The sequence below is a fragment of the Acanthochromis polyacanthus genome, chromosome 4 (assembly GCF_021347895.1).
Source record: "Acanthochromis polyacanthus isolate Apoly-LR-REF ecotype Palm Island chromosome 4, KAUST_Apoly_ChrSc, whole genome shotgun sequence".
NCBI lineage: Eukaryota > Metazoa > Chordata > Actinopteri > Pomacentridae > Acanthochromis > Acanthochromis polyacanthus.
Genome location: NC_067116.1, coordinates 12,393,375 through 12,515,697, shown reverse-complemented (window position 1 = coordinate 12,515,697; position 122,323 = coordinate 12,393,375). Strand labels below are relative to the sequence as shown.

Sequence of the window (122,323 nt, the reverse complement as noted above, 5' to 3'; positions counted from 1 at the left end):
AGTTTCACGGTGTTTGAGCTGAGTTGAAAGTGAGCAGATGTCCTCCAGCTACAACAAGCATGGAGATGTGAGTGGAGAGAGAGAGATAGTGACTTGACAGATTTACATGTTTTAATGGAACAATAGTGCAACGTTCCATCTAATCTATTTTAAGGCAGGAAGGGATTATTTCATGAATAAAACTTCTAAATAGGCAACTTAGATACACAGAGGTGAGTGTTTAGGGGTTTAACCAATAACTGAGAGAGGGAATGTAAACCACAAATACAGTTGTTGAGGGTTGTTTTAGTTTGTGCTCTTACAGTTGTACTGTTGTAAAAAATTCAACAACAGCTTGTGTTTTCAGGAACAATGTTCTGAATAATGCCAAAGACATGATGTTCCCATCCATCAAAGCTGTAGACATGTCTGTGGATTATCCTAAGAAATCAACACAGAGTTTCTGGAAAGATGTGCCTTTGAGCACCACAAATAAAAGTTCACCTCTGCTATTTTGGGCTTGAGACAAAAACTTCAAATCTCTCAGTGTCTTGGCAAAAGAAACCCAAAACTATCTGCTCGATTGGATTTAACAGAAAAATATGTTTTGTCCTTAAGTGATTGGACGTTCTGCGCGAGTCTGCAGATGTGACTTTGTAGTATTGTTCTCCAGGTCTGTTTTTCACAGGATTTATCAGTTTACTACAGGTCACTGTGATCCAGTCTGTTTTTGGAGGTTATTATGACATTTTCTGCGTGTTTAAGGTGTTTTCTCTCAACTCGTCACATTCCATCTGCGTGGACATTCATAACAGACCAAACATGCAGGAGTGGTATGAGAAGGTTAGAAAGGGTCACTGCTGTTCTTACACAACATGGAGTTCATTGACCCTGTGTGTATCTGTGCCAATGTACTTGTAGGGAAAACATAATGTACAAGACGGGGAATAACATTATTGGAGTGGGGAAATCCTTGATGAGAAACAATCTAGAGGGAGGATGTTTTTTTCTTTGCTAATCAGAAATGAGCAGTTCGTGTTTTGGGCTCCTGTTAGAGACCTCGAGGAAACATTTGGTTTCACAACCTTGCAGAAGCTCAGTTGTGAAACAATGTTTCTTGGAAGATCAGGAACAGCTTTAGTTTTGTGCTCATAAAGGATTTCAAGGCTTAATCCTTGCATATGGTTTTGATCAAATATAAAAGAAAAAAACAACCCTTCAGAATAAATCATGTGCTACAGATTTAAACTTTGTTGTGAGCCTTACAGTGCCGTATGAAGAGAGCAATGCCCTGCTCACACCTAGCAGTGTCCCATGTGATCTGATTACAAGTGGTCAGCTTCACATTTGGGAGTTGCTGGGCCACATACAACCATATACTTTGAGCAGGTTGTGCATGAATGTGTCCTGGCCACAATTAAAGGACCACCTACTCACCTGATGTCCTCTGTGCCCAGAAGTATGTACTTAATCATAATCCACTGGCATCATATGAAAGTAGCACAGAGCATCATGTTTTTTCATTTTACGACTGAAAACAGCATTTGGTCTTTACAAATGGAAACTATTTACATGTTTATTTACATAGAGTGGGGAAGTAAGATCTAATCACAAGTGGTCTCTCTAATTCCAGTGAACTGACATATTTAGAGCTGTCCACGTTTTACCCATTTAAATTGTCCATCTGGTGTTTATTATGTCCTAGAGTACACAAAACCAAGGGGAAAAGCAGTCAAATACATTTAAAAAGCAGTCAAATGAAAAATTGGCAAACAAAGACACCATATGGGCATGTCAATGTAAAAACTAGATTTTTACTGGAGGAGGTCTTTAAAGGATTTAACAAATGAATTAACAGTGCGTCATGTTCCTGCCTGTGTTTGTGTTCTTTCTCCATTCAGCTGCATTGAAGATCATGTCTATTTCGCATCAAGTCATCTTGGGTCAGGACTGACTGTTCTCAAGGCTCCCTCAGATTTTTATTTTTTTAAATTAATGTAGGTTTTTCACACAAGTTTTGACCCATGAAAATCTCTACCAATAGTTTTTTAGACTAACACTACAGCAACTAAACCATAAAAGAAGCAATAACAAACAGTATGTGTATCTGTGGACTGTCGCCTCCTTCTGTAACTTGTGAGGTTTTGTGAACCGAGTAGCAATCACAGTCGCACAGGTAGAGAAGACTTACATTACTGCATATTCACAATAAAGGTTTAAGCTGCAGTAAAGATGGTAGCAGTATAGTGTTAGCCACAGTGAGCTGTGGCTCATGTGGCGTTCCATCCCTGGGGGCCGATTAACGACCATGCAGACCATTTAACATCACACTGTTAAAACATGTAAAACACTGTGAACATATCATAGCAACAATGACAGAAATAAAAGAATGTTTAAAAATAATGGAATACTGTAAAATAACCCTATTTTCAATAGGTGTAAATGCAGTAAAAAAATTATGCTAGTAACACATTTGTAAAAATAGAGATTTCCGAAGTGTGCATTTTGACCACATGTGTTTATGATCTTATACTGTAATTTACCAAACCAAGGAAATCTGTGAAATAACAGTCTAAAATTTCTATTTTTTATTTTTTTTCTGATTTCAGTGCAATAAGAAAACTGTAACTTTAGGGTCAAACGTTTTAAAGAAATAAATGCCATTTTTTAGAATGTGATTTATGATGTGTACGTTATTTACAGTTTTGGCTCTTTTACAGTTTTGTTTTGTTTGTTTTTATTGTGTTTACAAATCAATAGGGAAAATCTGTATTATAATTGTTATTTTTTTCTAAAACTTACAGTTAAACCCCTTTTACGGGGAAATAGTATCATAGACAATATATAAAGCATCAGTTAATGATTTGCTAACTTGTAATAAAGTCAAAAAGTTGCAAAAAGTAGTAAACAGTATTGTTGTTATAAACATCCTATCTTATTAATGATGTTGCGAGGTCTGACACAGTCGGGAATTTCAGGAGGCCACAGGTTTTATAAGTTCATTGTGACAATAATCCTTCATTTGTTTTCAGCTGCTGCAGATGAAATACATGTTTGGTGTTGAGCTGCTGGCTCACCACCTGTCTGGCCGAACTCACATACAAAAATGTACTTACTTAAACATGGACACAGTAATACATTTGCTAATGAATATAAATACTGAACATCTACAAAAATATATAAATGCTCAGACACTGGTAGCAGTAGGGTTATGTTTTTCCTCCCACACTCCAGTGTCCAGATTCCAGCAGGGTTTACAGTAAGGGATGTTATGACACATGGGGTCAATGGGTAAGCAGTGTGAGAGGGGGGTGGGGGCAGTGAAACTACTGTTCACTCTGCAGAGTGTCCCAGTCGGCTGCATCACTGCCACCATCTACCTTTGGCGGTGTCTGACTCAGGCTTGTGATAGACATTCCTTCCACATCACCACAGCTGTAAACGAGGCCCGAAAAGGCCCATTTCCGCTGCTTATCTCCGAGTGTGAGTGTTTACGTTGGCACTCCTGAACCGGGCATGTTTGATCATATCAGAGAGTCCGGCAGGTGGTAAACACTCCCACACATACTCACTGTTGTAAGTGGAGTATCGACATCCTCTGTGGTGATTGCGCACAATCAGCATGAATCACAAAGCTAATAGAAGATGAAGGGGGTCCACTGGTTTATCATTTACCAGCTGAAAAACACAACCTTGATGGTTTCACATCAGGGCACGATCTCGTTGTGTTACCATGACAACCTGTGACTCAGGACACACACACACACACACACACACACACACACACACACACACACACACACACACACACACACACACACACACACACACACACACACACACACACACACACACACACACACACACACACACATTTTCACATCACTGATGGATGTTTGGAGGCCGGTTCTTCCTGCTACAGGACTTGAAACATCCCTTCGCTCTCAGCTTCACACACCAGCAGACACAATGATAAGGCCCCACGTTTGCTTTGCTTTCTTTTTCCTCTGAGCCCACTCCCCCACCTCTGCAGTGGGGTGAAAAGATGGGTGAGCGAGGGAGAAGTCAAAGAACAAATATAACTCACTGAGGTCCTGAAACCTTTTAGACTCAGTATCTCCAATATAAAGAAATTGACCTCATCAGAACAAATGAAAGAAAAGACTTTAGAAAAAATTTTTGTCATGGGGAACGTCTTCACAAATGTACAGCAAAAGACAACCAAAGACAAAGAGGATAAGTGGGTGTACAAAATGTCTGACATTTACACCAGAAAGCTGAAGTGTAGCATGCAACTCAGTCTGCTGATCTGCATCATTTTGATGAGCTCATCTTAAAGATTTGTCACTAACTGTGTAGTTTCTGCACTGTTTTGAAAGTTCCACCACAAAATTGTTAAAAAGTCGCATAGGGTTGTTTAGCTGTTTGTAAAAAAAGTGGGACTAGAGATTTCTTCCACAACACCTCCTAGCAAAGACAACAATTAGGAAATTAATGTGAATTTAACATTGGTAGTCAAGGCAATTGTCAGGTGATGACTTGTAGTGACAGTTTCACTGAACACCTTTGCATTTGACAGAAAAAAAAATTACTATGACCTCCTGTACTACCTGTAGCACCAAGGTCCTATTATCACACCTGGACTTGTTTTATAGCTCTTATCCAGGTTGTTTTCTCCTAACTAAATCTTTGCTTGTATTGCATCTACTGTCAGATGTACGTCACTTTGGATAAAAGTGTCTGCTAAAGGAAATTGTTGAATTGTGGCTTAGTCCCAATTTAAAAGTTGAAATAATGCTGTTTGACATTGCAGGAACTTGTAGGAAGATGTTCTGATTGAAGAAATTCTTTCAGTGCCATTGCTCTTCTGAGATTCAGGTTAGTTAAACTCAAAGATAGCGCCATTTTTGGGGGATGTGGCTGCACCTCAAGGGAAAGAGCAGGTTGTCCACTAATCATAAGGTTAACAACTGAACAAAGGGTCCTTTAACACTGACGCCAAAGTTGCTCCCATTGCCAAACAAGCATCTTGCATGGTATCTCTGCAAAGCGCTTTGAGTAGAAAAGCACTATATAAGTACAGACCATTTCCCAATACCATTTTGTTTCACAGTCTTGGTGTCCTCCTCCAGTAGCAGTCGTCTTTCTAACATCACCATCTTCTACATAAGATTTGCATTCACATCGGCTAGCAAAACAAAGCTTCATTGCTCTATTTTCTTAAGTTCTCGTGGAGTTTAAGTATGAGAGTTTTGTCCATCAACTATTGTTTTTTGTTGTTTTGGTGAATTTGCAGTTAATGTTACGGTTGAAACTGCCACCTGAGTTTGTGCAGTCGAAACACACTTATAGATGTCTGTGTCCATGATACAGAAAATACTCTGTGTATGAATATGCAGATTAAATGTAGTCTAAGACTTTTCAAACTAAAGCGGGGTCAGCATTATATAAGTGCCATACAACTCCAGAGTGGTGTGGACATTTAATGTTGCAAAAGTTGTGCATTTTATAATGAAAAAATTTAAATATGTGTCACCACAGCCTGGTCACATGGTCATGATGTCATGTTCCTCTACTGATGGTTTCGAACAGAGAATAGGAAGTTAGCTGTAGTTGTGTGTGAGGTTTTTCAGTAATTTCTAATTTTGTATAGCACTTTTCAGCATTGTCATTCCTTTACAATTCTACAATTCTACAATTTCATTTGGCAGACGCTTTTGTCCAAAGCGACGTACAACACAAGCAAGAATTCAGACATAAGGAAAAACCTGTAGTAAGTGCAAAAGTGCTTCAAGTGCAATTGGTCAAAGGTTGCAGAAGAATTGCCAACCAACCCCCCCCCCCCCCCCTTTTTTTTTAAAATCTTTGTCAGCGCAACAATTGAAGACTCAATTGTTTAGAGAACACCTAGGCACTTAATCTGACTCCACCTTAGGGGTAGAATAAGTCAGGTGGTCCAAAACCCAGCATTTATTTAGCGCTGACAAAGATTCAAAAAAAAAAGGGGGGGGGGGGGTTGGTTGGCAATTCTTCTGCAACCTTTGACCAATCGCACTTGAAGCACTTTTTGCACTTTTTGCGCTTACTACAGGTTTATCCTTATGTCTGAATTTAGCTGTTGTTTCTCACTCAGTTGTGTGTCATGCTAGCTGTTAGCCATAGCTGAGAGATGTCTATCAAAGATGGCATGTGGTTAAAAAAAAGAAAAGAAAAATGGAAATGTAAGGATGACTGTTGTCTACAAAACAACTTCTAGACAGCAGTTTTGCCAGTTTAAAAATGTATTGTATGTGCTATCACTTGTCTTCTTCTCATAGAAACTCTCCCTGATTGCCTGAAACATTTTATGCATTTGCGAACAGTATGTAGATTTCACACAACAACAAAGCTTTACTAATAAACAAACTACAAACATGTACACTTAAAAATGCTTTCAGACTTTCTATCACATTAAAAATATGTCAGCCACCAATGACCACAATTCACTGGGGCTTCAGTTTTCAGGGCTCAAGAAGGACACATAAACTGGGCCTCTGACTTGTCAGAGCAGGAATCCACAAGTGTAAATAATCTTTTGTCCAGGTAAGGGTCATTTTGTGCTTTCTGAGCATCTGCAAGGGTCCAAAAGAGTTTAGACCACACAACATTTGTTGTCTACTCAATGTCCGCACGGCCCTTCTGTGGATGTCAGCCCAAAGTTTGTAATCAACTGTGCAAAATGCAACTGCACTAAATGTTCATGGAGCGGGAAAACAAATGGTGTTTAATGCAAGTGCTTTTATGAGGAGAAACTGTACAATATCCATCATCCACACCTTTATAATAGAACATTAAAGCGGTGCCGTAGAAGTAGTCTCTGGGGGACTTTGTGTGCATCGACAATGCCCACACATTGTGAGAAGTTCCGAATTCTCCAGACATCTTGTACTTTGTCTGCCCACTGTGCTCGGCACACCTCGGCAATATTCACATGGACACAGTGCTACAGTCCAATCTGCAACCAGCTGCTATATCCCAATAAAAGCACGAAGTCACAGCATTTCAGAAACGTCTACAGCAGTGGCCTATTTCTGTGTGCTATATGAGCAAACGCAAGCCTCTGTAGATGCCATACTGTTGAATACACACTGTTGAAATAATGTTAGATGAGCTCGCTGTTGGACAGCAGGGTCTAACTGCTTGGATGCTCAGTCTGGCACTTGGAGCTGCAGTGTAGCACAGAGTTGACACTAGCCAAACAATTACAACAGCTAACCATCTGTAGTGTAGGGTCTGATGGCTTGTTTTTGGGAAACCAGCTCATAACGTAGGCTGTGTGTATGTTGCAAGGAGAGACTGGTCCATTGATTGTTTTTTACATTACCATCAAAATCCTGGAGGCCTAAGACAGAACAAACCGGAAGGCCAGAGGGAGACAATTTTAAACCTGCAGACACTAAATAAAGTGATTCTGAGTAATGCTTGCTGATGTTGTTAAGAGTGTGATTTACAGCAATTTTTTTGTAGTTTTCAGTCTTTGTTTTTTTTTTTTTTTTAACACAACAATAAAACCAACTTACACTGTTGACAACATTACTGTCTGTGAACTGGTCCACCTTCTTGTCTGCAGCCAAATTCTCTGCACATTTCTGTAAAATCTATTTGACACAAGGACTTTTTAATAATTTTATGCTGTCCTCTGCTTGGGTTTGAGGGTTTTGGCTGTTGACTGAACAAACCAAGTACTTCAATGATGTGATTTTGAGCTTCAAGGAAATAATGTTGATTATTTTCTCTTGTTTTCTGATATTTTGTAAACTTTTTATGTTGAAATCGTCTTGCTGACTCAGTGGCTTCCCTTAAAACTACACTAAATACTATTTTACCAGACTTTAACTATTGACAGGCCCTTACACACTGTAAATACTTTGAAGTTCATTCAACTTCAAGTTCTCCTGCTGCAGTGAAATTTTTAATGTCATGTCAGTGTAAACATGTACATAAAAAGTGTTACATGTAGAAAAGTGAAGATGATCAACTGTTAGACTCAAGAGCCAAGCCGTGACACTTTGAACTTCAATTTTGCTATTAGTCAACAGTGAATTTATATAAAATAATACCTACTTACAACCCTTATCACCTGCGATTACTATCATGCTTTGACTGCATTTTGAAAATCTGTTAAATTTTATGAGTGTCAAATTGTGTTTTTCACACTTGCTGTTATATTATACAGTATCTGATCTGCACACACACAAACAACCTCTGCTGGGATGTTTTTTACAGTAGCCGACATGCTTATATCATCACCATGAGGTCAACACTGCTGAAAAACACTGTTGGAATCAGGTTGACTTTGACCTCGATGTTGCTCCTTCTTCTGTTTTTCTGCTGTTATGTAACTTTCGAGTATGATGGCCTCTCCATATGCACTGAGCATGTGTGTGTGTGTGTGTGTGTGTGTGTGTGTGTGTGTGTGTGTGTGTGTGTGTGTGTGTGTGTGTGTGTGTGTGTGTGTGTGTGTGTGTGTGTGTGTGTGAAAATGAGAACAGGAAGAGCGCTCTTACATCAGGAGATGCCTCCCCACTGGCTTTATTTTTATAATCATAATACGTTAATATCATCGCAGTGCAAACACTTAGTATAAAATATTGTCTTTAACAAAATTTACATTCACATAAAACATCTCAATAAATACATCTTCAACAAAAGAACTTGACAAATATCGGATCATTCATAATATATCTCTGAAAAAGACTCTACAATGTACAATAATAGCTAGTAATACCTACATATAACAATTGAAACCCGTATCATACAGTATGAAAATATCCAATTTACAGGAAAAATATTGTACACAACTCCTTTCCATCAACTTCCTTTCAACTGTTTAAAGCAAGTGTATAAAAATCCTCATTTTAAACCTCTTAGAAACTTAAAGTAAGTAATCAAGCTACTATATAGATTGGAATCTATTTTAAATATGATAAGAAGTAAACATAATTTCGGTCATTTTATGGTGTCCAAATAAATCTCTCCAAAATCAACACTTGCTATCATTTTGATTTACAAAACTGTTAATGAACAGCTCAAACAGTAAAAAAATACAGGCATTCAACAAAAGGAAATACACAATAACCATAGCCACGCATTCAGTTGTGCTACAGCTCAACACAAAAAGTTTGATATGTTTACGAAAATAGGTTGGCACATTTGAAAACCAGCTACCTGTTGACTACAGCAGGAGCGGGGAGGAGGAGGAAACCCCGGCCTGATGTCAATCTATCCTGAAATATGTCCTCAAAAAGGTTTGCACACCAAGCTCATGAAGAAGACCTTAAAGCACCTTACATTCAAGAGGACCGCTACCTTCAGCGCATGCATGAGGACTACATTAAAACAGAGTCACTGTGTGTCCGCTGCTTGGCCTGCATTAGTTTTTCATCAAAGCATGCATGTAAGAGCCACAGGCTTGCAGGCAGTGCATGCTAGAACAGATTAGAGGAGAGTTAATGGCTGTGGTAAGCTGTACTGTGAGTAGCATGCTATACCATAAAATAAATCATCTGGGTTTGCATGAGGAAACCAGACACGGAGGTTTGGGTGTCTTCTCATAAACATAAGTTTTCTTTTCTTTACCAAAGCAGCTTTAGTTCATAAAAATAGTAGAACAGAATATTTCAACAATAGAAAATATTTCTTCATAAACAAGCACGCAGAAAAAAGTTTTCTTTTTTAAATATAATTTTGATGAGAAAGAAGGAATCACACCCGCACAATACAGAAAATAGGTTTTCTAAGTCATGCTTCTACTCCACAGATATACAGACTGGTGTGGCTAGCTATGCACACTCTATTGGCTACAAACACTATCAGGTCAAAGTAGGATCCAGCTGAATACAGCATGCAAAGGGTGAATAGGCTGAGAGAGGAGACAAACCGCTTTATTGCTACACTTTGACGAGGAAGAATCTGGAAGTCAAGCATCACAGGGAAACAGACAGCAAACATGACTGAATGCAGCAGTGGCATCATGCACTTAGACACCGAGCACTCTTCTCGGGGAGTCAAGAATTTACCTCATGTGCTGTTTGAGGTTTTTAGTGAAAGGGCAGAAATGTACTATACTGCCCCACACATGATTGAAGGCAATGCCCTGTTGTGTTTTGGCAAGTTTATACCATTAACTGCCTTTTACAATTATGCATTTGGCTTCATCCATTTCAAAAACACATATCTCTTGGACAACAGTGCTCCTGTAATTAATTCATCTGAACTGGTGTCCAATAAATCAATAAAGTAACCCAAAGGCAACAACAAATAATGGCAAAGAAACTCATTGTGAGGACTGGTCGCTAAGGCAACAGCACTGATTTGGTTTTATACTGAGAGAAAAGGGTCAGGTAAAGTTGTTAAAGGAATTTCTGGGTGTGGCTGTTGTAAGAGGCTTGTGTGCTACACTATCAATTATGCATTGTGATGTGTTTTTATTTTGATATAGTATATTATAGTAGTGGGTACAGTTTTGGCAGTTGACTCTGAAATCCAGGAGACATCCTTGGCCTTTGATTGATGACAGAGCAACGTGGCTAAAAAATCCTGTACCCTGCTCATGACACCCTGCAGTGTGAAACAACAAACAGGACTTGAGTGTGGACGGACAATCTGATCCAGGCCGCCACCGAATCAGTCCAAAACATAGTCCAAGCCTGAGTCCCGACGATTACTGTCTCAAGCTCCCTGCGTTCCACAGACAGTAGAAGAAGAGTGGAGAACAACGTTTCCTCTTTAATAAGCTTTCTCTGCTACAGCCTTCTTACTGCCATTTCAGCTATTTATCCATCTCCACTCTTATTTTCCATGGTCACCATGGAGACAGTGTCCCTCACACCATGGCTGTGGACACAGAGGGCAGGTACCTGGTGGTGCTGGTGGAGGTTGTTGGTTTAGCCATGCTTGGGCTGCTTGTTCTGATGGTGGAGTATGTGGTCACGGTCGGAGCGGGGCTCAGCCTGGTGCACACGCTGCTGTGGGTGAGCACACTCGATCGGCGCTCAGCATTGCCAGGCTGCTGTTGGGTTTGAGATGCCCTGCTGGTCTGTCTGCGCCCCTCCAGGAAGTATGTAAGCATCTGACCTTTACCCTTCACGCTAACCTGGCCACGGCACACAAAGTTGTAGTGATCGGTGATGAGGCGATAGACATCCTCTGTCACCTGCAGGAAAAAAAGAAGAATGAGAAGGACATCACATTGCACATAAAGCTAAAGACTGATAAAGACCAGTAACACACTGAGAAATGCAGTTAGATCCCTTTAACATGGACATAAACCATGGAGTTGCAGAGGTTTCTAATCATTGTGAAACTTGTGCATTTTATGCAATGGACAGTGGAACACAAAAGACAAAGAGGTGTAACAGTGCACAAAAAATGTACGCTTGTCACAGAGGGCAGGGGCGGTGTTGGCATTCAGGAAAAATCGGCTGCCTGAGCTTGGATAGGCTGATACGATTTCTTCTTTCAGTGAATATTTGCCCTATTTTTGAGAACATTCTCTCAGATGGAATCGTAGTTGCCACAGTACAGTCTCCCCTCCATCACTTTCACCAGGTGGGGGAAGACTGAGGCCTTAGCCTGCCACTAGCTCAGTGGGTCATCTGCTTGTTGGATGAGGGGCTCCTCAAGATACTATCTCATCTCTGTTACAGCATCAGCTGTAGGATTTCTCCTTGCAGCATCTCCTGTAGCTCTTTCATCAAAGAGCTTCCACACAGCAGAGGTTTATGGCTCCTCCTCCACTTGGTCCTCTCATGGTGGAAGTTGCTGGCTTCTGGGGTACATTTTGCTGCTGCTGCACTTACTCTCTGAAGTGCATCATCAACAACTCTGTTGTCATTGAAGGCAAGCTTCTTAAACCTAGGATCCATTTACACAGAAATTGTAGATTTCTGCGAGGACAGTGTGAAACTCCACACTGCATTAAAAAAGGTGGGAGCTGTCTGTTTTGATTCACTACAAAGCATGACACCTCACTAGGGAGAGAGGAGAGAGGGTTGGTCGGAGAACCCAGACACAGACACACAAGAGCAGGCAGAAACGGAGATTTATTACAAATAAACCAAGAACTGAACAGACCAAGAAACACCAAGCTAAGCAAACTCCAGTCAAGAAACTGAGGATTAAACGAGAATTGAGGAAATAACTCTAAACAACTAAACAGACTCGCAAGTACAGTGGTCTGCAAAAGTTTGGGCACCCCTGACAATTTTCAACGTTTTCCTTTATAAATTACTGTTTGTTCGGATCAGCAATTTCAGTTAAATTTATCATACAGCAGACGAACACAGTGATATATGAGAAGTGAAATGAAGTTTATAGGATTTACAGAAACTGTGCAATAATTATTTCAACAAAAGTAGACAGGTGCATAAATTTGGGCACCCTTGTTGTTTTATTGATTTGATCACCTTTAGCTCTAATTATTGGAACACAAAATTTGTTTGGTAAGTTCACTGACCCTTGACCTACATACACAGGTGAAGCCAATCATGAGAAAGGGTATTTAAGGTGGCTAATTGTTAGTTGTTCTCCTCTTTGCATTTTCTCTAAAGAGTGGCAACATGGGAGTCTCAAATCAGCTGTCAAATGAACTGAAAGCAAAGATTATTCATCATGGTTTAGGGGAAGGATACAAAAAGCTAGCTCGGAGATTTCAGCTGTCAGTTTCCACTGTGAGGAACATAGTGAGGAAATGGCAGACCACAGCCACAGTTCTAGCTAAGGCCCGAAGTGGCATTCCAAGAAAAATCTCAGATAAGCAGAGGTGAAGGATGGTGAGAACTCAACCCACAGACCAGCTCCAAAGACCTACAACACTATTTTGCTGCAGATGGTGTCACTGTGCATCGTTCAATTATTCAGCGCACTTTACACAAGGGGATGCTGTATGGGAGAGAAATGTGGAAGAAGCCTTTTCTGCACACATGCCACAAACAGAGTCGCTTGAGGTATGCTAAAGCACATTTGGACAAGCCAGCTTCATTTTGGAATAAGGTGCTGTGGACTGATGAAACTCAAATTGAGTTATTTGGACATGAGGGGTGGTATGCATGGCGGATGAAGAACACAGCATTCCAAGACAAACACTTGCTACCCACAGTAAAATTTGGTTCCATCATGTGGGGCTGTGTGGCCAGTGCAGGTACTGGCAATCTTGTTAAAGTTGAAGGTTGCATGGATTCCAGTCAGTATCAGCAGATTCTTGTGAACAATGTTCAAGAATCAGTGACAAAGTTGAAGTTGCACCGGGGCTAGATACTTCAACAAGACGACCCTAAACACTGCTCAAATTCTACTAAGGCATCCATGCAGAGGAACAAGTACAACGTTCTGGAATGGCCATCTCAGTCCCCAGACCTGAATATTATTGAAAATCTGTGGTGTGATTTAAAGCGGGCTGTCCATGCTCGGAAACTATCAAACCTGACTGAAGTGGAGATGTTTTGTAAAGAAGAATGGTCAAAAATACCTTCAACCAGAATCCAGACCCTAATTGGAAGCTATAGGAAGCGTTTAGAGGCTGTTATTTCTGCAAAAGGAGGATCTACTAAATACTGATGTAATTTTTCTGTTGGGGTGCCCAAATTTATGCACCTGTCTACTTTTGTTTAAATAATTATTGCACACTTTCTGTAAATCCTATAAACTTCATTTCACTTCTCTAATATCACTGTGTTCGTCTGCTATATGATATATTTAATGGAAATTGCTGATCCAAACAACCAGTGATTTATAAACGAAAATCTTGAAAATTATCAGGGGTGCCCAAACCTTTGCATACCACTGTAGCTATGGAGTCCAGTATGGAGCAGCTAGGCCGGACAGGCAGCGGAGGCAGAGGCAGGGAGAAATAGAGGAAAAGGGGGAGAAAGAAAGAAAGAAAAAGAGGGAGAATAAGGTACAAGGATGGGAGCTGGGATGGATCATGACAACATTTTAGTATAAACAAAGACAACAAATGTATACATTTTTACTTTTTATTTAGAATATGAAATTAATCTGTTCAGTGCAGAGTACAGCTATCCAGCTTTCCAGGCGGACAACTGGTGCATTAGCAAAATGTTTTAGGTCAAGCATTGTAGGATTTTAGTTCAGGAGCACAGATACATGAATTGATACTATTTGGATCACAGGGCACAGGCAGGTACAAGTTCACCTACTGTTACACCCTTTGTATATAGGATACAGACGTGAACAACCTATATGAGCCATTAAAAAACATAAAATTTGACAGCAAAATACATTCAGAACACAAAATTCAACAAGAAAAGAACAAAATATGCACAATTCACAAACAATGATACAATAAAAGCGCCTTAAGATGTTCAGATTGTTCATGAACACATGACTGATTCTTGCTACAGTCCCTCTCTGGCTATTGAATAAATCAACTTAAAAATGTATGTGCGTCTCAGAGTTACATATCCACTCTCTGCAGCTCAGTACACCAGGTCACCTACGACTTTGTACAACTTCTCTGTGCTACACAATGGCAAATTGTAATACTGGAGTCATTCAGCCATACATTTTTGAACTAGAAAACCATTCTGAAGGATAATGATTCAGAAGGCCATTCCATCCATCCATCCATCCATCCATCCATCCATGCAGGCAGGGGACCCTGGACAAGTCACCAGTCTATCACAGGGCTACGAATAGAGACAAACAATCACACTCACATTCACACCTATGGACAATTTAGAGTCACCAATTAACCTCAGCATTGTTTTTGGACTGTGGGAGAAAGCTGGAGTACCCGGAGAAAACCCACGCATGCACAGGGAGAACATACAAACTCTTTGCAGAAGGATCCCAGGCTTAGGCTGGGACACAAACTGGGGATCTTCTAGATGCAAGGTGACAGTACTAACCAGGTCACTGTGCAGCACCATATGTACATATTAACAAAAGACCCACTTTGCAGTGGATTCAGAAAGCCTCTTTTACCAAATTCCATAAATAGAAATATGTCCGTACATGTGGATGGAAGAGCTGTACCTGTATCTTTCCTTGTACTCCAGTACTGTCCATCCTGCTGGCTACGTTCACTGTGTTCCCCCAGATGTCATACTGAGGCCTCCTGGCGCCGATCACTCCTGCCACCACCGGGCCCACATTGATACCTGTGTGTGAACATCACACAGCGCAGAAAAGTGCTGAAAAATACACAGATTTTTCAAAAATGATGATAAGACCTTCTATCTGTATCACTGTCCATGTGTTTTTTTAAAAATATGTCTTATTTCCATGTCATTTAAAAAGGTCAAAACTTAAGATTTTTTATTTCCCATTAGCTGTCCTAATGTGACAAGGACAGCTCATATGTGTTTCCAGGTTCCGAAATTCCAGAATGGAAATGATCAATGCCAGTTTAACTGGTAATAATAATAATAATAATAATAATAATAATAATAATAATAATAATAATAATGATAGCTGTCTCTCTATAAGCAAGGTAAAAAGACAACGTGGTTAGGCAGAGCATTGCAAATTTGAGTTTTAAAATCCAGTTTTTACTTATTTCTTAGTAATCAAAATCAACATGTTCATCTCTTGATTTTTCTATTATTAAAAACTTGAAAATAATATTAAGGTTTCTGTAGACTGTAGAGCTAGTGATCTAATAAGAAACCCAAGGCCCCAGTGTCCGTATGAATTAGTATCAGTACTCACACACTTCAAAAATGGCTAATTTGCAATCATGTAAAGTTTGGGGAAAAGCTCTGTCAATATTTTTGAGGTGAATGCTATGTGTGAATGTGAATGTTGTGATAATTTAACAATGTGTGGATTCCGTTCATTTTCTGTAATGACAAAGTGATTGCTGCATAGAATATGTCTGCCATTCACCACCAATACTCATAATGAGACTTAATTCTGATTCAGATGGGATTTATTCAGAGGGAAGGTGATTTGAATATCTCCTGCTCAGGTCAGTGATTTTTCTTTCATATGTGGAGAATTCTTCACCGTCTTACCGTTATTTGCAGCTGAAATTACCTTCTTTTGTTCAGCAACAGGTAATTTTCTTTTCTCCTTTTTCTTGAACAACAGAGTGAGCATGATTTGGAAGAATTTTTTGATATTTCACTATCCTCCTGATATAAATCCTGCCCGGAGTGAACTTAAGCTAACATGTTAATACCAACATATGGGCTTATTTGGGGAAGCACTGCTTATACCATGATGATCGTCAATCACTGAGCATCACTTGTATTTTCACATAGGTTTCAAATCCAATCCAGACTGATGAGGCAAATTACTAGGGACCAAAAGGAATATTTTATTGCCCACATAATGTTAATCCACTGTGAATGGGTCTTTCGTATCATCTTCAGAATATTAAAATATTGTGTTTAAGTCTGCAAAATAAAAAGTCATGTTTCCATTTCTAACACTATGATGACATATCTCTGCAAGTCAAAGGTGTTGCCTCATCTTTGCAGCTGGTTCTAGAGGATTTCAATGATGGACAGAGTCACGACAGAGCTGCTAACTTTGTTTTTTTTTCTTCACTTTCTGGAAAGTCAGTATTGCACAAAAGTTGCATTTCTGGAAAGTGGGTTCAGGAAAGCACAAAAGCACATGCTGTTTTTACACATGGAGCCCCACAGTGAGCAGACAGGATGGCATTGTGTACACCAGGTTACACTGGGATTAAACAAGGGCTCCTGTTGCAGGCTCCCCACAGGATACCCAACACAATGGAACCCAGAACTTCAGGGCTCGCTGTGACGAGCTTCCTGGAGGGAACGTTTTTCTGTGATGCATTTCCTACAAAACTTACCGGCACTGAGCGTCCATGCTGTCCACTGCAATAGGTCAGGAGCTATGACATCAGTGTTTATATAGGCCAGTGAGTGTGTTTGTGTGTCTCCAAACTCACCTACTCTCAGGACAAAGTCATTGTAGGACTGGTAGTTGATGGCATCAAGGACGTCAAACATCTCGATGGCAAAATCTGACACTGTGCATAAATGTGAGGTGATGGACTTCTTCGCCTAGGAAAGAGAAAAAATACACAAATGTGAAGAACAGGCTCATTAATGCAGAAATGTATCTGCTTATACCTGAGTGGAGTGATATTAGTCTTCATCTCTGCTTCCCTGCATGATCACACATATTATTATCTATGAAAGCTGTAAAGGTGTGTATCAGGTTTTCCCCAAAGTCAAACCACCGCCGCAACTCATTGTTGAGTTTGCATAAAGTTCTGCAGAAGTTGCAGAAAGGGCTCTTTTGTCTGTCAGCTTTGCAGGGTTTTAAGAAACTTTATGAATGCAGAATATGCTGACGCCACAGAGGCTGGTAATCCCTCACAGAGGATTTTGTGGACTGAAACGTGACAGTGTTCTAAATATCAACACCCAGAAAAATGTACCTGGAAACACTAGGCCTCTCAAAAATGCTGTGCACATTCTGAACAGTTTCAAAACCTGCTAATATGCTGCAGTCACACACAGAAACTCATGCAGGATCTAAACATGGCTACAGCATGTTTACCTTGGAAGCAGTTGTAGGAACCAGCCCTACTGCAGCCATGTATGTACTGCCGATGGTTTTGATTTTCTCGATATCCCTGTAGCACTCTTTATCCATCAGCTGCGAGAAAATGGGATAAAAATAGGAGGAAAACATTACAAATATCACAAATTTCAAATCAAATTGAAGTAAATTGTCAGTTTAGGTTTAAATATATATCATAGGTTGTGCTGGTGAACAAATCCAAATGCAATTATATGGACTATTTTAGCAAGTTTGAGCAAATTAATGCTTTATGTTGCTGATTATAGATTCAAGCAGGCCAAACGTCATCTGTAAGTGATTCTTTATTCTGAAGAACTTTCCCAACCGCAACCATTGCTTATTACATTGCATCATTAAACAGTATTTTTTAACCCTCAGTCATGGCCGCAATGTCATCTTTGAAAATGACATGGAGGTCATATTGCACTGAAGCTGCCCTCCAGATTTTGTAAAGAGCAGGCAGACATGAAATCTGCATGAAAAAAGATACAAACTGCTGATTTGTGGACGGAGGGATGGAACACATCACATTGCTCACCTCATCAAAGTCGGCGATGATCTCATTGAGCAGCCTCAGACACTCGACTCCCATGTTGTTGCCGTCCAACTCAATGTAGAAGTCATTGAAGTTGGCGATAGAGGCAAACAACACTCCAACCTGAGCATAGGACTGATAGTACAGGTCCTAGGGGGTAGCACAGTTCAATCAGACTGATTATAATGGTCACCACGGATTTAAAATACAAAATCCTGTTGTTGTGGGCAGAAGGCCTTTGAACTCCAAAACCGCTGGCAGGTTAAAAAGGCATGCTATCTTTAAGAAATACTGCCAAACTTATACCATTTTTAGAGCCAGAAATCAATGCAGTTAGGCACCATTCTGTCTGAAAACAGAATTAAGCTTAAAATCAGGATATTTCATCATATTTGCTTTATTTTATATGCCTTCATTTGCATTGCCTTCAGAAGTAGTGTTCCTGCATTAGATTTAAAGTATTTTCCATTAGATTTGTTGAAGTGTACTTGCAAAATTATGCTTGAACACACTGGACACAAATCCCTTTCGCCTTACATTATAAAGTCAAGCTCCAGCTGTGAAGGAAATAAACTGTATTTCACCACATAATCACTTGTACGTACTACTGCTGCTTGTGAATTTCTGAGTGTTTTCATACTCTCACACAGAAACAGATTTCACATGGGGTGTACAGTAGTTACAGATATTGTGGAACTTAAAAGCCACATGCATTGCTGCTGCCAGTTCAGATCAGGATTCAAGAGAGCTTTTCTTTCAGTCTTTTCAACAAAATAGCAGCTGCGTCATTAATGAACAGCATATATATATATATATATATATATAATTTTATATATACAGTGCCTTGCGAAAGTATTCGGCCCCCTTGAACTTTTCAACCTTTTGCCACATTTCAGGCTTCAAACATAAAGATATAAAATTTAAATTTTTTGTCAAGAATCAACAAGTGGGACACAATCGTAGCCTAGCCATGCTAGACCCATGTTTCTGACGGCACAAGGGTCTAGGGAGGCTCGACAGGGAGGGAGGCGGGCTAAAAGGTTGTCTATCAAATCCCTCTGCAGCAATTGGGTAGGTATACAACCAATCAACGCAACGAATAGGCTGACGTAGTTCCGAGAGCACCGGCGGATTGTGGCTAAGTCCCATTAGCTTCCCAACCAGCGGAGCCGCGGAGCCAACTGGTATATTAAGGATTTGCCATATCCCGTCGGCATAAGTCCAAATACGTCTTTCTTCTCAATGAAACACTTAAGTGCCGTCCTTTGTTTATCTTTCAAGTTGAATTTTAGCTTCAAATCTTTAAGGGCTGTGGACAAAGCCGAGTCGAAAGATAACTGTTTATTGTGCGCTGGTTGTTTCTGTCAGAATCGTCACGCCTCTGTCGTCACTTCGTTACGCCCGCCTTCTGACTCTACACTTCATGGTGATTGGGCCGGCCAGTTTTAGGAGAATCCAGCCTCGAGCCTTATGGAGGGTAACTAGACCCACCCTGGCAGAGAATTAAATTCATTGCCGTGGGTTGTCTAGCGCGGCTAGGCTAACACAATTGTGAAGTGGAATGAAATTTATTGGATATTTTATACTTTTTTAACAAATAAAAAACTGAAAAGTGGGGTGTGCAATATTATTCGGCCCCTTTACTTTCAGTGCAGCAAACTCACTCCAGAAGTTCAGTGAGGATCTCTGAATGATCCAATGTTGTCCTAAATGACTGATGATGATAAATAGAATCCACCTGTGTGTAATCAAGTCTCCGTATAAATGCACCTGCTCTGTGATAGTCTCAGGGTTCTGTTTAAAGTGCAGAGAGCATCATGAAGACCAAGGAACACACCAGGCAGGTCCCAGATACTGTTGTGGAGAAGTTTAAAGCCGGATTTGGATACAAAAAGATTTCCCAAGCTTTAAACATCTCAAGGAGCACTGTGCAAGCAATCATATTGAAATGGAAGGAGTATCAGACCACTGCAAATCTACCTAGACCCGGCCGTCCCTCTAAACTTTCCCCTCGAACAAGGAGAAGACTGATCAGAGATGCAGCCAAGAGGCCCATGATCACTCTGGATGAACTGCAGAGATCTACAGCTGAGGCGGGAGAGTCTGTCCATAAGACAACAATCAGTCGTACACTGCACAAATCTGGCCTTTATGGAAGAGTGGCAAGAAGAAAGCCATTTCTCAAAGATATCCATAAAAAGTCTTGTTTGAAGTTTGCCACAAGCCACCTGGGAGACACACCAAACATGTGGAAGAAGGTGGTCTGGTCAGATGAAACCAAAATGTAACTTTTTGGCCACAATGCAAAACGATATGTTTGGCGTAAAAGCAACACAGCTCATCACCCTGAACACACCATCCCCACTGTCAAACATGGTGGTGGCAGCCTCATGGTTTGGGCCTGCTTTTCTTCAGCAGGGACAGGGAAGATGGTTCAAATTGATGGGAAGATGAATGGAGCCAAATACAGGAGCATTCTGGAAGAAAACCTGTTGGAGTCTGCAAAAGACCTGAGACTGGGACGGAGATTTATCTTCCAACAGGACAATGATCCAAAACATAAAGCCAAATCTACAATGGAATGGTTCACAAATAAACGTATCCAGGTGTTAGAATGGCCAAGTCAAAGTCCAGACCTGAATCCAATCCAGAATCTGTGGGCAGAGCTGAAGACTGCTGTTCACAAACGCTCTCCATCCAACCTCACTGAGCTCGAGCTGTTTTGCAAGGAAGAATGGGCAAGAATTTCAGTCTCTCGATGTGCAAAACTGATAGAGACATACCCCAAGCAACTTGCAGCTGTAATTGCAGCAAAAGGTGGCGCTACAAAGTATTAATGCAAGGGGGCCGAATAATATTGCACGCCCCACTTTTCAGGTTTTTATTTGTTAAAAAAGTTTAAAATATCCAATAAATTTCATTCCACTTCACAATTGTGTCCCACTTCTTGTTGACTCTTGACAAAAAAATTAAAATTTTATATCTTTATGTTTGAAGCCTGAAATGTGGCGAAAGGTTGAAAAGTTCAAGGGGGCCGAATACTTTCACAAGGCAATACATATATATGTATGTATGTATATATATATATATATATATATATATATATATATATATATATATATACATATATAAGAAACATATTGTAGAAATACTGGAGATGACTTGGATTTTGTTGGTTCCAGTATTACCAAAATATATCTCTGTGGGGAAAAACAAATCTTAAAAACAAGCACAACAAAAAAATCAGGCTATGCATGTGACTAAATGTCACCCTTTAACATCAGTTAGTCAAAGTGACCTTTTTGGAAATTTGAGCAAACAATGCTACTTATGTGCATTAGTGAGATTTTGCAAAAGGGACAAAATCTGCAAAAGCGAGCTCAAAAATAAGGAAGGACGCAAAATAGTTCAGCAACTGTTCATTGAAACAGTCATGTCATGATGTCTCATCTGTATATCATAGTTGCATAAGGACAGCAGGCTTGCAGGTAAAAACTGTAGTTTCAGATACAGTGAAAATGGTTTTTCAGCCATTATATTGGAGCAGCGAAACTCTGAATTCCGGGCAGCAAAGTCCTGCTGCATTGTGTTATGAATACAGTCCATGAGTGAACTTTGGACTAGAGGAAAGAGAGGAAGCCTTTCTATACACTGTAGCTCCGAGGGGTCAGCAATGTGCTGGAAACATACTTCCTGACTTCCTGCCCCCACTACTTACTAGTCTCAGCCTCAGATGACCCCTGCACTGTCGGCTGCACAGTCCCACTGATTGTGGAAGGTTCAACCAGTGCTGCTTTATGTTATTGTCATTATTAATAAATGCAGATAACTAGTAATGTCAGTGTGGCCATACAACTCCAGCGCAGTTCAAAAAGCTGTGGTAAATGACTATTCTAGCTGGAAACGGCAGATTTTTAATGGAATATCTACATAGGGGTACAGAGGAACATTTACAGCAACCATCACTCCTGCGTTCTAAATGGTAAAATGTAAGGTTTAAATCCATTCACATTTACATAAGAAATCTGAGCACTAATATCCCACCCACAAACTGGTCCATGTTTTAAATACAGTGTGTAATACGCATAAACTGTCTGAGCACAGCTTTACTGTTTACAAACTGAGCTTGTCCTCATGAAGGGTGATACAGTCCCTGATTCACAAACCAAAGGATGTATGTTTTCATCCCTTTCTGAAGAGGGCAGGAACAGAGATCAGTGAAGGGGCTGTTCATCAATCAGTGGACACAGACACACAGAGGCTGTCAGATCACACTTCCACTTTAACATTACAACACACAATCCAAGTAGCAGTGCCATTGTCCCAACAGCTGGGATTTTTTTCCCCCAACACTTGCAGGAGCACTGAGACGGTTTCTCTGGGAGGTGTGTATGTGTATCTGTCAACACTGACCTCGTAACGTAGTAAAATCAGAAAAATGTCCACTGAAACTTGTTCAGCAGGGCCTTCAGACCTTATTCAACTGAAGTATTTAGAGATGATCAGACAAGATTATTGTTCACTGCATGGATTTGGTCATTTATGGGTCAAAACGTGTTGAATTGACAGCGTTTAATCTGATGAGTATGTGGAAAGTAGTGGTAAAAAGACTGATAAGATGGACATGATTTTTAAAAAATGACATGTCTGAGTTGTAACAGCCATCTCAGTTACTAATGTCATGCATTTCAGGATGTTCACAAAATTTATCCACAGAGTTGAAGAGACAATCATAAGTACTGAACAAAAAATCTGTATCACTGGCACACAAACCTTCTCAGGTGTCTTATGATACTAGAATATATCTGTAGGGATTAATACAGCACAGAGACATTAATATACTCATTTTAGCTATGATATTTCTATGATATTTCTCTGTCATCAGTATTGGTATGTGTGAATTTACACACATTCCTCCCATTTTTAATTAATTATATTGAACTTTTATAAGTGTATGGAAGACACACCCAACAGCATTGCTTCAATAACTGTTATCAGCAGTTTACTGCTGTAACAGTAGGAAAGAACATTCAGTATATCTGCTAAATCACCTCGATGGAAACAACACAACCACACCTGAAGCAAGCAGATATGGAAACACCGCTATTCTCTTACACCACCTTAAAGATCCAAAATTAACAAAGATAAAAAAGGGAAAACATGCATCCATCCATCCATCCATCATCTATACACCATTTAATCCTCATTAGGGTCATGGGGGACTTGAGGGGACACCCTGGGGACACCCTGGACAGGTCATCAGTCTATCACAGGTTACCAGTCTATCACAGGGCTACATATAGAGACAAACAATCACATTCACATTCACACCTACAGACAATTTAGAATCATTAATTAACTTCAGCATGTTTTTGAACTGTGGGAGGAAGCCAGAGAACCCGGAGAAAACCCACACGTGCACAGGGAGAACATGTAAACTCCATGTACAAAAAAAAAAAAAAAAAGAAAGATTCTGGGAACACGAACTGAGGATCTTCTAGCTGCAAGGTGAAAGTGCTGACCACCAAACCGCATTGCAGCCTCCACCCCCAAAAATATGCAGTAATTCTCTGAGCCAATTTTTGCGTAACATATTGTATAGTTTCACTTCATATATGTCTAAAAACTTTTGGCACTTCTCAAATGTATTTATCCCACTTTTAACAGAAAAGTCTTGACACCTTTTGGGCTGTAAGTCAATAAAGCAGCACCTCTGGGTGTTTCAGGAAGCTCCGAGTCTTTTCACAGGCGTTAACGCTCTTTAGACAGATGATCCCTGTTGGATGAGCCTGGGCATGCCGGTGGATGCTCACCATATTCCTGGGGTTTGACATGAGGAAGTGTTGAGCCACATGAGCTGGCAGCAGGTTGAACAGGATCCTCTTGTTGTCCAGCTTCACCTTCTCCATGTCGTCTCTCTCCTCCTCCGCCTGGATGCCATCAGCAGCCACACAGAGAGGAGGACAAGTGGGTATTTAGCAGAGTTACATGTGCACATCTAAAGTGATACTCATATGCTATTGTCAGATTATTACGAACGGTACTGTAGTCTATAGCTTGAAGTGGAGATGTAATTGCTTGCCCTTATCACTAGAGGGAGATAATGATTCGCAAACAAGAAAAACTTTCACCGTCATTCTTAAAATAGAAACATGCAGGCTTTCAAGACCCACTGAGACTACACAAGACTGTGCATTTTAACTGAGGCAAAACATCTGCTCTATATCTATCCATTAATGCCTAAAATTGAATCTCAACTCAATGAATAACATACATATAAAATATAAAAGCAGTCAGTTCTTACATATTTAAGATTTTGTTTCCCGAGAGATGCCTTTGTGTTCACAAAGGAGTGATCTCAATGTTACATCAATAATAATCTACATAGATAAGGATGTAAAAAAGAAATAAATGCTGAACAATCAGGGTTTCAGTGGCCTATAGTAGTAGCCTATATCATCTCATGCCAGTGCTGGAGATGTTCATTTATTTTTAGCTGACACAAGGTGTCCCTAAAGTCTGAACACATAGGAAGTCTCATCAACTATACATTTTTTTGGCTCCACAGATTAAATATGGCTTTGTTGAAAGAAGAAAGAGTTGAACTGGTACTTCTCAGTGGATGTGAAAGATGAACATATCGAAAGATAGCAGATGAATTTAATGCACCTCATCCAAGGAGGATTCCTCTGGGCTTTTCCACGGTGGTGAAGGGGATTAAAAAGTTTAAAGAAGCGGGCAGTGTCATGGACAGCACATGAATACCAAATGTATTAGCTGAAACTAAAGAATTGGTCATGGCTAAAATTCATGCAAGCCCCCAAAAATAATTTCCCTAACCTCAACCCTAAGTCTAAGTCCATCCTGCACATCCACTGAGAAATACCATTTTAACTCTTTCTTCTTTCGACAAAGCCATATTTAATATGTGGATACAAAAATTATAGTAAATGAGATTTCCTGTGTCCAGACTATTGGGACACCCTGTAGAACAAGGCAGTTTGTTGCACTGGCATGAAGAAAAAAAATACAATTTCACTTGAAAATAGTTTATATGTTCTGAAAAGTCCACATTATACAGGCATCACATTACACTAACTTGGTCGACAGTTTAATTAAAAGCACATTGTCCTTGAAACACACATAGTGGAAACAAATATGTTTCCATACACTGTTCAAGGACACCAAATTACACAATACACACAATCAATGCTCAGTCTGCTACTGACACCTTGAGTTTATTGCAAACAAAAATGACTTGATAAGATTTATTTTTTGTTCTAGTGTTGAGTGTAGATGTTTAGTTAGGTGTAAATACAATCCCTAATTGGCACAGTAGCAGTATCAGGTTGTTAATTGTACAAACATACCTGAGTTGCCCAGAGATAGTCGAGCCGCAGCTTAAGGTCCAGTTGTCTCGAATGAAGAGCCAGAGCTCCACAAAACAACAGAACTGCCAACACAGGATCATAACCTTTTGTATGGAGAAAACCAACGCTGGAGGACAGAGACACAAAAACAAAATCGGTTTAACAATGTTGTTATAGAGACAAGAAAATAGATGATTAATAAGTAAGTAACATAACAAAATGTAAATTTAAATAAAACATGTATGTATAGAGGAAAAGGTAATATTTAGGTCCTTTACTAATATCACATTGTAAAAAATACTCCATTATGTCCTGCTTTCAAAATGTTTATAGTAACATATTTAAGTATATTCAGGCAAAGGTACTGCAGGAAAATTACCCAAGAGACGTACATACTGTATTACCATTAGCAATAATAACCTAATAAGGTTATTATTGCTAATGCACTGTTGTAAAAGCAGAATTTTACTGTTGTAGTTGGTTGAAGTGGAGGTCATTTTTAACCTATTTTCTACTGGGCTGTAGGGTTCTAATAATGAATGAATTTCCTCATTATTTTCTGATTAATCGACTGATTGTTTGACTTGTAAAAATTAGAAAATGGTGGAAAATGCCATCACTATTACACAGAGAGTTCACCTTCACAATTCTGGCGTTGTTCTGAAAAATAAAGTCTTCTAATAAAAGTTACATGAACACTGATTGTTTAGAAAATGTTTATATTGTAAAATAGCCTTGAAGTGAAGCTGTCAAGTAAATGTAATATATTACAAAGTATATTTCCCTTTGAAATGCAGTAGAAGAATGAAGCAGTATCAAAAACACACATTAGAATACTTGATTATAAACACATGTTTTCTTTATCAAACAACACATTAGATGCAGCCTCACCCCACAGCTTGGCGGTAGCCGCCGATTTCCATGACAATGGTGTAGGTGACAGAGAGGAGGAGGAGCAGGAGGATCTTCGGGAGTGAGGAGACTCGGAGATAGGGCACCATGGTGAGAGTGCCGGCCACGCAGGACAGCAGGGCGTATGCCATGTTAGGGCAAGTTCTGTCCACTGTAGTGCTGTTGGTGGGTCCAACTCCAGGAGAGTCTGCAGGGGCATCCTCCACAGAGTGGTTAGAGTTCATCACAAGTCTTCCCCAAGGAACACAACCCACCTGGAAGAACATGAACCAGATTATACAGAAGAAATTACACCCACCAGGTGTACTTCTAACACTGGGGGTACTTGCTGGTAGCTCTGTGAGGACTGGCCCATCACTTGAAAATAGCAGTGTTTTGAGCTAAATGCTAACATTAGATGGCAAAATTAAAAGCCAGTTCGTTGTTTCTACATTCCTGTGCACAGTCTTGCAGACAGTCGACGAGATTTTATTCTTACTAAAATAGGCAGTTGGTCTGCAACAGACTGTTGCATTGCTCTTAATACCAAACTCAATATACAAGGTTCTTGTGGACATTTTTCAAAGACTGCCTCTAACTTTGCCCTTCCTACAGGATATAGTAGCTGGTTACAGTCTGATTGTATAACTGTGTGAATGTGATCTTTCTAGAGTGGGCTGAGCACCATGAACGGACATAGCAAAGGATTTCTGGAGAATTTAGAAATTGTTTAAGCATTATTGATAGAAAACATCTACAAATCAAAGCACCAAAGTTGATTACTACAACTCTTAATGATGGATTATAAAGGTGTGGTTGACAGAGAATCTGATCACAAATCACTTCTTAAAAGCAAGTATTTGTTTTGGGCACCATAAGTATAACACCAGCATTAAATCCATGAGTTCACAAGAGTCTGCTTTGGTCCACATGAAACAAATTTTGTCATCTCCCCAAGTCTGTCCATGCAGACAGTTTGCGCAGTGCGAGGCGATGGCAGTAGTGTGCAATATGAAGATACAATACACTTTAAAGCTGCTGTGCGGAGTTTCCGTTTGTTTTCAATTTATGTATCATTTTTTAACAAAGCTTAAATGTGTTAGTCTAGTTCGATACTATAATATAAAGTTAGTATAACGCGATATGAAAATTTATTCCTGAGCTCTGCCTTCCTCTCATAGACCCCCATGTTATTCCAAAAAGCGCCGGTTGCTGCCGACCAATCAAGTTCGAGCTTCAGCTTTGTCATGCTGTCAATCAACGGTTACGCGCACAGCAAGCAAGCCCATGCAGAGGTGGGCGAGCTACGCACTACGCAACCGCGCGCACATTTGTTTTGCTTGTGGAGGAGCTGAGAGAGCATCAGGGATCAGCAACTTCCAGAAAAGTTACCAATCCCACGGCTTGTCAGGCCAAGAGACTGCAGGACGTTTTTTGGCTCGGGGTGCTCGCGTCGCTCCCCGACCACGGCCTCCATAGCCCGCCTGACGGCTTCGTTTAGATGCCGTGGTCGGGGTGCTCGCGTCGCTCCCCGACCATGGCCTCCATAGCCCGCCTGACGGCTTCGTTCAGATGCCCGACCTCCGGAAGATGTTGGGGCGTCTGGGACATACTCTTCATCAGAGGAGTCATGCAATTCTGAACTCTAGATAGAAATAAATAAACAATGTAACACATACACGCGTAAATGCACTCAGTTTGATAAACAACGTCATCGAGAGGGATACACGAGTGTAATCACATATTGAAACTTTACTCGTTCGTCCTAGCAGATTCATGTTATTTTGGTATTAGGACAAGTTAGACTCAATACAGCATTCTAACGTAATTCCTTTATTATTTACTAAATGTACTAAATGTAGAGGAGGGGAAAACAGCAAAACAGGCAAGATGCTGCAGCACTCCGGGCACTCCTCATGTACTGCGCGCGTGCACAAATAAAGGGGCGAAATCAGAGGGAGGGAGGGACCAACAGTGTTTTGGGAGACACTGCGATTCAAACTCCGGACAGCAGCTTTAAGGAACAAAGTGACTCTAGCAGACTCCAGACAGACGAGAAAGTTAGCAACATGACTGCAGGTCTGTAGTCTCCACAGCTGTTCATGTGTCCACAAATCAAGACTAAAGACCAGGGTTATCTTCGTATCCACTGTGGTTTGTGTGACCTCTCCACGGATATTCATGTACAGCCCAAAATATGTTTCCAACAAAACTACAAAGACAATAGTGATCATGCTTCCGCAGTGCATGCACAGAATACATAAATACGACCTAAAGTACACGTAAAGAACAGAGTCCTTCAAGCAAACAAGTGGGATAATAGCAACAGCTACACATCTGTGGTGTCCACAGAGCATAATCAAGGCCGAGGAGTCTACAGGCCTAGCAGCTCTATGAGACTGTAAGATCTGCTCTGCCCTAAATAGTAATATAAGCATGCTAATGTAATTAGAGTGATTATGCTAACATGCCAATGTTTAGCAGATTTATTATTTTCCAGAATTCCTTTTTGTATGCTGTCATTTGTTGGTGAGCATTAACACAAACTGGAGCTGCAACTGATGGGAATATAAGATCTGTAGGTAAATGAAACACTGTCCAGTGAGATCAACTATAGCAATTGAATGTTTGTATCAATTTTAGGGCAACCATTATTAGTGTGCTAATGAAACAGTCCGAAACAATGCAAACATTATACCCGTTGAACAGGTATACTGTTGTTGGGAGTATATAAGCAATTAGCTATGCACAGTTTACAGAGCCACTAGACTTGATTAAAAAGTACAATGATTGTATCAACATGTTAACCAATGATGACCATCATCAGAGGCTGTGGACAGCAGGACCACCCCTTCACTATATCCCTGCTGCAGCACCTGTGCTGTATTTTCGTTTACACAACCCCCAAACATGCACACATATTTGAGGCTGACTGACTTCTGGGGCCGATGCTGACACCAACCAATTTGCATTGAAAGTATTTTTATGGGTATTTTACACTTGAACAATCACTGTTTTATTCTTCTGAGAATCCACAGTACCATCTGCTCAGCTGTGATGCATTACTCTGCCAACTCATGCACTGCAGAGACTTATAAACAGTGTAGTCTTCAGGATGAGAAATGGAATTATGACACTGGTTTTCTCCAACTCATTTTTTAGTCTTAATTGTGCACTCTCGCTTCTGTCATTTGAATTAATTTTACACAACTCTTCATACTACTATGACATCTATATTTTAGCCCTCTTTACTTAGCATTAATAAGCAAATAATAAATTATTTTCTTGACACTGAACTTCCACATTCAACTGCTGTATATTTTTTTTGTTCAGAATGTTTTATGACTCTGAGAAGCATTTTTAATCGGTATTGTAAGAAACTGTACTCCACATATGAGCATGAACCTATCATATGATACGCACAATGTATGTTATATTATACACACTTACCACACAGGCCTGGGTTACAGAGTAAGTGAGCAGAACAAGGAAGACACACAGCACCGTTCGGATCTGGATGGTGAGGCAGCCTGGTTGGCACTAAAACCAAAAGGGAGAGAAGGGGAGGTGAGCAGGGGGTAGGAGAACAGAACCAGTCAGCAAACAAACCACCTGTTTGTCTACTTTAATAGCATTTTAGACACATCATTAGCCAGGAGTGGAGAGAAAATGAACGCATTTTGTGGCGTGGCTCATTATGTGTAGGTCTATTAGAAGAGACGCTTAAAGGATATGATGACAGCTCAATGTAGCATGATAGCACAGTGTCATACAGAGGTTATACCTGTGATGTCACTGTATGCATAAATCACCAAATCACTCCAGCTCAAAGGCTGAGCATGCAGCAGTCAGAATGCAGCAGTTTTGTTTTCACAGACAAAAATATAATTGTCAAAAGATGCAAAATTGGAAGAATTCTGGCATAAATATTTCAAGTCACAAAGTAAAAATGTGCAATAAGGACTACTGCAAAACATGTTTGTACTTTTTGAAGTAACTGTTAGCATTTTTTGCTTATAGTCTTAGCCTGTGTGTTGACCTCAAAAGATTTGCACCAAGTCTACTTATCGCTTTCAATGATGCTTTTAAATTTGTCCTTTACTTGCTACCTAATCCAGTTAACATGGCTAGGAATGCAGCTAAAAGAATGAGGCTTAACATGCCTTATGCCCCATAAGACTGAGACTGAATGTGAAATTCATCTGGTGTCAACTAACTCCCGGTTATACGAGCACGCCAGCTTCAGAAACCCTGGGTTGACTTACTGAGCTGATAACGTTCATGATAATCTTCATGTCTACCAGATAATAGCAGCATATATTCCAGCTATTCTATGGGAAAAATCCTTCCTTGCCACACTGATGGTATTGTCTGGGTGGACTGTCAGGTGACTGTTTTTATCTTGTTCATTTTCAATAAAGTTAATAATAATCATTTGGTTTGGTGATTTTGTTACCATCTGCTGTATTTTTTTTGCCTTCGTGTTGACCTTTTTGACCATGACTTCAGAATTTTTTTTTCCATGTTCTGTCTTAGTGTCTTCTCTTAGAGCATCATGCTAAAGAAAAAGACCTGATAATGGTTCAAATGTTTCAACATTTTAAGAATTAATATCCCATAGTATAGTCTAAACAAGAAACAGAAGAAAGAGATGTAACAAAAGTCCCTGGCTGGATTCGAATCAGCGACACCACGGTTCATAGTTGGTGTCTTAAAACTGGGATATTCTTTATGGCATCATTTGGCAAAAGTACCATACTAAGCTTTAAGTGTATTGTAATGCAAGTGGACAAAACTTGATCTCTACACCTTCTCTTGAATCAGCTTTCTTTTCCAGACTTCTGTCCCTCTCTGATCAGCTACTCTATTGAAACACTAAAACTACTCCATGCTCTATAATTTCAAGTTTCCAAACTTCAAACTGACAGAACTGGTTCCTTCTGTTTGTTACTCTGCCAAGGAGGCAGAACCTGACGATTGGCGTTGGTTTGTCTCTTAGCAACGTTATTCAAAAATGGACCAATGGATTTAGCTGAAATTTTTAGACAAGGTCAGAAATGACACAAGGACCAGTTGATTAGATTTTGGCAGTGATGTGGCTTATAGTCTAGATCCATGGATTTGTTAAAGATTTCCGTATCATCGCTAGGTAGCGGCACAGTGTCACTGTAACTATGACAACAAGTGAACACTACGTCAGCTGCCTGCTGACCATCACATGATTGTGATCCTACAACAAATCAACTGCTGTGGACCATGATTTTTTAAAAATTTCATCTGTCAGAAATCATATAACAACTGAGCAGCCTTGGCAGAGTACTGCGCTCCCTGAGTGCTTTTCTTGTTTTGTATGCAACCCTGGAAGTTTGAATCTGTGTTTTTGAGACTGACATTACACACTGCAGGTTTAAATACAGCTTAACTCATGATATGCTTTTAAGGTTAGAAAACCACCAAGTGGACATGTTAACAAGGTAAAAAAATAAAAACTTTAACATCCCAAAGTTGTGATGATTTTAATCATGGTGACAAATGTCACTACAAAGTGCAAACCATTTTTGTTGAATGTAGATGGAGATAGTAAGTTGAATAATCAAGGAATAATAGAACATTTTGATGAGCATTTAGAAAACAAAAGTGTCAAGCATTTGTGTACTTCAGTGACTTAAATGTGAAGATTTGCAGTGTTTCTTTGCCTAATATCATTGTAATTGGAATATTTTGGTGGTTTTAAGCATTGGTTGGACAATACAAATGTTTTAAGACGTCACCTTGGGAACTAAGAAATTGCAAATGGCAGTCTTCGACATTTCCTTGGCTAAAAATCAATAACTTTATTGAGTTTGATATTAAACTTTTTTCCCCCACATTTCAACACCCACAGACGAATGACTATCCAATAACTTTTACAGATCTTTGCTGCTTATGATAGTCATTGCTTTTTACCGCAATAGCAGCAGGGCCGGGAGTCTTACCTGAACACTGGTGAGGTGTAGGTACATGACACAGGCCACATGGAAACACACACACAGCACCAGCAACAGCAGCACCAGCATCCCCCTGAGAGACAAGGAGATGCCACAGTAAGCAGAGCTTTCCCAGTTTTCCACTGACAGCAGTGAAATCACCTTTCTTTCTAACTGTCTCACTAAACCCAACCAACACTGATCTAATTATGCTACACAAATGGGCAAACAGCATGTGTGCATATCTAAGTGTGTACGTACTGTGGGATCATTAGCAGATAGATAAGGCCAAATAAAGCAGCAAGGATCAGTGAAAGAACCACTGCGCTGATGAAATGGTCATCATAAACCTGGTGATACTGAGAGAGGAGGAAACATAATTAAACAATAATATATATAACATTCGTCCATCCATCCATCCATCCATCCATCCATCCATCTCTTTTCATGAGGAATCTTGATTCTTACTTTGAAACAAATGGGACATGCTGCTCAAGACACAAAAAGTACATGAGAGTCTTTGGAAGACAGTTGCATAGTTACTCCGCCAAGGAACGCGGTGGAGATACAGTGGGTACGGAAAGTATTCAGACCCCTTGAAATGTTTCACTCTCTGTGTCATTGCAGCCATTTGCCAAAATCAAAAAAGTTCATTTTATTTCTTATTAATGTACACTCAGCACCCCATCTTGACAGAAAAAAACAGAAATGTCGAAATTTTTTGCAAATTTATTAAAAAAGAAAAACCAAAATATCACATGGTCATAAGTATTCAGACCCTGTGCTCAGTATTGAGTAGAAGCACCCTTTTCAGCTCGTACAGCCATGAGTCTTCTTGGGAATGACGCAACAAGTTTTTCACACCTGGATTTGGGGATCCTCTGCCATTCTTCCTTGCAGATCCTCTCCAGTTCTGTCAGGTTGGATGGTGAACGCTGGTGGTAGGGCCGGACGATATGGCCAAAAAATAAAATCTCGATTTTTTTAGTCATCTTGGACGATTACGATTTTAATCGATTTTTGTTGTTTCTTTGCGGTCTGTTTTCTGTGGATAGTGCTAGCCATGTCTAGGGTTGCCACCTATCAGAAACGAAAATAAAGGATGCCCACCACGACTCCTCGGGGCCACAGTTCAGTAAAGTTGAAAAGACATTCACAGATTCAGACGTCCGGCATCAATAACTCATTAGACATACATTGTCAAAACATAAACGATGCCTCTTTCCCATCGTTGTAAGGCAGATGATGTGCTACAAGCCCAGTTTTATCAAATTAGCTGTCTATCAAGCTGCAGGAATAACACTGGTGTCAACTGGTGCCAGTTGAAGGCTGCAGTGATTCTGGTGACAGTACAGTGTATCAGAGTGAGGTTATTGAATATTTGTGTCTCTCTTCGCTGTTGCAGCAGTTTTGCAATTTGCAGGCAGTCCCTGTTCACAGCCGGCTGCTCATAGACACCAATGTTATTTCTGCAACTTGAAATACAGCTATTTTTGATAAAACTGGGCTTGTAGCACAACATCTGCCTTACAACGATGGGAAAGAGGCATCGTTTATGTTTTGACAACCTATATCTAATGAGTTATTGATGCTGGAAGTTTGAATCTGTGAATAGGCTATCTTTCCAACTTTACCAAACGCGGGCCCACAACCACCCAAGGAGTGATATATTTAATTTTGAAAAAAGCATTTAGTCATACTTAAAACTTTAAGTGCTTTATTAACACAAAACTAAGAGTTTGGTATTGTTTTATGATCACAGATTCTGTCTAAAAAGATGTGGCATCATTTTAAACAGTGAAACCATACTAATAAAATGTAATAGCCAACCAGTGTGCAATACTGGATTCTGCAAAAACTGAATGCAGAATACTATACAAAGAAATTCTCTACAGATATTTTCCCATCTAAATCTTTTCTTAACACAATGAATGTATTAACTTATTTATGTGTGTATGCATGTATTTACTGTATATTTAGTACTGTTAACATATCAGAGTTCTGAGTGAGTTTTTCTTTGATAGGCAAAGGCCATTTATTGATCACATATATGCTATTAAATAAATGATATTTAAAAAAAACAAAAGCATTTAAAATACTATTAAACAACTTAGGCATTTATTGAGTCACTAAAATACTGTAGAGTCTACGGCCACATTAGTCTGACTATAATCATCCTCTGGTAAATTCACAACCATGTACCGATGTCTCTTACCAAAGGGACTTCAGGAGATGATTATATGATGATAAACTGTGACCTGCTGGTTGGGTTCTCTCTGTTCTCATGTTTCTTACATGTTGGTCTCCTGATGCTGTCTTACTTCAGCTAGTCTATGAGCAACAGAAAACACAGTTTGCCCTGTACCTATTGCCAGGGTTCCAGTCTTCACACTCACGCTTGTGCTTTTGAAAACATTTTTGCTTCTTTGGATGTGGTGGAGTTTCGGGTGTAGACATTTTTAAACATGCAGGAGCAGCAGCGTCTGTAACCAGGAAACCCGCAGCAGAACCGGCAAACAGACCTGCTGGACCTCGCATCGGGTCCTCACTACATAGTTCTAAGGAAGATGAAACTGGCTGCCCTTAATATTTCCTGTGTTTTATTTGGTTTATTATGCAGTTTTGATGTGTGTGTGACAGACGTATATGGGACATTTATGAAAATACGGAACAATTAGCGTCCCGTATTGATTCAATACGGGACGCTACAATTAATTGTCAAATAAAGGACGATTCCGTATTTTAAGGAACGGGTGGCAACCCTATGTCGCACTCCCGTAGCTGCGGGCACTCTTCCCATTCTTTAGGATGCCTCTGCTGGGGGTGCTGAAAGAGGTTAGTTGTGCTGATACTCTTCGTTTTCACAGTACTTTTGCAAACCTTGCACATGACTGTAGTTTGCTCTGTGTCAGTCTTGTCAAAGCCGAACCACTTCCATATAATCAATGTAACATGAGGCCCTTTTCTCGCAATCAACTCTTCCTCTGCTGTTGTGACCGCCATTGTAGTGAGACATCCAGGTTTAAGTGATCAAAACATTCCACAGCAGATCCCCTCCTCAGATAACAGCAAACTCTCTCCTCTCAGAAAGCTTAAACAAAACAGACTAAGAGCCCAAAGTGCTTTTTTTTATGGCTTCAGAGACATCTGTACCATCCACCAGGACACCCTAGATTCATGTTTATGACGACCTCTGACATTGCTTAAGAGACTCCCTTTTGCAGACTCTCACATGGATTGTTGTATTTGTATGTTTCTTGTATTCCTACCTTCACAGAAGACACTAAGACCCCTTGCAGGGAGTTGGAGGGGACACAAATGTTTCATACCTTTCTAAATTTGCATTTAAAGGATTGTTTATTCCCCTTTTGGTTCCTATCCTTTGATTAACTGAACTCATCTTCACAGACGCCATGCGGTCTCCCTCCCTCTCGATCAGATAAGCAGGGTCATAAATATTCTAATGACCAGGGGCCTCATTTATAAAACATTGCGTAGGATCCATACTTAAGTTTGCGTACGCCGATAATACGAAAAGGGCGTATGCCCCTCGCCCCTGATTTATAAAACTTTGCGTAAGCACAGCTGCATGCAATTTCTTGATAAATCACACACCAGCTGGAAGATTGCACAGGTGGATCCACCTCACATTCCGCCCACAACACACCCACATTTTACCATGAATGGTCAATGCAAAGTAACTCATGAATGTATCTGTATATAAATAAGCTGCTGATCCACGGCATTTCACGTAGCGCCGGCCGGCAGTCTTTTCACTGCTGTGTGTCAGGATGAATGAATCATGTGTTGACCCAGGCCACCCTGCCACTAAATTTGTTATGATCATGTCCGATGTACAAATAATTTGCACACTGATTGAATGTGCATTTTTTCGGTTCACATAGAGAAATTCATTTTCACTCGGGAGTTGTGGTGTGAAGCATGTGTGCCTGCGTGCCTGTACAGGGCTGATTAATGGTTGGACGCTCATCCCATTCGGCCGCATATGGATAAATAAACAAAATTCTTTACTTTTTTTTTGCCTTTTTACTGTGATAGTTGCAGTGAAGAGTGACAGGAAATGGGGAGAAGAGTAGGGGGAAGACATGCATAAAAGTGCCGCAGGCAGGAATCGAACCCGAGCCACTGCGTCGGAGATCACCCCTACAAATGGATGAGCCATACAGGCGCCGGGTGATCAGTAAACAAAATTATTTAATAAAGATCACCGCACCGGCCCCAGATACCGGCCCTTCGGTCAAACGACCGAATGAAATAACGTTCAATCCGCTCCTGTTAATATATGAACATAGTTCTGCAAATACAGTCGTCAGCCGAATGGCGCACTATATGAACATCTACAACAATGAGGGTTTATGATTATCAGGCTCTACAAGTCTAATATGTGATAACAATAAAGGTTTGAGCTCAATTTGGTTTCAATTCGCCACTTCATCCTCCGGCACTGCCGTTCCCTCTGTCTCCAAAATGTGCTTAAGCAAGCATCAAAGTTGGCGCACCGGTGCGCACATTCTCACGCCAAGTTTTTTTTAGAAATCACAACGAACACAGCGTACGCCACTTTCTACGCAAAGTTTGTGATTTACGCCCTGTTTTGTGCGTAAAGAAGCATCAAGAATCAAGGTTGGCGCACATTCTCACGCCAAGTTTGTTTTTATAAATCACAACCTTTGCATAGAAAGTGGCGTACGCCACTTTCTAGCCCTGTTTTGTGCGTACGCAAGCTTTATAAATGAGGCCCCTGCTCTCACCTCTGAAAGGCTGGCAGAGATTTTCTCCTTTGTCCAGTCACAGAACTTCTAAAACTCACATTCAGGAATGTATTTTTGTTATTCTGTGTTTACAAAAGATATAGTGAGATGTCAACATGCATTTTGAACCAACTCCCGTTTTTCTAGCTGGTTTAGATCGAAAGTTATCAAACCTATTGTGTTGCTCATGAATAGTACATTTTGCTTCCACAGCTCAACATTGCCCCCTATTGACGTCGGTATGCCATGACATTATCGAGGTTTTCACTGTATTAACCATAAAACTTTGTGTTATTGAGGTTTCAAAGCCATTGGAAACTGTTATATTCTGCCTTGTATGAACGTATGTTACCATGTCTTCCCTGTGATACATATAATAACCATTAGAATGCACACGAACATATAAAATAGAAACTAGAACTCACATATCCTTAGACTAGCTTGTATAATCAATTTATTTTATCTTTGATTGTTTAACCCTTTGAGCTTCAGTCAATTCCAGCCGTTTTCAGTACAAAAAAATCGCTAATATTCTATTTTTAAATAAAAAAAATTACGAAAAATACAGGGAATATTGGACGGGCATCGCGAGGTGCATTTCCTTGAAAATGACCGATTCGGGGATTTTATACCGACTTCAGGACATGTTTTGGATAAAATAGTTTACTGGCTTGTGTCATCTGGATGTAAAAGGTTGGATTATGGCCGTTTTTTGTGGAATCTTTTTTTTTGTGTGTAATAATAAACCCGGAAATGTGAGTCGCGCTGTGTGCGTTGAAGCCGTGTATGGAGAACAGATGGATGAATATTCGTTTTGTCGGACAAATGTGTTTTTCTCACCCGCTGTGGTAATCGCATCTGAAAGTGGTTTATACCGGCGGATTCATGAGAATCTAAGCTTTCCATCGGCGTATAGTGTTTGTATAATCCTGATCGACCCATTCTCCAACAAAGTAAGTCAGCAAACGCATGGGTGTGATCTGAATTATTGGGTTGACGTCTCAAAATAGCTTGAAATCTTCCTTAAATAGCTTCCAAAATCTTCCTTTTAATAACTCCGTTTAGTCACTTATCAGTCGTTCATTTTCCAAATTATTAATCATCTCGTCATACCGTCAGCGGTCTGATTACTCAGTCCATAATCCTAGTTAGAAATGCAAATCTAAATAACACACACACACACACACACACACACACACACACACACACACACACACACACACACATCTATAATCACCTACACACACACACACACCTATTATACTTATTACTGTATTAATCACTGTTTTGTTATTAGTTTCGTCAATAAATATCTTTCATTTAAACCAAAATTACAGTCTCTTTTGCGTTTATATGTGTTGACTGGGGTCAATGTTTTTCGAGGATTCTCGACATTCAGATCTGAATACTCAACACGGTCTCACGGGATTCGTGAAACTGTCACGTCAGTTTTTGTTTCGGTTTCGTGCGCACCAACACGATGTCGTCATGTTTTTCGTGCCGCTCACCACGAGCGAAACCCGCTGTGGTAATCACATCTGAAAGTGGTTTATACCGGCGGATTCATGACGATCTAAGCTGTCCATCGGCGTTTGCGTTTGCGGCTGCCGCTGCGGCCGCTGCTGCGGCCGGATGTCTGGCGGCCGCAATGGCCGGGGAGGATTGAGGATATATATTGAGGATAAAGCGGTGTATAGAGAATGGATGGATGGATGGATGTGCTATTGTTGTTTTGTAACTAATAAAAATATCTTTTGACCTCTCCTATTTCTTTTTTACAACTGAGTGCATCATGCATATTTTGAAAGTTATTTTTAAAAATGCTACACTTTTTCCTCCTTTACTATCAAAGCATGAGAAAAACACATTTTGACCTGAATATAATATTCCAATGTCATGTTTATTTAATAGGGGAATGAAAGAGCTTTTTTTTTGCCAGAATACGTGTTTTGAATCTCCACCTTCACCTTCCCTCAGCCTCTTCGCCCCCAGGAAAAGCTGGATAAAATGCTTGTTTGTTCTTGCCAATAAAACTTCTCTTTTCTTGCACAGAAATTAAGAATAACTTCCAGAGATTTGATGTTCACTTAGACCTAAATTTGTAGCATAGCGATGTATTCTGAACTCTTCCAGCATGCTCTGAGAGAGAACATTTCTACTGCTGTGTGAACAAAATTATTACATTAATTTGTGTCATTTTTTTCTCTCCTAGTGGCATTTTCCTGAAGGATGAACAGCTACAATATGTTAAAAATGAAGACACATTTTAACTAGTTTGCGCTCTACAAAAGGTTTTAATTCTTGTCCAACCAGTTTGAATGTTTAGATCGCAGACTCACTCACACACACACACACACGCACGCACGCACGCACACGTGCACACGCGCACACACACACACAAAACCACCCCTGCTCTGTGTCGCCTTTATTTCTCTGCCCACGCACACATAGGAGAAAGATATCACGTGTGCTGCTCAGACGTTCCCAAATCATTATCTGCACCCCCTCCTGAGAGGGTGGGTGGATTCCTCCCTCCTCCCTCTTACTCTCTCTCTCTCTCTCTCTCTCTCTCTCTCTCTCTCTCTCTCTCTCTCTCTCTCTCTCTCTCTCTCTCTCTCTCTCTCTCTTCTCTCTCTCTCTCTCTCTCTCTCACACACACACACACACACACACACACACACACACACACACACACACACACACACACACACACACACACACACACACACACACACACACACACATCATAGACAACAAGCGTGGGAGAGAGGGAGAAAGGGGAGAAAGAGAATTAGAGACTGTAGAGTGTGTATGTGTGAGAATAAGACGGCGGGAACAGTCACGAAGCACACGAAGCATGTTACCTTCTGTGTAATGAGGAAAGTATACGTTTGTTACATTTGTATGCTTTTGTAAATAGACATCTGAGCTGTCGGCTCCTCTGCAGATGTGTGTGTGTGCTCACCCTGCGCTCCCTGTCTCTGCTCCTGTAGAACAGGGTGATGAAGTTGAGGTCTGATGTCTTGGACTCGGTCTGCCGCGCTTCAATGAGCCGCCCGATGTAGCGGTTGACTCGTGTTCCTGGTGAATGCTGCACGGCGGTGGCTGAGAAGGACGTCCGACTCCTCAGTTTCTCCGACGCAGTTCGCAGGGCTCGCCGCTGTCAGACAGCAAAACACAATCAGTGTCTGCAGAGGCCAGTCTGCCTGATGTGGTAAAGGTGACTGATTCTCAGTTGATGGTGAGGCATACAAATGCAGAATTTTGTGAGCTCAGCACTCAGGAGATTTTGGAATAACTGAACATACATCAGTGGAAACCTGCAGCCATACAGGTCTGACTATATACGAGGATGGGACGCTCGTTACACACTATTAAGCTACTGCTATTCCTCTACATTGCTAATCGTGCGGTGAGAAAATGTCAAGCTCAGCTGAGTCAAGGACTAAAACCGCGTTTCAGTTTTAAACATTCGGTTAATCTAAAGCTTAGAGCCGAACTGTGGCACCGCAATCATTGCGGTACACATCTATAAGTTTGAAATAATAATTATCTCTAAAAACTGCCAAAATTATCTCAACTGTAATGAAACTAAAACAGAAAGGATGGTTGGACTTTTTTCTTTTTTACAGTCTTCGGAAATCACTCATTGAAATATTTTATTTAAAAAACACAATACCAGATTCTGTAAAAACAAACAAACAAACAAACAAAAACTAATATTCTGCACAACCGAGAAGCCATTATTGGCAAAGCTGCAACCAAGTCATGTGAGAAAAATCCTTAAACTCTGTGGCTGAACAGTGCATTGTGTTTACAAAGAACAGAGGAGACAAATATAGTAACAAATCATCCATCCATCCATCCATCCATCCATTATCTATTCACTGCTTAGTCCTCATTAGGGTCATGGGCGGCTGGAGTCTATCTCAGCTGATTTGGGGTGAAGGCTGGGGACACCCTGGACAGGTCACCAGTCTATCAAAGAACTACACATACAGACAAACAATCACACTCACATTCACACTTATGTAAAATTTTGAGTTACCAGTTAACCTCAGCATGTTTTTGGACTGTTGGGAGGAAGCTGGAGTACACGGAGAAAAGCCACGCACGCACAGGGAGAACATGCAAACTCCATGCAGAAAGATCCCAGGAAGGCTGAGACGTGAACTGGGGATATTCTATCTGCAAGGCAACGGTGTTAATCACCAACCCACTGTGCGGCCCAGCACCAAATTTAAAACAAAAATATGAATAGAAAATATCTACTGCATGTGGAGGTCCTATTTCTTTCTTAATATTAGTAATACCTGTCTGTATATTTGGAAAAATATACCAGTTTTATCAAGGGTTTTCCAATTTTGTAAAATACTCAAACAAATTCAATTTAATTTTTTTTATTAAAAAAAACTATTTATAGCATTACAACTTTGTTATATGGCATGAATGTCATTTTGAGTTCTTGTCATGGTTGTATTACTTCTATAGAACAATGAGACTTTATATTGCAGAAGGTTAGGCATGATTTGATAGGGTGCATGGTAGAATAGAGGTATCATTTCCTTTCTTTTATGTGTGATCAGATTTTTACCTGCAGCATTTTGCTCAATTTGCAGCTGAGAAATACAAGTCTGGGAAGCTAAAACAAATGGTGAAATACTTTTTTCCCCTTTATTTTTGTGGAAGATATTAGTGCAAATACATTCTGATGACTGCGGAGTCCACCAGTCAGAATCAATCAATATCGGTTTTCTTATTTTAAGAGTCAAACTAATTTAATGGCTAAAGAAAGGCAAAACGGACAGTACAGCTATGTTTCTGTCGTTGTATATTGTTTCTTATGTTGGAACAGCCAAGGAAAAGTTTACTATCACATCAGATATGTGGCAGGACAATCAAACAAAAAATTAAATTAAATTTGAGAGAAAATAAACAAAATAATGCAACAAAGTTGTCATCTTGAAATACGGCTGAACAATTTGCTGAAAATATGTCATTTAAATTTTACTGACACATACTGTGACTAAAATTTGATTTGCAATATAATTTTTTAATGTCACTCTTCAGTGCAATATTCACCGTGTAATAGATTTAAAATGAGATGAAGCATTACAACATGAGCTCTGACTGTCACACAAGGAGGATGATAGAATTTTGTGAAACCAACAGTTCAAGCCTGAGTCAGACGTGCTGCTTAATGTATATCCTAAACTGTGGCTGTTGCAATTTGATAGAATCATTGTTCCATATTGCAAATTGGATTTTACAACACTGAATCATTCAGGCCTACCTCAAAAGTAACACTTATAACTTGTAAATTGATTGTTTGTGTAGTCCTGCTTGCTATTTGTCTATTTATTACATTTTTTCTTCTTTATTTAAACAGAGTTTTACAGTGCTTATGTCTAACTCCCCTCTGACATACACATCACTTTTAGATGTATATTTTATTGCTGTTTTATTGCTGCTTATTTTATATTTTATGGGCTGCACAGTGGAATGGTGGTTAGCAACTTTCACCTTGCAGCCAGAAGGTTCCTGGTTCGCGTCCCAGCCTTCCCGGGGTCTTTCTGTATGGAGTTTGCATGTTCTCCCTGTGCATGTGTGCATTTCCTCTGGGTACTCCGATTTCCTCCCGAAGTCCAAAAATATGCTGAGGTTAATAGATTATTCTAAGTTTGCCCGTAGGTATAAGTGTGATTTTTTGTCTGACTTCAAGTTACTGTATTGTTTTAAGTTATTTTCTTTTTCTTTTCTTTTTTTTTTTTTTTTTTTTAACCATGAAGCACTTTGGTCACCCTTTGGGCTGTTGTAAAGGGCTATGCAAACAAACTTTGATTGATTGATTAATTGATAACTGATCAGACTTTTGGCGTCACTGTTAGATTTGCAGTTTTGCTGCCTGAGTTTTGTTTGCATTTCTGACACAAACTTCATGTGTCAGCTCGTTTTTTTTCAGGGGTGCATAGCAAAATGATCCAAAATGTGAACAAAAAATACATGCAAAATTCATTTGCGAAGCTACTACAAAATACTGCACAGTGACCTCTTTTGAAATGGATTTTAGATCCACCAGTGTGGGTAGAATCAAAGACAGTGATTGTTGTAAGTAATTTGGAAACTGTGAAAGTGTACATGCCATGCCTTGGTGCATTTTATGGGAGAGTAGTGACAGAGTTCAGGGGGAGCTTGGCATTGTCACGACACCTGCCTGTGTTCCCACTACATTCGTCCATGTTCCACAGAGACAGACATGTTGAAGGGGGGAATCTTGAAACAGTGAGAGTAACGCAGCATACGCGATCATATGTAGTGCACATATGTTCATGGTCCCTCCCTTTTCTGTGCTGCGGCTGCCGTGGAGAACAGCCGCGCTCAATCAGCAATCAGCGGCACATATAGCCTGGCTGACCCTGTCACTCGCCGCTGGGTCATTGCTCCTGCTGGCTCTCCACCAGCCACTCCGCCCTGGTCTGCCACAGCCCAGGACCCCCCCGCCTGCTCTGTCCTACCTAACGCATTCATGAAGCTCTGTCCCTGCCTCAGCTCCTGCAGCTGCCGGTCCCCGCTGCGTTCCTGCAGCCGCCTGTCTCTGCTGCACGTCGACAGCCCAGGAGTTTAGCCATCACAGCCTGTCTGCTCCCGCACAGGTCTGCCCCCGCCCCCATTGGACTTTTCAGTTGTGAGTTATGCTGTTTTGTTTACCTTGTAGTCTTAGCCTGCATAGTGGCCAGTTTTCGTTGATTATCCCTGATTAGGTTAGAGCTTTGTTCGTTCTTTAGTTTAATTCCTCAAGTTCTGTATGGAGATTGGTTGCCTTGGTTATTCAGTCTGTGTTTAGCGTTTGTGTGAATAAAAGTCCTTGTTTAACTATCCATCTGGCCCCGCGTGTGCCTGCATTCTGGGTTCATAGATGTAACAGAGGTCACAGGCAGCCAGATCCGCACAAAGACCCACAATGTTATAAAATAAACATATGAAAACCCATCAGTTCCCAGTTAACCAACAAAGATCAAAAGAGGGGCCATAAGACTGTAAAGGTACCTGAGTTGTCATTGAGTGCTATAGTCTATAGCTGAGGGGTAAGAAGCAGAGTGGTTGAACCCACAAAAAACACAAACTGATGTTTAGATATTTTTTGTAATATTTTATGGTCTAGATTTCAGTGGCAACGTGGTCTAACACACAACCCAAATATAGCATTAAAGTACCGCTTCAAATGTTAGATGATTCTTGAAAACACAAACCTTTGAACCCATTTTTCTCAAAAACCGCAGAAAGTGGGTTAGACCACTCTGCTTCCAAACCTTTCAGTTATAGTAGAAAGTCCAATAGTACAAGAGGTCATTGTTGTGGTCTTCTAAAGATGAGTGAAGACTAGTGTGCAATTTTTATTTATTTGGCTTCGAGTCTTTGTTAAATTATTAAATATGTTATAAATTAGATATCAGGATGTTTTCTTTCTGATGTAGCAGAGAGGAAATTGTGTTGACGGTTGTAATTATTAGGAATGGTTTTGCAGTAAACCCCAACATTCCACAATGTTCTTGCCTTTTTAAGTCGAAATAATGCTTTCTTTAAGTCATTATAGCCGTTATGTTTTCATGTCTTCAATAAACTAGGCTAGATATTGTGTGATAGGAGATGTTTTTTTCTCCATAACCAAGTGGTGTAAGACCTATAAAATACTCTCCCTTTGCACTCTGAAACATTAATTAGCCATCCATTTGTTGGCTGTTAACACCATTTAAATAGATCTCCATCCATCCATTATCTATAAACCGCTTAATCCTCATTAAGGTCATTGGAGGCTGGAGTCTATCCCAACTGGCTTAGGGTGAAGGCAGGGGACACCCTGGACAGGTCTACAGGGCTACATATAGAAACAAACAATCACATTCACACTTACAGACTAGAATTATCAGTTAACCTCAGTATGTTTTTGGACTGTGGGAGGAAGCCGGCGTACCTGGAGAAAACTCACATATGCATAGAGAGAATCTGCAAACTCCATCCAGAAAGATCCCAGGACGGCGGGGACCGAAACCATTGTGTTTTTGTCCAAAGTTGTTTAAATCAATCCACTGGACTTTTAGAAAGTTCCTTGAAGACGTTTCACCTCTCATCCAAGAGGCTTCTTCAATTCTGGTGGTGGTAGGTGTTGCCTCAGCTTTTAAACCTCTGTGAGGTGTGTTCAGTTCAATTCAATTCAATTTTATTTATATAGCGTCAATTACAGTCAAATTGTCTCAAGACGCTTTACAGAACCCATATGCCTGACCCCCAGAGCAAGCCCAAAGGCAACAGTGGCAAGGAAAACACCCTTTTAACAGGGAAAAAACCTCGAGCAGAACCCGGCTCTATATAGGGGGGACCCATCTCCCTGCTGGCCGGGCGGGTGGAAGGGGCAGAGGAGGGCAAGGGGGAGGGATGGGAGGAGAGGGAGGGGTGGGAAAGCAAGGAAAGCACAACACACACCTGGACACATGCATGACAAGACACAAGGCATGTTCAGGGCTATTATTCCAATGACCAATACCAAGACTCGTCTGACTACTCAATGATGGTCGTTGTGAGTATCAGTGGGGGTCGTTGAAATGCACAGATGTCACTGAGCCCTCGTGTGCTAATGGTGGTCATTGGCATGAGTCTGCTGAGTAGTTCTTTTGGAGAGTTTTATATATATATATATATATATGTATAATCTTATTAGTAATGTATAATATACCATATATATTTCATGTTATTGTTATTTTACTGTTATTATGTTTATTGTTAAATTACACAAAGTTTGGAACCTTCACTGGAGAGTCCCTGTACCCCTACGTACACTTTTAGCCCTCCTCCCTGTCTTATAACTTTTTTTTAATAACTTTTTTCCTGCCTTATATATCACTTATTGTGATATGTAAGGCGGGACTTTACTATTGTAATTTGTGTGTTTTAATGTAATTTTGTTCTACTTCTAAGTTTACTTTGCCCTTCTGATATGGTTATGCATTATTTAATTTCTGTGTACAAGTCTGTATGATGGTAGATTTTGTATGCCTTTTTTATTGACTATAACAGGCTGCAATAGACAGAGATTGCCTCCAACAAAAGATCGATGTGCTGGCTGAACACAGCACTATGTGAACACAATGCAGAGAAGAGAAGCCACCAGTTACATTTATTAATATTATCCAGAGATATCCCACAAAACACAAAATACAATTTTTAAATTATGATATATTTAAGACTTATTGAAAACCCATATCACCCTGTGAAAAAAATAATTGCCCCCCCTTAACCTAATAATTGGTTGATCAACCCTGGGCAGCAACAACTGCAGCTAAACATTTGTGATCGCTTGTGATTAGTGTTTTACTTCACCATGGAGGAATTTTGGCCCATTGTTCTCTGTAAAATAGTTTCAATTCAGCCGCATTAAATAGTTTTGCCACAGCAGCTGTCAAGTGGGATGCAGATGTTGAGGTCTCAGAGAGCACTCAGGCCTTAAGGTAATAAAGGCCTTAAGCAGACAAATAAAGATCTAATGAAGAAACATTATAAGGTAACCATATGATTATGCTTGCTGAAATATATGTATTCTAGATTGTTGATTTGATAATCAAAGTGATCATTATATGTTTAAAATAAGAAAATGATTAAAAGATGTGATTCTGTGTAACTGAATGTGTTCTAGACTGAAGCAATCTCTGTTTGAGCTGTATGTGCAGGGAAAAGAGCAGAGTGAGCATGAGGCAGCAACTTCTTCAATTGGGGAAGTTGGGGAAATTCCACTGTGCTCGGCTGGGCCCAGGCCTATTACCAAACATGGTTATGGCAAAATGTCTCAAGCAAAGTGTATGTGTTAACAACGGAATGTGGGAGCTGTGCACTTGGTGAAAAACATGATTTCTGTATAACTGATGCATGAGTTGCAAGAGTTAGACTGTGTCTAAACCCACGAGTCAATCAACTGGGCGTACCAAGAGTAGAAATGTGTGTGTATGTGTGCTAAGCTAAGGCTAAAAGGTATAAAGAGGAGAGACAGAGACATTGTATTCGGAGTTGTTGTTCACTGGAGCTGCCTGAGAGTTGCTAAGGAGAACATTGCCAAAGTTCTGAGGAGTCGACGCCGGACTATTTGCCCATAAGACACGAAGACATAGCTGGACTATTAGGCTCCAGAGTTCGCTGAGGACATCGTTGGAAGCAAAGTTGTTCTAACTTTGTTCAACAAGCGAAGACCACACTCTGCCAGACGGAGAGTCCTGAGAGGTTTGCAGTTATCCAAAGAGACGAGGAGAGGAAAGCACCTACGACATCCAGAGAGGCGTGGGAGGCAGCAGCAGAGGGCTGCTCCCCTCCCCAGGGCTGGAGGACCCAGCGACCCATCGCAGCTGGGAGAGTCGGGGACTTTCCATGAACCACCACCACCTAACTGAGAAGACAGCTGGAACGTCCGCACTTGCGCTCCAGCTGCTGCCACCGATAACTGCCAGACCAACAATTGGCTCACGGGACCTCTCCGCTCCCCCTGCTGAGGAAGAACACCTTACGCCCACAAAGAAGACATCGTACCGAGTCTACTGGTCGATCAGGGAGTTCACCCAGATGCAGGTCAAGACCGGGTGAGACGGCAGCGGCCGCACTGTCCACCCTCTCTCGTAAATTTACAAATTAGAGAAGATTCTTAGGTGTACTCAGTTTAGTTTAGTGATTTATTTAGAAATAATTAACTGTTTTAATCATGAATTGATGCTGTGCCCCTGCTAACCTTGCCTAATAAAAGCTACATTGCATTTAAAGATTATTATAATTCACCTATTCTGCATAGTGGTAAAAAGTTAAGTCTATTGTGTGCATTAAATCTAATGGTTCTTAAAGGTTACTTAGTCCAAGGAGTATTTGAACATTACCCCTGAGGTTAATGTTCCAAACCTCTAAAACAAACCTAGGAAAAGCACCAAGTGCAAGCAGTCATAAGAGGAAAGCTGCCGCTAACAAACATGAATGATAAATCAATTCTACTACAAAGAAGGCTGCTTAGTAAGAGAGTATTTATCAAATAAGAGGGGTAAGGCGTTTGGATGTAAGGCAGTCGGAACCTAGGCGAGTATTCCTCGACACCAGCTTAATCATTCTGCTGAATCCTATTAGGTGAAACTCTGATAGGCAGATATAATCTAACCCTTTGAACGGAGAGCTGGACCAGAATTAACCTGAGGTAAAGGTTAAGGAAGGCTAGACTGGCGGACACAGCTCATTTGGATTGAATCCAGACTTTGACTAAGCCACTTCATTTTGTTCTGTTTAAGTCATTACAAGGTGGACTTGGTTATGTGCTTTGGGTCATTGTCATGTTGCATAAACCATTTGTATTGCGCTTTAGGTCATGAACTGATGGTGGATATTCTCCAGGAGGATTTCCTGAGCAGAATTCATGGCTCCATCAGTAATGATAAATTGTCCAGGTCTTGTGGAACCGAAGCAGCCCCAAACCAAAACACTACCTCCACCATGTTTCAATGTTAGTATCATGTTCTCCTTGTGGAATGCAGTATTAGCTTTACACCAGATGTAACAGGACCCATGATTTCTAAAAAGTTCCACCTTTAACTCATCAGTCCACAGGATGTTATCCCAAAAGTCTTGGGGCTCCTTTTGGTCAGTAGTGATTTGCACCTTGCGACTCTCCCCTGATGCCATTTTCTCCCAGTGACTTCCTATTGTGGAATCATGTAGACGGACCTTAACTGAGTTCAGTGAGGTTTGCAGATCTTTAGATGTTCGCCTGGGTTCTTTTCTGACCTCCTGGATTAGATGTTGATGTGCTCTTGGAGAAATGCTGGTTGTTGGTCCACTCCTGGGAAGGTTCACCACTGTTCCATGTTTTCTCCACTGTGGTTCTCCGAAGTCCCAGAGTCTGAGTAATGCCTTTATAATCCTCCAGACTGATTAATGTCAGTGACTTTGTTTTGCATCTCTTCTTGAATCTCTTTAGGGAAGTAGCATCATGTGCTGCTTTTTGAGACCCTTTAGCTACTTCACAATATCAGGCAGGTTTTATTTAGTGATGTTTAGATTCAGCAAGTCTGGCAGTAATCATATGTGGGTGTGGATGGTAAAACTGAACCCAGCTGTCAAACAATTTTCTTATTTGGTAGATTTTAGCTAAAAGGGCCAATTACTTTTGCATATAGAGCAAGGTGGGGCTGGACAGCATTTTAACTTTAATAAATAAAATCATCATTAAAAAAAAAAAAGCTTTGTTTTGTGTTTTCTTGGGTTATCTTTGTCTTACATAAAACTTTGTATGATGATGTGAAACATTCAAATGTGAAAAATATGCAAACCATAGCACTGTATGTGCTTTACCTATCATAAAATAAACACACAAACTGTGATTTCGATATTATTGAAAGGGTTGTCAGCATTCCTTGTCTCAGATACTGGTTGTTAGCTCGAATGCATTATTATAAAGTGAAATGCTGTTTTCTACAAATTCACACCATTTTACAATGGTAAATTGAAAACACTCTCACACTCAATCACTGAGTCTCTAGTGGTGTTATAAAGATCACATTGTAATTCTGCTTCTATACGCTGCTGTGTTTCCAGAGCTTCTACATCCATCTTAAACAGTCATTTAATCTTATTTTCATCCATCAAGTCCATCCATCCATCCATTATCTATACACCGTTTTATCCTCACTAGGGTTGCGGGGGGTGCTGGAGCCTATCTCAGCTGACTCGGGCGAAGGCAGGGGACACCCTGGACAGGTCGCCAGTCTGTCACAGGGCTACATAGAGAGACAAACAATCACACTCACATTCACACCTATGAGCAATTTAGAGTCATCAATTAACCTCAGCATATTTTTGGACTGTGGGAGGAAGCCGGAGTACCCAGAGAAAACCCACGCATGCACAGGGAGAACATGCAAACAGAAAGATCCCAGGCTCAGGCTGGGATTTGAACCAGGGATCTTTTTGCTGCAAGGTGAAAGTGCTAACCACTACTCCACTATGCAGCCCACCCATCAAGTCTTGAAGTTTAAAAAATAAATAAATAAAAAATATACAACACTGAGGCTCGGGTAATACTTTGACGTTACTGTGTAATTCCCCTTTTATTCATGAATTTTCAGTGTGTATCTAGACTATATAGTAAACCAACAGCTTCAGAGTTTTTTTTAAAAGTGCAACACAAAACCAAAGATGAAAGAAATTGAAATTGGATATTCACTGCAGTAACTCTAAACAGTGGAACAGAGAAGGTGTTGCAGTAAATGCTAAAGCAGCAGTGTGGGGAAATGATCTTGGTGTATTATTATTATGATTGTACAAATTACAACATTGCAATAAAACAAAACAGCAGTAGTTCATGAGAACAATTCTTCGTAAATGTACCCCCTCTGTTGCACTGCACACATAAAGCTTGCATTAGAGTTTTGCGATAAAACTTAACCGAAAAAGGGGCCTCTCATACAGGTGCAGATTTTTGCCTCCTGTCTCATCCTCCACAAAATTCATTCCTTCAATTAAAACGTTCATTAGAAAATAGCATTAATGAATCAAAAGTAACAATACTCAAAAACTATAATGATATTGTGTACAGCTGTGGGTCCTGTTCATCAAAAATCTGTATTTTGAATTCATCGTGTATTAAAACTCAAGATTTTTTTATGGCCCAAACAATTTGCAGTGTCATAATTCTATTATAAAATGTGTCTGTGTCACAATGCTTGGATTTTGGCTACTTGGATAATCATGTAACAATGTGTCTAATGCTATTAGGGGAGATGATACCAGGCTGTGGGTGATTACCAGCAGTCATAATGCAACCTCATCAGAATCATGAAGTACTAATGCCTGGCCCAGCTCATACAGTTGGGCGGATTACAGCTAGCAGGCTATTTCTGACAGCCAGACCCTGTGATGCCACAACGCCAACCGAGCGAGCGAGCGAGCAACAGACCAGCGGCCCTGTGACTGACTCACTGCTGCATCACAGCACTTTAAAAACAAAGACACACACAGAGGTAGCAACAAGCACACTAACACGCACCAATTAATGTTTGAATGCACATGCAAATATCAGCTGGCATATATACACCCATACCAGCATGTACAGCCTCTATACATACACACACACACATTCCAGGAGGCTTAAGAGAAGTGAGTTTGCTCAATATATCTATTCCACTCTCGTGTTTTTCATCAAGTAGCTGTAATGTAGGAACACTGTTGCACTTATGATTCAGTGAAATCTAGAAATCCAGATTACTGTTTGTGTGTGTTTGCCTGTGATTTTGTGTGTAGCAGATTAGGGATCCAAGCAGGATTTCACTCCATCACAAATGGACATACAAACCCATTAAAAGGATTTTCTTTTTACTACGTAACCCAGAAATGTTCATATCTACTTTGTACAGTACTGGTAAACACATGCATGCAAGCAAGGACACACAGCTGTTTGCTTCAGCACGTCACATACCTTGTCGTCATCCTCGCAGGTCATGACGTTAGAGAAGGGGATCTCAGCCTTGAACATCTTTCTACAGTGCATGAGCTGCACCAGCAGGTAGCACACCGTCTTAAACTTCATCCTCTTGGCTGGTTTGATGTCTGATAAAATAAGACCAGGGAAGATCTGGAAATGAAGACAAAGAAAAAGAGATGTTCAGGAAAGAAATAATGAGGCTGCTGAAAATACACTACCTTTTAAAAGTTTGGGGTCACTGAGAAATGTCCTTATTTTGAAAAAAAAAAGCATTTTTTTTAATGAAGACAACATTAAATGAATCAAAAAATCCAGTCCAGACATTGTTAATGTGGTAAATGACTATTCTAGCTGGAAACAGATGATTTATAATGGAATATCTACATAGGAGTACAGAGGCCCATTTCCAGCAACCATCACTCCTATGTTCTAACGCTACTCTGTGTTAGCTTGTTCAATTATGCTAGCACATGAATAAAGGTATGACTTTTAATGGAAAATATGAAATTTCCTGGGAGACCCCAAACTTTTGAACAGTAGTTTACTTTTAGGTTTGATTTTGAAGGCTATACACATTCAGTTGTCTACATTTCAAACACAACTAGCTCCATTCAATGCTGAAAAGTACAACCAGTATATGTTCATATTACTTTAAAAAGCCTCCCAGTGGAGTGGGAAGTATAGAGATATATCTTTTTCAGCACACTTTTACCTTGAAAGGCTTGTCATATTTACAATTAGAACGTTGATGTACGGAAGCTTAAAAAGCTGATGCTTTGCATCTGCTAATATCTGTAGCTATGCTAACATACAAACATTAATGTAGACATATAAGGCTGAGCTATTTATAGTATACACAAAAGCAAATTTACTATAAATAGAACAGTCAATAGCCAACAGAATTTATAAAATAATAGGGATAATTAAATTACCAAAACAACAATGTATAATTTTAGTTTACAAGGCAAGTCAGTCAAAAAAAAAAATATTAAATTAGGAGTCAACCAATATCTTTTATTTATTTCTTTAGGGCCTATGGCAATCATTTGTAATCAATGAGGCCCATAAGTGATATTTTGACCAAATATACAATTTCCAAAAAAAAGAGAGACCATCTTGTCAAAATTTGGATTAATACAAACTGCAAACCAGACCTTTATGAAAAATATTTTATGTTTAATTAACAGATAACTTTTCAGTATTTCACTGTTGATTGGCCACTACTCATGGCGTGTAACCATTCAGGCCATGCTGTGTCTGGATCAGAGCCAAAGTCTTGCATTTTTTATAATAATTTAGTTGGGAATGTATAAGCAATTAAAATCAACCAAGAAACAGTACTGGTTATTGGAAACATGCTAAATATTGTGTCCAGTACAGTGCAACTACAACAATAATTGGTCGACCCCTACAGAATATTGAATCACACATGGACAAAGGACTTGTAATTACAAAAGCAAAATTATTTTTGCATTAATAATGTATGATTTATTGTATATGTAATTGTATTGTACACTACTCACAATAAGTTAGTTACATTGTGAGGTCCTCAGTGTATTTCATACATAAGGTGTTTGTTTCACTTCAGTGATTTTGGGGATAGGGAGGCAATTGTATTAGGGTGCTAGCCACACCTCATTTTGTGTTTTCCATGTAATGGTCTCACTGTGTAAAGTGCACCTTACATATTTGGTCTGATACCAAAAAATACAAATGGACAACCCTTTTCAATGTGGCATCAATTTCAACATTCTGGGGGTATAAAAAGCTGGTATTGTCAATAAGTCATTCCCAGTTCATTATTCAAGCAGCCATGAACACACAATGTCACTTAACGGATGAGCAGCGCCACCTGGCTATAGCGCCTTCAGGTTGGTAGCAGGCAGTCAGATGTTGCTCGTGAACTTGGTGTGTTTCAAAGTGTCATCAGCATATTTGCAGCAAGACACAGACCTGCTGGCAGTGTTCGTGACAGACCCAGGAGTGGAGCTCCACGAGTGATGGACTGCAGTGATGACCAGTAACTAAGGGCCTTTGCACTCAGACACCATTATGAAACTGCCACAAAGCTGCAGGCCTGTTTACAAGAAATGAGGAGTACTAGGGTTTCCGGACAAACCATTTGCAACCGACTCCACCGCCTTTGGCTTCAATGCCAGACAACCATTGCAGGTGACTCCACTGACACCAAAGACATGGTCGTGACTGTTTGCAGTGTGCATAAGACCCTGTGATCTGCACAATGCAGCAGTGGTCTACCGTCCTGTTCACTGATGAGTGTCGGGTCACCTTGCACAGAAATGATGGTCGTCAGCGTTGCTGGAGAAGGCAAGGTGAGCGATAAGCCGCGGTCAACATGGTCCCCAGAGTTAGCTTTGGTGGAAGAGGTTCAACAGTCTGGGCAGGCATCATCAGTCAGCACAAAACAGATCTGGTAATTGTACATGGCTCAGTTACTGCACGTTCTTACCTCAGTGACATCATAGAACCCAGCATCATCCCCCAATTCCGCCAGCACACCCCCCAACTTTCTGTTCATGGGTGAAAATGCTCCACCACATGGTGCTAGAATTGTCACAGCTCGACTTCAGGACGTCAGAGTGCCTCATAGGGTATGGCCAGCAATGTCCCCTCACCTGAACCCCATAGAGCACATCTGGGACCAGCTGAAGCAGTGACTGGATGCCCCTACCCCACCCCCATGTGACCTGGCAGAACTGCGTGTAGCACTTGTGGAGGAGTGGAACACATTGCCTCAGAAGAACATCATGAGGCTAGTTAGGAGCATGACACGTTGCTGTAAGCTGTCATTGCTGTCATTAATAGTAATATCAAAGGGAACTATTACTTATTTCATTAAAATTTAGGCCAAATAGGAAAAGCACTCATGTAAATAACAATATCCCTAACTTACTGTGAGTAGTGTATTTGTATATTTGCATGTGTTCACACATTAATAAAGTTATTATTGTATTGTATTGTATTGTATTATACTGTATTGTATTGTATTGTATTGTATTAAGTATATAATGTATTATGTACGGTTCAACACTTAGCAAGATTACATGTTGTGTTAGCCTAACTCAATACTACAACACAAGAAGATTTTAATAAGACAGAAAGTGCCTTTGATGAACCAACTTTTTAATCTTCTCTTTATTATCTTATTACTCTGCCAAGGAACGAGGCAGAGTTATGTGACGATCAGTATATGTTTGTCCATCTGGTTGTCTTTCTGTTCCCAACATTACTCAAAAACGGAACAACGGATTTGGATGAAATTTTCAGGGAAGGTCAGAAATGACAGAAAGACCAAGTCATTAGATTTTGACGGTGATGCGGCTTATAGTCTGGATCCACAGATTTGTTAAAGATTTCTCTATCACTGCAGGATAGCGACACAGCATCACTATAACTATGACTACAAGTGCCTGCTGATGATCACATGATTGCGATCCTACTACAAATCCATCGCTGCAGACTGATTGGGATTTATCTGAAAGAAATGATACAAGGAACAATTGATTAAATTGTGAGGGTGTTTCCAAGTCCCATCAATTCCCACCGCCCACTATATATTTAGGTCATGCGATTTGGTATTTGTACATAACGTACACAAGCATGACACATGGCTTTGCTCAGCGCAAGGTCATTTTATATTAAAGATTTCATCAGTCAGAAATGATACGACTAGGCCGCCTTGGCAGAGTACTTCGGTCTGTGAGTACTTTTCATCATTGTTTTTATGGAATTAAGTCATTGCTTCAGATGTACCTGAACTTTAACCTAAAAGACATGTTGATCTGTTCATGATGCACAATAGGAGAACAATTGAAAATATGAATATAACTTCCAAATTCAATGCCAACACCCAACTACATAACTTGTCTTGATTTTTACCTTCTGAAGTCTCCTAAAATACTCTTCTAAAGAATAATCTTCAATCTTAATGATTCTAACTGCATTTTACCATTGAGTTATTAAAAAAGATTCAGTTTCTTTAATCATAAATCTGACAAAAATGATGCTTTCTAGTACTGGATGGATAGAAGAGGATGACATGACATTTCTTAAAAGATGACAGCATGAATTTAAATGCGTTTTGGAGAATTGTCTCATTCATGGAAATAAAGTAGGTTTGAGTGGGATTTTTACAGTAGACCATGACCGATGTTGCAAAACCTGGATATTTCAAGTGTGCATTGATGTGTGTTTGTGCATTTTGCTGCGGATTTCACTGTAAGCACGCACACACACACACACACACACACACACACACACACACACACACACACACACACACACACACACACACACACACACACACACACACACACACACACACACAGCTCTGGTGCACATGTGTGGCTGGTGTGAGATAGTGATACCAGCCATGTGTATGCCAGCTTAACACATGGCCTGCCTCCCTCTCTGCATCAGAGGATTAACTATTACAACACTGACAGCTGTGTCACCTCTAAAGTTGTGAGAAAAAAAAGACCCAGGAAAGAAACTGCTCTGGCATACTTTGCGTCTGTGTGATGGCACGATGAAGAATGTCTCTATGTGATGCTTCTGTAGAAATGCATGTCTCTCGTGGCCAAAGCCCGGTTCCACCTCGTAGTCTCCGTTCAGACACTCCAGGGTGGTCCTTGTGATGTGCACCTTGCTGAAAGCACAAGCACAGCAGAGAACGAAGAGCAGTTAGTTATGAAAGTAAGACACTAAGGTCTCAAATCATTATTCCTCTCATTATTCTTATCAGCCTAACGGCCCTTCGGCTTGCTCAAGATTCTTCATAGCAATGAAATTTTCATCCTAACGACTCATTTAATCTGGTAACGAGTCCTAAAATCTTATTACTTCACTTGAAACAAGACCAAATTGGGCCAAAGAGGGGACCTCATTTCACCGCTTTTTAAATGCAAATCTGCATGTTACTGTACATGAGTTTGCTTTAATGAAGTGACATTAGTTTAATGCTAGTGACTGGCTTTATTTTTTAGCTGCGGTTCTTTTAGAACATTTCTGCCCCAGCGTCAATTCAGAATAATTTTATCACTATGACTTTTCAAGGCTGAATATGAGATAAGAATAACACTATTTAATCTTTCAACTAGCATTAGCAATTAGCATGAAGATCAAAGGCAACAATGAATTGAACGTTTACTCTCCATTGATGTGCAAAAGCTGTTATATAAAACATATTTTCGTACATGAACAGGATACGGTATTTAGGAATTATAAGGAAGAAGGCAAGCGTTGTTTATTTATTCTGCAACAACTCGAACAGTAACTTGTTGTGTAGATGTTACCGGTCATACTCAGGGATGCCGTTATATGTTTACAGTGCTTTGATACTCTGCTTTGCTGTTTCTGGGTTAGATCTGAATGACAAGCTTGAAGATGCTTCTCACATTACTCATACAGAAGACTGCAACTAACAAATACTCCTACTGCCAATTAGCCAGTTGATGACTATCTTCCCAAGGTTAGTTGTTTGATCTACAAAATGCCAGAAAATGGCGAGAAATGTCAATCTGTGTCTCCCAAACCCTAAGAGGACAAACATTTTATGCACATCCCAAAGATATTTTGTTTACTGTCATATAGAAGGAAATACAGCAGAAAATATTCTAATCTAAGCAACTGGAATCACATTTTGCCTTTTAATCTTTCAAAAATTGCTTAAATTGCTTAATTAACTATTAAAGTAGCTGGTGATTAATGTAGTAGTTGACAAGTAATTGATTATTCTTTGCATCTCCACTCCTTTGACAGTCCTGTATCACTTTTTGTATTAATGGAGGAAAATACAAAAACTTCAAGGCAGTGCTAGACAGATAAATCATCCACATCAGTATTACTAACCAATAATATAGTTAGAAGCCCGGGTCTCCGTATTCACAGTGACATTTTGTGTGTGTATATGTGTGTATGTGTGTGTGTGTGTGTGGGGGGGGGGGGTTTGCTAATTATTTGCAAATAATATTTTAACCGCTTCTAAGTTAGATTTTTTTTTAATAATTTGAACATTGCTAACACTCATTGGTCGAAACCGAAGTCACATGTTCAAAACTCTTAACTCAGTCTGCAAAACAGAAGTCCATGTGGACTGAACTGTGAATCATTTTCCATTGCTTTCACACAAAATGCATTCAGTGACCAGTCGCCAAAATTCATGAACTCTTTTCTCAGTTTCAAGTTCATCACCTGCAAAACACTAGACTTTTACAGCACATTTTTCAAATGCTAACACACTGTTTTCAAAACAGTTAAAACCACAATCAAAACAGAATAATGGGGGAAAAAAACATGAGGAATTTCTGCTGCAGCTACATTGAAATCCGTTTAAAATCATTTCAAAAATACTGACAATAAAAATAAATTTTAAAAATTATGTAATTCCAAACACAGCTGAGTGTAGTTGTCAGCTAAAAACCGATTCAGGTGATCTGTGTTTGGCCTCATCAGAAACCATATAGAAGGAGACACTCAAAAAGGTTCTACCCACAGTGCATCGCAAGAGAAGACGTGTCGTGGATGGAAACCACTGTTCCCTGTAAGCTGTGCGCGTGCGCAATTGCGCACTCCTGACACAGTCTCACTGCACAGAAAATCTGCGCTGCACACAAAAAAATCCAACCTAAATTGAAAATAAAATAAATTTATAACAATTCATTCTGTGCTATTTTTCAACGTGAGTCAGTGAGTGACCCGTGACTGGCTGCTCCAGCCAATGATGTGATTCACATACGTATTTACGTAGCTAATCAACGTCATTTACAGACGTCCTTATGTGCAGCCACCTTAGCCGGCTGCTACAGCGCGCTAGCGTATCTAGTCTTCTATATATCTATGCTTCTCTGTGTGCCCGGTCTTATGGTCCTGTCACGGGTTTCCTGGTTACAGACGCTGCTGCGCACTGCTCTGCGTGTTTAAAAATGTGTACACCTGTAACTCCACCACGTCCAAAGAAGCAAAAACGTTTGAGTGGGAAGACTTGAACCCCTGACAATGGGTACAAGAAAAACTGTGTTTTCTGTTGCTCATGGACTGGCTGAAGTAAGGCAGCATCAGGAGACAAACATGTAAGAAACATGAGAATAGAGAGGACCCAACCAGCAGGTCACAGTTTATCATCCCCAATCATCTCCTGAAGTCCATATGGTAAGGGACATCATGATGAGATAAGCTGGATTTCCTACATTATATGTTTGTGAATTTACCAGATTATGCTTATAAACATGCTGATGTGGCCGTAGACTCTACAGTATTTTAGTGACTCAATAAATTCCTAAGTTTTATTTAAATGCCTTTTAGTTTTCAATAAACATTTATTTAATAGCCTATATGTGATCAATAAATGGCCTTTGCCTATCTAAAGAAAAACTCACTCAGAACTTTGATATGTTAACAGTACTAAATAAATCAATAAATAAATACGTGCATACACACATAAATGAGTTAATACATTGACTGTCTTAAGATAAGCTTTAGATATAGATGAAAAAATATCTGTAGATAATTTCTTTGTATAGTATTCTGCATTCAGTTGTTTATGTTTTTGCAGAATCCAGTATTGCACACTGGTTGGTCATTACATTTTATTTTATTAGTATGGTTTCACTGTTTAAAAATGGTACCACTTCTTTTCAGACAGAACCTGTGATCATAAAAGAATGCAAAATTCTTAGTTCCGTGTTAATAAAGCACTTAAAGCTTTAAGTATGGCTAAATGCTTTATTCAGAATTAAATACGCCATTCCTTGGGTGGTAGTGGCCCCAAGTTCAGTAAAGTTGGAAAGATATTCACAGATTCAGAGTTCCAGCATCTATAACTCATTAGATATAGGTTGTCAAAAACATAAACGATGCCTCTTTCCCATCGCTGTAAGGCACACAATGTGCTAAAAGCCCAGTTTTATGCTGTCTGTCAAGCTGCAGAAATAACACGTGTGTCTATGGAGTGAACAGGGACCGTCTGCAACAGCAAAGAGAGACAAAAATATTCAATAACTTCACTCTTATACCTTGTAGTGTCACCAAAATCACTACAGCCTTCAACTGGCTCCTGCTGACAAAGTGTTTTAACAGAAGTGTAAATGCTGTAATTTGGTTCTTTTAACAAACCATGTAACTTGGATGGATGCGATGCTGGCGTGACCACAGTGCACACATCTGATGTTGCTCACAGTGGTCCAAGGGTCTGCTCAGTGAGTTTGTGTGTTTGCTCAGACTCATGAAAAATTAGAGGGAACATTGGCGGTAATTATGTCAACTGTCTTCATTATTACAAGATAATGATAATAATTAGAAAAACAAGCTCATATTCAAACTCACTATCTTGTAATTATGAGACTTTTTAGACACAGATCTGATAATTATGATTCTAAATTTGAGATCCTGTAACTAAGATCCTATAATGTAATGTGATATGGAAAACATTTCCAGGTTTGTTTTTTAGAATTTTAATAGTTTCTTAAAATATTTCTATGAATTGTAAGAGAGAAAATGGCCTTCTCACTTATAAAATATGACAAATCTATAAAAATGCACATGGTGTGAATAGGATAAAAAAAATCCATTAAAGCATCTTTGAACATTATGATTGGATTCATACTGTACATCATGAGGCTGCCTTCTATCTCTGTTGCTGGGAAACTGTGTGTGTGTGTGTGTGTGTGTGTGTGTGTGTGTGTGTGTGTGTGTGTGTGTGTGTGTGTGTGTGTGTGTGTGTGTGTGTGTGTGTGTGTGTGTGTGTGTCTCAGTCCAGTTGCATTGGGTGTAACAGTCAGTACTGACCCAGGCAGCCCTCCGGCCTCCATCACATTTGCCAGTGTGACATCGTTTGACCAGACGTCATACTGCCATTTCCTGAGGCCAAGCACGCCACACAGCACCCGTCCTGTGTGCAGACCCACACGCATGTTCAGATCCACCTCTGTCGCCTCCACCACCGACCTGCAGGGAGGAGGCATGTTAATCTCCATCTGCTTAAACAAAAACAACGTTTTAACATTTAGGGGATTTTGCAGCATTTTTTTTTTGCTGTGTTTTTTGCTGATAGCGTGGCTGCATAAATGGTTGTGGAGATTTGTTGACCAGTCATGCACTTTGATCCGCATTTGGTTGGATTGCTATTGAGCTTAGTTCAAATATTCCTGGTTATCAGAGGATGAGTTCTACTGAATTTTGTGACTGCTCAGCTATTCCTAAGATGCACATGAGGCTGACGTGTATAGTGTTGTGTGAAATGTCAAAGCTATTAAATTAAATTTTGTGATGTTAGATACAGATATTCATGTTCCCATTAGAATGAATTATTATCACTGTGTTGAAACTTTTTTTAGCAAAATTAAATTTTTCCCGATACACTGGTGCATCAAAGGACATTGGTATAATCAGCTGGACTTTATGTTTGATGCGCATTATCAAATGATGGCTTCTTGTTTAACTATTTTCTGTAGCAGCCAATTTAGGTTCATAACCATTCCAAACTTTCCTTAATAACATCAAAGAATGCTTAACACTTTTTATGTAAACATTATAAGAATACACATATGCTATTGAAAGTGTAAACTTAAATGAATGATTCTAAAATATAGAACACAAATGAATAATACTCGGAAAAAAGTAATATTAAATATTTGATTGTTTTGTGAAATATTTTATTGGCAAATATTCAGGGAGAAAATGTTTTTTTGTTGCTATGGTTACAAATATTATTTTTAACTGCCCTGCAAACAAGCATGATTCAATGCTCATAGTAAACATTGTGATTGCAGGATATTCTTGCAAGATATTTAAAAGCACATGTACACATATGTAGCTTTCAACGTTGTCAGTGATTGTGAGATCTGATACAATCTTTAGTTTGGGTCAGTGAGCAGCTTGTTTCATACATCAGACGAAGATGCAGAAAGGTGAGAAACCAGTTTTTAACAACGTGAAATTTAAGCAGTTTCCACAATCTTGTCATTTCTCAGAAATGATTGACCTGACTTGAGTTAAATGATGTGAATATGTATGCTGATGGGTTTTCAGTATTTATTTGGATGCTAAAATGGATCTAAAACATTTTAGTGATGATTTTTTTTGCAACCAAGGTACGGACATGCCTTCTTAATATAATTTCTGGTTTAGGTGGCTCCTTGTGAATGTCTGAACAAGCTTTCAGCTTTTTCAAAACAAATGAAAGTCTTTGTTCCAACAGAGCAGACTGCTCTGCAATGCATTCTTACAATAAAAATTCCTCCCATGTACTTTGAGGGTGTGCATGTATGGATGCACATTTTTGTAGGCCACTTTCCTGTTACTGTGTTGTGGTGCAATGGAGATAAATCAGGACATTTTCCCAAATCACACCACAAAGCTAGCAGGAGGTCAGCCACTTCAGACTGCAGACAGAGTCACGGATGGAGCCAAGGAAGGAAATAGAGAGCAGCAGAGTTAGAACAAAGTGTGTGTTTGTGTGTGTGTTTACAGGGTGGCAGACAAGAAAACACACACACACACACACTTGGTGAGGGATGACTGTGTATGGCAGCACCTGTCCTCTGAGATAAAGGACTCATGTGACGGCATCCATCCACTCAGACAGAGCAGCACGGAAAGAACATGACAGGCAAGTGCTCACACAAGAAAATGAGGTAAAGGTGCTCAGTGTATGTGTGTCAGCACGGTTGTAGGGGAGGCAAGGGCCATGTGTATGTGTCGCCAAGTGTTTTTAAGCTGCCAAATTTGTCTGGTATTTCATTACTCTCAGTTTGCAAGATCTGTCTTCAGTCAGTATTAAGACATACATGGACATTTCTGTTGAGTTCAGACAAAACAGTTATCTAGTCTTGTATCATGTTGTACTACTACATTAATATTGAGCAATATAAGATATTTGTGAGTCCTCCTCCGTGATGCTGTGCAAATCAAATGACTAAGAAATGTTTAAAAATACTGTAAAAAATCTTTCTCATTTACTAATATCCAAATATGTTGGAGTGACAGAATATAGTTTATTTTTAATTTAATCTGCTTTAGTTACCTTTACAGCAGAAAAAAACAGGAATCCAAGCTTCCTCCATGTCCACCTGCTGTCTTGTTAAATTCAGCATAAGATATATTTCTACCTCAATAACCCCACTAGTGTTGTATCCGAAATGAAATTTTCATTCACTTATTTCCCTTTTCCACAAAGCTTGTTTAATGTGAAATCTCTGTAGGAAGTGTTGAGTTGTGGTGAACGTAACATAAAAGAGGTGCGATCAAATGGTCAGAAAGTGAGACCAACAGCAATGAGGGCTGATTCTCCTGAACTGTCACAAAGGCAAAATTTTAAATTGATATTCATTGTATGTAATGTGAAAAAATCATAGGGAGCCAAATCAGGTGAGTAGTCTGTGTGGAGAGCAACAACTGAGTTGCTGCGACCAAAAATCCCACGTTATCCTGTGCTGTGACCACGCAAACGGTGCAACTGAAGGATGCACATGCCATTGCAATGTTGTAAATCCAACTCCCCAGGACGGTAGTGTTGAACTCCAACCTCAATAGTCCAATTACAACCATGTCTCTCTTTGGTTTCTGGCTCAGACCTACACACCCACTTCTCAACACCAGTGATGATCCCTGACATTGAAGTTGGATCATCCTAGTTTAGGGGAAGTTTTTTTGTTCCTTCACACTGTCACTACATGCTTGTTCAAAGGGAATCCAAAGGAAGGTTTTGATTTACTGGGTGTTTCTGTTTAAAATTTGTATGGTTTCACTATACTATGTGAAGTGCTACGAGATGGCATATGTTGTAAAGTGGTACTATATAAATGTAATTACTTGAATTAAATCCCTGCTGTTGGCTGACATTATGTTTTCCTTTCTGCTCCAATTAGAACTCCACTGGGAGATCACACATGTGCAACTGCCAGTTGTCACAAAAACATGTGTAGCACAGGTCCTGATGTCACATGGTCTCTTGACTTATGACAGTTTACTGCTCACACATGTTGGATATACACTCTCCTTCAAATGTATGGGAACAGTGAGGCCATTTATTCATTTATTTATTTTTTGCTATAGACTTACAACATTTTGGTTTGACATCAAACGATGAATATGAGACAAGAGATTAACATTTCAGCTTTTATTTCCAGATATTTACATCTGGATCTGATGCACAACTTAGAAGATATGATTATTTGTAACAGAGCACCAAATTTTTAGATGAGCAAAAGTATTGGAACAGATGGACTTAAAATAGATTAAAGTCAATCAGACTTCATATTTAGTTGCAAATCCTTTGCTTGCAATAACTGCATCTAGCTTGTGACCCATTGATGTCATCAAACTTCCGCATTCTTCTTTTGTGATGCTTTTCCAGGTTTTCACTGCTGCTGCTTTGAGTTGTTGTTTGTTTTGGGGGTTACTCCCTTCAGTCTCGTCTTTAGCAGGTAAAATGCAGCTCTAAAGGGATTAAGTGGAAGTTTTAGATTGACTTGGCCAATCTAAAACTTCCACTTCTTGCCCCTGATGAACACCTTTCTTGTTTTAGCAGTGTCTTTTGGGTGACTATCTTGCTGCACAATGAAGGATCTCCCAATCCTCAGGCATATGGGTTCTGTCAAGTGTCTTGAGACAATTTGACTGTAATTGGCGCCGTAAATAAAATTGAATTGAATTGAATTTTTTCTAAATATTTTTGGGCCATTTTTGCAGCTTTTTTGACAGTCATAGTGAGAGGAAGACACTAAAGTGGGGAGAAGAATAAGGGAATGACCTGCAGCAGAGAGTCACAGGCAGGACTCAAACCCATGACCACTGCATGGGGTCTATAGCCCAAGTTTATGGGTCAGCTGTTCAATCTGTTGAGCTATCCGGGCACCATGGTGGCATCTTTCTTACAACTGGCAGACAAAATGTTTCTGTAGACTTCTGAGTTCATTTTGCTGCTTCCATCATGTGTTCCATCATCAATGAAGGTAAATGAGCATGTTCCAGAAGAAGTCATGCAAGCCCAAGCTATGAATTTACCTCCACTGAGTTTCACAGATAAACTTGTTTGTTTGGGATCATGAGTAGAGATCATCACTTTGGTAAAGGTTCCTCTTTGACTCATCAGTCCATCAGATTTTGTCCCAGAATTTTTGAGGCCCATCTCTGTACTTTTTTTGGCAAATTCCACCCTGTCCATCCTCTTCTTCTTGCAAATGAGTGGTCTGCATCTTCTGGTGTAGCCTCTGTACTTTTAACATAAAGTCTTCTGTGAACAGTAGACTGTGATATCTTCACTCCTGCCCTCTGGAGGTTGTTGCTGATGTAACAGTTGTTTCAGGTTCTTTCTTTACAGCTCTCACAATGTTTCAGTCATCCACTGCTGCTGTTTTCCTTGGTCTACCCATTCGATGTCTGTTAATTCGTACACCAGTGGTTTCTTTCTTCTTCAGGACGTTCAAAATAGTTGTACTAGCTCAGGGGTCGGCAACCTTTAACACTCAAAGAGCCATTTCGACCCGTTTCCCACAGAAAAAAAAAACAAAACACCTGGAGCCGCAAAATCCTTTTGGCATTTAAAGTGAAGACAACACTGCATATATCGCTTTTTTACCTCTATGCCCTTGTTAATCAGTTGTGATTAATTAATTACAAAGCCTCTAATTAGATAAATTCATTTTTTAAATTGTGTCCTACCACTAATATTTATCTTACTTGGTGAATGTCATTTTTGCTCCTGGACCTCATACGTTACGTAATGTTAGATGGAAATCAATAATTTGCGAATGTGTATTTAACTTGTAAAATCTATTTATCTTAAGCTAATAACTTTTCTCCGGTAAGTTGCTGCCCCATTTTCCAAGACAACACTCCTCTGACTCTCTGACCTGCTGCCTGGATGCTGGACGTGACATCGAGCCGTGCTCTCGCGAGTAACGTCATATTAACCTGACATGTCAAAGAGTAGATACTGAGCAAGACAATTATCCGTAGTTTACCTTAGTACTCATGAGTACCCGACACAATGCAGGACTCTGCTGTGAAGGCGGAGATGTGTGACAGTGATGTATTTGTGACAATAAGAAAAAGAAAGAAATTTGAAGGAGCGACGGCTAGGATTTAGGAATGGTGGCCCGCCGCTGCTGAATGAATGTAGAGCAAACACTGGGATCCGAAGATCAACAGGACACCAAATGAATACCCGCAGGCCGGTGAGTGTCGGAGATTGACGGCTGGGATGCATATTTTGACAGACGAAAATTTAAAACGTTTTATTTTGATGTTACAAGATCACCATAATCTTCAAATTTAGAATTAATTTTTAAAAATTAACAATCTAAAATAAAAGAAATTTTAATTAAATAGCCTGTTGATTATTTATTTTCCAAAGTTACAGGGAGCCACAACAGAGGGATGAAAGAGCCGCATGCGGCTCCGGAGCCACGGGTTGCCGATCCCTGTACTAGCTATAGTCAATGTTTGTGCATTGGCTGTGATTGATTTTCCATCTTCTCTCAGCTTCACAACTGCTTAATTTTCACCTCTGTCTGGTTTTCATGTTGGTTACAACTCTATAGATTCAGTCTGCACAGAAAAAACCCAAATCTGAAACTGAACATAGACACTGAGCAATATATTTGTTTGAATAATAAAAGGTAACAGAAACACACCTGTCAGTCACATGTTCCAATACTTTTGCTCCCATAAAAAATGGTGGGTTCAAACAAAAGATGTAACCTTCTAAGTTATGCATCAGATCCAGATATAAATACCTGGAAGTAAAGCTGAAATGTTGATCTCTTGTCTCATATTCATCATTTGATGTCAAACCCAAATATTTTCAATCTCGAGCAGCAAAAATAAAGGAATTGGCCTCTCTAGCTGGGTTTCCATTACCCTTAGATATTCGCAAAATGTAAATAGCGCAATAAAAAATGGTAATGGAAACACCTTGAACTTCGAAAAAGGACTAAAATATCGTAAAAAAGTTTTTATGCTCTCATGAGGTGGTTTTTCAGACATTTCGATATTGAAAAATATCGCAAAAGCGCAATGGAAACACTTTTTCCGCAATTATACGTCACCGGACGTGACGTACCTAGTCACATGACCAGTTCTCTTGGAGTAAACATGGCACGGTACGTGTGGACAGAAGAGGAGACCGAGACTTTTCTTGGCATTATTCTTGAGAAAAACATCACTGCCATACTAGACAGCAAACAGCAGAGGAATGCAGAGTGTTATAAGGAGATAGAAACAGGTTTTGGGCGTCCATCTTCCTGCAGTGAAATCTCGCGGGATGATATTTTACGAGAGTTACGATGCTTCTGCCCAGAACAACCTTCAATGGAAACACGTTCAAAGCGCAAATATACTTTGTCGAAATTTGAGAAATATCGCTTTTATTTTGCAAAAAACTGTAATGGAAACCCAGCTACTGTTCCAATAGTTTTGGAGAGGAGTGTTTTGGACCATGAATGACTCAGTGCACCACAAACAGTCACAGGACTTTTTGATTGCACCACATAAAGCTAAAAAAAAATAGAAAGGAATAGAAATAATTATAAATGAAAGCAATGCACAACAGAGTTGTTAGTAAAGCATAACTCTGTTGTTGTATAGGTAAAGTTGCTATTTAAATACAGGTAACTACACCAAACTGACCTATGCGAAGCTTTTAAACTAGCTTTTTATATGGTAAGTATCTGGATTCATCACTTTAGTGCTTCCCATTTGCTCTCTACGTAAGCAGCTGTGCAATGCATTCTGGTGGGGTTGCTTCAAATTTCGAGAGATGAGGTTTTGTGTTGGTTGTTCCTTTGTATAAAGTTAATGACTTGGCTTCTTTATGCAAATGAAGGGCATCAGGCCACCATTCCATGGCTCTAGAAACTTTGGAACTAACCGTTGTTAATCTTAAACAAAGGCAGATTCAGCAACTCTCAAATGCTTTCATATATTTTTGTGAGTTTTCCTAATATAAACATCACAATGTCTGTGGCAACAGAACTGAAAGAAGTGTTTTGCAGAAAAATCACAACGATGGCAATTTGTTTAGGTGGGAAATGTGCTTCTACACCTCTCAGTAACGAGACATGAGCTATAATATGCCCTATAAATGGTAATATTCAGTTCTTCAGTAATCTGTAGCATAACACTTCCCCAAATGTCAATGAAATCTGTAGATTAGCTTTTAATATCCTGCATATTAACAGAAACAAACATGTTCTTTTATTATTAAACTGACAATTCAACATGTTCTTGTAAACTAAATGAAACCTGATGATGACCCGTGCATACATATGCAAAATACATCAATCATGTCACAAAGAAAATGGAGGTTCAACTCACGCGATTGTGTCAATCATATCCAGCCCCATCTCCACACAGCAGTGGGCATGGTCTGCCTTGGGCTGTGTCAGTCCTGACACACAGTAGTAACAGTCCCCCAGTATCTTGATACGCCTGCAGTGGTTCTCCTGCAGACATGCAGAGACGAACATCTGAAACAAACTACTGTTGTACAATGGCAGTCATGTTACAAATGGTAAAGGGACAATCAAGAAGTTTTTCAAAAAGACACATTTATATATTATACATACATATACATCACATGTATAGCCTTTTGCAAGATTATCAGATTTTCTACCATGATAACAATGTTTTTCTTGGGTTGGTGAGGTCAGTCTGTTGGTTTGTCTGGTTTGTCTGTCCAATTTGGTCTTGATTGAAATAATGTAACATCTATTGGAGGGACTGCTAGTAAATTACAGTACATACATCAATCAAGCATAACATCATGACCACCTGCCTAATATTGTGTTGGTCTCCCATATGCTGGTAAAACTCCTCTGACCCAGTGAGGCATGGACTCAGGACCTCTGGGGATGTCCTGTGGCACCAGGATGGTGGCAGTGAATTCTGTGGGTCCTGTGGGTTGAAGGGAGGGTTCTACCTAGACCAGTCTTATCCTGGCACATCCCACAGATGCTCAATAAGATTTGGATCTGATAAGTGTGGAACCCAGGTGAACAGCTTAGCTCTGTTGTGTTTCCCAGCCCACTCCCGAGCAGCTTTTGTGGTGTGTCAGGGTGCATTGACCTGCTGAGGGTGGCAACTGGCAAGGACAGCTATTGTCATGTGTGGTGAGGGTTTGGGGGGGAGGGGGGGGTTGCTTGACCTGCAATGTCTAGGTGGGTGGTACATGTTAAACATCCACGTGAATGTCAGGACTTCCCAACAGAATGTTGCATTTTAACAAGATGATCAATGTTATTCACGTCACCTGTCAGTGGTTATAATGTTGTGACTGATCAATGTATATTTCATGGTTCAGGAGTCTGGTTTTAGACCAAATTCATGCCAAACCAGTTGACCTTTGTGCTTAGTGCAGAGCAGCAAATGACTGACCATGATACACATTATAGCATATTAATAGTGCATTACACCCAGTAAACAAATGTTTGCATCAGTGTTAGCAAATGATGATGATCAGCATGGATGTCAGTTATAAAAAGACCAGCAAATGAGGGTTTTTTAACTCTCAGTCAGAGATTTTATAAACTTTGATTTCCTCACAAATGACAAATTATGAAAGGACCGCTGCTATTTTAAACCCTTTGTTCTTGAACTTGATAGCTCATAATAGTTCCTCCTGAGAACAAAGTTCAGCAGTGATAGCAAGCACTGAAAACATAGTGTAGGAAGTAAATCATAACATACATCCTTACACCATGTCTATTTTTAACAGCTGAAACTTTTACAGTAATGTACTTTTACTCCTGTTACATGTTATTTGACTGTACAGAAACTGCATGGAAACTGTAGTTGCATCTATGTTCATGTAAATCAGATGTGTGTGCTTGTGCAACCATTTGTATGTTTGTAGTTGAGGCCAACTCTAATTGCTCCGACATGCTCTTGAAGTAGAATCCCACCCACACATTCTCAGACAGATCGCTATTTGTCACAGTCCACATTGTGCACAAACTCCACAATGATGACACACACTCACACATACACACATACAAGTACACATGCATGCACACATGCATGTGTGCATGCATGCGCGCGCGCACACACGCACACACACGCACACACACACACACACACCCATGTGTGTGTCTTGCTATCATTGCGGGGACATACCATTGACTCCCATTCAAATCTAATCCCTAACCCTTACCCTAACCCTAACCCTAACCTCAACCAAACCCTAACCTTAACCAAAACAATGGCTAACCCTAAAGAAACGTTTTTGCCCTTTTACTTTTTTCAGTAACAACAACATGGCCAAGAAAACACTGTTTAAACACACACACACACACACACACACACACACACACACACACACACACACACACACACACACACACACACACACACACACACACACACACACACACACAGACGGACAGACACACACCTGTAGAAAAACACAAATTGCAGCATGGTTTCATGAAAACATACAGAACTGTACAGGCACTTGGAGTTGCATTCACACGGTTTCCTGGCACTGTATCGCACAGTCATCACAAAATTGCAATGGTAGACAATACAAAGCTTTGCCTGCAGGCAGCCTCTGAGTGGCAAACACACATGTGAACACACGCAAACACAAATACATATATTACAGAGGATTCATGAAAACTGCAGGGCAAGAGGAGGAGATGTGAAGAGAGAAGATGGGGTGCTCTGGTTTTCTGCTCACGGGAGCAGAAAGATTCTGGCGTGGGAGGATATGAGAATTCAGAATGTGGATGATTATCCCAGCACTAGAAAAAGAAACGAAGTGTGTGTGTATGTGCATGTATAGGAACAGAAATGAGAGAAATTATAAGCTGACAGAAATCCATGTCTCAAGAGAAAGGTATCTGGGTTTGCTTTTGAAGACAAATTTGGGATTCTGAAGCAGCTTACTGGGGATGAATGAGGGTAAAATCTGTGTCCCTAGTTTGACTTGTTTCATTCCTGCCTTCAGTATGATTACGTGAAGGATAGGGTGAGGCATGTGTCTGTCGTGGTTAAGTTTGGGGCGAACCCCGGGAGAATCAATGTGTTATGTAGCATACAGCAGTAAGACAGGCTCAGCAGCTGTGACAGAGCCAGTTTGAAAGTGAATTTCTCCCAAGCTAACACGACAGGGTATAAATCTCAATTAGGGTGCAGCTGCAGCGACACGCACACACTCACACACATGCACGCGATATAGCCTCATCACAAGATTTCCATATAATGGTTTGCTGAGCACTGGAGCACCGATAGTGAGCCTCATATCACCTTGCATATTGCTCTTTCTCTCCCTCTGTCTCTCTTCCCACATTAAGCCATGACTGATTGCAGCGATGCAGAATGAATTCAAGGGGGATAATCCCACTGATCATGTGACTTATGTGTGCATGTGCATGTGTGTGCATGTAGAAAGCAAGAGTAAAGTCTGTAGAGATTTCTTGGACTCAGAGAAGAGGAGGTCAAGTATGTGGCACACTGAGAGCTGAGTGTAAATGTGACATTTTGGACAAGCATGAAGACTTTATTCATAATGGAAAACCTCTCAATGAATTCTTTTTGATGTTCAGACTACATACATATATGTAAACATTAAAATAATTAGATAATGACAATGTTTCAAATCAGATGTAAATTAGATGCAAAGAATTAAACCTTGTGACTTCATTGTGCTATATTACAGTGTTCTACATACCAATCCATGAGGAATTTATCCTTCAAATAGTATGTCAGCTCTTCTAAAAATGGTGAGAATTTAAAGAAATATTTGTAAGAGGATGAGGAACTCTGGTACTCATTTAAAATATGAATGCAAATATTTTGTTGTAAAATATGATACACAGACAAAGTGAAACAAGCCGAAGATGACTTCATTTTATAAACACTGTAACTCTTGTTTTACAGCTGCTCTATAACAAGCTGGCAGGTACATTTAAAAATGACACTGGTTAGTCCATGGCCCAGATCAGATATTGGTACCATCTCAGGTGACCAAACCAAAGTGGTACTAAAATGTACATTAGGTTAAAGTTAGTACATTAGGATGTGATAGCTTTTCCATACTGGCAGCTTTATCACTTATTTGTGAAACCCTCACCTTTACCATAACCGCAGTATTGCACAATCCATTTAACCCTATTTAACTGAAGCCACAGTTGCAAAATTGCAACATTATTTTAAGGCTGTCTAGCTGTACTTATTTCTGACTGAATGCCGAAAAACACTACATATGCCAGCACCCCACATTCTGAACTGGAAAACTGCAACATTTTTGGCAGGAAAATATTAATACTGTGAGACACATTGCAAGTTCAAAAAACATGTCTTCCACTGACCCCCTAGCTCTCTCTTTAGGAACAATTTTAAGAATTTTCCAAGTAAGTATTTGACCTGTAGTGTTTTTTCTTCATTCTCAAGATGTTTAGTGATAGACAACTCCAATTATTTTTTAAAAAGTATAATACAGTTGAAAACAAAATTATTAGTCACCCTATGAAATTTTAGTTTTTTTTCCCAAAATATCCTCAAATGCTGTTAAACGGAGGAAGAAATTTTTAACACAGCTTTTCCAAACATCCTAGCTTTATTTTTGGATGCTTTACATTATTTAACTTTGCACACAGAAACAAAATTATTTAACAAAAACCAAAAACTACCAGGGTCAAAATTATTAGCCCCCTTCAGAACTGACCTTTTGATTGAGCCAAAGCACAAACCACTGTTGTGCAATCATGTGTTTTATGCTCAAAGCTTGTAATCAATCAATCAATCAATCAATCAATCAATCAATCAATCAATCAGTCAATCAATCAAGTTAAAACTGGGGGTTGTCCTTTACTTTACACACAGTATGAAAACTTTATTAAGGATTTGAGTTGTCACTGGAGAAAGCATCATACCAAAACAAATCAGCTTAGGCTTGGGAAAAAAAAATGTTGATGCTTACAAAGCAGGAGAAGGGTCTACAACATTATCACAGTGTTTCCAAGTGTCAAGAAGTGGAGTGAGAAGTCTCATCAAGAAATTCAAAGAGAGCCACATATTACAGAACAAGTCTGGCAGAGGGAAGGAGTCAAAGGTTTCAAAGACTCTGGAAAGAAAACTTGTGAGAGATGTGTCTAAAAATACCAGAACAACCACCAGAACACTAGTTAATGACTTAGCTAAGTCAGGAGTTATAGTCACAGAAATGGACTGAACCCTAACCCTCTACTTCTACAGAAGAGACACCTTCAAGCCAGGCTGAAGTCTGCTGAGGACAACCTGGGGAAACTTTCTAAAGACTGGAAACATATCCTTTCGTCAGATGGGACCAAACTAGAGCTCTTTGGCCATAGAGATGTTGCTTATGTTTGGAGAAACAAGGGAGAGGCATAGAACCCAAAGAACACCGCCCCCACAGTTAAACATGGTGGTGGCAGTATCGTGCTGTGCGGATGCTTCAGTGCATCTGGAACTGGGAATCTTATCAAAGTTGAAGGAATCATGAAAAAATAAGGATGTATGAAGATTTTGAAAGAAAACCTCAAGCAGTCAGCTGCTAAACTGGGCCTGGGTCATCTTCCAATATCATAAAAAACCTGAAACATACATGGCTACTGATGAAGAACTACCTCCAGAAGACCAAAGTGAAAGTTACTGTCTGACCTGCACAAAGCCTTGACTTGAACAGAAAATCTTTGAGGTCAACTCTGGCATGGACACTGGTCCATGCCAGAAGACCATCAAATCAGGAGGAGCTTGAGAAATTTGCCAGAGAAGAATGGGATTCCTCAGGAGGTATCAAAGAAATGCTACAAACTACAATAAACGACTGGAAGCTGCCATCCAGCAAAAAGGAAACACAACTGACTATTAGCATCAAGGAGGCTATTAATTTTGGCGGCCATCTCTCAATTGTACAGAGTCCTTCAAAAAAATCCTGGATCCAGACAGTGATCCGGATCACCTCCAAAATCTAATCGATAGTTACTTTTGCTCTTCCAGACATTCTGAAAAAATTTGGTGAAAATCCGTCCATAACTTTTTGAGTTATGCTGTTAACAGACAAACAGACAGACAAACAAACTCCGATGATTACATAACCTCCTGGCGGAGGTAATAAGAAGGGGCTCAGAGCTGATCCCTGATGTAGTCCCACCTCCACCTTGAACTCCTCTGTCACACCTACAGCACACCTCACCACTGTCTTACAGTCCTCATACATGTCCTGCACCACTCTAACATACTTCTCTGCCACTCCAGACTTCCTCATACAAAACCACAGTTCCTCTCTGGGCACCCTGTCATAAGCTTTCTCCAGATCTACAAAGACACAATGCAGCTCCTTCTGACCTTCTCTGTACTTCTCTATCAACATCCTCAAAGCAAATATTGCATCTGTTGTACTCTTTCTGGGCATGAAACCATACTGCTGCTCACAGATGTTCACCTCTGCCCTTAGCCTGGCTTCAACTACTCTTTCCCATAGCTTCATCGTGTGGCTCATCAACTTCATTCCTCTGTAGTTGCCACAACTCTGCACATCTCCCTTGTTCTTAAAGACGGGCACCAGCACACTTCTCCTCCATTCCTCGGCCATCTTCTCACTATTTAAGATCCTATTGATCAACCCAGTCAGAAACTCTACTGCTACCTCTCCGAGACACTTCCATACCTCCACAGGTATATCATCAGGACCAAGTGCCTTTCCACTCTTCATCCTCTTCAATGCCCTCCTCACTTCATCCTTACTAATCTTTGCTACTTCCTGGTCCACAACAGTCACCTTTTCTACTCTTCGTTCTCTCTCATTTTCCTCATTCATCAACTCTTCAAAGTACTCTTTCCATCTTCCCATCACACTATTGGCACCTGTCAACACACTTCCATCCTTATCCTTTATCACCCTAACCTGCTGCACATCCTTCCATCTCTGTCTCTCTGCCTTGCCAACTTGTACAGGTCAGTCTCTCCCTCCTTACTGTCCAACCTAGCATACAAGTCATCGTAAGCCCCTTGGTCTTTGCCACCTCTACTTTCACCTCACGCTGTATCTCCCTGTACTCCTGTCTACTCTCTTCAGTCCTCTCAGTGTCCCACTTCTTCTTAGATAACCTCTTTCTCTGGATCCACTCCTGCACCTCCTCATTCCACCACCAAGTCTCCTTATCTCCTTTCCTTCCAGATTACACAGCAAGTACTCTCCGACCTGTCTCTCTGATCACATTTGCTGTAGTTGGCCAGTGATCTGGAAGCACCTCCTGACCATCCAAAGCCTGTCTCAACTCTTTCTTGAAAGTCATACAACACTCTTCCTTTTTCAGCTTCCACCATTTAGTCCTCTGCTCTGCCTTTGCCCTCTTCATCTTCTTCACCACCAGGGTCATCCTACACACCACTATCCTATGCTGTCTGGCTACACTCTCACCTACCACTACTTTGCAGTCACTGATCTCCTTCAGATTACACCGCCTACACAAGATGTAGTCTACCTGTGTGCTCCTACCTCCACTTTTATAGGTCACCCTATGTTCCTGCCTCTTCTGGAAGAATGTATTCACTACAGCCATTTCCATTCTTTTTACAGTCAACCACCATCTGTCCTTCTGCATTCCTCTCCTGGATACCAAACCTGCCCATGACCTCCTCATCATCTCTGTTTCCTGCACCAACATGTCCATTGAAGTCTGCACCAATGACAACTCTCTCACTTCTAGGTATGCTCTGCATCACTTCATCAAGGTCCAACCAGAATTTATCCTTCTCCTCCAGCTCACATCCTACCTGTGGAGCATACCCACTAACAACATTGAACATCACACCTTCGATTTCTAGCTTCAGGCTCATCACTCGATCTGACACTCTTTTTACCTCCAGGACATTCCTAACAAACTCCTCCTTCAAGATAACTCCTACTCCATTTCTCTTCCTATCTACACCATGATAGAACAACTTGAACCCTGCTCCTAGACTTCTAGCTTTACTACCTTTCCACCTTGTCTCCTGGACACACAGTATGTCCACCTTCCTCCTCTGCATCATGTCAACCTGCTCTCTATCTTTTCCTGTCATAGTTCCAACATTCAAAGTCCCTACTCTCAGTCCTAGACTCTTGGTGTTCCTCTTCTCCCTCTTCCTACGAACACACCTTCCTCCCCTCCTTCTTCGACCAACAGTAGTCCATTTTCCACCGGCACCCTGTAGGTCGACAGCACTGATGACGGTCGTTGTTAACCCGGGCCTCGACCAATCCGGTATGGAAGTCATACATTTGATTTGCAAGTTTGATTTGGCCAAAGTTTTACATCGGATGCACTCCCTGAGAAAACCCTCTGTATTTATCCGGGCTTGGGACCGGCACAATAAGACACTGGCTTGTGTCCCCTTGCGGCTACATTACAGCCATGGCCATAAGTTTGGACACAAGTACCATGACGCTTGTGAATCTTAGAAAATACCACAAAATTGTCACTTACAATACAGTACACAACTCCTGAAAACTATATTAAGTTTCATATTTTAAAAAAACATCAAAAGAGTTTGGTGTCATTTTGTTATTCTTACCAAATTCGGTTGTGAAAGTACTGCATTTTTTTGTTATTTTCTTCTAATATTATGTTTTGGGAACAAAGTTGTTCCAATTGTTGGGATTTATTCATAATATTATATCCCTTGTTGATTTGTTGACTAATTAAACCGGTGCTGTCAAAAAATATTAGTTATGTTCTGTCATAGACATCAAAACAGACATAGTAAGTCATGCTGTGTCCAAACTTATGGCCATGGCTGTATATATATTGTCAATATCTCTTTGTTGTTATCGCACATGTCCCTCTATCAGTATTGCACATTGCTATACTACAGTTATCCCACTGTCACTGTAAGTCCACTATGAGTCCACTACATACAGTATATCCCTCTGACACTATTACATATAATTGTATTGCACATTTCCCATTGCCACTATTGCGCATGATAATATTGCACGTTTCTCTTAATCACTATTACACATATCCCTGTCTACATTACACATAATTGCCCTATATATGTCCCTTCTAACACTATTACACATATCCCATTATCATTATCGCTCATGATTTTTAAACACTGTTATACATGACTATATTGTACGAAGCCCACATCTACACATTTAAAACACATTACACAGAGTCCTCAAGAACCAGCCCCATCAATGGGCAAACAATTTTACACAGGGTTATGATCACAGGTCAGATTTTCCAATAACCATGCTTTGAGATGTTTAGTACATGAGTTAAGATGTGGCTGTTCACGAATGGCACTTGGTGTAGTATTCCAGGATTGTGATGCACGAAAAGAAAAAATTGATTGTCCAAGAGCACTTTCCCTAAAAGATACAACACAATTGCCTCTAGAGCCTGCTCTGGTTGATCTGCTGGAATTTTCCTTTACAAATTCTTGTAATGGAGGGGGAGCTTGGCCATGAAAAGTTTTGTAAAGCAAAACAGAATTAGTGTATTTTTACAATGCTATCTGGGTTTAATCACTCGTGTTTCTTAAGAATATCACAATAGTGATGCATTTTTGTTTTTGTATCGAGAACCCTTAAGGCTTGTTTGTAAACTATTATGATAGGTTTTGTGGTTGTTTTACAGGCCATTGCCCACAGTACGACATGTGGGACATAATCATCACATCAAAATATAATTTGATGTGATTCCAGAGATAAATTACTTCGAATAAATCTAAAATTGGACAGGTTAAATTTCATTCTATTTCATTCTTGGGTTGAGAATGGAGGCTATGCTGTGACTCTCGTGAGATTGCCAGTGAGATTTCGGAATACAACATGGCGGCGCCCTGCTGCTGAAATAGAATTCACTCGTCTTAGCTCTTTCTCGAAAGAAAATTAAATTTAATCACCGCATTACTTGCATTTAATTATTGATATTTCCTTCCTCGAACTGCGGATTTGGAGCACCACCCACCGTGGAGGACCTCGAGCGATTTATCGACGGATATTTTTACAACTGCGTCATGGAAGACCCGAACCGCGACAATCCGTCTAAGAAGAGGAAAAACGACTCCTCGACTGATACGGACGACCTAGCTACAACGGACGTCCCGGTTGATGTCCTGGAGTCAATAAATAAAAAGTTAGATGTTCTCAGCGTCCTCCGCGACGAAATTCGAGACCTGAAGGTAAGTTTGGAGAACGCCTATCAACAGGTAAGTGAGCTCCAACTGGACAACGCGGAACTACGTTCTAACTTTTCCGCAGTTACAACCGAGCTGGAAACGATTAAAAGGGAGAATAAAGCGCTTAAAGAAACTGTACTGGATGTCCAGTCCCGTAGTATGCGGGACAATTTAATATTTTCAGGAATCTCTGAAAGCACCACAGATAATCCGGAGACAGAAATTAGGAAATTTATGACAACGGCTTTAAAAATTCCCCAGGAAACGGTGAATAATATTTCCTTTCACCGCGTTCACAGGCTCGGAGCCCGTAGAGCCAATAAATCCCGTCCTATTATCGCTAAATTCGAACATTTTAAACAGAAAGAATTAGTTAAAAGTAAAGGACGGGAGCTTAAAGGGACCTCTTTCGGAATGAACGATCAATTCCCGAGAGAGATAAACGAGCGGCGGAAGGTATTGTTTCCCATACTGAAGCAGAACAGACAGAAGGGGAAACGGTCTACCTTGGTTGTAGATAAACTTTATATCGACGGCCAACTGTACCGGGACCCCAATACCACTCCCTGGCTGTTCTGATCAGCATGGTGAAACGAAAGAGCTTTGTTTATTTACAATAAAATAATGTATATATTGTGTGTATATATATATGAAGGTATGTATATATGTATATGTATTTAATTCCTCTATGGCTACTTATAATAATGGCTCACTGTTTTATGTTTGACCCCCTTCTGTTCACCTTTTTGTCTACCTCCCCTCCCTCTACTTCCCCTAACCACCTAAACTCACACCTCCCCTCTCCCCCCACACAAACTCCCTATGTAAATCTTTTGTTTGTTATATATGTCGAGGCACCAGTGTTCTTTGTTTTTTTGTGCTCACGTTTGACATGTTTTACAGTCTTGTTATCCACACCCATCATAGATCTAAACCCTGCTGTACACCCATCCAACGTTATCAGCAGACTGAGTTTATTTCATAACATGCCAATATTAGTAAGCTGCTCACATAGCTATACATCCAAGGCTGAACTTAAACTGTCTATATGCATAAACTAACTCTGGTCTCCTGGAATGTGTGTGGCACTCGCTCACAGGCAAAAAGAATAAAAATCTTAGACCATTTTTCAAAATTAAAAGCAGACATTTGTCTCCTACAAGAAACCCACCTACAAAAATCTGAAGAAAAATTACTTACTGGCTTAAATTTCAATCAGGTTTATTCTGCCTCTTATAACAGTAGACAAAGAGGAGTCTCTATACTTATTCATAAGAGGCTACTTTTTACTTTAAATGACATAATAGTTGACTCAGAAGGCAGATACATTATTATCCAGGCAACTATATTTAATAAAGAATATACGATTGGGAATTTGTACGCCCCTAATAATGATGATCCGGCCTTTTTCATTCATTTTTCTCTCAACTATCTGATTTAACAGCAAATTCAACTGTTATCATTGGAGGAGACTTCAACACAGTCCTAAATCCATCAGTAGATCGCTCCAATAACACAACACGTACAAGGCAATCTCAATCTGCTAAAGTAATAGAGGAATATATGGATGATTTTGGCCTTGGCGACAGCTGGAGACTAAAAAATCCAACAAAGAAGGAATTCACCTTCCATTCCTCGGTGCATCGATCATTTTCAAGAATTGATTTTTTTCTTACAAATAATTCTATTACCGAGAAAGCTTCTACAAGAATACACCCCATTATTATCAGCGACCATGCACCAGTCTCCCTCTCCTTACAAACTGACCTCACCTTTAAACCACCTCCTACATGGCGTTTTAACATCTCACTGTTAAAAGATGAAGAGTTCGATAAGATCATAAGGAGAGAGTGGGCAGACTATTTGGAAATGAATGACTCCCCAAACTCATCTCCATCTTTACTCTGGGAAGCAGGGAAAGCAGTACTTAGAGGTAAAATTATTTCATATTCATCTTATAAAAAGAAACAAGATCAAAAATTAGAAAAAGATCTAGAAGATAAAATTAAACAACTAACTGATGAATATACAACAAACCCAAATAATCAGATATGGACTGAATTACAAAATACAAAAATACAGCTAGATGAGATGTTATCCAAAAGGACCGAGTTCATAATACAACAACTGAGATACAACAACTTTGAGCATAATAACAAATCAGGTAAATTTCTTGCAAACCAACTCCAACGCAATCGGGAAAAATCTCTCATAACAGCGATAAAAGGGACAACTGGTGAGTATACGCAATCACCAGAAGAAATTAATCATATTTTCTACAATTATTATAGGAATCTGTATTCAGAAAATAACAAACCCAACCCTGAGCATATTGAGGCATTTCTCACTAGCTTAAATATGCCTCAGTTATCTACTGAACATAAAAATATCCTAGATGCTCCACTGTCCATAAATGAGCTGTCCAGTGCTCTAGACAGTATGCCTAATGGTAAGGCACCAGGTCCAGACGGTTTTCCGGCCGAATTTCTGAAGCACTTCTGGTCAACGCTGGCTCCACTGTTTTTTAGATTAGTAACAGAAATTAAAACCAGTGGTCACATACAGCCTCACATGAACACAGCAGCAATTAAACTTTTATTAAAACCAGATAAAGACCCGACCCTTCCGTCAAGTTATCGCCCGATATCACTAATTAACACCGACATTAAAATTATTGCAAAGGCCTTGGCATCTAGACTAGAGACAGTAATTTCAACAATTATTCATAATGATCAAACCGGCTTTATTAAAGGTCGACACTCTACCAACAACGTAAGAAGGCTCTTAAATTTGATTAACATGTCACAGCGGCAGGACAAAAAGGCAGTTGTCATATCGTTGGATGCAGAAAAAGCCTTTGACAAAGTTAACTGGTCCTTCCTCTTTGCTGTTCTAAATAAGCTTGGCTTTGGAGAGTCATTTATTCACTGGGTATCAGCACTATATGATTCTCCCAAAGCTACTGTCACCACTAATGGAATCGCCTCAAAGACTTTCACCTTACAGAGAGGCACCAGACAGGGCTGTCCACTCTCTCCTTTGTTATTTGCGATATTCATTGAGCCGTTGGCAACAGCTGTGCGCCAGGATGTCAGGATCCAAGGAATCCGCTCTGGGGCAACAGAACACAAAATTAATTTATACGCAGATGATATATTACTTTATTTAGAAGAACCGGCTATTTCATTAAGGGAAGTATTTAATTTAATAACTACATTTTCAGAGTTATCAGATTATTCCATAAATTGGACAAAATCAACATTACTTCCGATCACAGAAAATTCATGGAGTCCTGCAGACCAAGACCCTCACTACTCTTTCCCTACAGGCAACTTAAAATACTTAGGCATAAAAATTTCACCTAAATTATCTGAATTAACTCACTTAAATTTTTCCCCATTACTGGATAACATCACCAATGACCTACAGCGCTGGAACAATCTCCCTATATCTCTTATGGGACGAATAGCTACTATCAAAATGAAAATCCTACCAAAAATAAATTACTTCTTTGCAATGATTCCATTCAAACCAACGTCCAACTGGTTCCAGTCGCTGGACTCGGCTATCACAAAATTTTACTGGAATAATAAAAAAGCAAAAATCAGTCTATCTACTCTTCAGAAAAGTAAAGCCGAAGGAGGTCTAGAAGCACCAAATTTTATGCATTATTATTTAGCTAACCAGCTACAATATCTTATTCTATGGACACAACCTACCATAGATGCCAACTGTTGGTTAGAATTAGAACAGAAGGATTGCAATAGCATCAGACTTTCAGACATACTCTTTATTACAACATCCATCAAACGACATAACTGTTTTAAAAACCCAATGATTTCCTCCACCTTGACCGCTTGGTGGAAGGCATTAGAAATTGCAAACTCTAAATTGGAGCCCTGTAAGTTTTCTCCCATTTGGTACAACCCTGATTTTCAAGTTAACAATCAGCCGCTCCATTTAGCTGTTTGGGAGCAGAATGGAATCGCACATCTCCACCACCTCTTTTCAGATAATACGTTCATGTCATATACAAACTTGCTTCAAAAATACAAAATAAAAAACGGGAATTTTTTACATTATCTTCAAGTTAAAAATATTATTAAGAAACGAATCCCAACACTTCAAAGCACGCTCCGGCCGCCGGCATTAGCTGAAGCAATCATAAAGCTCTCTCCGACAACAACTAAAACCCTCTCTAAAATATATAAGTTACTCTTAAGCACTGATACAATACATTTACCTATTTCTAAATGGGAGTCAGACCTATCTATATCTCCGGAACCAGACTTCTGGACTCAAATTTGCGATAATGCATTTAAAATGACAAAACACACAAACTTACAACTCATCCAATACAAAATCCTCCATAGAACACATATTACTCAATATATGATGAACAAAATGGGATTCTCCGACTCCGACATCTGTCTCCAGTGCTCCCAGAACACTGCTGATACTTATTTTCATGCTCTATGGCTGTGCACCCCCGTAAAAAATTTCTGGACCAACGTCTCAGAAAAACTTTCCGCTATCTTAAACTGCAGGATTCCTCTATCTCCAAGTCTGTGTTTACTTGGCGACTTAACAACAACGGACCTACCACGCAAACAATCTCAATCTTTACTTGTAGCCCTCGCCATTGCCAAAAAAACAATCCTTGTTAACTGGAAAAATAAGCAATCTCTGAACATTAATCTCTGGTTGAACCTCCTAATAAATCACATTTCAATGGAGAAAATCTCTGCTTCAAATAAAAATCAGTTGTTAAATTTTATACAAACATGGTCACCGTATGTTAACTACCTTAACTTAAACCTGGTAACCTGACTCTGCCTGTTAGCGAAAACCACCACATCACCCCAATATATGTTGCTGCTTATGTATGTTGGCATTGTGTAACTAATGATTGTCTTCAGTTAGGAACCCAGTCGCTGTCAGCAGGACCGAGCGGGCCGTATCGACGACAACTCACAGTCAACAACTCCCCAGGATCCTCTGTCTATATGCATGAATGGCTAACTTGGTGTTACTGCATGCTTGGCTAATCTTCCAGGTGCTGTCCCCTGTGGCTCGATGTGGTTGGCCTTGTTCCCCGGGCGGCGCTCGGTTTGGGCGGGCGCCGGGTCGCCTCGGGGCTGGGGGTCGTGGGGGGCTGGTGGCGTCCTGCGGGGTGGCTGCTTCTGTGGGGGGCATGGTGGGCGGTTCGGCTCGGTCGGGTGCCTGGTTTGGGCGCCCGCCGGGTCGCCATCTGCGACTAAAAGTGTCGTGGATGGCGGCCCGGCGGTCGTCTGGGTCTGGCGCCCGGTCGGGCTGGGTCGCCTGTCGTGTTCTCTTCATGGGGGTGGCCGCTTTGTGTGGTGTCGTTGGCCTCCCGTGGTTCCCTTGGCGCTTGTGGTGGCCTGGCGGCCGTCTGGATCGGGCGCTGCCCCCCGGGTCTCTGCTGGGTCGCAATGCGTCTCGGCCGTCTCCCGGTGCCCGCGGCGGGTGCTGTGCGGGGGTGTTGCCCGGGGGCTCGGGGCGGCGCTGTTCCGGCATGGCCTGTTGCTCTTCGGCTAGGGGTTGCGGTTCCGGCCTGGTGGGTCTCTGGGTGCCCCGTGGTACCCTCTCCTCTCCCCCTCCTCCTCCTTGCCTTTTTCCCCCCTTGCCTCCCTCCTCCCGTCTTCCTCCGCCTCCTTGTCCCCTCTCCCTCGCCCCTCCCTCCTCCCTCCCCCTCGTCTTCCCGCTCTGCTGCCTGTCCTCTCCTTTCTTGTCGTCTCCTCCTCCCCCTCCTTCTCCTGCCTTCCGCCCTCCCCCTGGGGGGTGGGGCGGGGGATGGGTGTGGGATGGGAGGGCGGGTGCGGGATGGGGTGGGGGGGCTTGGGGGGCGGGGGGGAGGAGGGTAGGGGGAGGGGGACCGGGTGCGGTGCGCGGGGGCGTTCTGGCCTGGCCTGCGCCATCTGCCCGCTGGGGCGCCGGGGCTGGGGGGTGGGGTGGGGGGTTGGGGATTGGGGTGGGGGGGGTGTATGGGGGGCACTGGGCGCGCGCGCACCTCCCTCCGCCTGGCTGGGTGGGGCCCCGTTGATCGCTCCTCTTAAATCACTTCACAAACTTCGCACAATACAACTTGTAAATATACACATAGGGCACACAACATATCCCTCGGGGGGGGGTGGAGAGGTCATATTCCTACTCCACAATTCCCCTCCAATTTTAATGCACCACACTACCTGGGGGGTGGGTGGTTATGGGGTGGGACGTCATTAGACGGGATGGGCCCCAGTGCAGTGTTGTGCTGTGGCCCCCGTCTATGCCCCCACCCTGACACTTCTTCCCCCAATTTTAACGCACCACATACACATTCACATTTTGGGCTTGCGGTGAGGCTGAGTGGGGGTTTCGTTACCCTGTGCTCTGCCTCACCGACCCCCCAATCCTAAGACACCACACATACTTGTATATACACTTGGGTGGGTCACATTCACGGTGCAGGGCGAGTATTCACCAGTTGGGGAACTGGTGAACTCAGTAACAGGGCAACTCACAATAGTTTTACTGGCGTGATCTCCGGGGCCTCTCCCTGCCGGGCCCGAGGGCCTGGGTTGTTGCGCCTCCCCTGGTGCTCCTTCCTCTCCCTCCCTCCTCCCCTCCCTCCCTCCCTCCCTCAGGGTCACGTCTCTCTGGGCGGCCGGAGGTGGGCTGGGCTCGTCTGCCCTTTCGGTGCCGTTGCCCGGTCCCTTGGTGCTGTTTTCCGGTGAGCGGGTGGCCTCCCGGATTTGGGTGTGGGAGGGGTGGCGTGGGTGGTGTGGTTGGATGGGGTGGGGTGGGGTGGCTGGGCGAGGGTGGGGGGTGGGGGGTGGCTTGGTGGGGGGCGGGGGGGGTGTTGGGGGTGGGTTGTGGGTGGGCGGCATGGTGGGGGAGGGGGGGTGGCGTGGGTGGGTGGCGGGGGGGTGGGACGGTGGGGGGGGCGGGGGTTTGGGGTCTGGGGGCGGGGGGTCGGGTTGTGGGGGGGACGGGGGGGAGGGCGGGTGGTCGTGGGGGAGGTGGGGCTGTGGGCCGGTGGGGCGCCGTGGGGGTCCGCTATGGCCCGTTCTGCTGCCCGGGCCTTGGGGCTCTGGCTGTGTCGGGGGGGGTCGCTCCGGGCTCCTGGGCTGGGTCTCCGCTTGGTGGCTCCTGCGGGGGGGCTGGGTGGACCTCCTTGGGCTGGAGGGGACAGCTCCCTCCTTTTGGTGGAGGTTTTCATGCATGTCAGACCCACCACACCGGCACCTACCAAAACTCAATAGTGTGTGTTCCTCCGGTTGCTGAGTCAGTGGAGGTTGCTGGGTTAGTGTCTGTGGATCTCACTCTGCTCTATCTATCCTTCTTGTGGCCTCCTGACATCTTCATGATTGATCCGTTGGGACTTTGTCGTATTAGGTGTTTGTGAAGGGTTTTAGATTTGTAAATGGTTTTAAGGTATGAATTAAAGAGTACAAACAAATAAAATGCACCTTTTCTCTTAGAACACTGTCTATGCCTCACCTTTCTGTCTGTCCTGTGTTTGTTTTATGTTTCACTTGGGTGTGCACAGCCCTCAATGGCATAATGTAGAAAACAGCTTGAAATAAACATGATAGGTTAATTTGCCATGAGGGCCGGTGATGGTCACAGTCACAAAGAAGAAAAAAAAATTGCACATGAAGCTTAAGCAGTGGCACCATGAGTGGTTGGTGTCATTTTTTGAGCGAACTTGCAGACAAACAGAGAAAAAGAAAAAAAAAAAAAAAAAAAAAGTAATCTTCCTCACCTGTTGTTTGAAATGAAGTTATGAGTCTAACATTATTCCTAAGTATTTAAATTCTTGTACAACTTCAATTGTTTGGCCATGTACAGAGATATTAGAATCAATTTTTCTATTTATCTTTTTGGAAAATTACATACAGACAGTCTTAGAGATGTTAAGATGTAATTGAGAGCTATCAATGGCTATCAAGCCATTTAAAGACATTACTCATAGCAGCTGTCAGCTCTTGGGCAGCTTGCTTTTTGTCTTTTGCATGAACATACAATACTGCATCATCAGCATACATTTGATGGATCACATTTGGTGGACAACAACTTGGTAGATCGTTTATAAATAAACTGAAGAGCACCCAGCACCAACCCTTGTGGTACTCCAAGATGTTGTCACATTGTAATGATTTTATATTCTGTACTCTAACACACTGTGCCCTTGAAGAAATATAGGAATTAATCAGATTCAAGGCATTCACTAAGAAATTAAAACAGGATAATTTGGTCAACAAGATCTGATGGTTCACAATATCAAATGCTTTCCTAAGAACAATAAAAACAGCCCCAATAATGCCCCTCGGAACCGACCAGGATTTTTAAATTTTTCAGAACATAGCAAACAGCCGTCTCAGTGGAGTGATGTTTTCTAAAACCAATTTGCATTTGGTACAAATTGTATGAACTGTTATTTAGGTGCTTTATGATCTGCTCAGCAACAATTTTTTCCATTATCTTGGAAACTGCAGGAAGTATACTTATATGCCTGTAGTTCCTGATTGTTGCTGGGTCACCAGATTTGAGGGTTGGTGTGACAACAGAGCTCTTCCATGGCTCTGGAAAAACCCCTTGAAGTATAGAGTTGTTACAAATAATTGCTAATGGTGCTATAAGAGATTGCTTATGGATTTTAATAAACACTGTGTCCAAACTAAATGTGTGTTTGGCCTTAGAGCTTCTGAATCCTCTAATTATCTTATCGATCTGAGACTGTGTTACATTACAAAGATTAAAAATGGGTGCAGCCATGTTTAGGGGAACTGGCCAGAGTTGGTGTGGCAGTGTTGGATGCTCCGTAGCTATACCAATATCCGGAAGTAGCAAGCTGTTGATAGCCTGCCGCTGTTTGGCTATAGACCCTCGGCAGGGTCCCGCTGGGTGAGCCATTCCTGTGCTAACTATATCCAGATGTGGAAAACCATCAACCTGAAGGGCTGCATAAGCAGATCCACTGTGGTGTGATAGTGGCCCAGGGTTATGCACCAAGTCCTGAACAGAGTCTATAAAGTAATCGTTCAGAACTGTCGCAATATCTCCTGGGTCCTTTATTACTTTGTCCCACAGCTATAACTCCCTAATTTCTGTACTTGCTACATGATGTCCTGTCAGTTTTTTAATATTTGTCCAGATTTCTCTTGCACTATCTATTATAGTAATACAAAAATTTGCTTTTTCGGCTGTGATTTCCTTCACAACTCTGTTTCTGAGAGAGGTAAAGATCTGTCTGTCATTACATGTTTTTGTCTTGACAGATTTTTTTAAAGCAATATCTCTATGTTTCATCAACAATTGTATGCTATCATTTAACCAGGGCAGTTGCTTCTTTTTTGATGGTTTTACTTGAGTTTTTTTTTTAAATAAACTTAGAGACTGTTTCTTGAATTACAGTCATAAGTACACTACAGTTGTCAATGACATACTGCTGATTAAGAGTTTCAATCCAATTAATATTGTTTAGTGCTTGTGTCCCTGCGACGGACTGGCGACCTGTCCAGGATGTCCTCTGCCTTCGCCTGAGTCAGTTGGGATAGGCTCCAGCACCCCCGCGACCCCAGTGAGGATAAAGCGGTGTACAGAGAATGGATGGATGGATGGATGGATGGATGGATGGATGGATGGATGGATGGATGGATAGTGCCTGTGTCAAACTAGGAATCTCTCTCCTTGGTACTCTCATTTGCTCAGATGTTTTACTCCGAAGGCAATTAAACCTATTCTTGAAAGTTTTCTAGTTAATAAAATTAAGTTGTGATCTGATAGACCAGTAATCATGTTACATATTTTAAGAATTTGTTCAGACTTTTTGCTAAGGACTAAGTCTGTACATGATTCAGAGGACTTAGTCTAGTAGGTCCTTTAATAAGTTGATAGAAGTTATACTTGTCCATTATGAATTTTAAATTCTTCCTTAAGCCAGTTAAAATTTAAATCCCCAATTACAATGACCTCATTCTTGGTGTTACAATCCATCAACAGAGCCTGTAATTCCTCATAAAAATCATTAGAGGTTGATGGTGGCCTAGACATTCCTATTAGCATGGTGGACATTTGTGTAGAGAGGGAGATTTTAAGACCAACATATTCTAAACTGTTTGCATGAGCCCACTCAATTTGAGTACACTTTAGGTGTTCCCTTATATAGAACATTACCCCTCCACCCCTTAATATATAATGGAGCGTAGCTTCTTGAAGACTGGGTTTCTGCCAGCCGCTGGTTCGCTGCTAGCTGGTGGTTTGCTGCTAGCTGCTAGTGGTGTCATCCACGCCGCTGGTTCGCCGCTAGTTGCTGGTTCGCCACTAGCCACTGGTGGTGTCAGCCATGCCACTGGTTTGCTGTTCGCCGCTGGCGAGGTCCATCACATCGCTGGCCCACTGCCAGTTGCTGGTGGCGCTAGCCCTGCTGATGGCCCCCCCGCCAACTGCTAGTCCAGCCAGCAATCCGGCCAGAGGTGGGGATGTTAGTCCAGCTAGCATCGATGGATCAGATCTACCTGGTGGTGGTGTGACTGTGTGCGACAACATCACCAGCCATAAGCAGTATCACTGGGATATTAAGAGCTCCCAGATATGGTCAGGTTATGACAGACTGTTCATGTTTACCTGGGGGTGGCCTGGCATGGCCATCGTCCAGTACTCTAGCAAATAGAACCTGCTGACTCCATTTGGCTAGTACAGGGTTAGTTTGTCCCCTATTCTTGGGCAGTTTAGACTCAATAGAAGATTAAAGGTTACAAAAACAAAAAGCAAGTACATATACAAATTCCAAAGATAACAAAGACCGAGGTGTTTTTTTCTCACTTTACCTGACTTTTAAGCAAACACACAGAACCTGCCAAACTGCGTGTCTGCAAACTAGAGACATATAGCAAGTTTAAAATACCAAAAAGTATTGGTCACCTCAAGTGGTACCAATATTGAAAATTTTGGGTCCTGGCCCATGGACTAGGTGGTCAGAACACGGAGTATCTTGAAATTCGATTGCTTTTAAAATGCATTTGGCTTCTCGCTAACACAACATCATCAGTCCTGCTAATGGAGTTTTTATGGCTGATTTGGTGATAAGGAAACTGATAAACCCATTTTATTTGCAGTAGTGTTTCAACTTGGTTAATTCAAGTTACACATTCACTCTCCCTTTAGCTCTGGCTTAGTCTCTACCATCATCTTTTTAAAACTGTTTAATATTCCACTTTTTTACCAGCTAGCCATGGGCTGTGCCTGTCAGCTGTATGGTGTTGGGCAGGTAGTCTTAATCAAAGCTTGATTTCTGAAAACAGCTGACAGCTCATACAAGTTTTTAACCACATCTCACGGTCTTCATCAACAGACTGAGTCTTCAAAAAGATCAAGACATCACACTTCACCTGACAGTGCCACAACCACCTGTAATCATGTGACAAAAGTTGCACAAGTGCTGCAGGTTAAGTGATGGTGCCAGTAAAAAGCCCAGACTTAGAACCATCTTCTGTTTAGCCTGATCTTGGTGCAGCTTCTGTGTGTATGATCATGTACTGATACGGTCTATTGACAACATAGATAAAACTATGATGATAAAACCATGAGTGTGCATGTGTGTGTACTTAAAAAACATCATATTACGGGGACAAACGGTATATGTTTGTTAATGATCACTATGGGGAGCAGGCTTTGCTTTGTGGAGAAACAGCTGTCATGTAAGTCCATATAATGTCCCCTAAAGTGATGGAAGCACATGAGTGTGTGTGTGTGTGTGTGTGTGTGTGTGTGTGTGTGTGTGTGTGTGTGTGTGGCTCATGCAGCATTAATATGATTACAGTGGTCTAGCGGCAGATAACCTATCACTCACCTAATCTTCTTTCCCAGAGAACAACGCTACACAGGCTTACTGACATACAGTGTTTGCTACCGTACACAGTCAGTGGTCCCAGTAGTGCTGTATCTCTCATACACACACAGAAACACTCCACCTCCTCAGCCCTTATCTCCTCTCTGTATAAAAATCGGTTCTCTCATCTCTCCCTCTCTCTTTTATCCAGTTCCTTCTCCTTCTTGACCTTCATCTCCTCGTACTCCTCCTCCATGTCAGTCAGCCTCTCCAGTTTAACTTTCACTATTTGGATCAATATATTGCTTGGCATAATAAATGAGCTACAGGGCTAAATGCATTTTATTTTTTGGGGGAAACTTTTTCATGTTACAGAGGAACAACATGATGAAAGCGGAGCTTACCAACCGTTTGGAGTCACTAGCAGGCTGCCTCCCTCACTGTAGGCTCAGTGAAACCATTAAGCGACATTATTTCACAACAGAAGCTCTAATTTGAATGTTCCCACTTTTCTTTGTAGCACCATCATGTATACTTAGTTCATCAAATCCAAAACCAAATACACTATCACAACGAAAATTTTATCTTACAGTTGTATGAAAATTTATGATTTTATTGATTTTTTAAAAAGTGAAAAAAAGTAAATCCGCCTCTGTAGAAAACAGCAAAAATGAAATATTGCACATGCTTGTTTAAAAGAGTTTTAATGTGTGGATACATTCACTTCTCTTCACCCGTGTTTACCCTGGAGTGCCGTAACTGTTGCAAACAACTGTTCATATCAGCATGAACTTAGTCATCAGCTGAAAAATAAGGGAGTTGCTATAATCTCAATAATACAATTAAGGCAATGTAAACACATTGCTGCTGTTGCGTAGTTTGTCCATCATTGAACACAAGATAATTCTTTTGCAACATTTTTGTTTCAATTGACAACTCGTTAATGATGATGTGTAAGTCTGCAGTTCCTTTCAGATAGATAGAATGTCATTGAGCTCACTGTTTTTGAGACTGTAGCGAATAACTGTCCTGCTTTAGTTCAGTCTTATCTTCATCACATACATAAACATCTATGCATCGACTGTGAATACAGTGAGCCTCTGGATCTAACAGCTGGCAGGGGGTGACTCACCTGGTTGCAAAAAAAATGTCTTAATGTACAGAAGTACATGAGAAAACGTCTCTACTTCACATTTTTATGTCACCCCAGTACGCAGTGTTCTAGTGAGTTTATGGTCTCAAGTATTAATTTCAAGACTTTTTCAATGCAGCATAATGTTCACTTTGTTAAAAGGGTCTGTCTTAATGCAGAGCTACCTTAAGATTAACACATCGTCACCATAGCGGTGTATGTAGTGTCCTCAGTTTCTCAGTCCAGATCACTCCCTGTATCTGATTTCAAAAAACCAAGTTGGCAACAGTCAGTTGCCAGATTCAAAACAGTAGCTCATAAACCAGTAAGAACACGGTTGCTATATCCATCTTTTATATACACTCTCTTCATCTGAGCAGTGCAGCAAGAAAAACAAATGCATTTTCATTATTCAGTTAAGGGTTTTACTTTGGTTTTGCTCGCCCACTTCTTTTCCTTTTAAAATAAATGTACCACCACATCATCACCTATTATATTTAAGCGGTCTAGATCAATGATTATTTATTATCTTCAGCAACTGGCAAAGGAAAGTTTGAAAAACTCACATACTTTTCGTTCATCAAATATTTCTCTCTGCCAAAGCATGCCTTGGCTGTCAGTCACAGTCCACGCAGAAGTCTTACTGTTTACCAAGGTGAGAAATGATCCGCTTAGCTTTGATTACTGACTGAAAAGAGAACAGTAAAAGGACAAGCTAGCATATGTTGAATAAACATGCTTAGCCAACTGATTCCAGCCAAACTTACATTTGGCAAACAGTTGGACTACACAGTGGATAACTTTGCCAGCCCACTAAGTAGACAGGATCTGATTATATTGTATATTCATGAAGTAACCATTCAGAATCTGTTTTTTTTATGTGTGTTGTTTCTATTAACAGGCCTATATAAAATAGATACTGTCTTGAATCAGGGAAGGAACCACCTACAGTCCTTTGCAAAAGAAGAGTGGTTCAAAATTCCATTTGAGGTGTTAGAAGCTTGTTTGATGGTTATAGGAAGTGATTGGTTTCAGTTATTTCTTCCAAAGGGTGTAGAACTAAATATTGAGTTGAGGGTGCTAATAATTTTGTCCGGCTCATTTTTTTATTTTTTTTTTTATTTTTGTGTAAAATTAGGTCAATTTTGGCCTTTTTCTTCTGTTTTTTTGTGTGTGTGTGTGTGTGTGTGTGTGTGTGTGTGTGTGTGTGTGTGTGTGTGTGTGTGTTTTCCAATGCACATGAAGGAAATAAACATGTGATACCAAAAACATTTGCAACTGCAACAATTTCTGGGAAAAATTGTGTATTTTCTGGAAAAATTTCAGGAGTGCCAATAATGTAGGCCAGGACTGTAAATAGTTGACAGAACAAAGGAAGAAGTTTTAAAAACAACAAAACACACTAGACAGTTCTGAAGAACAGCTGGTTTCTTTTGATTACAAAGAAGTTCTTTATCTACTATGATTTCTGTCTTTTTCATGAAAGGGTAATGCAAAAGAACAAACTACAGCACAAACATGAGGAGGGGAAGCCTCTATTTCTGAAATAGCATGTGTTGACCTTGAGTTACTATAATTATGGGAACACTCTGCATCTCTGTCACTCTAAAACTCTCTGGTCAACCCAGTTATACATCAATCAGCCACAACTTTAAAACCACTGACAAGTGGAATGAATGATGCTGATTAACTCCATAGATGGCATCAAGTGAACAATCACTTGTTTAAGTTGAAAAATCTGCAAATGTAAAAATCTAAGCAATTCTGAGAAGGACCAAGGTCTGCATACTGATTGGTATGCAGTACCTACCAAAAGTCAAACAAGGACAACCTGCAAACCAGTGATAGAGTTTTAGGCACCAGAGGCTCATTGGAGGGTGGTCCATGTGCTATGATCATACAGAAAAGCAACTGCAGCACCAAGAACTGAAAACCATAAAGTTGGCTACAACAGGGAGGAGTCAGAGCACTGTGCATCACAGCCTGTTGGATGTGGAGCTGTATGGCAGCAGCCCAGTCACAATGTCCATGTTGATCTTTGTATACTGGCAACTACACCTATGAAAGAGGTTCATGATCTGATAAATCGCATATTCCTTTACATCATGTAGACATTTCAGTGCATCTGTTACCTGGAGAAGTGGTAGTGGGATGCACTATGTGAAGAAGGTGAGCTGTCAGATGCAATGTGGTGCTTCGGGCAATATTCTGCTGGGAAACCTTTGGTCCTGCATTTATGTAGATGTTACTATGACATGTACCAACCAACCTAAATGTTGTTGCATCATGCATCCCTTCAAATCAGTTCCATTCCCTGCCTTCTATACTTCTTCATTCTTCAAGAATGATTAAAGGAACATGGCAAAGAGCTCTTCGTGTTCACTTCAAATTCTCCAGGTTTCAGTCCAGTCTAGGATCTGGAGGATGTCCTGGAAAAGCAAGTATGATCCATGGAGGTCCAACCTTCCAAGTTGCAAGATTTAAAAGCTCTGCTGACAACATCCATTCTCTATACACCGCTTTATCCTCACTAGGGTCGCGGGGGGTGCTGGAGCCTATCCCAGCTGACTCGGGTGAAGGCAGGGGACACCTTGGACAGGTCGCCAGTCTGTCGCAGGGCTACATATACCGACAAACAATCACACTCACATTCACACCTACGGGCAATTTAGAAAAATCAGTTAACTTCAGCATATTTTTGGACTGTGGGAGGAAGCCGGAGTACACGGAGAAAACCCACGCATGCACAGGGAGAACATGCAAACTCCATGCAGAAAGATCCCAGGCCCACCCTGGGATTCAAACCGGGGATCTTCTTGCTGCAAGGCAAAAGTGCAAACCACTACACCGCTGTACAGCCTGCTGACAACATCTAAGTAAATAATACCACATAGCACACCTTCAGAAGTCTATGGAGTTTCTGCCTAGAAGACTCAGAATTGTTTTGGCAGCTTGAGGGGAACCTACAGAGTATTAGCCTGGTGGTTATAATGTTGTGACTGATTGATATGTACTGTTCTTGACGCATTCTCGGTTAAGCAATGTGTCCAAGTGTCAAACTGCAGTGTCCTGTTCTTTGTTTCTGCACATGCTAAAGATGCAGTGTAGGTGTACAAGATCTGGAGTCATCTAAAAAGGCATCTGATGAAGCTGAGTAATCAGTGAAGTGTAATGAGTCATTAATTACAGCCAAAGAGCCAGATATTTCCCTCAGGATTTGTTGGAGACCAAGCCAGAGCTAAAATGAGAGTGAAACAAAGCTCTTACATCTGCTAGATGTATTAATAGGCAACTGCTTGCTTTGCTGTATGGAAATATATAAGGCATTGCCAGCTTTGTTTTTACATTTTACAGTTGGTACCTAAGTGACCACAAAGTCAATTAAGCACTGAGGATATAGAATAGAATAGAATAGAAGAGAAGAGAAGAGAAGAGAAGAGAAGAGAAGAGAAGAGAAGAGAAGAGAAGAGAAGAGAAGAGAAGAGAAGAGAAGAGAAGAGAAGAGAAGAGAAGAGAAGAGAAAAGATATACAGTCCTGGGGAAAAAAATATTGAACCACCCTTGTTCTCTTCAATTTCTTGTTCATTTTCATGCTTGGTACCGCTAAAGATATATTACCTGAAGAGTACAATGAACATGACAAAAATACAGCTGATTGCATAATACTTTATGCCCTATTTGCCATGCTAAAGCTAAATTGTATTCCTAGTGTATATAAGAGGCCATTTCATGTCATAAGCAGCACTTCACATGCAAAGGTCTCGAGTGGTTTCCTGGTTACATTCAAGCCATAGGACAACTCAGAAGTTGTCAGCTCTCACATAATGCTTAACACAAAAGAATTATGTGAAGCCACAAAGGCAGCCATCTTGGCACTGCTGGAAATTGGAGTGAGAGACAGGTAGCGAAAAAACTGAAGATCTCCAAGACAGCTGTTCATTACACCAAGAAAAAAACAAGCCCAACATGGTACTACGAAATTGCTAACTGGTCGCATCAGGAAACATGTTTCTACCCCACAAGATGATCATCCACTCATCCGTTCCTATGTCAGGAATCGTCATCAGACCTCCAGGGACCTTAAAAATGAGTGGGCACTGTGGAGAAATGTGATGTATTCAGCAGTGACAGTTTGAAACCGACTTCTTGAAGGTGGTCTGAAGTCACACAGGGCATGGAAGAAGCCCTTCATCAACAAAAGGCAGTGGAAAGCCTGGTTACTTTTTGCTGGGGATCACAAGGATTGGACTGTTGATGATTGAGTTAAGGTTCTCTTCAGTGATGAATCTAATTTTCACTTGATGCTCACTCCAGCCAACTTACTGGTTAGGAGGAAGCCTGGAGAAGGCTAATAAGCCAAACTGTCTGCCCCTAAAGTAAAACATGGGGGTGGATCAGTGATGATCCGCAGTTCAGTATGGGTGGAACAGGGCAAATGCAGTTTTGTGAAGGGCGAATGAGCCAGATCATGTACAGAGATACTCTTAAAACAGTCTTCTTTCATCAGCTGGAAAACTCTTTCCTGCCTCCAATGACTGGATTTTCCAACAAGACAATGCCCCTTGCCACACGGAAAGGTCAGTTAAGCGCGGATGAAAACCAGAACATTGGAACCATTCCTTGGCCTGCTCGATCACCAGATCTAAATTCAATTGAAAACCTGTGGAAAATCATCAAATGTAAAATGGAGAACCGCAAGCCCAAAAACAAAGCAAATTGTTTGAATTTGTGCAATATGAATAGGTTGCTGTGACAGCAGAACAACGTCAGAAGCTGGTGGAGAGCATGCCAAGATGCATGGCTGCAGTCATCAGAAACAACGGTTTTGCACTCAAGTAGTAACTTATGTGTGTATATCATGTGATTAAAACAGACAGAAAAGAAAACATGGAAAGTCTGAAAGCTGTTTGTGGCAGTACAATGACATAGCTTTTGATGGAAGAACTTAAATGATTTTGGTTATCAAGAAAACCATGGAAAATGTCTAGATATCAGCTTTCAAATTGAACTCTTATGAGTTATTTTTGTTGTTATCATCCTATTTGTCCAAACAAATGTGTCTGTAGTGGAACCAGGCATTAAAATGAACAAGAAGTTTAAGAAAACAAGGATGTCTAATACTTTTTTTCATGACTCTATGAGAGCATAGAGTGTAATATATTCTCTCTGGTAACATGATAATTGTAGAAAATTTTAAACCACTTGTTTAAGTGTATTAATAATAACCAGTAAGCAGTCACTGGATATCTTACATTTGAACCATTCACAGGCTGAATTACATAGATTTTGCAGCACATCAGTCACACTTTGTGGATCATTTAATCATTGAATCAGTTTTGTTATGAAGTAGGTGAATTTAGTGGTAGCAGTCAGTGGGGTAGAGAAGCACTTACTGTAGCCAGTTCATCAAACTTCCCAAAAAGCTCATTGAGCAGCTTGACCAGTTCCTGAGCAGTACACTGAGAAGCCAAGCTGGTGAAACCCACGATGTCTGCAAACAAGATGCTGTCAGGACAGAAAGACAAGCAGATTTAATCTAAACTGAAGAGTGAAGTCATTGTGACAGCTGATTTTGGTTCTCCCTGCTCCTTGTTTTCTCCATCAACTAAACAAACTGCAGTTGCATACTGCAAACTGCATACTGATGGAGTATGTTAATTGCTCAGAATCTTTCTGGTACAAAATACCCACAGATCACAGCAGAGCAGAGAAATTGGTTAATGGCAATCAGAGGCGAAGCAGCAAGTATAATAATCCAATCCCTGATAAGTGAAACTGTCTTATAGGCCAACCACTGAATCAATTACAGAGTTAAATTGGCTGCTGCTGGCTAGCTGCTGTAGTGGGGTTGAGAAAGGTGCTGAAAGCTACTTAGCCCCTCATTCATTTGCTCGGAGGCAGGCCAGATGGCAGCAAAACAAGGTGGTATGGATCTTATTGACTCAGTGAAAAATCGCTGCTCTCAGTGGAGTAAAGGCATCAGAGCTGGAATAGTGTGTCAAGCTGGGTAATAGTTGATTTTTTTTTCATCACAGGAGCTGCTGAGTTTCAGTTTTTTAGATACCTATAGTATTTCATATAAACTGAAACATGTTTCTCCCTGAACCCCTGCCTGTAAGGTTTTCAGCTGATATTAATGACGGCGAGCTACATCTGTCAAGCCTTCAGTTCTTGCACGGCTCATTTGCAGTTTAAAGTGATAACAGCAGCAGAGACGAAAGCAGGCTTCTAATTTCTAGCCCTGACTGGAAATGAATTCTCTTCTGAAGCTAGTGTTAGTTTAAAAGGATTGGTCAGAATTGCTTTCTTTTAACAAGAATGCTAAATTGTTGATGCTATGGCAAACATCTCGAAGTGACAGCATAGGGTAATGATCCATGTCATTGAAATGAAGGAGCAGCATTGCTCTGATACTGGAGTGGAGAACTTGTTTATTTTATTAAATTAAAAATGTAATATCAAATAATTTCATTCTTCATAACACTGTTTGTCTGCTTGGCTTGTAGGCTTTTCCCTTTTAATAGTACAAGAGAAAAGGCTTTTGGGATTAAGAGAAGCCAATGTGTTTGATAAAGTAAGTCTATCTCAAATATGTCTAAAAAGAGCTGCTGTAGTTTCCAAAATCAATAAGCAGTACGTTAGAGCAACTAAACTTTGATAAACTGACTTCCAGGATGGACTCCCACATGCTGGACTTTTGGTAACTATATATGCACACCTGGGCCTCAGAAGTAAGTCCAGTCATTTGCAGCTTATGTTAGAGCAAACAATCCATTCCTTACACCAGTTGACTTCTGTTAGTGCTTTGGGAAAGGCTATAAAACACCTGCATCACTCTTGTTAGAGCTCAAGGTATACCTCTTACACGTTGAAAAATCCTGATTTGTGTAGTTAATATAACTCAGCTGTGACTGAACAAATTCTGGTTTGTGGAGCGAAGGTTCAGCAAACAGTCACTTCACACCTGACCTCCATAGGTTGTAATGAGGCCAACATGAGGATAGATCATCCTGTGCATTTCAAGAAACAGCCAGCACAGTGGATTTTTTTATGATTTGTTAAACGTTGCCCAAACAGCAGTTGTATGCCAAAACTGTTTTCTGTACCTAAAAAGTATGAAGGCTACAGCTGTGGCTGCATGGGCTCCTCTGCATCGTGACTTAGTCGTTGTGCTCTTTTTGGCAGCACAGTATAGTTGCTCTGGATCCTGATGTATGCAAAGCTGGGATCACGGCTGCTGCTCAACAGAAGAGCTCCGTGGTGCGGTTTGTCTTTGAATGGGGCTGTACTGCGAGTCGTGCTGGTGGATGGTGGGGGCGGAAAAGGCGAGAGGGGGGCAGTGGGGGAGATGGAGATGGGAGGAGGCGTGAGAGAGCAGAATGGTGGTGAAGCTAAATGCGTGTGTGATCAAACATTCTCAGGGCCACATCAAAGGGGGGTCAGATCGCAGTGCTGTCACACCCCTGCTAGGCAACATGCTTCCATGTGTTTATGTGTGCATGCGTGTGTTTGCTGCAGCTCCCTGGAGATGAGCGTTAGCTGCTCACTGGGAGCAGCGGCGTGATGTTTGGCCCAGTGCCAGTGCAGCAGAGAGGCTGGTGAGAGGGCAGCGATGTTCCTGAGCTTTGGGGGACTGTGGGAGCCAAGCAGACAGACAGACAGAGTGGAGAGGACTGTCTCTTGACAGGAGTGCTGTTGATATGTTAGCCCTCGACTCCTACACTCAGCAGCACTAATACCGCACTCTTATTCTCTTTTACTGCCTCGATGGAATGTAATCAGCTCAAAGTCAAGCCAGGTTCTTACACTATGTAATATCTGCTTCATTGCAAGTGCAATAGAGAGGGCTTCTGGAAAAAGCTGCTAAAATTGACAGGCAAAGAACTGCAAATACAGCACATTTCTAATATTCATTCATCCTTTTTAAGCTGTTTGAACAATTCATAATTTAATCTACAGAATGTCAAAAGTCCCAAAAATTGAAACTTATACTTTTTAAGGAAATTAAAGCTTGAAAATCTGCTATTCAGTCATTTAGAACCTGTGAATATGTGTTTAATGAAAAACTTAAATAATTTATCAGGTAGCCAAAAAGTTGACAAATTGCTGATTTTGCCATTCAACTAATGCTGTGAACAATCCATCCATGATTTTTTTTGCTTATTTGCTTTCTGTCAGACATTGGATTAACTAGCTAACTGTAGTACCACTGAATTAACAGATTAATACACAGAATGCTATTTATAACTCACTTTTCATCCTCCTTAACACATTAATGAGGAGATCAGAATCCCCTTTCAGGCACCAGGGCCAGCTTCTGTGTACCAATAAATTGTCTGTGTAGAATCTTAGTCATCCAGGTCATCACAATCCTAAGATGTTTCATCTCACTTAGTTGAGTGAGTAACAACCCACAGGTGGCCCTGAATAAATACCTGGGTCTTCCCACCAATCAGTTAGAGCTGGGGAAGCCCCTTGGATGAGAGGTGAAACATCATCAAGAAGCAAAAAATAAATCCAGTTGTCTGTGTCTTTAGTTGCACCTCTGTGTTCACCAGCTAGTCACTAACAATTTCTGGTTGCTGTTTGCTACTGAGCAGGCAATGGGCAGTGGGATTTTAGAGCTCTATCACTGAAAACATCTGCCTGCTGAGGCTGAAAATGTCACTATTAGAGCAGTAAGTGTGAAAACAGAACATCAAAGTCGTAAACAAGATAGTTGCAAAATGAGCTTAAACACATTATAAAGCCACATAAATCCAAAAGGAGCTATGGTTTCAAGCTAAAATTCCTTAAATTATTGTTTTTTCACCACAGGTTACTCCTTCTACACTGTCACATTTGTGTAACATGGTTATTTTAATAACTGTTATTATAAAAATATAGATTATGGGTGTATGAATGGAACGTTTTGGAGGTAAAATGCCATCAGTGAGCTTTATAGACATACAGAAGATTTGTCCCAAAAAAGTCAAAATTGAAAATAGCTGAGTGTAGAAATAGTGCGACATCTCAGTGATCTCAGGTACAGGGTGACACAAAAAAACGGGAACTTTTTAACAATCCAATAAAACCAAGAGTGATGGAAGAAAAATATTTTATTCATAGTAATCGAAACCTTAAAACATGCCATTTAAGAAACAATGATGGAATTTTCATTTTTTAAAAGTTACTTCCTGTAATGCATCCTTGAAATCTGCTGTTGAGATTCCTCATTGACCGATGCAACATCTCAGCTGGGATACTGTAAATTTCATCCTGAATTCTCTGTTTTAATTCATCCAGAGTTCTTGGTCGAGTCGTGCACACTTTACTCTTGAGATAGCCCCAGGTAGATTTCAAGAATGCATTCGTACAGGAGGACGCCATCTACAGGAAGTAATTTTTAAAAAATGAAAATTCCATCATTGTTTCTTAAATGGCATGTTTTAAGGTTTCAATTACTATGAATAAAATATTTTTCTTCCATCACTCTTGGTTTAATTGGATTGTTAAAAAGTTCCCATTTTTTGTCACTCTGTATTTAACATTTGGCATCTTGCAGATGAAAAACTGTGCCTCCAAAGGAATAACGTCATAAATGGTGGGCAAGGCACAGATGGTCATTTGCAATCTGCTGCTAGTGGTAACAGCACTCCATTCATTTTCTCTTTCTAACCTTTGCGTAGCTTGATAGCATCTCTGCTAATTGCTAATCTTAATTGCTCTCCTTCTATTCTTGACCTTGACGTCACAGAAGGTGACACCTGGATCAAAACACTCCAGCCCCTCCGCACACCTCTGCAGTTCACAGTTGTCATAACTCCCCCATACCTGACATTGTCATGACGTTGGATGTAGATCTTGTGAAAGATTCTCTCAGGCGGCTTCAGGAAGTCCTCCTTCATCTCCATGGCAACATTCCTGGGCAGTAGGCTCATTAGTAGACGTTCCTGCAGAGGGATGGGTTAAAACAGAAGAACCTCAGGTTGAGAGGACATAAATGTACTATATGGTTGTGTTGATGTAAGCAAACTAACAATCCAGGTGCTCTTTCTGTCTCATGCTGTAAACATTTTTTTTTTCAGAATGTGGAGAAAATACAAAAGACATTTGGGAAAAAGCATTCCTTCATGTAGTGTTGAAACAGTGAGTCAATACAGAGCAGATTCAGATGCGCAAATTGCATCTACAAGTTTCAGCTTGGGTAACTAATTTGTCAGTACTTTATAGTTAATCAACTTCTGAAAAATATTTCAAATACAGAAAACAGACCCAAAAAATTATCAATTACGAGTTCACAGAGAGCAAAGCACCATTTCTAATTACTTCTAGTGTTTGAACAGGCCCTAAACCAGTGATCATCAACTGGCGGCCCGCGGGCCGAATCCGGCCCGCCGAACCATCCAATCCGGCCCGTGACTGGATTCCAAAATTGTGAGGATCAAAGAGAAAATATCATGTGGTCCACGCTATTAAAGCAGTCAGTCCAGTCATTATTAAAGGATCTGTTTTCCACATCAACTTTTTGTTTCGTGGCCTTAGAGAGTGCCATTTTACCCGTGTTAAGAGGCCTTTTCCTGTCACTTCTGCGGTGTTTCTTTTTCAAGTGCTCTGTGAATAAAGTTGATTTGAGATGAGGCAAAATATCTCTATCACTCCTAGTGGTTGACTGTGGTACAGGTGATAGGAGCACTGACTCATAAAGGCTAAAAATGCCTTCAGTTTTGTAATGAAATGGAAAAAATATAAAAAATAAACATCAAATAATAATGTTATGCCAAAATTCGATTTTTATTTAATTTTTGTTTGAGGGTCCGGCCCCCAAAGGGACTGTCCGGTAAAATTCTGGCCCTCTGGCAAATATAGTTGGTGACCCCTGCCCTAAACCAAAGATATTCATGTCACAAACATAAGGAATGTAGAAAAACAGCTAACTCTTATCACCACAAGAACATGGATATAAGATGATTCTGCAAAAACTCAGATTAGAATCAGTATTTTTTTTTGTTATTGTGTTTTTTTATACAAATGTGCATTGCAGCTAAGATATGGGTTATGTTAAAGAAAGATTGTGGTCTAGAAAATAACAACAAAAATAATAATTTTATTTGTATGTGTCTTTAATTATATACAGGTCAACACTCTAAGAAATAAATTAGTAAAATCACAGAAAAAGTGCAGCTCATTGACAGATTTTTTTTTCTGTTTGTGTGTCCACAGTTTTTAAAAACTGAACATTTTTGAGATTTTAATGCTGAGTCAAATGCAGGAAATAAATAACTGGACACTTTATATAAGCTAATGGTATGCCAACAGTTTTTTTAAAAAAAGGACTTTTCCCTGTTATTTAATGGTAAATTATAATTGTTTCAAATGAACATTTTGTGTAATGTAAATATATACATAAAACCAGTAATATAATATATAATGCGCAACAGAGCTTAGGTCAGCATTAGGTTAAAATCTCTGAATACAGTTAATGCAGTTCAAGTAAACAGACTAGTTTAAAACATGGGTTTTTGGATGTGAGGTGGAATAAATTGTGCTGAGGCTGATGACTGGTAATTGATCTGTTGATGAATACAGCAGGGAGTATGAGGAGTGTAACCTGAAAAAGTTCTGTGTGACAGGCAGGGGAAATATAATGGAGAGCCTAAAATTGTCACTAAAATTTTAACGTGAATCTGTTGTGAGTCAGTGTAGTTGAATCAGAAGAGATGTGACTTGTCAATGTCACCAGTGCACTGAGTCAGACTGTGTGGAGTGTTGAGTTTGAACAGGCTTTAGTCTGAAGCTGTTTCACAGGTGTAAAAATGCAATTCAAGGGAAACTGTCTCTATGATTGGATAAGGAATGTATACTGTCAAAAATATCATCGAGGCTCTTAACCTGTGTGGACAATGATATAGTGGCTTTAGAAATATGGATTGAGCAACAGTTAGTTTTTTGAAGTGTAGATTAAGGGCAGGCAAGAAGTGCTTCCATTTTACTACTTATGCTTTTCGGATAGTTGTTTGTCATCCATATCTGTAAAAACTGGAGAAAAGCAGTAATGATTCTGGAGGGAAGAGTAAAAGTGAACTTAGTGGAAACATAAAGTTGTGCATCATCAGCATAACAGTGAAAATGTATACTACATTTGCAAGAAAAAGTATGCCAACCCTTTAGGATTACTTGGATTTCTGCATATATTGGTACTAGAATGTCTTCTGATCTTCATCGAAGTCACAACAGTAGACAAACACAGTCTGCTTAAACTAATACCGCACAAAAAACTCTATTTTCATGTTTGTATTCAAAACAACATGTAAACATTTTTAGTGCAGGGTAGAAAAAGAATGTGAACCTTAGGATTTAATAAGTGAGTTGACCCTCCTTTGGCAGCAATAACTTCAACGAAACATTTCCTGTAGTTGCAGATCAGATCTGCACAAAGGTCAGGAGGAATTTTGGACCACTGCTCTTCACAAAACTGTTTCAGTTCAGCAATATTCTTGGGATGTTTGGTGTGAATCGCTCTCTTGAGGTCATGCCACAGCATCTCAATCGAGTTGAGGTCAAGACTCTGACTGGGCCACTCCAGAAGACGTATTTCCTTCTTGAAGCCATTCTGTTGTTGATTTACTTCTATGCTTTGGGATGTTGTCCTCACATTTTATGACCAATTTATGTAGAAATTCAAGCAATTCCAAAGGGTTCACATACTATTTCTTGCAACTGTAAATTGCCAAAGGATGCTGACAAGAAGCAGAAAAAAATGATGAATACTAGTGGTCCCAACACTAAACCTTGTTGGACTCTGCTGTGGACTGTGGAGCTTTCTGACCAGCAGTTCTGAATCCGGACAAATTAGGTCCTTTATGGAAGATGGGAGGCAAACCACAGGCCCTCACAGACTTTGGGAGGTGTTGAGCTATGGTGTCAACCGTGACGCAGGATCAGAATAGAGAGTAGAGAGTAGTTGCATTTCTGAGGTCATTGGTGAGCTTAACCAAGACTGTTTCTGCGCTTTGTCTGTGCTGAAGAGAGATAGGAATTGTTCAAAGAAAATCTCATTTTCAAAATATATCTCTAGCATGTTAACTTAGTTAACTAATCAATAATTAAAACAGTCTAATCTTTGGTCAAATTAACTATTCTTTCCAGCACCAGCATAAAGTGGCAGCTACTCAGAGCAGCATATTTGTTTTTGTGCTTGTGAATAGTCTCAGTTGCAGCAGCATAAAGTACACTTGAAACTCTAGCAGGATGTCAAATGGCTGTGAATGCACAATGAATCATCAGGCGGCTGTGCTGAATAGCTGTTGAGAGGCAGTGTTATAAAAGGAGCCGGGGCTCTCCTGTGTCTCCCTCCAACACTGTCTCACATTATGCTTCCATTTCCACAACTGTTCCTCACCTGAGAATAAAAAAGTATTCCGGAGAGCAGCTTTTAGAAATGGCCATCCCACTGACTGATAAAGATTTTGTGTGCCAGTCTGTGTTTGTCCATAAGTGCATGTGCATCAGTTCTGCATCTATACACGTCAGGTGTGCAAATCACAGCGACCGATGTGTGAAGGCGTGGTCGTAAGTGAAATATTGAATTTCCCTGTTTTATTAACCTCTTCTACTTCTGTTTCCCAAATGTGTTCTAATCAAACATCAGTGATTCCCATTTGTCTCATCAGTCCCAGGTTCAACTCAGCGTGTGCTCTGTTTAACTATGGCTCGTGTTCTAGTAGTTTATTAATGAACCATACTCTTACACAATAAGTGTGTTGGAGTTGATCATAGTGAAGGTTTTTTTCATGTGTTTGCACATATAAGCATCAACTCTGAATGAGGTAGCTTGAATAGTTGACTGTTGGTTGACCACCTTCTCAATCAGTAATTGATCCATCCATCCATTCTCTATAGAAATCCGGGAGATGACGTCACACAATCCCCGCATGCAACAGTCAAAATCAAAACACCGCCATATTGGCAGGAAGGCGCGCTGTTTAAACTACTGCCAGCTAACTCCTAAACGTTCTTCAGCGTCGACATCAGAGATATGGTGGACAGTTGTTGCGCCCCGGGATGCCAGAACAGCCGAGGATGAGCAAAGGGGAGAGCATTTTATCGGATTCCCAAAGATCCTGAAAGACGACAGAGGTGGATCACTGCCATAAAACGCACAAGAAGCGAGCAGAAGAAAACGGAGCGGTGGGAACCCGCAGGCAACGGATTCCGCTTATGTAGCGACCACTTTGTATCAGGTACAGAATCCGTTTCCTAAGCTTTATATCTGATCGCGTAATTTCTAGCAATATGATGCTGGTATGTAGGTAATTGTAGATGTCAGGGTACCGCAGGTCCGGTTAAAGGTCTGCTCCGACCGCCTCAAGATTCTTAATAAGATACCGGGGGCATGACATGGATCGGATATGTTTAGTTTGTCCAGTTTGTTTGTATATTTTATAATATCATCTGATTTAAAATGAAAAGTAAACTCAGACGGCGTAAATTTTCTACCAGCGCCATTCATTTTGAAGCGGAGTTTCCTGCCAACATGGCGGCGTAAACAAACGGAGTCATGTGACGTCCGGAGCTCTATACACCGCTTTATCCTCACTAGGGTCGCGGGGGGTGCTGACTCGGGCGAAGGCAGGGACACCCTGGACAGGTCGCCAGTCTGTCGCAGGGCTACATATACAGACAAACAATCACACTCACATTCACACCTACAATTTAGAGTAATCAATTAACCTCAGCATATTTTTGGACTGTGAGAGGAAGCTGGAGTACCTGGAGAAAACCCACGCATGCACAGGGAGAACATGCAAACTCCATGCAGAAAGATCCCAGGCCCAGGCCGGGATTTGAACGGGGGATCTTCTTGCTGCAAGGCGAAAGTGCTAACCACTACTGCACTGTGCAGGCCCCTCAGTAATTGATTGATCTTTAAAATGAATTAAGTACAGTGGATGCTTTTCCATATGCTTATAAAGCCACTTTTTAACATATACACGTAACATTTGCTGTAGAAGTAGTTCAGGTACAACAGCTACTTGATAATCAGCCCGATCTCACGGGGATTCGTGAAACTGTCACGTAAGTTTTAGTTTCGGTTTCGTGCGCACCAACACGATTTCGTCATGTTTTTCGTGCCGCTCACCACGAAATGCGCACCAATGTATTTTAAACGGCGGACTTTTCGTGCCACTCAGAACGTATTTCAAAAGAATGTGTATATTATATTTTTAATGTAAAACCGTGGCGAATCCAACGCTATATTTTGCATGACATCGTCCCTAAACATAACCCTAACCATAACCCTAACCATAATCTAACCATAAGCCGGTGGTACACTTACCAATTTGCACAGGAATTTCAAGAATGTCCGGCGGCCGGCGGCCGCAAACGCGGTCACACAAGCAGTATACGCCGATGGACAGCTTAGATCGTCATGAATCCGCCGGTATAAACCACTTTCAGATGTGATTACCACAGCGAAAAACATTTCGTGGTGAGCGGCACGAAAAACATGACGAAATCGTGTTGGTGCGCACGAAACCGAAACTAAAACTTACGTGACAGTTTCACGAATCCCCGTGAGACCGGGTTGTGATAATAGAACACCTTTCTAGAAAACTACAACTCACCTTTAATTCACCCCCTGTCAAAAGTTTTGAGACGGATTCTAATTTATTTGAATGAGAAAGTTTCTCAAAACTTTTGACAGGGGGTGTGCTTAAGCTCTGGTCTGAAGCCATTAATCACCACAGAAGTTTCTGTCATGGTGGCCTACTGCTCGGTAAATCACTATAATACTGAGAAATAGTAATGAATCCATTAATGATTAAGTCGAGAAAACATCTCACCACTCTCACGGTGCATTTAATTCAAGAAATTGATGCATGATTTATGAATATATAAATAATTTAAAATGTTTGTACACAAAATCAGATGGCAACCAGATGGGAATGTCTGTTTCTGATAAACCCTCTGAAATAAGTATCTGGTTAATCAAAAGAGTCAATTTGAAACTTTAATCAGATTAGTTACACACACAAACACTGAGTGTCTATGATTTCACAGTAGATAATGTATCTTTCAGAACCTAACTCTAAAAAGGTAAAGAAGTTATCTAAGTTGAAACCGTTTGGATGCAAACAGATGTAAGAGCTAAAAAGCTCACACACAACATTCAGCATTAACAAAGTTTACACCATTCAACAGAGTGCATCTCGTGAGCACATTGTCCTGTGTACGTTATCACAGAAACTATAAGACTGACATTAATACTGCATTAGGCAGAAATCTGACAAAGGAAAAAAGAACAAACAAAAAATATATGGCTGTCTTCCTGCAGCTCCTACTTCTCCCCTCTCTGTTTGAAGCACCTCCATCACAAGCATGTTCTTCAAACCTGAAACACCTGTCAAACTAAAAGCCAACTTTCACTTTTGACTTCACCCAGGAGCTGAACCCCAATCTCCCAAATGAAAACACATATCAGTACTCTCCTCTCCAAAGTTAAATCCAGAATTAGCTGTCTCTCTCCAAACAAATCTTCATTCACGCACTCCAACAAATTCCTTCTTGTTAAAATGACTGTCCTTCCATTATTTGATTATGATGATGTGTCATACAGATCCGCTTCAAAAACTCTCCTCCATAAATTAGACATAATCTACCACTCCAATCCACTCCTTACAACGCCCACCACTAAAGTTTCTAGTCACTGGTGAAATGGCCCCCTATTCACTCAAGCAGACAATTACACTGGTTTCTTTCCATCTACAAAATCCTCATTGGTAAAACACCACCATATCTGCATTCACTATACCATTCATAACTCCACCTGTATTCTTCATTCTAACAGTTTCATTAACCTCCACAATCCCAGAATCTGTACCACTCCTGGTCAGTCCTCATTTCTGAATCTAAAGACTGGAACTCTCTGCAACAATCCCTAAAACTCACCTCAAATGCTTTTCTTGTTTAAAAATGATCTTGAGGAACACGTCAGGACCACTGCACCTATTTGTAGTCTTTTTATTTTACAAATCATAGTGTAATTTGTTTTGTAATATTGTGTGATTTACTGTACATGCTATTTGTTTTTGGTGTTCATCTTGTTTGTGCCTGTCCAAGGTGTCTCCTCTGCCTTTGCCCGAGTCAGCTGAGATAGGCTCCAGCACCACCCATGACCCTCGTGAAGATAAAGCGGTGTATAGAGAAGAATGGATGGATGGATGGATGGATGGATGGATGGATGGATGGATGGATGGATGGATGGATCTTGTTTATGGGCCACCTCTTGGCCAGGTCATTATTGAAAATGAGAATCAGTTCTCAACTAACTTACCTGGTTAACAACTTTCGTCATAATATAGTAAAGCGGATTACAGAAAATCGGAGTGTTGTAGCAGTAATTGACATTAATGCGCATAGGCTATATCACAAAAATACACAATAAGCATCCTGACTGTCTTCATTGTTAGTTAGGACATGTTTTAAACACTATAAAGCTAAATTTAAAAGATCTATTTTGCAATTGTGCAATTCATAATTTGAAGGTTGAAAATTCTTCTCAATAATCGATTGATTATTCAGTTAGTTGCAGCTCTATCGTCAACAGGGCGCCAGAGCCAATATGACTGTGAAGTCTGAGGGAAAGAATCTTGATCTCCCAAGTTACAAAGCTGCATAATGTGACAACATCTCAGCAAAACAAAGACTACAACACAGTTTAAAGCTCTAGAAGAAGCTGGTAAAATTATATTTCTGGCAATCTGGGTAATGACTGTTTTCCTTAAAAATTCAATCACATTTAATGTGTTTGGAGTTTGCTCAGTTGTCACTGAGGTAGACCTACACTATATTGCCAAAAGTATTCGCTCACCCATCCAAATAATCAGAATCAGGTGTTCCAATCACTTCCATGGCCACAGCTGTATAAAATCAAGCACCTAGGCATGCAGACTGCTTTTACAAACATTTGTCAAAGAATGGGTAACTCTCAGGAGCTCAGTGAATTCCAGTGTGGACGGCTGTGATAGGATGCCACCTGATACAGTGGTGTAAAGCACGCCGCCACTGGACTCTAGAGCAGTGGAGACGCCTTCTCTGGAGTGACCAATCGCACTTCTCCATCTGGCAATCTGATGGACCAGTCTGGGTTTGGCATTTTCCAGGAGAACGATATTTGTTGGACTGCACTGTGCCAAGTGAAAAGTTTGGTGGAGGGGGGATTATAGTGTGGGGTTGTTATTCAGGAGCTGGGCTTGGCCCCTTAGTTCCAGAGAAAGGAACTCTGAATGTTTCAGCATACCAAGATATTTTGGACAATTCTATGCTCCCAACTTTGTGGGAACAGTTTGGAGCTGGCTGTTTCCTCTTCCAACATGACTGTGCACCAGTGCACAAAGCAAGGTCCATAAAGACATGGATGGCAGAGTCTGGTGTGGATGAACTTGACTGCCCTGCACAGAGTCCTGACCTCAACCCTATAGAACACCTTTGGGATGAATTAGAGTGGAGACTGAGAGCCAGGCCTTCTCGTCCAACATCAGTGTGTGACCTCACAAATGCGCTTCTAGAAGAATGGTCAAAAACTCCCATAAACTCTCTCCTAAACCTTGTGGACAGCCTTCCCAGAAGAATTGAAGCTGTCATAGCTGCAAAGGGTGGACCGACGTATTGAACCCTATGGATTAGGAATGGGATGTCACTTACATTCATATGTGAGTCACGGCAGGTGAGCGAATACTTTTGGCAATATAGTGTATAAGAAAGTTAGTAAGTAGACCTTGACTTGGGATTATTTTGTCAAAATGAAGAGAGGCAAACAGATTCAGGCAGCCCAGTCTTGTTTACATAATGATCTAATCTGCAATTGGCTGATGAAACTAGAATTATCAAAGTCAAACATGAACTTTGACGTTTTATGAATAAGATCTTAACAGATATCGAGTTCCCATAACAGATACTTTACAACTGAGTCCTCTATAACTGCTTGAAAAAGTGTTGGGATAAGTTTGAATGCTTCTATGCAACAAGTGGACCTTGTGTCTAGATCAGTTACCTGTAGTCATGCTAGCTGCCCAGGGAAAATACTTTCAAATGACATACTCTGCCTTTCCTGCCTTATGTGAATAGGGACGAAGTTTTGCTTATGTCAGTTTACCACACAGACGTACAGCATATACTCTTCACATGCTCAGGAATCAATACAACCTTCAGCTCAACAAGACAGCAAAAGAAGAAGAAAAAAAGAAAGCAAACTCCCCAGTTACATCAATACGCCTGTTTCAAGTCTGAGATGTTTGTTCATGGGCACATCAGCAGAAGCCTGGTTGCTGGCTGTTAATAGATCCCAATCAGGGGTCTGTGTGTGTGTCTCTTGCCCAGATAAACTGTGACCTTTACTGGAGTAGGGAGGCCATGAAAGCAATCTGCTTGTGTAATTACCTGTCAGAAGGGAGCTTTATACTGCTGGGGAAAACACAGCATATCATCACCTAGTCTACAAAGCACAGGTGCAATGTGTGCATGTCTGCTCACAAACGCTGTTTACAATGAAGGTAGGATGTGTATTGAGGCATATTACATGCATGGGATAATTAATTCTCTATTTAACAACTGGTGGGTTTTGTGCACACGGTGGGTGGGTGAGGAGGGTGCGTCGCATGACAAAGTGTTTCTGTGTGTTAAAGTTGCCTGATTGTTCCTTAGTTTAATCGCTCCATGTAGGTGTGCACAGAGGGGGTGGAATGTGTGGCGCTTGTGCATGTGCCACAGTAATTGCTCTTTCCTTAAATAGCTGCTGTCATAGCTACTGCGTGCCTGTGGGCAGGTTGTTAGAATACATTGGCACCTGAAACCTTTAAAAAAAAAAATTTCTCAAGAGACAGTGAGGATTTCATGAAAATGCATGCGTAAGACGAGGAAAAAATATGTGGATACATTACACATGCTCTGTTGTTTTCTCTCCATCAGTGCATTGTTTTTTGTTTGCGTGTTCAAATTCACACCTCACCTGTTTCTCATTTTCATCCTCCAGTCTGAGCCGCTCCTCGATGCAGTTGCGGGCTTGCAGGAAGACTTTCCTCTGGGTACGTTCAGTGAGAATCCTCACAAACACGCCTGACAAGTTAACGCTGGTAAACAGCACCGCATTGGCCACCAGCTGCAAATAAACAAAAACAGACATGCCAAACAAAGGTGGCAGCATCAATGCACTGTATGCGCATCTGAGTCTGAAGCGACACGTGTGTCCATATGTGTGTTTGTGAGTGCAATCATACATCCAGGCTAGATTATCATTGATTAATCCACATCAAGGTCAGCACATGGATTACACAATAAACTGTAAGTGTGACTGAAAGAACAAAAGCTATGCAGTGGAAAGACTCACAGACAAAGCGCATCACTGATTAATGATCAGAGAATATTGATTCAGTCTGACCCTTAAATTAGAGGATGAACTCTACAGTCACTCTGTGTCTTTTAATCTGACAAGGTCAAAGGTGAAAGGTCAGAGAAACACTATAATCCAGTGCAGCAAGATGAATTATCCATCCATCCTCTATACACCGCTTTATCCTCATTAGGGTCGCGGGGGGTGCTGGAGCCTATCCCAGCTGACTTGAGCGAAGGCAGGGGACACCCTGGACAGGTTGCCGGTCTGTCACAGGGAAGATGAATTATATTTTCTCTATGTTGTGAGCACAGCATAGCAAAGCACCACATCATAAGGAAAATACACTGACTCCAGCTAATAACCAAAACAATGAAGTGCTTGCAGTTTTAGTGCCATATTTTCCAGTTGAGGCATCGAAGCCAGAATAAATAAGAACATTCTAACTTTTCTTGACAATCTTTGTAATTTTTTGGTTATTTATTGGGTATTTATAGTCCCCCAGGCAGTAAAACTAAAACTACAATACAGAAAGACAGTGATCTTTATTAAACTGGTGACATATGTTGATTGAGGGATAAACACTGCTTACTTTTACAAGGTCAGAAGCCAAAAAGTTTGGAGGCACAGCTTTGATGTGTTAAACGAAATGAATGTGTTAGCTGCTGTAGATGAGACAGAGGTCAGACACCTTTTGTAACACTGTAAGCCATGCATATTGTTTCTGTAGCTACAAATGTTCAAAAAGGGGAAAGAATAGTCACATTTGGACTTATACTACTGTTCAAAAGTTTGGAGTCACTTAGAAATATCCTTTTTTTTTTAAAGAAAAGCGTTTTTTTCAACAGAGATGACATTAAATGAATCAGAAATCAAGTCTAAACATTGTTCATGTGGTAAATTACTATTCTAGCTGGAAACAGCTGATTTTTATTGGAATATCTACATGGGGTACAGAGGCCCATTTCCAGCAACTGTCACTCCGGTGTTCTAATGCTACATTGTGTTAGCTAATGGTGTTGAAAGGCTAAGTGATGATTAGAAACCCCTTGTGCAATTATGTTAGCACATGAATGCAAGTGTGAGTTTTCATGGAAAACATGAAATTGTCTGCGTGACCCCAAATTTTTTTGAAAGATGGCATAGCTAAAAAATATATTGGTTGGTTGATTGGTTGTCATGAATCAGGCTTTAAGGCATGTTCTGGTTGGTAAAGTCATCCTAACTATTACTTCTACCACAATTTGGTGAAAAGGAATGAGCATGAATTGTGTTTGAGGCGCTGCAGGATCCTCTCCGCCTGTTTCAGCACCGGCGGTTGGACAGCTCCTTGTCTACTTCATTACGCTGCTGCGCTAAAGTGAAACCGTCTGCTCCTTTCTGGTTTACTACTACTACACTATCCTGGAGCCAAAATCGATTGCTGAGGATGTTTTTAACCTTTCCTTCTTCAGTGAAAGTCGAGTGAGTAAGCACACTGCCTCTCAGCACCGCTGCACATTCATACAGTTACTTCAGAGTCCAATTGGGAGCTCCCCACAACAACTACTCCCAGCAGCTCAAGGGTACTTGGAATGAAGTTGTTGAGTGAAAGAGGGACTTACCGGTCTCCACAGCCTCTGTTTCCTCCCCGTGACCGACGTCGCAATGACAATGAAGTGGGATGCAGCCAGCATCACCCCAAACAGCACCGCCAGCAGCGTCCGCACTGGCAGCAGCACGTAAGCCACGAGGGTTACGAGCATGAGCTGCCACACGCCTTGCTCAGGGGCAGCGGCGTCCACCAGCTCCGATGTGCCGAGTGCCAGCGGGAACGGGCAGCAGAGCAAAGCAAAGGTGAAGCTGAACAGCAGGGCCAGCTTCGCTATCTGCTGCAGCTGTGTCACCTGCAGGTACTTGACGTTGGTGACGATGAACAGCGACAGGAACACCACGCAGTGCACCGGGTAGGAGCCCTTGGACAAGGTGAGACGTGGGCTGGACAGTAGCTCCACCAGGGAGAGCGACGACGCGGCCACGATGAGTACCGCCAGCGCTTTGAGGGTGGCGGTCTGCTCCAGTTTCAGGTTGTAGTTCTGGAAGAGAGCCTCCAGTTCTTGGCTGTTGAACTCGTCCTCGCATGCGATGGCGCCCAGGGGTGCACTGGCTGGGCAGTGACCCTTCCTCCGCCGCGTCTTGACTCTTTCGAATGGCATCTCCTCCATGTTCCGGCCATTCATGAAGCGGGGGATGGCGCACGACCCCTCAACTTTTCGGTTCCTCTCCTCCTGTCTGGAATCGAACCGGCACCCTCTCCCAGTTCATGCGTGCTGAATGGGCTGGGTGTCAGAGGGGAGAGGGTGGCAGCGGAGGAGACGGCAGAGTAACGTGCACGCTCTATCCACAGGTTGACGATTGTTGGTGTGTCGTCAGGAAAGTAGCCCGACCAATATGCCTCTCTCTCTCTCTCTCTCTCTCTCTCTCTCTCTCTCTCTCTCTCTCTCTCTCTCTCTCTCTCTCTCTCTCTCCCACTCTCTCCCCTCTCTCCTTCTCGGACCACCTGCCTTGCCTCTCAGACTGGGTAACTGGTGATTCTGCGCTCCACTAGGACTCAGGATCAGCTTGCCTATGTTGATAACCACATCTTACCACGAGGGTCAGCAGCGAACACACCGTATAACCAAAACATTTTTGATAGTCCCTCACTACTTTCACTTCTTTCCTCTAATCTGTCACAAATCCATACAGCAGATATTACATTGTACCGTGTGTTGCCCTCCTGGTTTCATTTGCTTCAGTGAAATGTCAGTGGTTAGGTGAAGACAGCAGCACAACAGCGCTGGTGATTTCCCCTCACAGTGTCTGCAGTCAGAGCTGATGTAGTTCCCAGCTAAAAATAGACCAGCAGCAGTGGATGATCCAATATAGCAACAATTTGGTCTTTCCCACATCTCTTCCTCTCATATTTTATTGCGGAGTCAAGTTCTCGTGTCACACAGAGATTTGACAGTAAAAATGGTTAACCAAAGAAGCTAATAGTCGTGCAGGAGGATAATTCTTCCCGAATTAACAAGGAAAATGACGACGACGTAAAAATGTGGCGACTGTTGTTATGATTGAGGGCATGTTTTGCACATTTGCATACATGCATAATTTGCACAAATATAAATATTAGTGCTTTTTTTTTGCATTTAGTGCAAAATGCTGTTATTTAACAGGGTTTTAATGTGACTTTATACTTGAAATTGAAAGTCCCCTCCACTAGGTAGACTTTGGTCGCTGCAGAGCAATTAAAGCATATCACAGAAAGAAATTGAAATATGCAAGTGACAAATTGCAAAAAGAGTAATTTATTGCAGAGGACATGTGAAGCAAAACGTTGGAGAAGAGAAGAAATACAAGGAGGATTTTTCTGCAAAGCGGTACCATCTGCAAAAGCTGAAATGCTCTACAGTAATTGACATGATGAAGTTAATGAAAAACATGTTATATAAGAATATAATGAACAGTTTTTCAAGATATCAAAAAATATACTTGGATCCAAACAAACACGAGTCATAAAAATGCATCTATGTGCTTGTACATGATTTGTGCAATATTTTATGTTGCTTTTCAATGTCATTCTGATTATTTCATGTGACTTTTCACACTGAAGGCAAAGAAATCCAACATAAAACCCTGAGTTAGTAAAAAAATCTGCCAAAGAGAGATACACTAGCAGTCAAAAGTTTGGACACATCTTCTCATTTAAAGTTTTTCTTTATTTTCATGACTATTTACAATGTAGATTCTTACTGAAGGCATCAAAACTATGAATGCACACCGAATGAATTATGTGGTAAACAACAAAGTGTGAAATAAGTCAAAACATGTTTATATTTTAGATTCTTCAAAATAGCCACCCTTTACTTTGATTGCTTTGCACACTCTTGACATTCTCTCCCTGAGCTTCATGAGGTAGTCACCTGAAAAGGTTTTCCCACAGTCTTGAAGGAGTTCCCAGAGATGCTGAGCACTTGTTGGCCCTTTTGCCTTCACTCTGCGGTCTATCTCATCCCAAACCATCTGGATTGGGTTTAAGTCAGGTGATTGTGGAGGCCAGGCCATCTGACGCAGCACTCCATCACTCTCCTTCTTGGTCAAATAGTCCTTACACAGCCTGGAGGTGTGTTTGGAGTCATTGTCCTTTTGGGAAAAAAAAATAATGGTCCAACTAAAGGCACATCTAATGGGATGCCATGTGGCTGCAGGATGCTGTGGTAGCCATGCTGGTTCAGTGTGCCTACAGTTTTCAATGAATCCCCAACAGTGTCACCAACAAAGCACCCTCACACCATCACGCCTCCTCCTCCATGCTTTACAGTGGGAACCATGCATGTAGAGACCATCCGTTCATACATAAAGACATAAAGACATGGCAGGTGGAACCAAAGAGCTCAAATATGGACTCATCAGACCAAAGCACAGACTTCCACTGGTCTAATGTCCATTCCTTGTGTTTCTTAGCCCAAACAAATCTCTTCTGCTTGCTGCTTTTCCTTATGGTCAAATAGCAGCTATTTGACCATAAAGGCCTGATTGGTTCAGTCTCCTCTGAACAGTTGATGTAGAGATGTGCCTGCCCAGAGGAAAACTTTTTTGCTCAAGATAGTCTTTTCTTGACCTATCAAGACAGCAAGGAGATCTCAATTGAAGATCTTTTTGAGATCACCTCAATCTGATTTATTGATCCTAAAACCCCCTTAGGAGCAAAACTGAGATAATGTGGGACTGAGTTTTTGAGACTTGTAGGAGAAATCTAAGTCATAAATGAGATCTTATCATTGTATCTTTATGATCTTCTTCATGTCTTGCTTATTGCTCCTAAAAAGCCAGGAGGAGCACAAAGGATGAAGGGAGATCTCAATTGCCTTTCTTCTTAAGATCATCTGAATCTCAATTATTGCTCCTAAACCCCACTTAGAAGGAAAAATGAAATAATGTGAGACCGAGTTTTTGAAACATGGAGGAGAAATGTAAATCATAGATGAGATCTCATCATTGCATCTTTAGAAAAACTGAGACAATGTGAGAATGACTTTGGGACAAAAGTAAAACAAAATTGAGATTAAAATGGAAGAAATAAGAACCAACTGAGAGCAAAATGCAGCCCCATTTATTTAATACAACACAATAAATATTGAACTGTAACAATGATAGGAATCACAAAAGTCAAAATTTTTGAAGACAGTTGTAAAAACAAGTTTTAACTTCTAAAAAAAAAAAGCTACAAAATTTACAAGATTGTTGAATTTACAACCCACTGAAAATGGTCCTGCAACACACAATTGGGTCTTGACCTACCAGTTCAGAACCACTGATTTAAAAACATGTCAGACAATGGTAAAAAAAACAAACAAAAAAAACAACAACAACAAGAAAACAGGACTCATGAACAAGGGGCATAATGCTGAACAAGGGAGCAGTTGTAAACATTATCCCTGAAAGCCAGTCGCTTTACTGACCTCTGACAGCATTTATTTATTTTTGGCTTTTTAAGCTAGGCCTCTTCTACTGGTTTCCAGTTCTCTATCGTCATGCACCGCCTCACGTAGGCTGCAAACAAAACAAGGAAAGGGGCTTAAATTTATTTCAATTTTTGTTCTAGCATATTTTAATACACTATGATGTCCATTTGACTATCTGTTAAATGACTGTACTATACGCAAATGGTTCCATCTAAGTGTATAATGAAAATGCCAAAGAAAAGTCCCACTCCATATTCACTGTGATACGGGACTTTTCTGTTTTACTCGTCAGGAGCATACTTAACTCATTTGAAAGAAGGGACATGCTATGATGGTGCTTTAAAATCAAAATTCTGTAGGCAGTGGTACAAATGGGATACCCTGGTATGGATACATGTCCTTTGGCCATTTTCACTTCAATTAGGCGCCATCCACAAGCTTCTGGCAAGCTTCTGGTTTAATCTTTGACCGCTCCCCTTGACAGAATCAGTGCGCAGTTCAGTTAAATTTGTTGGCTTTCTGACATGGACTTGTTTCTTCAGCATTGTCCACGTGTTCTCAATGGGGTTTAAGTCAGGACTTTGGGAAGGCCATTCTAAAACCTTAACTTTAGCCTGATTTAGCCATTCCATTACCACTTTTGATGTGTTTGGGGTCATTGTCCTGTTGGAAGACCCAACTGTGCCCAAGACCCAACCTTCGGGCTGATGATTTTTGGTTATCTTGAAGAATTTGAAGGTAATCCTCCTTCTTCATTATCCCATTTACTCTCTGTAAAGCACCAGTTCCATTGGCAGCAAAACAGCCCCACAGCATAATACTACCACCACCGTGTTTGACGGTAGGCATGGTGTTCTTATGGTTAAAGGTCTCAACTTTTCTCCTCTAAACATATTGCTGGGCATTGTGGCCAAACAGCTCGATTTTTGTTTCGTCTGACCACAGAACTTTCCTCTAGAAGGTCTTATCTTTGTCCATGTGATCAGCAGCAAACTTCATTCGAGCCTTAAGGTGTCGCTTTTGGAGCAATTGCTTTCTTCTTGCACGGCAGCCTCTCAGTCCACAGCAATGCAAAACACGCTTGACCATGGACACTGACATCTGTGTTCCAGCCAGTGGTGGCTCGTGAATTTTTCTCTTGGGGGTGCGCGCTTAATTTACCAAACCAAATAGCAGAATCGGCAACACCGGAATACAAGAATTGATGTAAATTATGTTCACAGCCATTTGATGTGCTATTACTATGCACCACTAGGAGGGTACACCTAAGCACTACTGCTGAGTCAAATAGACAATTAAATGCACGTAAATGTTATCAGCTAGTGAATTTGAATTTATCTCCCCAGTGTCTGATATGATTTGCTCCAGATAAGGTGTAATTGGTACACACAAACCCTTAAAATCTCCTTTTCTATAATTAAACAAATTAAGAATGTATAAATATGCAAATCTATTTTTTACTTCAAAAGTAAAAAAAGAAACAATTCATTTTTCCAGCTTCAAAGAGTGCCAAGTTCTTCTTCTGTCCAGCAAAATCTTTGGAACAACATATTTATATTTACATACTCAAATAAACAAAAACAAATCCATACCTGTGAAACCAACAAACATTGGACATTTTGTTAAAAAAAAACCTAACTATAAGGCTTAAAGCAGACAGTGCTTCTGTGAGCTAACTTTTACATTAACAACCTTACATGACAATGAGAAAACAGCAAATCTGCATATTTAAGATCAAAGCAATAAAAATTTGTCACTTTGCCTGAAAAAAAATATACTGAAACCATTAGGCATTATATTATGTGTGCATGTGACAAATAAAACCTATCTTATCTTATCTTAGGCTTTGAGCCCAAGATGCTTCTGTCAACTAACATTAAATATTTACAATGAAAATAAAGAAAAACAGAAATTCCTCAGATTTCAGAACATATGAAAATCAACAGGCTTTCAGTCTAAAGTGCCACTTGTGTCAACTAACATTTCTATTTACATTATTAAATGACAAAAAAGTAAATCCTCACATTTTAGAGATTAAAGCCAGCATCTCTACATCTGTGTTATTTTTTGTATGCAAGTTTTGCTCTTCTGTCTTTGAGACATGCAAATTTCTCAATGACTCTATGGTTAAAATCTGGGGTCTCCCTGACAAGTTTCTTTTCCATAGAGAGCATGGCCAGTGCATTAAGACGATCCTGCGACATGGTGTTCCTGAGGAAGGTCTTGATTCTTTTTAGTGTTAAGAAGCACCTCTCAGATTCAGCTGTCGTCATTGGAGTCGTGATGAGGATCTTCAGGAGAAACACAGTCTCTGAGAAGGTATCCTGAAGATTGTTGCTCATGAAGAGCTGGTACAGAGCCACAGCACCATTGCAACTCCTGAACTCTGTGTTGCTGAAGATGAGCGACAGTTCAGCGCAGGCTGACCCGCAGGGCGCGGTCAGCCTGCGCCCCGCTGTCTCCTATCTCTTGTATTGAAGAGGAACGAACTGCACATGTCAAAGTTATAACAAGAGTCAATGGGGAAGGATGAGTGTGCTCCGGACGTTTCTAATCCAGGGCCGGGTCTACGCAGGGGCAAGAGGGGGCCTGGCCCCCTCAAATAAATGTTGTGCCCCCTCAAACTAAATCCCCCAAAATATATTATATTTAATATATTTTTATTATCTCATGCTGCTCTCCTCCGCCCCACTTCTTAATGTCTTAATGTCTTGCTTGCCCCCTCAAATATAAAATATATCAAGCTGTTTCTCGTGTCATGTTTCTCGCCTCTGCTCCATCTCCCCTTTTCGCTCTGCTCAGTGCATCAGCCTGCCACCGGCTCGCTGTGAGGGATAGCTGTCTGCTATCCCTCGGTATAGGCAGTTGCCTAGAGCCTCATCTGCTGGAGGGGCGCTGCTAGCGGGGCACCAGCAGCGGTTGTTTGAATGCGAAGCAAAGGAGCTCTGTTAAACTCGTTCATAATGTTTTTTGTTTTTTGATAAGTAATTTACATTTTTAAAACAAATAATAATTTAACATGTTGTTAAATTATGAATATGAACAGTGCATAGCACAAAAAACAGGGAGGCTAACACGTGGTGCGTTCGTGTTTGCATGCCTTTGCGTTGACTATGAAATGACCCTTACGCTGCACTGTATTGATGACGAATGGGAGAGGGTTAGATGTAAGTTATTTATTTCTGAATGTTTATGCAACTTGCCTGTTTTTTTAAAACTGCAATGCAAACTTTTTTTTTTAAAGAGATGTCAGTTATTTCCTACTTTTCACAAGTTGAAAACTAATAATATGAATAATATAGTACTAATAATATAGGGAATTATCGGAATTATCGTCCATTTATCGTTATCGAGGTGAGGTGCTCAATATATCGTGATATTGATTTGAGGCCATATCGCCCAGCCCTAGTCTAACAACAATAACTACAATAAAACAAGTGCCAAGCATTTGAGACGACACTACTTTACAAGGTACTTGCTCAGTGTACCCGCATCCTAGTGAGTGAATTTGTCAGTTAGACATGGTAAAAGGTGCTGGAGCACAATGCTCCCTCAACATTTGTGGCTGCCCCCTCATACATGCCTGGCTAGACCCGGCCCTGTTCTAATCTGACTTTTTATTACAAATTATACATTTTAGTAACTCTCTACAGGCTCTATTGTCCATTTTGCTTGTTAAAAACATAGGATATACATGTAAATGTTATTTTAAAAATGCTTTATTAAAGGAAGGGCTGTGACTCTACATGATGTGAGACAGAGGGGGTGGCGCCCTAGCGCCCTCTATTGACCAGCCGCCCCTGGTTCCAGCAGCTTCTAATTCTTGGCAGATCAGCTTTTTGGTGGTTCTCGGTTGACTCTTCACCCTCCTGACTAATTTTCTCTCAGCAGCAGGTGACAGCCTGCATTTTCTTCCTGATCGTGGCAGTGACAAAACAGTGCCATGCACTTTACACTTACAGTTGTTTGCACTGTTGCTCTTGGGACCTTCAGCTGCTTTGAAATGGCTGCAAGTGACTTTCCTGACTTGTTCAAGTCAATGATTCGCTTTTTCAGATCCATGCTGAGCTCCTTTGACTTTCCCATTGTAGCATTTGTGGGCGTTTGTATCCAATGAGCTCTATTTAAAAGGCCTCAGAGAAGTCACCAGCTGTAGTCACTCATAATCACTCACAAGAAGTTAAGAGGCAATGCTATGAAGCTCATTTCATTGACACAACTTTCTAAGTTACTAAATTGCTAATTCATGTTGCTGTATGTATATTTTTTTTTTCTCTTTTTTGTCTGCATTTATTCTCATTGTTTAACTCCATGAAAGGGGTGTCAACACTTTATGAGATTAATGCATATTTTAGTCTTGCAGCCAAATATCTTATTATTTGGTGCATGCGTGTGACCATCACCAGCCCTCCCTGAAAGCTAAGCTGACACTTTTTATTACATTACCCTGTTTAAGAGCCAGGGAGGGCAGTGCTACACCTCAGTGGTGATGTGAGGGGAAACAAAGGGGTGGACAGGACGAGAGGGGATGGACAGGGACAGGGTCTAGCAAGCAATGCTATTACATCTGAAGAATATCAGGTGTTGTGCTATTCCCAACTAATAATTACCCATCAATAAGACAAAAAAGCAAACACATACACAAGAGAACAGAAAACCAAACAAACAATAAATAAATAAATAAATGAAAGAATAATTAGCCAGACAGTACTAAACACCATAGTTGTGGGTGTCATGTTAGTATAGAGTGGAATAGGCCAGATGATACTAGAGGAAGATACTAGAGAAAAGGAGAGAGGGTTTAGTTTGAGATTAGACTCTGGAGAGAGTCTCAGCACATTCCGGCGGGTCCCATCACTGCTCAACAGCGGAACTCGACAGGAGCTGGTGGGACCTGAGCAAACATGCACATGCAAGTGTGAAAGACCCCGAAGCCCAGAACAGCCATCACAGCAGTGCAGTGCCAAGCCGACAGGGCACCCCCCCACAGGCCGAGGAGCCACGGAGCAGCGCCCCCAGAGAGCAACCGGGGCCACCATGTACCACACGGACCCCGAAGACAAGAGGGCGAAGCTACCAACACCCCCAGCACGCCGGAACCGGCCCAGGAAGCCCGGGGCAAGCGGACCCACCCGCCACCCAAACCCCAACCCCGCCCGCCCCAGCCCCCACCAAACCCCCACACCCCACCACCCCACCCACCCACACCCCACCCACCCCCCACCCCCAGGGGCTGTATGTATATTTTGAACCAGCAGACTTGGTCACTTTTTCTGTTAACCCATAATAAAGTCATTAAAGAACCAAACTTCATGAAGGTTTTTTGTGACAAAGAAGTATCTATTCCAATTACTCTATCAGAGAAAATCAGAGTTGTAGAAATAACTGGAAACTCAAGAGAGCCATGACTATACCACAACTATAGTAACCTTAAGAACAGCACTCACAAGGTGCTTTGACAGTCAAAAATATGCAACACAGAGACAATCAAGCAAGACATAAGGAGACAAGGCAGAGCAGTCAAGTAAAATGCATAATTGTATTGATGTTGAATCAGCTTTACACCAGATGTAATGGACCCATGTCTTCCAAAAAGTTCCTTGTTTGACTCATCAGTTCACATGATGTTGTCCCAAAAGTCTTGTGGCTCATCTAGATATTTTCTTTTGTAAATGCCAAATGTGCTCTTGGAGAAATATTAGTCGACTGGCCATTCCTGGAAAGGTTCACCACTGTTCCATGTTTCTCCATTTGTGGATAATGTCTCTCACTGTA

At 40.8% G+C, this 122,323-nt stretch overlaps 1 protein-coding gene across 2 annotated transcripts; it reads right to left on the bottom strand.

Annotated features, from left to right (window-relative positions):
* Positions 1 to 8,521: 8,521 nt before the first annotated feature.
* LOC110955660 (adenylate cyclase type 1-like) lies at positions 8,522 to 113,873 on the bottom strand. 2 transcript variants are annotated; one of them, XM_051947285.1, is made up of 21 exons: positions 112,667 to 113,873; positions 110,682 to 110,831; positions 100,505 to 100,623; positions 96,085 to 96,196; positions 67,908 to 68,035; positions 60,378 to 60,536; positions 56,100 to 56,241; positions 51,567 to 51,722; positions 40,044 to 40,238; positions 32,568 to 32,665; positions 32,316 to 32,400; positions 29,791 to 29,880; positions 26,341 to 26,615; positions 25,450 to 25,576; positions 23,893 to 24,009; positions 18,083 to 18,229; positions 17,521 to 17,619; positions 16,904 to 17,018; positions 15,016 to 15,140; positions 13,789 to 13,829; positions 11,052 to 11,173 (listed from the first exon to the last, which is right to left on the bottom strand). In XM_051947285.1, exons 1-21 carry the CDS (start codon positions 113,279 to 113,281, stop codon positions 11,170 to 11,172), a joined length of 3,099 nt encoding a protein of 1,032 aa, XP_051803245.1. In that variant the 5' UTR covers positions 113,282 to 113,873; the 3' UTR covers positions 11,052 to 11,169. The 2 variants fall into 2 exon arrangements, with proteins under 2 accessions (XP_022056434.1, XP_051803245.1); XM_022200742.2 differs by lacking the exon at positions 13,789 to 13,829 and having other exon boundaries at positions 8,522 to 11,173; positions 112,667 to 113,866.
* Positions 113,874 to 122,323: the final 8,450 nt, after the last annotated feature.

What these genes read in the sequence shown, in the direction of transcription:
- LOC110955660 (XM_022200742.2), bottom strand. Translation starts at nt 113,281, where the DNA reads ATGAATGGCCGGAACATGGAGGAGATGCCATTCGAAAGAGTCAAGACG. An exon ending in AACAGAGGCTGTGGAGACCG is followed by an intron (nt 110,832 to 112,666) that starts GTAAGTCCCTCT and finishes GTTTATTTGCAG; the next exon opens with CTGGTGGCCAATGCGGTGCT. An exon ending in TTCCTACAACTGCTTCCAAG is followed by an intron (nt 17,019 to 17,520) that starts GTAAACATGCTG and finishes TCTCTTTCCTAG; the next exon opens with GCGAAGAAGTCCATCACCTC.